Source organism: Perca fluviatilis, chromosome 8 (assembly GCF_010015445.1).
Source record: "Perca fluviatilis chromosome 8, GENO_Pfluv_1.0, whole genome shotgun sequence".
In the NCBI taxonomy this organism is placed as follows: Eukaryota; Metazoa; Chordata; class Actinopteri; order Perciformes; family Percidae; genus Perca; species Perca fluviatilis.
Genome location: NC_053119.1, coordinates 36,543,157 through 36,687,335, shown reverse-complemented (window position 1 = coordinate 36,687,335; position 144,179 = coordinate 36,543,157). Strand labels below are relative to the sequence as shown.

The window sequence follows — 144,179 nt, the reverse complement described above, 5'->3', positions numbered from 1 at the left end:
GTTGGACCAGTCCAATATGACCGTTAGTTGAAATAAACCTTGTGTTATAAGAAAACTTGTTTTATTTGTTATGAATCTATTTTGATGCGTTTTCCCACGACTGTAATTTTACATGTTTAAAAATATCAAAATGAATATCTATATCGCAATATTCATATTCGATATTGCAATGTCACATTTTGCCAATATCATGCAACCCTAGTGCACGTAAACGTAGTGTCCATAGCTCTACTGACGACTCCAGATAGTTTCCACCCCTATGGAACCAGCTGACAGGTCAGCAGCCATGCTGTTGTTTGTCACTAAACACCGAGTGCGAGTGTGTTGCTGTCACATTGAGGGTTCGTCCATGCAGGCTTGGGGTTTATTTTTGACAAAGGTGCTGTCTGTCCTGCGACTCCCACGTCTGATTTCGGATTAATGATGAAGATAAAACTGATTATTGCCCTGACAGTGTGACGTGCTTTATTTGGCCTTTTTTTTATGTCTCGTGTTCAGTTTTGGTTTGTCTTGTACTGCAGTTTGGTTGCGAGTTCCTTCACAGTAAAAAGGATGCTAATACCATGTGGCGAAGCATTTCGTTGAGCCTGTTTTTTTTTTTTTTCTTTCCAGTGAGCTCAAAGAGCGCCTGAAGCCAGAGCTGCTGGAGTTGATCCGCCAGCAGAGACTCAACAGGCTGTGTCAAGGAACAATGTTCAAGAAGATTAGCAGCCGACGCAGACAGGGTGAGAAACCACACACACACACATAGTGCGTCTCACTAGCTTTGTGGGGACCCGTCATTGACATAATGCATTCCCTAGCCCCTTACCCTAACCTTAACCATCACAACTAAATGCCTAACCTTAACCCTTACCCTCACCTTAACCCATAAACTAATTCTATCACTAATCCTAAAACCAAGTCTTAACCCTCAAACTGACCTTTAATGTTCTGGGGTCCAGCATTTTGGTCCCACAAAGCTGTCCCCACAAGTATACTGTATTCCCGATTTTTTGACCCCACGAATGTTAGTTAAATGAGAACACACACACACACACACAAAAAAAAAACAGCAGACTGTGTCTTGTTTGCCTAACCTCTCTGATTGTCTTTGTTTTTTTTATTTTTCTCAGATAAACTGTGGTACTGCCGCTTGTCGCCCAATCACAAAATGCTTCACTACGGTGATGTGGACGAAGACCTGGACAACCCACCAATCGAAACACTGCAAGAGAAGAGTGAGTTAAAGCTGGCCTGGGGCGTGGCAGATGTAAAGATTTAAAATTCGTAGGAGACCCGATTTATTTTAAATAAATTCACTTGATCTCTCTGTCTATTTCTCTTCCCCCCCCTCCTTCAGTTCCAGTAGCAGATATCAAAGGCTTGCTGACAGGAAAAGACTGTCCTCACATGAAGGAGAACAAAGGCAAACAGAACAAGGTGAGCAGCACTCCCTGTCTTTTCCCAGTATGCTCGTGCTCATTTTGCTCACACCTCACTGTGTGTGTGTGTGTGTGTGTGTGTGTGTGTGTGTGTGTGTGTGCCACTCACTGCAGGAGGCGCTGGACCTGGCATTTAGCATCACATATGATGTAGAAGAGTACAGCCTGAACTTCATCGCCCCCTCCAGAACTGATGTGAGTCTCTCCTCTTTTATTAGTGTGTGTGTGTGTGTGTGTGTGTGTGTGTGTGTGTGTGTGTGTGTGTGTGTGCATCATAACGTCCAGTAGGAACATAACGAGTATACTCCACCGGTTCCTCTCTCTGCCAGTTCTGCCTGTGGACAGATGGACTGAACGTTCTCCTGGGCCGCGAGATGAGCAGTGAATCCATGCGCAGCGAGCTGGAGATCCTGCTCTCCATGGAGATTAAGCTCCGCCTCCTGGACCTCGAGAACGTTTCCATACCCGACAGCGCGCCGGTCGTTCCCAAACCACCCAGCAACTACAACTTCTGCTACGACTTCAGCCAGACCGAGCAGTAGAGTGCGTGCACTCGCTGTAGTGCAAGTAGGCCGTGTGAATGTGTAAATATATATTGTGTGTGTGTGTGTGTGTGTGTGGGGATGTCTGAAATAAGAGGCCTGTGTGTATGGTGAAACCTGACGTGTGCATCCATGCACTTATTCCTATAACACAGATTTATAACAATATTTGTTCTTCATGGTCTTCTACATCCAAGTGAGACAGTTGAACAGGAGAAAACCTGTGGAAACTACACTAGTGTTTGTGGGGGTAATCTGCTACCAAATGGCTGTCGACTGTACTAAATGCTGCAGAGAAATATCTCCAGTTGGTCCCTCCATTCATGATTTCTCCTCACAGCACTACAAACTTTTAACACAGCTCCAAAAACCACAAAACAGATGGCAAAATTTAATTCTTATTCAATATTCAATACAGCCACTAAAGTAATGGTACTTTTGTTTTGTTTTGTAATCCTTTTATGTTTCTAAATATATCTAAAACTGTGTATCATACATGAAATATTCCTGTGTGCGCGGCTGGTTTTTACTGGTTGATGCTTTGCTCCTTGTCTCAAAATGCTGGTTGTGCTCATTTGTTAAATTCTTGTATTTTCTGTTTTTTTTTTTTTTTTAAAGGTCCTATGACATGCTGCTTTTTGGATGCTTTTATATAGGCCTTAGTGGTCCTCTAATACTGTATCTGAAGTGTCTTTCCCGAAATTCAGCCTTGGTGCAGAATTACAGCCACTAGAGAGAGTCCCACAATGAGCTTTCCTTAGGATGTGCCATTTCTATCTGTGTAGCTTTAAATGCTGTTGAGGAGGAGAGAGGGGGGGGGGGTGTGGCCTTGACCAACGGCCATGCTTCGCTTGTTTTCAAGCCATGATGTCTCTCTCTCTCTCATGGGTGGACCAAATTATCTGGGAGGGCAAAGCAAAGAAAGGGGAGGTAACCTTTCCCCTTATGACCTCATAAAGAGAAGATTCCAGAGCGGCCCATCTGAGCTTTCATTTTCTCAAAGGCAGAGCAGGATACCCAGGGCTCGGTTTACACCTATCGCCATTTCAAGCCACTGGGGGACCATAGGCAGGCTGGGGCAACTCATATTAATGTTAAAAAACCTCATAAAGTGACATTTTCATGCTATGGGACCTTTTTAAATCAGCATTAACTAGAGCACAGTGCCTTTTCCAGATATGGTACATGATAGACTTAATTTTTCAACATATGAAAGACGAATACAGTAGGTTTTCAGCCTAAATATACTGTACCTGATATAGGTAGCGGCCTCGGTACGGATCCCAGCGGCTCAATATAATTACTGTGGAGCAGAGATGCTCTAAAAGCTCTGTACGACTTTTATTTGTTTTGTTTTTCTTTATAGCGATGCAGATCTGCTGTTAAGGCATCAGGAGGTTTCTGTTTGTTTTTAACAATAGACAACTATACCTTGTCATAATCAACAGTTTGATAATGAGAAATAACTTGTTAACAAGATTTATATCCAACTATCAATCACTCCTGTATATATCTGTGCGGTACAGTAATCGCAGCTGTCTCGAATCAGATCTTGAATTCATTTTAAAACGGATCAGTTTCATAAATTGGTGCTTATGTGATGGCGGGCAACATGCTCAGTCACGGCGTGCTACACGCGGACTCACCAAGCCCTCAGTGGTGACACTGGAAGCAGCTCCAGGTCTACGGTATATCACATCTTGTTGAGTGTTTTCTGCTGTTTTTAAAAAAAAATATTTGTTATTTCCTTCTGCAGTGCATTCCTGACACACAACCCTCTGTGATAATATCATATGCGCTTTGGGTTACTTCACATGAATAAACAGTTTGATTAATACTGTCAAAGCGTATGTGTGTGTTTTGCTCACGCATAGTAGCCAAAGTGTATTTATAAAACAGCATCTTTTTATTCTTGATTTTTCACATTTACAATCAGGGTTTCCATCTGGCATAGTGCAGCATACAAAATGAATTAACAATGCACATGATAGTATACATGGGATATTGTTCCTAATTAGGTTGGCCAAGACAACAGATGAATTCAAGTTAGTTCAGTTTGTAGTGTTTTTGGTAAGCTTGTAGCATCCGGTAATAACAGCATGTCCACAGATTTTCATTGGGGGAAAAAAAAAGTGACATGATTGGTCTGCTATTTGTGGGCTATTACTCCCTTTCAATAAATTCCTTCAAATTTGAGACTCCATCTGAACGCGTGCTTATCACATCTGATAATGCTGGCAGTTTTCAAAGAACCCTTAAATTATTCAAACCATTAAGTTTGAACAGAGGCAGTTAAACTACTGACGTGCTCTAAAGGAGAAGTCATTTCCAAAAAAACGGCGAGCTCCATCTTCTGAAAGAGACCGTGCTAAATAAATCGCTTGCCGTTCATTCACCTTCGCCTCGGTATTTGGCCTTTCTCTGGGCTCTAAAAGTTGAAGTTGAGGAAACTATTTGAGGACCACTATTTTACTAAATACACATCTTTACTTCTACTTCAGCAACACACAACTGTCATTGTTAGAAAAAAATATGTCCACTGGTTTATATCAAGAAAATCAAAAACACTGATACCAAAGCTATCCATATCAAGTCTTACTTTCTTTTATTGCTTAAAAACAACAGAAATGAGCACGTTAAGGGAAAAAAACATTGTGTCCACAGCTTATCTTACAATTTTAGTCAAATTAGTTAAAACATATGAAATATAGAATTACATTATACATATTAAAAATATAATTTTAATCTTTTATGTGACAGCTTCTTTCATTTAGTTTTTGTGCCCAACCTTCAGCTGTGTTGAGTATTACGATGACTATGATGAGATACTGTTTACCTCGTAACAGACGGCAGATAGAACCGCCTTTGTTACTACGAGTAAATTCAAAATAACAAGCAAAATCTCTCGTTTTGGCGACATCTGCCGCCTCAAAAATGTGGACCAAACAACAATTCACTATAATGAGATACTGTGAGAATATTTTCTTCTTGCTGTTGGACTAAACAGTTAATGATCTTATTTTTCACATTGGTTTCAAACAAGTGGTACCTGTCTCACACTAAAGAGACCGTGATAAAAACCACTCACAGGGTGGCGTGATATCGCTCCCACTGTAAAATGAAAACTTTTCAACATTCTCTGTCAGTTCTTGTGCAAATTGCTGAAACGTGCGAAGGGCCCAACCCCGTGGAGCAGGCTGTGGTCAGCAAGTCATCCAGGACATTCAATCAGTCGTTCAGTGTAAGGGTCAGATCAAACCCACCGATGCATTTGTAGTGGACATTTTCCAAGAAGGGCAGCTGTGATTGAAGCAGGTCCACAGCTGTCACCGAGATGTTTTTGCACCTTGAGATGTCGAGTGTTTTCAGGCGGTTACAGTGCTGCGCCAGCAGTAACAAGGACCTGCGGGGTTCAGTTCAGTTCAATTTGATTTATATAGCACGTTTAAAAACAACCACAGTTGACCAAAGTGCTTAACAAGCTCCGAAAACACAAAATTGATAATATACACTAGAGCCCGACTGATAAAGGATTTTAAAGGCCGATATCGATAGAAATATTTGGTGATTTAAAAATCTGATATTCCGATATATACATATATATATATATATATATATATTTTTTTTTTATCCAGAAACGCGTAAAAAAATAAACTGATTTCCCTAACAGCAGTTATTTGTAGTTATTTATGAGTCCTCACTAAAATAATATGATAATGCAGTTTAAAAATAAACTTGTTTGTTTTACTGTCACAACAGAACAGAGGAACATAAAAATATATTAAAGTTCTGATAAATAAAATGTATAAAAATACAAACTTAAGATATGAAACTTAAAGTCCTTTGAACAAAAACACAATAACAAAAAAAGAAATCTGAGTTGCCGACAGGGAGGTTGTAGAGCGCCCTCTGGTGGACACACTATGCAACGCCAACACTCACAACACGGTTGAAGGGTGTTTTTGTCCGTTTATTTTTTAAATATTCATTTATCGGCCATTATAAATGCGGATATCGATAGTTTGGAAAATGCCTAATATCGGCCCGCCGAAAAAAGGGTCAAGGTGTCAAAGCTGAACTCGAATTGGCAGCCAACCAATAGCAGTGGGTCTTAAGCAGCGCTCCGAGCACTTCTTATATGAATAGGTAAACTATTCCAGAGGTCCCCTTTATTTTTTAATCTGGATCTGGGAGCATCGAGGAGCATCTGATTGGAAGACCTCAGTGCTTTGACAGGTGTGTGGACATGTAAAAGCTCCGATAAATAAGAAGGCGACAACCCATTTAAAATAAAATAAAAAAAGAAAGAAAAGCAATACAATACAATTTTATAATCAAACGAACAGGAAGCCAGGGTTGCGAGGCTAAAACTGGGGTTATATGGTCACGCTTTCCCGGTTAAAAGCTGAGCTGCTGCGTTCTGGACTACCTGTAACCGACAAAGAGATGACTGATCCAATCCAACATATAAAGAGTTACAGTAGTCTAACTGAGACATATAGGTATAACTCTTTCAAAATCCAAGGCTAGCAGGTAGGGCGGGAGCGTGCCTTATGTTCCCACATTTCTAAGAATTTATTTTTTCACTGAAAATTAGGCCCTATGTTCCCACCGCCCTATGTTCCCACATAGGGCAAAATTAAGCCCTATATTCCCCCAGTTTCCACATTTCTATGATTTTTTTTCCAAAATTAGGCCCTATGTTCCCATATTTCCTTTTTCATAAATTCAGATTTTATCCCCCTTTCTCCCAATATGGTAGCCAATTACACCCAACCTATTATCCAGTAGCAATGGACTACAGACAGAATGTAACCCTAACCCTAACGTAGGGCTTTTTTTTTAGATTTTTTTTTGGGGCTTTTCCCTTTATTTTGAAAGGGGATAGATATGAAAGGGGGATGAAAGATGGGGGATGACACACAGCAAAGGGCAGCAGGTCGAATTCGAACCCTGCGCCGCTGCAGGACTCAGCCAACGTGGGGTGCACGCTCTTACTGGGTGAGCTAGCGGCTGCCCCACATAGGGCCTAATGTTAAGAAAAATCTTAGAAATGTGGGAACATAGAGCCTAATTTTCAGTGAAAACAAAATTCTTAGAAATATGGGAACATAGGGCTGTGGGACCATAGGGCTGAACCCGGTAGGGCTTATCTCACAGGTCAAGAAATCAGGGATTCACCCTTAAAATCTGAGCTACAGCTACAGCAGGCATTGTATTGTACTCCACTCACCTGTCAGTGATGTTATTACAACAGGAGAGGTAGAGATGCTGCAGCCTGCGTAGGTACGGTGCAGCCTGTGCCACTCCGCGGTCACTGATCCCCGGGCAGTGGCTGAGCGCCAGGCTGGTGAGGCTGCGGCAGTGCCAGGCGACCGACGCCAAGCTGGCGTCAGTGATCTCCGGCAGCATGGAGAGAGACAGGCGGCGGAGGTCTGGGTAATGCACCACCTGAGGAGAGGAGAGACACTATTAACCCTTGTGTGGTCCTTCGGGTCCCAGTGACCCGAAGGACAACACAAGGTATGTACTTCCCTTTACTTTGTTGAGAATTGCTCTCTAAACCCTGTTTCTTGTAAAGTACGTAAGTAAAGTTTATTTCTAGAACACATTTAAACACAGTTTAAGCTGACCAAAATGCTGTACAAACAAGAACTAAGGTGCTGTATTAACCCTTGTTTAGAGAGCAATTCTCAACAAAGTAAACGGAAGTACATACCTTGTGTTGTCCTTCGGGTCACTGGGACCCGAAGGACAACACAAGGGTTATAAAAAAAAAAATAAAAAAAAAAATAAAAAAAAAAGGTATAGTACGCGATATGTTCATCCAGTACACTCTCTATTTTCAGTGTGCGGTTTAAAGTGATGGTTCGTAGTAATTCACCCTAGGGTCCTTTGCACCATGACCTCGAGCCAAACACCCCCCCAGAAGCTTTTTTCACCTGGGTCTAACATTGGGAGAGTTAGCGTAGAGTAGCGTCAGCCGCTGAATAGCTTACCGCAGGGGCTAATGGACCCACGTTTGTATCTCGTAAATGACCCCACTAATAATGCCCGAAATGATACCAAACGTCTACAAGTAGTACAAATAGGTTATGCTCTCATAAAACGATGGATTGGAAAGTTTGTAAGTACACCAGAAGTTTATGAACACTTGCCTGCTCTCTTCAGCTCTCTGTTGCTGTTGCTGCTGCTGCTACCTGCAGTTAGACGAGTGCTTAGGGCCGTCTACAAATTACTACACCGAAAAGAGATACAACAAAAATATGTATTCATTTAATGATTAAATAAGGTAATGTCTCCAAACTTACCTCAATTATTACTTGTCTCCTGCTAGTTATACTACAGCACTTACTTTAAAAAATAAGTTAAATTAAAAAATATTTTTGTTTCATCTCTTTTCGGTGTTGTAATTTGTTAACCCACGCCCTGTCTTAACGCAACAACAACAACAGAGAGCAGAAGCCAGCAGGCAAGTGTTATTTACATAAACTTCTGGTGTACTTACAACTTCAATCACGCTTTATGAGCATATATTTGTACTAAGAAGACGTTGGTATCATTTCGGCATTAATCGAATGGTAACTACGATACAAAGCGTGCGTCGTCATTAGCCCGCGCTAAGCTATTCAGCTGCTTACTCTAGCTAACTCTCCCAATGATAGCTCGAATTTCGAATCATATTCATACTCATCACTCGCGTCTTGCTCAGGGACACATTGGTTGATATAGCGCAGCGGGAATTGAACCCAAATCTCCCACACCAAAGGCACGTGTCACATCCACTGCGCCATCGCCACCCAGATTGGACAGATAGTCTAGCTAGCTTTCTGGATTTACCCTTCAGAGATCTGAGGAGCAGTATTTGTTTGGCAGTTGAGTTCATTCAGCATCGCTTACTGCACCTTTAACTCAGTTTTTTTTATTTATTTTTTCCAAATATTCTGCATTCCTGCTGCAAACTGAGACACGTGCGTCCCTCCCCCAGCCTCCCACCTGTGTGATGCTGCTGTCAGTGAGTTTGGGGCAGGCCGAGAGGTCCAGCTCCTGCAGCCGGCTGAGGGCTAAGAGCGAAGCTCCGGCCTGCTGTCTGAACTGATGCAGGTCGTTCTGGGTCACCAGCTTGGGTCGCTCCTCGAACGGCAGACGGGGAGGCTTGAAGAAGCCCATGTTGCCGAAGGTCCGGGTGAACCTGGGACCCTTGTCTCCCTGTTGAGATGAGCGCGTTGTTACAACAGCTGTGAACTCGTTTACATCTTTGCTCCTAAAAGTGCCGGTACTGGAAAGGCCCAAGCGCACTGAAAGCGGTCGACACGCACGTTTTCGAAGTACAACTGCTGTTTTAAAATGGCTGAACACGCGCCGAGCGTTACGAGGCACGTCCAACTGATTTGAAAAAGGAGGGATTGATGCGGTGGAGGATGAAGGACAAGCTGTCAATCAATCACAGTCTATACACACACTCACACAGTCCTGGTAAGAGGTCCAATCAGCCAGATTAACTGAAAACACCTGTGTGGGTGTTCAGGGCCTTTAACTAAAACCACATAACCAAAGGGAAACAAGGGAGGTCAGGAACAGCAGCACACAGCCGCAGGCAAGTCTAACGCAACCACCGATCGGGGATCTGTAATACACAAAACCTTTGCCTAAATAGCGAGCTTTTCGAATATACTGCCTGGTTCTGTGTTGTTGCCAATTCAAATCTGATGCCTGCAGTGTCCACAGGAGCATCAAACGAGGCGCATCGATTAGCGCTTTCAGTGCGATTGGGCCTAAAAACTTGTCATGTCCGTGGTTCTCACCGTCTCCTGGTCCGGCTCACATCTGGCCGTTTCCACCATCCCCAGCAGACCCCAGTCTGTGACTTCTTTGCACCAGCCGAGCCGCAGAACCACCAGCCTCTGCAGGTACGTGGCTATGGCGCGCACGGACAGGTCGGTCACATTGACGCACGATGTCAAGTCCAGCTCACGCAGAGTATCCCCAAGTAGCTGGGTGAGAGAGAAAACGGCAAGATCCTGGAGGAGAGAGAGAGAGAGAGAAGAACGTTTTTCTCCATGTATATTCCACACACACACACACACACACACACACATACTGTACAAAGACACGGACTGACCCTAATGTAGGTGCAGCTCTTGAGGTTGAGAGTCTCCAGCTGTGCTCTGGCAGCACTGGATTCCGTCAAGCCGTTCACTATCTCTGTCCCGCTGACGTGCAGACACTCGGACAGATCCAGACTCCTCAGGGACGACACGGACAGAAGGTCCGCCAGGCCTGAGCGTGACACAACATCATCACTCAGTAATAAGGTTACTAATAATGTGTCTGCTAGAGCCTCCTGCCTCTAGCAGACAGGAGGCTGGGGTTGTTCATGTGCATGGAGGGGTGTCAAATGGGAAGATATTTCACAATTAACAAACCTTTAACACACATTAAGTGGTTTTGTTTAAGCAAGTACTGGCTGGATTGCATTTATTATGAATATTCATGATCCCCAGAGAATGATTTACAGAATTACAGTGAGTTTCTGACCTTTTGTCTGGCGCCACCATCGGGTCAAATATTGCCTTTCCCTATCACCTTGATCAATGAAAAAGCATCTCAAAAACAATGGTTTGGACTTCCATGCCTCCAGAGGATGAATCCTACAATGTGTCCCAGAAGTGGAACGTCATGGATATACAGTACCTTGCGAAAGTATTCGGCCCCCTTGAACTTTTCGACATTTTGCCACATTTCAGGCCTCAAACATAAAGATATAAAACTGTAATTTTTTGTGAAGAATCAACAACAAGTGGGACACAATCATGAAGTGGAACGAAATTTATTGGATATTTCAAACCTTTTAAACAAATAAAAAACTGAAATATTGGGCGTGCAAAATTATTCAGCCCCCTTAAGTTAATACTTTGTAGCGCCACCTTTTGCTGCGATTACAGCTGTAAGTCGCTTGGGGTATGTCTCTATCAATTTTGCACATCGAGAGACTGACAATTTTGCCCATTCCTCCTTGCAAAACAGCTCGAGCTCAGTGAGGTTGGATGGAGAGCGTTTGTGAACAGCAGTTTTCAGTTCTCTCCACAGATTCTCGATTGGATTCAGGTCTGGACTTTGACTTGGCCATTCTAACACCTGGATATGTTTATTTGTGAACCATTCCATTGTAGATTTTGCTTTATGTTTTGGATCATTGTCTTGTTGGAAGACAAATCTCCGTCCCAGTCTCAGGTCTTTTGCAGACTCCATCAGGTTTTCTTCCAGAATGGTCCTGTATTTGGCTCCATCCATCTTCCCATCAATTTTAACCATCTTCCCTGTCCCTGCTGAAGAAAAGCAGGCCCAAACCATGATGCTGCCACCACCATGTTTGACAGTGGGGATGGTGTGTTCAGGGTGATGAGCTGTGTTGCTTTTACGCCAAACATAACGTTTTGCATTGTTGCCAAAAAGTTCGATTTTGGTTTCATCTGACCACAGCACCTTCTTCCACATGTTTGGTGTGTCTCCCAGGTGGCTTTTGGCAAACTTTAAACAACACTTTTTATGGATATCTTTAAGAAATGGCTTTCTTCTTGCCACTCTTCCATAAAGGCCTGATTTGTGCAGTATACGACTGATTGTTGTCCTATGGACAGAGTCTCCCACCTCAGCTGTAGATCTCTGCAGTTCATCCAGAGTGATCATGGGCCTCTTGGCTGCATCTCTGATCAGTCTTCTCCTTGTATGAGCTGAAAGTTTAGAGGGACGGCCGGGTCTTCGTAGATTTGTAGTGGTCTGATGCTCCTTCCATTTCAATATTATCGCTTGCACAGTACTCCTTGGGATGTTTAAAGCTTGGGAAATCTTTTTGTATCCAAATCCGGCTTTAAACTTCTCCACAACAGTATCTCGGACCTGCCTGGTGTGTTCCTTGTTCTTCATGATGCTCTCTGCGCTTTACACGGACCTCTGAGACTATCACAGAGCAGGTGCATTTATACGGAGACTTGATTACACACAGCTGGATTCTATTTATCATCATTAGTCATTTAGGTCAACATTGGATCATTCAGAGATCCTCACTGAACTTCTGGAGAGTTTGCTGCACTGAAAGTAAAGGGGCTGAATAATTTTGCACGCCCACTTTTCAGTTTTTTATTTGTTAAAAAAGTTTGAAATAGCCAATGAATTTCGTTCCACTTCATAATTGGGACCCACTTGTTGTTGATTCTTCACAAAAAATTACAGTTTTATATCTTTATGTTTGAGGCCTGAAATGTGGCAAAAGGTCGAAACGTTCAAGGGGGCCGAATACTTTCGCAAGGCACTGTAGACTAGCCCCAGCGGGCCTAAAGGCCTTTACACACCGGGGACGTGATTAATAAACGACACATAATGCAAAATGCTCGCCTGCGAATATCTGCCTTTGTCAAGGTTGAAAGGAGTAAGTTTGCCAGTCTCGGTTTATACTACAGAGCCTCTGTGTTGTTTTATGATCCTCATATGTATAGGTGCAACGTGATTGGTTGATGCCTGTATTCGCGGTGCAAACGCTCTGAAAAATCAATCTCGTTCCAGCTTTTTTGCCACGTAATATTTGTGTTCTGTGTGAAAGTATTCATGACAAAAACAGTTTGGAAAAATATATTGACATGCAAATTTAATTGCACAAGACCTTAAAGGGTATCTACCGTTTCTTGTTTTTATTTACCTGGACCCTATTTTCCTGTGTTTTTGTGTCTAAGTGACTGATAGGAACAACAATCTTTGGAATTGGACCAGTATCAAGCGTAAACGCTGTAACCTGCAGCCACAGAGCAGGCTGCAACGTAACCCTATGGGGCAAATGTGCACTGTGAATTTGGTCCACTAAAAGGCTCAGATTATTATTCTAAGTGTCTGACAACATTATAGAAAGGATCCCTACAGAGATAGGCCTTTTTAAAACCTCTTTAAGACCTTTGTGGTTAACCAGAACCAGCACTGAAGTCACTAGCGCTAAACCCACCAGACTCCATTTAAAAAAAACAATACTTTTATGTTTTTATTTCAACCAAAACTAGAGTTGTGCTGATTGGAAAACTGGAAAGATGACCCAAAACGGCTTTTCATAGTTTTATTTTCATTTGTTTTGACTTTGAATGTGAATGAAGTGTATATTACGATTCTAAAATTACTGTTTATTTACATGGAGTCTGGTGGCTTTAGCGAACGCGATTACGCGGATGTTTTTTATGTTGGAAAAAAAGGATCTTACTCTTTAACAGAAAGGTCGACCTCCACAGAAATCCTTTCCAAAATGTTGTCAGACACTTAGAACATTAATCTGTCTGTCAGTGGCACTTTTGTGAACGTAAATACAAGCTGGACAACTATTAACTTACATTGCAGCTTGTTTCGCCGCTGCCGACTGCAGCGATCTTGCTTAATACCGGACCAATAATCAAAGATGGTTGATCCCGTAGACACGAAAACATAGGTCCAGGCTGAAAAGGTTAAAACGTTTCACTTGAACATCATTTTTTAAATCTAAAAGGCAGACTGAAGATTTTCTATAAAATGAATAAACCCTTCTCAATTTGGACCCGATCACCTTTTCTTCAACTTGTGGTAAAATTAGCTGAGCACTTTCATTCTGGGTACAGGATACAGAATTTCATTCTTATTAAGCTTATGGCCTTTTCACTGGTGCTATAATCAGGACAAACAAAACATTTTAGCTCCACTACTGATTATGCTCTTAAGAGTAGCTGTTGATTCAACATATAAGGGCCCTATTTTAGCGATCTAAGGACACGGCGTGAAGCGCACGGCGCAGGTGCATTTAGGGCGTGTCCAAATCCACTTTTGCTAGTTTGACGGTGGAAAAAAAGGTTCCGTGCGCCGGGCGCATGGTTCAAAAGGGTTGTACTTAGTGTCTTCATTAATCCATAGGTGTGTTTTGGGCGTAACATGCAACCAATCAGAGTTGTCATCTCCCATTCCCTTTAAAAGCCAGGCGCATTTGCACCTTGGTATGATGGCGGATTTGCACAGTAATATTTTTATTTGTAATCTTTTGCGTGTTTGTGTGCTGCTGCACTTCCCTGTGTGTGTAACAAGCATAGTGTGCGCGCGCTGTGCATAAGCCTAGGCACATTTTACTAATTTGATGTTAAAACAACAATGACATGCTTTTTTTCAATGACTTTTTTTGACGTTTTTGTTGGTCAATGGCACCATCACTTCCCGCTGCCTCAAGATAGCAATACGGCAAGAATTCACCTTAACACACCTCCCTGTAAGACCAGCACGCCCATGGGCGCACAGATGAGCGCAGGTGCATTTGAAATTGACAACTGCGTCGGCTGGCTTCTAATTGCTACTATGCTTGCTATACTTGCTATACTAATGCTGTATTTACAAATTAATCTAGTCTATGATGACTTTAATATAAAGCGTGTACCTTTTTCAGTGATCCTCCAATCGCGGGACAAGGAGAGGTGTGTCAGGGACTTGAGGCCCTGCGCTATGGCCTCTACAGACCTGCTGGTCAGCTCGGTGCAGGCACTGATGCCCAGTCTCTGGAGGCTCGGCTGGTGCTTCACCAGAACCTCCATGGAGTAGTCGGTCAGCTCCTTACAGCCGTGCAGACACAGTTCCTCTAAGACCAAATCCTGAACCTGGAACAGAAAGAAGAAATTCAAAACAAGACTTAAAATCCTACAATATGGGTATTTTATGAGGACGAGCAAAGGACATGCTAAAATCATGAAAAGATTCTACATCAAAAATGAATTCTTAGCCAGTATAAAAGCAGACTATTTTCTCCCTGCACATACTGAAGTGGCGAGATATGACGTGAGCAGTTTCATTTGTAAAGAATCATTCCTGGCTGCTCAAGCAATAAAAACAGCTGTTGCAGGGACTGAAGGCATCCTGACCTGTGCGACCGTGCGTAGTGACTCAGGGGTGATCGAGGTTCTGCTGAGGTCCAGCGATACAAGGGTGGATTTCTGCTCCGTTAAAAACCTCCGCAAGTTCCTCAGTGACAGCAATGCTGAGGAATCCCTGACTGCTCCCACCGGGCACCCTCCATACGGGTCGAACTCGAAGGCGATATGGCAGCCGGCCAGCGAGAGGAGGCGGAGGCGCGGGGTGCAGCCGGTGAGCCGGTTGAAGGTGAGGTCGGAGAGGTAGCGTATGTCGGACAGGTCCAGCTCCTCCAGACCAGACAGAGCTGACCTGACCTGCAACAAAAACATGGAGTTTGACTTGAAAAATGGAGCATTACTACAGGCACAATAAAGCTGTGCAAACACAACGACAATAACATTTTAACACTGTGAAATGTTACATTTATCTGCTGTAATACTGAGGGGACTGCACGTCAGTCGCCCTCATGATTACATTTCTTATCACTGCTAATGCACTTTCTCCCCAGAGGACTAGAGATATAGAGAGATACTATGTAGGAAAAGCAGAATCTAATAGTGCTCAACAAAAGGTAGAAAGCACTGTATGTTTATTGATATTATTAGCTGGCAAACTGCGTAACACAGTGTTTTTCAACCTTTTTTGAGCCACGGCACATTTTTTACATTAAAAACATACCAAAAATGTTACAAAATGACACCTAATAAGATCAGAATCTGCATTTTTCCTTTTTAAAAATGCATCCATCGCTGTTGGAGGCTTACATCGATGATCTCGGCCCTACTGCTTACATCCTGTCACTGCCACCTTTAATTACATTGTATTAAATCAACAAGGTCATTATTGCGCTATGACTGCCACCTACTGCCACAGAATAGTATTTAATTTCTCTGCCAGTCATCACATTGCAGGCATAGATGCGCAACAATGGCAAAGTATTTGCAGTTACAAAAAAAAAATTGTTGGACCAATTAACCAATTAATTTCCCACAGCACACAGGACGATCACTAGTGTGCCGCGGCACAGTGGTTGAAAATCATTGGCGTAATAGATAAAACGGATGTAATGCCTTCATTTTATGCCTTTTTAGGCTGATTATATTTTATCAAATCTAAACAAAAAATACATACATACTAACTGCTAGTTCAAAGACATTAAATGTATAAATCACCTATCTTGCTACAGTAAGTGTCAATATTTATTTGGAAAAAATAATGCAATGAATTAGTTTAGAATTTTACATACTTAAATATGTGTTTAATAGTAGCTTGACCATAACAAATTGCATGAATTCCACTAGAGTCAAAAGCTAACATGGTAGTTTTCTTTTACAGCTAAGCTAGTTATGTTAGCTTTAGCAGGAGTCTAGCTGGGTTTTCTTTTTCCCCTCTAAGGGAACAAGTGGACCCAAACCATGCCAGCAGAATACACAACAGAGCCACCGGAGCCCCTCACTGTAGGGGCCAAACATTCAGGCGTGTACCGTTCTCTTGGCGTACGCCACACATGAACTTGCTACTTGTTATGGTGAAAGATGACTCATATGGCCATATCACTTTTATTCACATCTCTGTAGACCAGTGCCTATGGTATTAGCACCACTGAGCTCTAAAATGTGCATTCCTCTTTGTAATAAGGGGTTCATGCACTGCAACCCGACTGTTACTGTTCTTGCTGACAGTCTGATCCTTTCCTGCATTGATATTCACAGTCCCCTGAGGAAAAGCTGTGCTTGTTTTTTTACACATCGCGCTAACGTGTCATCAAATGTGCACTGTCGACCACAATTTCCGACCCTATTTACTGACCAACAATAAAACCCTCTTTTAAAAAGGTCTGTTTGGCTGTTCACATCACCTTTTAAAATGTGTGTGTGTGTGTGTGTGTGTGTGTGTGTGTGTGTGTGTGTGTGTGTGTGTGTGTGTGTGTGTGTGTGTGTGTGGGGGGGGGGATTCAAATATCAACAACCCTAGAGCAGAATCACTTGCTGCACCTTTAAGAAGTTGAAATCAAAGAATTGTTAGCTTTTTTTTCATAAAACAATTGACCGATTAATCGATTATCAAAATACGCTGGCGAATTATTTAATAGTTGACAACTAATCACTTACTCTTCGCAGCTCTACATCTCACTGTTACATAATATATAATACCTGCTGTCTGTGTTCCTCCCTGGAGAGGAAAGCCCCAGACATGAAGAGGCTGTTCAGGCCCCGCAGGTTGAGGCTGCGGAGGGAGGTGAGGCGAGGGAGGAGGGCCAGCAGAGAGGCCTCTGTTACACTGCTACCAGGCAGGGCCAAGCTCTCCAACTTAGAGCCCAAGCACAGACCCACCTGAAGAGGGAGAAAGACAATCACACATGAGGGGAGACAGACAGGAAAGACAGAAATGATCAGAATTCAAAGAGAAGATAAAAGGAACAGGTTGGAGTAAAGCAAGCAAATGTGGAAGCAATGGAGAGGTAAAGGTGGCAGGAGGACAGAGAGAGAGAGAGAGAGAGAGAGTGTGGGCAATGTGGTTTAATTTAATACCTGCTGTTTCCATGCCATAAAAATGACATATGAACTGTGTGTGATGGTTATAGCATCACCAAATTCCCTAAAATAATCCAACGCCTACATTGACATAAATGTAAACACTGGTAGGTTAAACATTGTCCTCATCTTTTTCTAGGCAACGGTTGAGATTTAACAACTTGGTTATCCAAAAAGTCCTGAACGGGAAATTCAATGCTTGCACATTATCACGCAAATACACACCCAGTATTGTGATAAAAGTCAATGAGGGTGAATTTAACAGCAACTCCTGCAGCTGCTCTGAACTTTGGACCACAGCGTGGTTAATTGTGACTGTACTACATCCTGGTCAGTTTTACAGGAAATTAAAATGATAAGAGATACCATGCAAATACTTAAGACAATGTACCTTTTTTAAAACATATTCTTGTTCCTGGCTTATACTACAATGTTAGCCATTCAGGAGGGGAGAGCTCTTTTATTGCCTGATGACAATGTGTTTCTGAGTTGAATAAAATCCAATCAACTTGGGTATGCTCAGATTTTTTTCCCCAGAGGCTTTTAGAAGCCCTCGAAGTGGGGGGGAATTCTCTGGAACAAACAAGGAGTGTGTGATCATTTGAAGTGAAAACACAACGCTCAATAAAATCAGAGTTCACGTGACAGCAGCAATATGATTTATCCAACAAAAGCGACTGTTTAAGTACAGAGGGGAGATATATTTAAACACGGACGATCAGAAATACTCCACAGTTATATGTTTCACCCATCCACTGCTGCTTCCAATGTATCTTGTTTGGCCTTGATGTACTATAAAGAGGGATTTATTTGGGGTTTATGAGGGAGCTTCAGGTGTTCTTTAGTAAAATAAGTAATAGTTCAGTTAAACAAATTCTTAAATTAAAGCTTTTGGCAATTTTACAGAAATATCTATCATGATTAAAGATGTTACTCTCCCCGCAGTCATCCAGACAATACTTATCTTCTTAGCTTTTATCTTCAGCTATGAAAAAACCCGAAATTCTCAATATGTGTCGGACGGTAACTATCTGCACGCGTGCGAACCCAAGTACGGAAGTGTTTTTTTTTTTTTTTTTTAATGGTAACAGCATACTGCACCTCCAGAAGCAGGGATCTGGACATACTGAAGCCATCGAGCTGACTGATAACCAGACCGCAGCGGGACTTTCTGCCCAGACCCCTGATCAGCTCCAGGGATGAGGCTGAAGCCGGGAAGCAGAAGGTGATCTTCCTCTGCAACAAATCAAAACACACTTACAGGGGTTAAAGTAAGAAACCATTTGTGAGCCTGAAATTCTGCCCTGGAGGAAATGGGTTACACTTGGTATTCAATAAAAGTATTATATAAATGTAAAACTGCTCCATATGCCTAAATTCAGGCATGGTGCCTGAGAACTGTAAGCCCTGGATTTAGGTCTAGTTTACTTTGCCCTCAGGCGTACAAACACTCATGCAGATCCTTCAGCAGTCACATTTCAAATCAGACAACAGCCACTAGGGCTGCACAATTAATCGCAATTTTATCGAAATCGCAATATGGACTAGTGCAATATCCAAATCGCAAGGGGGGCGCAATATTTGTTAAAGGCAGAATATGTGTCAAACCATTCGGAATCAAGCATTGTGGTGGTGCAGAGACGTCCCGGCCTACAAATCCTATCCTACAGACTACAGAAAACATCTTTGTTTGGTACAGATCCTCGCAAAATTCTCTAATCATTTGAATTTTTTAAGATTTAATATTAGTCAATGTAAATGAGAATAATGATACAAACATGATCATTCATCATATCAGTGCAATGGGACAGTGCAATAACTGCTGTGTTTACTGTTTTTTTTAGCTATTTATTGAGAACATAGAATGAATGTGATGAATGTGTATGTGCGAGATGTGCTTGGGTGAGAATGTGCTGGTGTAGATATATATATATCTCCAACAGAATTTCGTTGTACCATATACAATTATTACATTGTGAATCATATTGCAATCGCAATATCATTAAAAGTAATCTCAATTAGATATTTTTCCTCATATCGTGCAGCCCTAACAGCCACTGTGTCTACAGCTGCACAACTATTTAATATGCAGATTTATCAGGCATTATGGCCTAAAGTAAATTACCTGAGAGTCCTGACTGGCATAGTACCAGCTGCGGCAGACCAGCGAGGCTTCCTTCCTGTCTGAAGCGTGAAGAAAGCTCAGGATGTAAACTATGATCTACAGCAAGGGATAGGAATACAGCATTATATTACATTAAAGTGTATTGGTCCTGGAAGAGCTCACTTGACAGCATCTTATTAACTCAAATGACAGCATACTGTATGACTGAATGACATCCTCTGACAAGAACATCATCCACCATTGATGACTATGACTGGGTCTCTACTGACAGCTCTCATATATACTGTGTGTGACTGAAAAATATGAAGTTTGTGTAAATAAAAGAGTCTGTTCTAGCTTTTCTTTTCTTGTTTTAACCATTACATTAACTCACCTCCAGAGGCAGCTCAGGTGTTTCTATAATGTCCTCCCAATTACAGTCTTCCATCTCGGCTTCTCATTCGTCATTATAAAGAACTCCAGAACATCACGAGTGACTCAGTTATTAGCCGCTCACTAGCTAACATTATCTGCACGAGTGAAAAAGCTGTACTTTGCTACCGTTAGCGTTCAACTCGCGTCCTTCTTATACGTTAACTAATCAATTAAACGACCAATTTCAGATGAATGGAAGCCAATGGAGAGCTATGTTGTCTGCTGTCATCTCACTAAGCTACTTTACACTGTACCACAGGCTGTACATTTCCTTTGGCAGTCTGACGTCAGTCGCATCAGCTGACCGGAGAAGGGGGCGGGGGATTGTGGGACATGAGGTTTTCTTCTTCTATTCACCTTTATTCTTTGGAATTAACACCGCATGTCTTTGTTTTGACCCTGTTGTTGTACCTTTTCCAGCCCCACCACAAAGTCAGTTAGTAGTAGCCTACGCTTTGACCTAGATATATTATGGAAAATGTATTTCCCCTGCCACTGGACTTTCCACTGAGGTTGACACCGGTGTTGCGGTAAAGTCTGTACCCCCCGCGTCGGACGTAACGCTAACAGAACTAGAAATTTCGAAATGTCCCTGAAAACAGAAATTAGCTGTTTGATGCGAAATATAAAAGGGCATCATTGCAAATTAAATTCACTAACTGAAAAAACAAACACACATTGGCCCAGTTGCTAGATAGATAGATAGATAGATAGATAGATAGATAGATAGATAGATAGATAGATAGATAGATAGATAGATAGATAGATAGATAGATAGATAGATACTTTATTGATTCCCAAGGGGAAATTCAAGGTCCCAGTAGCTTAAAGACATCACCCACAACATACATCATAAACAGGATGATAAAATAACAAATACACATGAATACACATGAATAATATGATCAATAAAAGAAAAGATACTAAATAAAAAATCCACATTACATCCCTTAGTACATTCATATGGATAATTATTAAGCATGAGACGCTTGCAGTGACAGGGCAGGGACTGACCCTGTGATTCAGTAGGCTATGCATGGTGCTCTATGAGAGTGTGTGTCATGGTGGTAGTGCAAATAAGTCCAATAGTGCCAGGATGAAGTCTAGAGACCAGCATTAAATGTGTATAATATAAGAGAATAGTATTGAGTTGAATAAAGAAAACAGCAATGTGTTTAAAACCTAGGCTATTTTATACAGTCTATGGGTTAAACCAGTAACCACATTTTAATCAGAACAGCATCAAATAATTGCTTCCTCTTTAGTTTTTGCTGTTTTGATTTGTGGTAAATGAGATCACTGCCTAGACGGCCGCCCCCACTCCCCAAATTTTACTGGAATAGTTTTTTTGTATGATGATTTCATGTGAGAAATAGTTTGATTGATGTTGTGTGTCAGGCCTTTATTTTTTTTTACTCTAAATGGTCAATAAAAACTATACAAAACACCACTACACAAAATATGCTGAAACAGATCATTTATTCACAAAAGACATCAGTGATACATCAGTGACAAAATCAAGTTTAAGGACATTATTACACTCACACACATTTAAGTCCAATATGCACTTTTCTCCACTCTTACCACACACACACACACACACACACACACACACACACACACACACACACACACAGACACATATACACACACACACACACACACACACACACACACACACACACACACACACACACACACACACACACTCTCTCTCTTCTACAGAGGGGAGGGGGTCTGTGAGTCCAGTGGGTCTGATACACACTAGTGAGTCAGCAGGCTAACAAAAGGTCTGTGCGTGCGGAAGAATACATAACACACACACACACACACACACACACACACACACACACACACACACACACACACACACACACACACACACACACACACACACACACAGGAAAAACAACATTGATAATCTTTTCTACAGATTGTCTGGCAGTATGGTTAGCTGGTTTATAGGCCCGTTTTCTGAGGCTGTATCGATAATCAAACCATCTATGCAAAAAGAATAAATCTTACATTATTACTGAGTCCTAAACACATTTACAGCACAAATTAAACATTTAGCATGATTAGAATGTATGCACATGTCATGACACTGGGAGGCAGTACAGTCATTTTACATTAACAGGAAAGTGTGATTCATCTAAATTTCAAAAAAACTAATATATTTACATTATACAAAAGAAACAAAAGAAATTATGAACATAAAAACATGAACTGTAGTTGTGAAATATGTCAAGCAATGGTATTACGTGTATTGATGGCTAAATTTTTAAGTTAGTCATTATCTAACTTTGCTTAGAGATTTAGCATGTAGAATACAGTGTTGAGGTAATAAGAGGCTAGGTGATGTTTGAGCTCGCAAATGATGGTCAAAGACTGAAAATCTATATAGAACAATATGGGATGACTTTACATTGACCTGTCAACATTATTTGTAACATATTGATGATCATGTTGTTACAACCATAAATACAGCTGCTTTACTTGGTCTGTGCTGTTGTTCAAACCAACTTGTTAAAACATCAGCAGCGCAAGCTACTAACACCAACACAACACAAAGGTAAATGACAAAACATATAAGGCAAATTGTTCTTTTAAAGTGCTCATATTATGCTTATTTTCAGGTACATAATTGTATTTAGAGGTTTTATCAGAATAGGTTTGCATGGTTTAATTTTCAAAAAACACCATATTTTTGTTGTACTGCATATTTCTGCAGCTCCTCTTTTCACCCTGTGTGTTGAGCTCTCCGTTTTAGCTACAGAGTGAGACATCTCACTTCTGTTCCATCTTCGTTGGGAGTCGCACATGCGCAGTACCTAGGTCAGCACTACTAGCCAGTCAGAAGCAGAGTATGAGGGCGTGCTACGCTAGCAGCTAGCCGAGCATTATAACGTGTGTTACAAAGTGACCCACGTTTGTCAAGGAAGTACAGGCTGGACTACAATAGAGCTGTTTGGAGCTGTTTGTGAACAGTGTTTTCTGTTGGAGATGGTAAGTCACTTTGGGGTGGACTTTGGGCTTTTTCACTTTGTAAACCTATAACATGCACAAAAAAAGATATATAACACAATAAAGGAAAGGGAAAAAGCCAAAAAGCATAATATGAGCACTTTAAGTTTACAAAAAAATCTGTAAACAGTTAGCAGACAACAACAGCAAAAACAGTTTTTGTATGTTTTAGAAAGACAAGAAGTTCAGTTCTGTAGAAACCACTGATCAAAGATCACTGTTATGGCTTACCTACGCCATCCCACACAGAATGCACTCATTGCCATAGCTACATTGAATTCAGTAGTGTAAACTCAGCGTAGATAAAAATGTGCTTGAATTCTGAAAAGGTAACCAGGCAAGGAATGGCTTGCTCCTATATTACTGAGATTAATAAAGATGAACACAGTGTGTGGAGGTTGAAAGAAGACTGCAAAGCATTATGTGAACAAAATGAAGAGAGGATCTGGGGCCGTTTTACAGAAACTTCTTAACTTGCAGATCCTGTCTAAAACTGTTTGATAACCGTGGTAGGGTTAGGACCTGATTTAGGAAAGTCATTACAGATGAACAGTTTATAAATCAATGTTCTTATCCTAACTTAAGATAGGAAGTTTATTAAACAAGTATCCTTACTTCCAAAAATCTTAAATAAACTCTCTTAACTTTAGGATAACGTTGAGCTTTACATTACATTACATGTCATTTAGCTGACGCTTTTATCCAAAGACGCGGACACACGCCTCTGGAGCAACTATGGGTTAAGTGTCTTGCTCACGGACACATTGCTTGATCTATCGCAGCGGGAATTGAACCCAGAACTTCCGCACTTCCGTGACACAAGCCTTCCGTGATTGCGCACCGCCCCCCACGCAGTTGCTAGTAGCCAAGGAGGACACGGAGGATAAAAAAAAAATGATGGACTCTTCAGAAGAGGCAATCATCTTCGCTTGAGTTTCTGAGCTGTCATAACTTTCATGTTTTCACCAGGTAGTGTTCGCTAACTGGTTTTATCCACATGGCTGCTCTTTCATTGCTTTTACACAACCAACAAAATGTCAGCAGGCGAAACTTATTCACTGAGAGGCTTATGGCAGGCCCTAACAATGTGTTGCAGTTTAGGCTTCCCTGGGCCATGATCCTGCAGCCGAGCAACTGCGACCAGCTTTGGAAAAGGCCAACCCGGCGACATGGGGCTCTCCTGATTGTAGCACAACTGACAAATGTCCATTGTTGTTTTCGCTGTTTCAATGTACTGTATGTTTCAATGTAAAAAACAACAAAGTTACAAAGTTGTTAAAGCTATAGTGCGTAGTTTCTGTCACCCCCATGAGGAATTCTAAGTAATGACAACAAAACTGTCGGCACGTCCACATGATACAAGCCTTCCTTGATGGCTCACAACCCCAACCCCTCCTCGATGCAGTTGCTAGTAGCCAAGGAGGCCACAGAGGATTAAAAAAACATGATGGACTCTTTCGCTTGAGTTTCTGCGCGCAAAAATCGCCGGACGCCACAGTCTTCTGAACATAGTCATACTGAGAAATACAGAGAGAGTTGTGTGGAGCTGATAATCTTAATTAGCTTTGTAGCAACTCATTTGTCAATGGCCTTGAATGTAACGGACGTTCATTAATATCAAAAAGTTACGCACTAAAGCTTCAAGCTCAGCGAGATGAGAAAAGTAGCTTTGGTTGCTCGGAAACAGACACAAGAGTTGATAACTGATGTTGGATTGTGTATATAGGACTTCCTAGTCTCGCATTGTCAGAGGAGGGTGGTGACGGACATCCAGCCAAAATTAAAGACATCCTGTGGAATTTCTGGCGGCACCTGAACAATCCCGGAAATGGAACATCTTGGATATAGACTAAGGATATCCTAACCTGAGATCAGATAGGATGAAGTAAGATAAGAAAGGACTCCTAAAGTTAGTTAGGATATGCTTCTGTTATACCAAATTGGGAAAAATCCCATCTTGGACTCTTCTTATCTCAAGAGTTACAATAGGAAGTTTCTGAAATACGACCCCTGAAGGTTGGAGTGACACAAGTTCTGATGTAAAACAGAGCTCATCCTAACAGCTAATGTTATGTCATTGATATTTGACACAAAAGTGGGCTACAAGGCTGTAACGTGCAAAATGGATGAGTCATACAGTAGGTCAGAGTGGAATACAGTCCTACCTTGATATTTTTGCAATGAAGCTATCCCAACTCCCACTAGCAGATTAGGCTGACGTTAAGACATGACAGTTTTGTACATGTTCATTTAAAACCCCTTCTCTCTGTAATTCCACCATTCTGTTCCAGTTCTCACTTTTTTATGATCTGGATCTTCCCTTGTCCTTTAAAGAATTATCACAACTTCTTTTCCTCCCTCTTTCCACCCTCGTTCCCTTCAACCTCACTAACACCCTCCTCTCTTTGGTCCGTGGCGAGCATTCCTCCTGCGTCACTGTCTCCTGCGTCACTGTGGCCCTGTGATACAGACTGAGGCATCACAAAGTTGTTATTGTTGTTGTTGTTGTTGTTATGGCAACGGGAAGCAGAGCGAAACGTTGCAGGGCTGCCAGACGTGGGCGACGGTGTGTCCACGTCTCTGTCAGGTCCGCTCGAGGTGGGAGATGGAGGAGGCAGGGAGGAGGAGATGGAGGGCTGGAAGAGAAGAGATTAGCCTACTATATATAGTAGTTCACCCTCCTCTCTTGTCACTATCACATGTGCATATGTTTATTCTTTGGTTTGTTGTTTAGGTGTGTGTTTACCTGTAATGAGACACTGGATTTGCTGGTCTTCTCTTTGACTTTAGCCAGAGCTCCTTTAAGTCCAGAGGCTCTCTCAGTCATCTCCAGGGCCGCTCTCAGCAGTTTGGGGGTTTCCGGCCTAACGCGGGCTGCCGGGAACTTAGGGGGATCCTTAGCCTCTTCTTTGGGCTCAGGTTTCTTTCCCTTTGTAAGCATCTTCCTGTGATTGGGACAGTATATGACTTTGCTAATAATTACATATATTCAGACAAAGCAACAAGGCTTTTGTATGTAAGTCCATTTTCGATCTGGTGGCCCCACTACATCTGTACTGTTGGATATACATGCATCTGTCCAGGACCAACACATTCTCACTCCCAACTCGTAAAATAATGACGCTTGGTCAGGACCCCTTGGTGTCATTTTTCAACATGCAGGGTAAACCCCTTAGTTATGGATAGGAAAAGATCATGGGTGGGGTTAAAAGATTGTATGTTTAAGTGACACACGGGACACTGACCCCAGTCTCATCTGTAAAAAATGTCCTGTATTGTTTGACCCATCCACCACCCCAACCTGTCTCCTTTCAGTTTCAGTCTTTAAAGTCAGGGTTGGTGATGTTGAAAAGCTAGCAAGATTTGAAAGTAGCATCTCCTCGGGGCTCCGTCTAACCCCTCCCCCCTGCCATCAGGGCTCCGACCCGTACACAGACATGCACGGGCACCGCTGCATAGCTGCTTCAGAGCAGAGCGAAGAAAGGGCCGTAATTTTACTTTATTTCTCATTCACCGGCAAGCAAACACCTAATATTATCATACCGAATGTTTGAAACAAGTCCTGTTACCAATGCGGAGACAACGTGCAATGAGGTCAGACCCGTACACAGGAGGGGTAGATTACGCTCAGCGGGGCAAGGAGGTATTTCATTGGTTCTTTTCAAGCGAACTGCGAGGTAGTGATTGGTGGGTGTTTTTACATGATTACAGCAGCTAAAGATGATGAATCTTCTACGCTCTTTTTTTCAGAGCCCATAAGTTATTGTAGACCATTTTATTCTTTTTATCCTTCTAAGTATATATACTGTATACATAAATATATATATATATATATATATATATATGTATATATATATTAACAGAATCATTTCCCAATTTGGGATTATCTATCTATCTATCTATCAAACTATCTATCTATCTATCTATCTATCTATCTATCTATCTATCTATCTATTTATCTATCTATCTATCTATCTATCTATCTATCTATCTATCTATCTATCTATCTATCTATGTAAACACTGTATAAAAAAAGTGTACATTGGAAATACCAACCCTGCCTTTTATACTACTCCCTACCATTGTCGCTCTTCATACTACACCATCTTACAGCATCGCGGTTAAGCAATTGCTGTGTCCGGTGCGTCCCGTATAGACGCTAAAGGGACCTTATGCGTCTGTATCTGACGCTTAGAGCCACTGACAAAGCGTCAGTATGTGACGAGTTGCGAGTGAGAACGGCTGCTAATGTGTAAGTGCAATAGATGTTTAACCTGGCCTTTCTGCGGAGCAGTTTCTTGGACTCGGGATAGTGGACCAGGATCTCATTCAGGTCTTTCTTGTCCAGGATGAAGAGATTGGCAAATCCATGGGCGATTACATTTGCTGTGCGCCTGTTACCCCCGCCTACTGCAAGCAAACTGCCAATCAGAGAAATGATGGTTAAAAAACGGCATTTTACATCACGTTTGATATTTTAGTTTCTGGAAAGCAGCTGTTGTTGTTTGGATTTCATGCAAAAGATTTAGAACCAAACCTTGAAGTGTGAATATCACACTTTTCCTGTTCTAAGATATATTTGTCAGAGATGGCAGCTTAGATAGGTAAGAAATCCTGTTCTATTGAACAACATATATTGGCACCTGTAAAAATCACTTTACCTGATTTCTCCGAAGACTGACCCTGCTCTGAGAGTGACAAAAATTGTCTTCCCATCCGGTCCTCCAACCACCCGCACCTCCCCTGCCTTAATGATGTACATCTCCCGACCCACCTCGCCCTGCGCAAGAAAAGAGAGAGACGCAGAGGCAAACGATAGGAAGGAGAGAGCCATACAAATGGCAAAGAAATTGAAAAAGAGTTGCCACATACAGTTGTCTTCTACAAACAGAACACAGGCAAGTTTGCCTTTTACCTTTTTGCAGACATAATCACCGGGCAGGTAGACTACAGAGCGTAGGCTTTTCAGCATGTCAAAGATCATCTGTCTGTCACAACCCTGTCAAGAGGGAGGACAAAAAAAAAGAGAAAACAGTGGTCTCTTGCTGAGCTCTATATGGCGAGTGCACTTACTTTACAACACAACTGGGTGAAAAGGCTGTTTGCATTCAGATGGGATACTCACTGATCAATGTCTGACTTCCTGCACTGTAGGTTTCTCTATTAAAGGGATAGTTCGGATTTTTTGAAGTGGGGTTGTATGAGGTAGCCTACTTATCCATAGTCAGTGTATTACCTACTGTAGATGACGGTCGGCACACCCCCAGCAGGAGTACCGGCGCAGAAGCTAAGCAATATACTGCTGTGGACAGGGGCAGCAGAAAAGCGTACTTTACACACCTAAAAAAAGGCCCACCTAACAAAATTCAGTTTTCCGTTTAAATGTACGCCAAATTTAGAATATTTTCACAGTTTAACCTTGCGGTGAGACAGCCCATTCCAATGGGGAACTGAAGTCATTATCTATGCTCTCTTTAGATACACCAGACTCCTTGGATAAAAACAGTAATTTTACCACTCAGGAACACAAAAGCTGCTGGTCTACCGCTGCCTTGATCGGAAAGTTTGTTTGTGTTATTGTGTGACTTTGGTGAATCCAAACTTACCCTTTTAAAACACCAAAGTCACACAACAAACAAACTAACCGATCAAGGCAACGGTAGACCAGCAACTCCTGTGTTCTGCAAGGTATTAAAAACAGGTTTTTGTCAAAGGAGTCTGGTGGCTTTGAAGAGAGCAAAAATAGAGGCCTTAGTTCCCCAATCGGAAAGGGCCGTCTGACAGCAAGGTTAAACAGTAAAAATATTCTAAATATAGCGCATTCTTAAACTCACATTGATTTTTTTTTAGGTGGCTAAAATATGTTTAACTGCTCCCGTCCACAGCAGTACATTGCTTAGCTTCCGTGTATGTCCTCCTGTCTGCTTCTCCACACTGGGGGTGTGCTGACCACCATCTACTGTAGGTAATACACTGACTATGGATAAAGTGCCTCATACACTCCACTCCAAAAAATCTGAACTATCCCTTTAGGTATACTGTGCTATTTTCTTTCATGTGTTTTTAGGAATTCCTACCTGAAAAAGTGGGACTTTGCTGACAATGGAGTAGTTGACGTCTATAGCAATGTCCAGACGCATTTTATCTGGCAACTGAGTTAGCAGCTCTTGCTCATCTGAAATGCAGACGAGAGGTAAAATAGGACCGTGAGATCAGATGAATACATATGATACATACAATACATATGAAGGAGCACAGAATAATGCTCTCCTTACCCAGCATGCCCTGTGATTGCCAGGTGTAGTTGTACCAGGTTTTGACACGATTCTGCACGTCTTTAGGGATGCGATAGGAGGACATGTATTTGATAGTGTTGTCCACACATGTACGGTAGTAGGTCTGACCTGCTGTGGCTGCACCAACCACATCACGCATCTGAGAGACAAAACATGTTTGCCAATTTAACACGATCTTTGCACAAAGAGATTCATGACATATAAAGATTCATGAAGTGCATAATATGAACTATAGATTACAAACTGGAGCTTTAATGTTGAATATATGTGGAAGGCACAAATGTCTCCATTATATTTATATATCTACCTGTCCAATCATGATAGAGAAGGCAAAGACTCCAACAAAGTAGTTGATGAGTTGGAAGATCATTTCGGGCAGGCTGGTGGGATCTGGCAGACCTCCAATGGTGATCAGGGTTTTCACCGCAAAGTAGAAACAGCGAATGTAACTGAGTAGAGACAAAGACAGGAGGCATTAGAAAAAGGCAGAACAAGAACATGGCTTCAATTGATCATGATAGGTTTTAAAATGAATGAGATGTCAAATATACGTCAAAAGATGCTACTAGAACAGACCAGGGGAGAATTACTGTAGACAGTTTGTGTGAATATCACAAAGCAGAGTGAGCTTTTTATTTATTTATGTGAGTTGATATCTTCTTCATTGGTGCTCACTTTGCTCCTTTTGGGTCTGGAATTTCTGTTTTATCTCAACAGCTGTGCACTAGTCAATCACCTTTAAACACCTCGTCCTAATCTTCAAGACAAAAAAAAAAAAAGAAGTTGTGTGTGGTTTGCGTGTATGTGTTTATCCCACCAACCTGTTGCCCTGTCCATTGTACACCCACTTGGTGGATCCTATTCCTATCATGTCAGAGCCCCAGTAGTATAGACAGGCATTACAGTGGAGACAGTAAAGAAGATAGGTGGTGGTGCGGATCACCCTGAGAGACACAGAGTGTGAGGGAACAACACATTTAAAACCAGTTATTTGTCCATCTGTGTTTATCGTAAGGAAGCGAGACAAAATGAGAAAAAGTGATGCGAGATAGAACAGAGAGGATTCAGTACAGGACATTTGGCAGTACAGTAAGATACCAACAGGCTGCAGCTGACCTGTAGATGTAGGCTTTGGTCAAGATGGCCTCTAGACGCTCGTTGAACTCAAAGAAGGAGTTGATCTGAGGAGGCATTGATAGAAAACAGTAAATTATTTAACCCTTGTGCCTCACTTTAAAAAGTTGCTTCCTTCGAGGTCAAAAATGTCCACGCAAAAAAACTGCCATAAAATGATATATTAATATTATTTTAACCAGCATCGGTCCTGATTAAACTACCAAATATTAAATTGTTTTCACAATTTTAACCCTTTAAATGCCAATTTCTTTGAATAATACCACCGTTGATTTTCTTAGGGGGACACACACACCAACATTTGGTGCATTTTCATATTTTACATAATACAGTGGGTCTGGGCAAGGTTCATTCACAGCCCATTTCCAAAGGGGCGTCACCAATGGACGCCACTCAAATGCCTCTGGGCGCAATTGGATAGTCCTTCAACCAATCAGAGCAACGGAAAAACATCTCAACCAGCGATTTACACGATCGTCATCGTGTAAAGCCCGTCTCAACGGCTGTAATTGGTGCCTTGATTTGGAAAAATTGGAAATGGGCTTGAATGGGCTCTTGGCCAGACTGACTTGCAGAGCAAATCTCAAATTTGCCGGAAGTTCGTCAGGGTTTTCCCAGGCTTTCAATTTGGTGGAAAATAGTAAAAACTATTATGAAGCCAGGGCTCTAGACTGAAAGCCTGATGTAATAGAACGTATGGGATTATGCTGCAATGGGTGTGGGTTTTATTACAGTTTATTACAGACTTATTATTGGAGCTGAGTTTGAAATTCCAAAATTTGAAAAATAATAATTAGAAGCCAAAAAAGTCCCTAGAGAAGGGTTAAAGAGTTTGGTTTGAAAATTGTCTATCAAACATTTGAAAAAGTGATATCTGAATCATTTACATCAGATTGCCTAAAACGCATTCGTAGAGCCTTGGAAATAAACTCCTTTGTATTGGTGTCACACTTACTGATACTATATTTGATACTGTCCATGGAACGTTGTTGTGTGTCGTTTAGTACATTTTTATGGAAGGATTTTTAATGAGTTGGTTGCCAGAATGCGGATACTGTAACAGGTTTTAATGGGCTGTCAAAGGAAAATTGGTAGACTATACAGTAATGAACCTCACCTTCAGCAGCCTGGGTAAGCGAAGCAGAGGGTTGATGCCAGTTTTAAAATAGAAGAGCTCCAGGGGAACAATGCTGGCTACATCAAACTGAAAAACAGGAAGGTACCACCTCACCGACAGAAGTGCTTCAATGATTGATTCAACGGTTACATAATAAGTGAAGAAAAGCAGAACACACTAAAAAATCGACTCAGCTCTAGTTACTTACTTTGAAGCGTTTGGTTTTCATGTAATTCTTTCTCATATCTTTTTTGTCACACTGTAATAGAAAACAAAACAACCGCAGATATGAATAATGGTCCTGGTAGGTTGATTATTATGGTCTTAAACTGTCATTGCTTTTACTTCAAAGAGTGAGTTACATAATCTTAATAATATAAAGTATACTAATGTGATAAATCTCACTTCAGCTGTTGATAACTACAGTAATTATTCCTTTTTTTTTTGTTTACTGTGAAACAGTGTTTTCTGTGATTTTAGCAGCCTGTGTGCCCTGATTCCCACTATGAGATAATAATGATAATAATAATAACATATATTTATATAGAGCCTTTCACAAAACCCAAAGGACACTTTAAAGAATTAGTGGGGGAGCAAGAAAAATGATCACTAGTAATTGGATGAAGCCTAGCCCCCCTACAATAGCTCAGTGGATAAAAAAAATCAAACAGGTCTGTACAATGGAAAATATGACTGCTATTTTACAGTTTAAAGTTCCTTTGTTCGTGAGAAGATGGATCCCTGTCATTCTAGGCCTTGATTTTTAATACTAATTTAAACATACTGTGATATGCAATGGTCTATTTGCCCTGCTTCTATGTAGTCAATATATGTGTTGAATGAAGTTCAACCACAAGTTGCTTTAGGCCCTGACACACCAACCCGATAATCGGCCGTCGGACAGTCTGGCGAGGTCAGTGACTCGAGTCTGTTCGGTGTGTTCCGTGCCGTTGTCCGTCGATGGAGCCGTCAGCCTTCATTTTGGCCGACCTGACTTGCTGGCGGGCAGTCAGACTCACCGTTAACCCGGAAATAACAAGCGGGATGAGTGACGAACGCCTCTCAAAATCTGACGAAAATCTTTTAAACTGACCTTCGTCGATCTGAAATGAAGACATATTCAACAAATGTGTGGCCTATTTCTCGCTTAAAATGTTTTCAGAAACACAATTCAGTGAACTATTTTTGTAAAATACGAGATCGTATTTCGAACAAGCAGCCATTACTATCGGCTGGAGAAGCCAGACCCAACGTGACGCGGTGTCATTTCCGGTTTTCATTTTTTGTATTACGCCGTCTTGTGTGTACGTTCTGTGCGTGCGCGTCACGTACACACAAGATGGCGTCGCTTTAGTATGTTCCAAGGCACTTTTTGGACCTCGGCTGATCAGTCTGACTGCCTTTTCTGCCGACAGTCAGCCGTCGGGTTGGTGTGTCAGGGGCTTTAAACCTCTCCTTGAGAGAGTGTTTGTGTGTGTGTATGGGTTTGTGTTGGTATTGTATTGCTAAAATTGCCTGCAATGTTTAATATGGGCAATAAAGTAAAAAAAATAAATAAATAATAATTAGTGGGGAAGCGCTTAGTTACATTAATGGCTGCCAGCGTCCCACTCACCACTACGTCCCCTCCGCGAATAAACTGCAGACGCGGCTGGAAGATGGTGATGTCCAGGATGTAAATGAGGTCACACAGGTAGTCAGTGAGCAGCCAGTAGTAAATATTGTCTGGAGTCTGGTAAGGGAAGGCCCAGCGCACCGGGATGAACCATGTATTCCAGTTCCACGCCAGAGTAACCAAAAACAACCACAGCACGTACATTAGGTCTGAGGAGAGAGACAAAGATGAGAGCATGAAGGGAGTGTGGGAGAGATGGAGAAATTGAGGGAAATTAGACAATAGGAGAATTGAAAAAAAGAAAAAGAAAGAATGGTGATAGAAAATGGACTGGCACACAAAGTTCTGATGAATGTGGAAAAAAAAAAGGGAGGAGGAAAGGGGTAAATGACAGATGACGAGGAGACAGGTGCTCTATTGAGACAGGACAGTACAGTAGATTCACCTTTACCCAAACCTCACAATGCTTAAGCATTGCATTCTGGTCGCAAAAAATATAAATATTTCTTGAGTGTTTCTGCTTAATACATTTGATCTATGTTCTACATCTATGTGTTTTTTTTATTATTAGTTTGATCAGAACTGTGGGGCAGAAAAATGAAGAGCCACAAGATAAGTCCCTGGGTGTTTTGTCATTCATTTCTGAGTTAAGTAAAGGAGATTCTACTGTACAGTACGGCGCTGCGGGTTGCAGCGGGTGGCGTATTCGGCTGGGCTCTCACTGGTGAAAGGGTCGATGCTGGCAGGGAAGCGGTAGTGCATACAAGCTTGTATCCACCGAGGAGTTTTCACCTTGCTGCGGCGGCTAGACTGCTCCTCCTCTGCCCCACTCTCTGCTCCCCCTCCGCCTCCTCCTGATGGACCTGCTCGGGCCTCCTTCTCTCCTTCGTCCACCGGCTGAGCTCCAGGAGCAGGCTGAGCAGCTAAACCCTGGGGAGGAGCTGACGGGAGGGGGGGTGGGGGGGAGAGGAAGGGGCAAAAAGTCTTTGAGAGAGATTTCAGATAGGATGGAAATAATAAGGGGGTTACACTTTACTTGAAGGGATCTACATAAGAGTGACATGACACTGTCCTGAACGTCATAAACATTATAAACAAGTCATAAATGTTTATGACATAACGCTTCTTTTAGTAAGTGTCGTTCGGTTTTTGTCATGAGAAGTTAGGGTTAGGGTTCATGTGTCGTGACTGTGTCATGTGTTCATGACAGTGTTATTTCACTCTTATGTAGATACATACCTGTGCAGGGTTCATACGCATTTTAACCAATACTTTTCCATTACTTTTTCATGACTTTTCCATGACTTTTTGGCAAATTTCCATGACTATGCGTTCCTGAAAATGTCAGTCGACATTATACAATAAGAATACAAATCTGTGTTAAAGTTTACCCTCAGAGGTTTAACTATAAAATTAATGACAATTCATGTGGTTCATAGTGGGATTCATAATATCGCTCCCCGAATAGAATGTTGAGGTTAAGACGACGTGAAAATACATTTATTAATGACGTATTATTATGCTGTGTTAAAAAAAATTCCATGACCTTTTCCAAAACCTTTTCAGGCCTGAAATTTGCATTTTTCAAATTCCATAACTTTTCCAGTTTTTTTCAAAACGTATGAACTCTGAGTGTTACCGAATAAGGTTTACCATATAGGAACAAAACATACAACTCGCAACATACAACCCCCTCAGCGTCCACATTACTCCACCTCCAACCTGAAGAAGCAAAGTAAGTATTTTTATTTTTTATTAGTCTGCTGTAGATTTACTGGTCACCTTGCTATTTTATAGTTGACGTGCAACTTTACATTCTCCTACGTGCTGATTTACTAGCCCCAGAGCCGTTGAAAGACTGACTAGCCCCGTTTGACATGCTAGCTGACGTTAGCTAAAATTAGCTCGTGGTAGTAGACTACAAATACAACAATCTATCTGCTTGTTTAGGTACACATTCAGCCAGTTGGAACAGAAGAACACAACAGAATAGGCCTGTTTAGTAAGCAGGATTTGATGGCCGCATTCCTACACTTATAAAATGCAATTCAATATGGAAGTAATCCAAGTATTCAGAATACGTTACTCAGATTGAGTAACGTAACGGAATACGTTACAAATTACATTTTTGGGCATGTATTCTGTAACGGAATACGTTTTAAAAGTATGCTTCCCAACACCGGATGTAGGCTTCTGTTTGCCTGTGCGGTCATCTTCTGAAGGGTTTCTTTTTTATACGCCACAAATGAATTAATGTGCAGAAATATCTGTTATCTCCTGGCTCACAATACAAAAAACACAATTTAGAACATGTTTTCTTCCAGAGAAGTTACAGGAACAAAAAAGAACGGCTCAGGATCATCACCTATAAATGGACACTTTGTACACTACAGCTAATTACTTGACTTGGGAACAACTAATGGGGAAAAAGAGAAGTAGTACAAACATAATCTCCAGATTATGTATTCAAACCATTCAAACCATTCATTCAACCAGCAAGACAAATGTTTGGTTAACAAAGACTTTACTGGTCTTAGGCTGCTTCAATAAATAGGAGGTTGTAAAATTCTGTGTGCACACTTCCCTTTTTCAATGGTACATTGCTGATTTTGTTCTGCATCAATGCTCGATTTAAATCTGCACCTCTTCTTTACTAAATGTGTACTAGTGTACTATACAGAATATGTAGCTGGAAACAGGCTTGACAAAATATTCTTCATTTAAGATTATCCTGAGTGTATTTTTAAAAAAGACATTTATAATCCATCATTTGCTCTGACATTAAGAAAGGTTATTACTTAAGTTTGTTAGTGTTTTAAAAAGAAAAAGAGACATTTTGTTACTTAAACTGTTATCTTTAAATCCAAATTGCTGCATATTAATAGAGATGTTGCCTTTTTAGCCTGAAGTGCCTTGACAATTATTAGTTTGTTGTTCCTTGCACAATGCAGGCAACATTGCTTTGTTAGATGCTAATATTTGTATGGATGCATAAAGTAGAGAATCTGGTGTTCGCTAATTTATATCATTAGCCTTAATTACAAAAAAGAGGAATTCTGTAGCTTAGAAATACTGTAGAAGATGTTCAGCTGATTGGATGATCAGCGTGATGCCTTATTGTTGCATTTTACTTATTTGCAAATCAATGTTTGAACAGAGATTTCAGAAAAATGGCCTCTGTTATTGTTTGTTTCTGGTTTTGTATTTGCTTGGTATTACAGGCATCTATTATAACACTTTATTTGAATGAATGAATAATATCCTAAATAATGATGATAACCATAATGATAAAAATGATGATCATCACCATTATCAACATTCTCACAGAATAATACTACTCAATGTCTTTTCTTTCTGACTTTTCTAGTGTCATGTCTTTGAACCCTTTTTTAAATTTGAAGACATTCCTAATATGTTTTAATTCCTCTGGTAATGCGTTCCATAACTTCACGCCAACTTTACAAGTAATGTCTAACAGACCTACCTTTAAGGCATATGACAACCTGTTGAAATATGCATAATAGACTGTACTAATTATTTTCATGTATCTCTTTTGCAGAACCACACACCCTCCTTTTCTATTGTTAATAAACAACCAAAAGGAACATGTACGGAGTGCATTCTAACCGTTGCCCCCTGGTGGCAACAATTTGTTATGACACACTCAAGTTATACAGTCTTTCCATTTCACCAAAACACAAAGTTTTGTGCTGTATGTCCCTTGTAGCACTAAAGACCAGCTCAGTGTGTGTGTATATATGTGTGTGTGTGTGTGTGTGTGTGTGTGTGTATGTGTGTGTGGAAGAAAGAAAAGGACAAAGACTCTAACTCACAGGGGACGATGCTGTCTTCATCTGAGCTGTCAAGGTCAACGAGTTTCTCCTTCGCCTTCTCCGTTCTTTCTTTGAACATCCTGACCAGCTCCTGGAGACGCTCGTTGACCACTGTACTGGTCTGACTGGCTGAAGATGCTGGACGTTCTTTCAGTCTTGGAAAACATCAGATTAGATGATGCAGATATTCATTATTGTTAATGGCCATATATTACTACATGTCAGCACTTAACCCTCCTGTTTTCCTCGGGTCAAATTCGACGCGTTTTCAAAGTTTCTATATCTATATTTTTTTCAACCGAATTGCCCCGAATTAACATGGATGGTTCCATACATCGTTCTTCACAAGTGAAATTAAGGATCAGTCTCTACTTTCATTGAATTGTGGGTGTATTCAGTTTTATAGCATTATCCTGACTAAATGTTTGACATATCTGTGATTATCCATTACCTTCATTCCTCTGATTTTAACCATCAATCCAAATCATTCATCATTTCTGCTTTTTTCTTACACAAAAATTTGGTATAATTTCATGAGGTTTATTGACTATTAATTCTGAAAAAAAATAAGTGTAAACCTAGTGTAAATTAGTTGGTTCTAGTGGTGAAGATACTGTTGGTAATGGGAAAAACAATAGTGCCAATAACGTTGAAATAAGCAAAACGTGAAAAAAAAGCATCAAAAATGTAAAAAAAAAAACACAAGGATTAAATGAAAACTCAAAATTACAGTAAGTACTCACACTTTCTTTATCTTTTTATTAATTATTTTTGTGTGTGTGTGTGTGTGTGCGTGCACGTGTGTGTGTTTGTGTGTGTGTGTGTGTGTGTGTGTGCGTGCACGTGTGCCTGTGTGTGTGTGCTCACTTGTCATCTGAGCTGTGCAGGCTGGACTGGCTGGGCCAGGCTCTGACAGGGATGCTTCCTTCATCATCATCATCATCTTCTTCACTTTGAGAGCGAAAGGTCCTACTGTTTAAGTAGACGGCAACATCATTGGTTCAACGTTGGGACTGCCTGGTTAGATTATTGTTTCTTTTTCTCAAACTAAACTCCACTGTGATGTGGCTTTACTGTACATCATGTTAAGCAGCATTTGTAAATCAAAAGACAGAATCAAATCATTTACATATACACTGCTTTTTGAGTTTTTCCTTTCATGATCACTCTGTATTTATGATTGTGAGGAATGCAACTTAATGATCACTGAAAATAATGGTTTACTGAGGAACAATCAAAGACTGGTCAATTCAAATGGGAAAATGCCATGGATTGATGAATGGTGATGGATAAAATATTGACCGGGCAGCACGATGTGTTAATAAAGAGATAGATTGGATGCTAGATGAGTCGACACAGTATTTAACAAGGGTTGATATCTTACATGTTTGTCCAGATAGTCCTCCGATTCCTTCCACTACTGTCATGGATGGTCAGAGCAGGGTTTGAAGCGAGTGGTGTGTGTGTTCAAGAGAGAGGAGTGAGGAAAGAGAGAGAGAGAGAGAGAGAGAGAGAGAGAGAGAGAGAGAGAGAAAGAGAGAGGGTTTGTGTGTGGTGTGTGTGTATGCGCCAGGAAAAGCATTATATTAATATAAGAAACAGTGAGGACATACACCTACAGTACTATGCAGGTAGGTGACACAGTGATGAGCAAGTGGAAGATTGTGATGCATACGTTTATTGACTTTTGCTTCGATATGACATAATTCACACAGGAGTCAAAAGCGCAAGAATCTGTGAAAGCCATGCAAAAGCAAACAGAACATCACAACAACACAAAACAAGACACACAAAGCACTTTGTTTCCACAATGATTCACATGACAAACTGTGTTCTGCATAAACACTATGTGGCTCTTCCTGTCGTTTATGTGCAGAAAAGATTTCTTAACCTTGGGACCAAATTGAAAGAAATTTCAGATTTTCCTAAGCAACAGGTAACATGGTTTCTGCAGAACACGGACATACAGCAGACAGACATTAGCAGACATTAGAGGGCAGTAGATCCATGTCAAACAGCACTAAACAGAGGGGAACGTGAAGAGTTTTAATCCAAAATGATACATTTCATGATTCATTAAAACCATCAATGGCGATAAAATATAATCACTGAAACTATTTGGATTTTATGAGCAAGTATTTGTTAATCTAAAATCTTCTAAATTTTTATGTTTTTTTTTTTTTTTTTGCCAGCTAACACTATTTAATTTGATCAGATTTTTTGATAAAAACACTCCACTTGCCAACAGAGAACATAACCCAAAACATATCCTAGGGATGTTACTTTGGGTTTTTTGTATGAATAAAAGCTATGCATATGTGTTGTTTCATATGGAGAAAAAGAATAATGAAATTACAAATTGCACTACAACTCAAACAATCCATGCAGTTTTCTTACTCTTTATCTCCTTTACTGTAGATAAGAAGCATGAGGGGAGAGAAAAAAAAAGATTCCAAATATTGTAATCCACACCCTGATAAACTGGAGTGTTCCATATATACACTCAGCCTCTTAACATCTTTTACAGTAAGCCATAAATGATCCACAACTGGCGTTTACATGCGTATTACACATCATAAATCTCTTGGTAAAACATTAGATGTGATTTGTTGTTGTCCTAATAGCAGACAACATAAACTACTAACGGTAGTATTTCTCACCTTTGACGAGCCACGGACGGGGTCACAGGGACAGTGAGAGTGGTAAGTTTGGGGTCCTGGGTGGTGAGAATTTGGGGGATATTGCTCTGTTCCTCCGCTCTTCCTCCTCTTCCTCCTCCTCCTCTTGCTCCTCCTGTCCCTCCCTTCTCATGATCTGAGTCGACATCTTCTACATTGACAGCCGGACGAAGGCTGAGGCCAGAGCTCTCTGGAGATGTTGAAAGACAAAAAAATTATTTTTTGTTAATAAATAAAAAGCATCACAAATAAAGTGAATGTGTATTTGGGACAAATAGGACTGCCATACAACATTGCCAGGGGCAAAGCAGGTCACAATTACAAGCAGAGGCAGTGTGCCCTGATTGCTGGCAGGTCTAGTTTACTCATCTGGCAAGCCTGGCTAATCAAAAATCAAATCTTCATTTGTTACAGACTTTATCACAGCTACTGTATATGGAAATGGACGGCACCTATAGTATACATTCAGAACTTTTCTTCTCCTGAGTTCCTGAATCATGTTTTTCCGAGGCAAAATTATAGAATAGTTTGAGGATGTTGCATGTTTATCTCTTTTTTTTAAGCCCTCTTTCTTTGAAGCAAACTAATCAATTGTGTTGCTTTATTCCCAACCTGCCTGAGCTTATCTGAGAAGTGACCTGGGCCTGGCTGATTTAAATTATTAATTTTTTTAAATGACAGAACGAGTCAACACATAAACATACAAAACTCCACCACCACAACAGTTTTGTTCCTGACAGAGTGCTCATTATCCTGAACACACTGTCAGTGCATTTGCCATGACATCTGAACTCAGTTGATCATTTACTGCTTGCAATTTTTTGTCCATGATTGTTTTTAAATAAAGTTTTGATCAGCTGTTTCTTTCAATTTTACATCTATAGTTTATCCTGATGTCACATATTACGAGGCAACTGTTTACTCATTACGACTGAGTTCAGGTACTGCAAGGAATCTCATGTGATTGAACACAGTTAACTTTCCACTGCTGCAGATTCACCTGGGGGCCTTATTGTGGAAATGTCTGAGTCATCTTCAATGAAAAATGCCGGGTTGGAGAGACCTGACAGCTGGTGGGACAGTGAGTTGAGCTGTTTTGATAGGGGGCTGACAATTGGCGGCAGGCGTGGGTAGGATGGCACGTTGGGCAGTTCGAGGGCGCTACCATTGGGGGAGGATGGAGACGGGGAGCGGGACCGGAGCTGAGGGTGGTGAGGGGGAGGGAGAGGGGAATGTCGGACGAGCCGGTTCAGTTCAACATCTTGCTGATTCTTGTCTTGCTTTTGTTTTTGCTGTTGTTGCTGTTGTTGTTGTTGTTGTTGTTGTTGTTGTTGTTGTTTCTTAGGCATCTTGAGGCATAAGGCTGTTGAGGCGGTTCCGGACGTTGAGGAAGTACTGCTGCGTTTGGCTGGGAAACTGGTAGAGCTTCTGGGGGATGCTTGAAAAGCTCTGGGAGAGACCAGACAGACTGGGACCGTCTGAACCCTCGGAGCTTTTGGGCAGAAGCTCAGTCAGAGTCTGAGCGATATTTCGGGGGACCCGCGTGAGTCGGATCTGAGAGAACTCTTGGCGCAATTCGGGGGGCAGGGAGGGCAAGTACTTGGTAACGTCAGAGAGCTGGGTGGGTAGCGTAGGCATGGAGCGGGGGATTTTGGGAGCGGAGATGCCGTTCTCTTTGAAGAACGCGTTGATGTTGCCGAGGCACTCGGAGGTGTGAGGAATGCGCATCAGGCAGCTTTTAAATGCATCACAGCTGGTTGGAGCTATAGAGGAGACAGGTGGATAGGCAGATATACAGTCAGGCAGGATATAAGCATGTTGGGAGATGGGTTCAGTAGACAGTCAAACAGCAACGTAGTCAGTCTGAATGACAATGTCAAACTTCTTCTAGACTAGAACATAGATAATGATCATGGCCTACAGTCATGCAGGCGACATGTTCACTGACAGTAATGAAATCAAACATAGTCGGAGTTGTCTGGTTGTAGACAAGCATGTAAGACAACAGTCAGTTAAGCAGCTTGTGAGTTCAACACAACACAACTGGCCAGTCAGGCATACAGGAATGAAACTGCTAATTAGCTAGAGCAGTACTATAACAGCTCCAACCACAGTCACATATCGAACAAGAAAACGAACATACAGTAACAAAATAGAATAATGGTACATACCACCGCGGCCGTCCCCAGTAGCTTCCTCCTCCTAAGAAAAACACAAAGCATATGAATGAATGGAAGGGGAGTGGTGAGCATCAGTTCAGATCAGACTTGACATATGTGGATTGGTTAAAAAAAAAAAATTCACATGTCTGTCTATGATAGGTCCCCACAAACAAACATTAACATTTTAATGAGCCTGAGGCTAAATAATTAAAATAATGTATTTGTCCTTTAGGTCCTTTGGACTAAACATATGAGGATAGTGATAAGATAAGATAATGTGTAGGTAAAACAAAAATGTTGACGGGCAAAAGGAAAGAAGGAAGAAAGCGGAAAAGAAATTCTTTAGCAGAAAGCATGTCTGATTTCCGACAAGAATTTATCTATAATGCAAAAATATTCAGATTTTGAGTTTTTCTACATTTAAGGTTGTTTTTAAAGTAAAACATGAAAGGACAGGACAGGGAAGGAAAGGAACCAAAGAAATAAGCAGGTAGGGAGAAAAAAAATGACATTGTCATTTGTTTTACAGTCACATGGGTCATGAGGTGAAACATTCATAACTGTGCATGTTCATCCCGTGGACATTACTTTTTCACCAGCTTTGACAGTGTTGGTGCTTTGACCGCCTTCCTCTGCTTTCTGCGGCTGCTGGGTAACAGGCTCAGCTTCTGATTTGGCTTTCTGGGTCTTGGTCTCTGGCTCTGGCTCTGGCTCTGGTTCTGGTTCTGGTTCTGGTTCTGGTTCTGGCTCTGGCTCTGACTCAGAGATCTTAACTGGTTCAGGACTTGGAGGTGGAGAGGGGGAGGTCCGCTGTGGCTCTGCTTCCTCCTTTGGTTCTAGATTATTTTTTTATGACAGATTTGATGATATTGAAATATTAAAATAAAAAACAAATGTATCAAATGTACATCTACCTGATGTTGATGATGCAGTGATTATACAAATATATTATGATGTATGAGATGTAGGGGTTAACTAAATTTAAAAATATTATAGAAAGCTTGTACTTGTTCTAATAGCACGCTATCTACTTTAATTTTCTGACTCTTTCCATCCACAATCATATCTACAACTTTTTTTTCGAGGATCTAATACTATCAATTCAAAAGAAATAATTTTTTTTTTGCAACAACAGCGTGTGCAGTGGTGGGTGTTGGGATTCTGTCTTAATCTCTACCTGGTTCCTTAATGGTGTGTTCCTCAGTCTCCTCAGCAAGGCTTTCTTTTCTGCAGGACAGGATAGGTGACAAAATAGTTGGACAATTCATGTATCAGGCTGGCTGTCAGTGTGAGGTTCCCCACATTGAGCCCACTCTTCAGTATGGTCAATGTAACTTGGTCCATTAAATGACAGTTGGTTGTATTAAAAGACCACTGCAATTAGGATAAAAATGCTAGTATTTCTAGGGAAACCTACACAAATACAGAATTGACAATGCACACGTCCAGCTATTTTGGAAGTCAACATTTAACAACACAGACAGCCATTTTCCAAAGTGATAAGACTTGACTAATTAGAGTCTATTTGCGTAGGCTCATCCACTCTTGTTTGCACCCGTTGGAAATGTTTGACTGTATTTGGACAGTTTACAATGTAAAGCAATTTACATGTATTAATCACTTTCCCAATGTGTGAACGGATTTTAACATAACTTAAAAACTGAGACCTCCCCCAACTTTCCTGCAAAGGACTCGGGACAGTTTTGCCGGGAAAATCCAAAGGATGTGACGTTTATGCGCGCTCCCAAGTGCCTTGCCTCTCTTCAGCTCCCCTACCGCGCCAACAGTGTACAACCTTAGCTAAGGCTAGCTTAAAAATGGAGTCTGCTAACGTCAAGAAACGACAGGCAGACACCACAACACGTCCACATAAGCACAAAAAAAAAATGTAGTCTAATACAGCTTAAATAACACAGCTTCCATAGATAGGGCCCTTTAAATTATTATTGAATCATGTCATGGCATGTATATCTAAATAACAAATATTAAAATGTGTAGCATATCTTATTTCTGCTTAAATTAGAGCTATTGGAGTCCACCGAGCTCAGCTGATCGCAGCCGGCCACTCTAGACAATGCTTGTGATCTCACCAGTGTTTCAGAAGCGGCTCTCTGCTCCGCTAAAAATACGCACCTAGCAGGGGCGATTCTAGGATCAGACCTTTAGGGGGGCTCATCCCCTAATGAGTATGTGACACGGATACAGTTCCTCGCAAAAGTGTTGCTTAATCAGTAATTTCATTATCTGAAAATGTCTGAGCTAGCTACTGAACAACAACGTCAGCTGCCGTTTTTTGACACTATGTTTAGTTACAATGATGTAACTTTACCTGACACTTTATAAGTCACAGCAATAACGACCAATTTCAGACAATGTTCTAACATTCAGCAATTTTAGTTGCTTACGTTTCAATTTGGGTTCTAATCTGCGCTATGGAATTGCCAACTTCTTCTCTGGGGACTACCAACGTTAAACTTCACAACCTCACTCCTGCTCTCCCTCTGACAGATCAGATAGAGACTCAGCCAAAGGCGGGAGTCTGGCCCAACCACCTCCGATTGGCCAACACTATATTTCTGTTAATGGTAATTGTTTGTCCTCTGTCACTAACAGACATTTTTTTTCTAAAATCGCCCATGGCCTTCAAATTCCCTCTGCACGCAATAGGATAGCGCTACAACCAGGCAGAGCAATGAAGAAGGTAGCAAAGCTAGTTGATAGATTAAACTTTTGCCGTATCCGGTCAGCAAAACCCCTAACATCTTCCTTTTTTAGTGCCGTTCTTTGTTCTTTTCTCAAAGAACAGCTTAACTCCAAGTCTTCCAGAAGACCGCTGTTCCCATCAGCCATAAGCCCGCCCACCGACTCTATACACGATGTGATTGGCCTGACCAGAGTTTGGTTTTTCCAGCTAGCAAGCCAACGGAGAGTGCCTAGACCACCCTGGCTGCAAATTAAATTTGCTGCCGCTAGGGTGTGTCTAGATTTCTAGGCTAGCTTCTCTGTGTTTTTCTAATCACACGTAGAGCTGTCTGTCACACAGTGCTTCCGCCTCCTGTCTGAACCCAATGCTACATACATACCGCTCAATACCAGGCACACAGGTGCAATCGCTCAGAGACAGACTTTCGTGTTGGCCTTCCCCCAGTCCAGCAAAAAATTATGATACTGAAAGCTGAGCTTAAAGACCTGTGGTGGCTGCCCATAACAGAAATAACATGATCAGTATATATATTTTATATATTTTTTTTATTTTTTAGGATTGTTTTACCTCTATAAATATGCAGCACACATAGGCTAGGCTACTGTATGTTATTTCTATGGTTTCAACACATTTAGATATCATGTGATGTGTTGAATTAATGTCCCAATGTAGGCACACAGAAGTGTTAACAGTGACACATTATTTTATAGTCTGCATAGAATAATGTTTTTTTTTTATTACATTTTGTTCTCTTCTCACCTATTCTTTACTGAATAACGTTAATTGCTACAAACTGAAGACATTGAAACACAAAACACAAGTTACATCCATATGCTGACACACTTTGATACTGGAACATGTATAAAGCATTAACTTCAACGGTAGGCTACTCAATTTTAGTTAGTTGTCAGTGTTTTCGCTCTGTTGCATAAAACGACTGACTTGGTAACCACCTGTGGCAGGCCCTATATAGCTAACGCTAATTGTCTGTTTACATCAGGATAGTAACGTTAACGTCAATACAGTTAGGTTTAAATAATAGGTCAAACTTATTAATTTCATAACATATTTATATTAGTCCATTAACCTTACCTAACCACGATGATGTCAAGATACTCACTTTCTCTCACGTGCGTTAATCGTTAATAATCGCGACAGAAAATGTCCGCGAGCTTCGAGACGCGACAAAGTGACACGAACTCGGCTGTGCGGTCGTGTAAACGAGATCAGGGGATTTTTTTTTAGAAATTTAAGAAAAACAAACTGGGAAAATGTTCCATTACATCTCCGTCCATCATCTCCAGACGTGAAACAGCAGCTGCAGGTGCACACTGTTACCGGGGGAACCGTTGAGAGGGGAGGGGGGAGGGGGGAGGGCGGAGGTAACAGTAGAAAGTCGGCTCGGCTGTTGCCAAAGGAAGCTGTGGTTGCTATGGAACGGTAGGGTGATGCTGAGGCAGCGCGCTGCAAAGATCACATAACGAGAACCCACGGGATTTGGGACCTGACAGCCAAATGACCCTGCTGGATCAGCATGAGACCGTATAATGTCTATGCTAGGAAGACCCAGTTGCAACATTAAAATGCTGCTTATATGTTAAGTAAAATAATAATAATACTAAAATGCTGTATTGTTGTCATGCTGTAGCCTAATACTAGGTTTAGGGTCCTACAAAGGATTTCGAGGAAGTTAAGGATGGAGAAGCCTCCATATTTGCATTCTTACCCTGTGACTTCACTGTGATCAATTTCGCTCTTCTCTTCTTCTTCTTCTTCTTCTTCTTCTTCTTCTTCTTCTTCTTCTTCTTGTGGCATTGGCAGCCTGGTAACAGTGAACATTCTGTGTCACATCACTTCACAATGATGATCCAATTAAACAGAAAATACAAAAAATGCAAAAATACACACTTCTCTCTCTCTCTCTCTCTCTCTCTCTCTCTCTCTCTCTCTCTCTCTATCTCTGTCTCTTTCTCTAATTGAGCACAAGTTCTTACTCAGTGTCAGGCTCCTCTTCCTCCAGCAGTTCTTGACTCCCCAGTGAGAGTCTGATGGACTGTCCCTCACAGGCCTGTCTAATGGTCATCTCAGCTGTCTGTCTGGCCACCTCTTCAGCCATACGTGCCATCTCCGTACGCTCCTGCAGCAGACTAAAGAGAGAAAGGACACACTGATGGGAATGTGCTGTGGTAAATTCAATTTGGGATGTGACAAAAGTCTTCTTCCTTATTGCAGTGACTTTAGATCCCACAGCAAAAAACCCTGGCCCAACACCAAACCAGGCTTAATTTAGCCTCATCATCACTATATTTTGTCCAATGTGTAGGCCTACCGTATATTTACTGCTTGAACCAAACTACACAGACAGGAAGACTATAAAGGAATAAAGCAAGGCAATTGATTAAAAAGAGGCATGGATAAGAAGTTGCAGCTTGTGTTATCGCTGATGTTTTGAGGAAGACTTGACCCCTGGTCTTCTCGTTCTTTAAGTTAAGCACGCTGAATATCATTGATGACGCTATGTGACAGAGCTCTTACATATATAGATATTACAAAATTACATTTGTCTGTGTTTGTGGCATTTGTTAATGAAAACATCCAGACTGTTGGCTTAACTGAAAACCTGGTATATTGCCTAGTCAGGGTCCAGTATTGTGACTATTATTTAGGACTTAGCAAATACTTAACGTAACTAACTTCCAATTATTTTAATTTTGATATGATTGGGGGAAATTACATCCAGTGGAATTGACCTAAAAATGGTTAAGGACTGCAGCTCTGACCACCTCCGTTCTCTTGTTCCCCAGCCTCTTACCGTTCCTCCATGGTAGCCAAAGCTACACCTTCAGCCTCCTTCTTGATGTTTTCAATGAATGGCGTCCAGCGGCCTGTCTGGGTCTCAGCATCTTCTTGAGATTTTGTCCCACTCTCATGTGACGGCTCTGGCTTTGAGTTGGCGTCATTACACTTCTGAGACTGCTCTGAATTGGGATGTGTCTGCTGCATCGCTTTCTGCTGTTGGTTTGCTGTCGGTGCCGGTGGAGTCAGCGATGGGGACGGTGCTCCAGCTTTGGAGTGATATTTAAGGTTCTGCTGGCCCTCGTTGTCTGAGTCCACGTCTTCTAGTACCATGTCAGGTTTGAGTTTGGATGAAGCTACGACAGGGTGACAAGCGTTGATTTGTGTGTAAGACAAGTGGTTGACATTAGACAAGCTGGTGATGAGGTTTGAATATACGATTTAAAACTATAAAAGCTGGATATGATCTTATGACGGAATTAATGAATCTAAGGAAAATACTATAGAGCAGGGGTCTTCAATGTTTTTCTAGCCAAGGACCCTTTAACTGAGAGAGAGACGGATCAGTTGTATATAATTAGGTTGCATAATGAGCTAGGCCTACAATAACGTGTGGGCAGCCTAAAGCCTTTATACATACCTTTTTAGTGCATAGAATACTAAGCTATTAAAATATTTGTTGGCATGATTTTATGAATCATGTTTTAATGATAAACATACATGCGGCACAGGGAATCCTCAGGATTAACTGTATCTGTGCATACCTTAGTGACTATCCTTAGGCCAGTAAGCCTATCATAATTTTTTTTCACAAATAGGCTGATTTATATTTGCTAATAATATGTTGGATTCATGTTAAGACATTTAAAAAAAATGTTAACCTTTAAAAAAAAAACTGTTGAAGATCTCTGTAGAGGGTTGCAGGCAGGACTGCAGTGGGGGTGGGGGTGGGGGGTAATTTCATGTTGGAGGTTTCTGAGAGGTGTAAAACATCCACTACAGCTTTCCATATTTAATTCATCTATCTTCATGTGTAGAGGATGCATGGAGGTAATGAGAGTGTTATTGATAAGACCACCACTTAAATCATTTCACACTGGATCTTTATTACTCCTGCAGTATCCTTACATTACATTATGTAATTACATGAACGCGTTCTACCACCTTGTCTGCATGATAGTCAACATATTTTCAATGTGAGCAAGTAAGGTTCTTTTAAATCAAGTCAAAACCTACTGAAACATCAGCACACCAGTTCCCACAGGCCACATTTCACAGTTCAAAGCCATAGAAGTGGATCAAAATAGGCCTCTTTTACATTTGTGTTGTGCAACCTCCATTAAACCTTTCCTCTAAATATCAAGTATAAATGCAGATACAGTTTATACTTTGTCCACAAATAACACAATCATAAATGAACATAGCTGCCATTTAATTATTATTTCCAGATTTCTGTGAATTAGGAAAGGGAAGATTGGACATCTTATGCTGAAACTCTTTTAAAATAATGACCTGTACATCATCTTTGTTTTTTATCTCCTATTGCTCTTTTTTCCGGATATGAAAATGGCAACATGAATATAAAGTGTACATTGCCATATTAAAGCACAATAAAGGAACGTAAAAATGTTCTGTCTGCATTTTTTTTTGTGAATGAAACCTACAGTTGTTTCGAATAATTACTCAGTGTTTCTGTGTTGGACTGTGAAAGAATAAAAGCACAAAGACTGAAGACAAAAACCCATCTAATTAGCTATAGAATATACAATACACGTTTTAGTTATATATCAGTGCACACATTTGAAGTTGTAATACATTCATATGAAACTGTATTGAGTACAGTAAGGTGAGTTGAATATATCTCTATATTCTTGTAGTGTTTTACAGCTGCCTAGTTTCTGTACTGAGCTGCACAGCACCTGTAGCTCCCCTAACAGTACAATATGTCTCTCTGTCTGTCACTCTGTCTGTCTGTCTGTCTGTCTGTATGTGGGAATCAGAGCATCCCCTAGTCGCCTCCTCCTGCTGTTTAAGGGGCTCGCAGCGCCTTCCCCCCTGAAACAGAAGGAGAAGAGGGACTGAGTTAGGCTCCGACCGTCCGACCAAAACACCTCTTCAAAAACTATGGGCGGAAAAAACAAGAGGGTGTTTCAACAGGAAACACGTGTACTTTGCAAATATTACAAAGATCCACGGGAGTTACTCAAGGTATTTTTCACCAATAAAATAATGACTTGAATAAAACGCACACTGTGTAATTTTTGAGTTGATTCTTAGCAAAAAAACCTTTGTTCTTTCACAAATATGTACTCATTCATGTGTAATTACTTCCACCAACTAATCAAAGTATTCTCGTAAGCGTAGAATCTGACATTCAGAATCATTCAGAATACATACGAGCGACTCGCTCGATTGACGGCCGCCATGTAGCGCCTCCATCTTTAAAATCCATTAGCCAAAGAGGGACATACCTCCGCATTTCACCCTCTTACACCTATTGGGAGATTACTCGCCAGGGACGCGAAAAAGAGAATTAAAATGACAACACGACACGCAAAGCAATGAGACCAAAGTTAATATTGGAGTGGCTAGAACAGCTGCATGTAAATGATGGAAAGAGCTAATCTAAGGTTCGGCCACCGTAGGAGGAAGGGCTAGAAAGTAATATTCAGTTGGTTGTCATATACAATTTTGGGAGAAATTCTTACACAATGTAGCTTTAAAGAGATGTTTTGTAGGTTGTAGGCATTACTCTCCAGTGACTTAACACATTGTCTGGAAAACATTATGTGATGTAGACCCACTTGGCTTGAACTGTGAATTGTGGCATTTGGGAACAATGACAAGCAGAGGGTCTTCTATGATTACAGGAAAGTATAATTAAGTGAAAAAAAACTTTAACTCACCTTTCTGTAGAACTTCAGGTGCACCCTGGGGAGAAAAAAAGATTTAAAAAAGAAAGTGAGTTGATTTGTACGGAAAAGTATTAGGGTGAGGAGGAACATTTTTTTCAAGAATTTCTGACTTTATTCTCGACATCTTGACTTTATTCTTGAAATAGTATTTCAACTTTATTTTCAACATTTTGACTTTGTTTTCAACATTCCGACTTTATTCTCGCAATGCAAATAAAAAACCTTCCTTTGATTTATTTTTTCTCTTATGCCTGGCACTAATACTGAAAGATCGACTTATTCTCGAGATTTTTACTATATCCTCGAAATGCATTATTTTTTTAAATCTTCCTCCTCTCATTTTTTTAACCTTATACCTGGCACTAATACTCTTCCGTAGAATGGCTGTCAATATAGCTCGATAAAGAAATTGAGTAACAACACATCCCAGAAAGTTGGGTGGTAAGAAAAGGCTGACAAGGCTGAAAGACAAGAAGAGGAGACGGAAGAAAGAAACATTGATTTGTTGCTAAAAGTTACCTCAGCATCATCTTTGGCTTGAATGGCGGGCTGAGGCAGCTTCAGGCCCAGTCCTGACACAAACCAGCCAACCACACTGTCAAGAGACAAACTGATTAACTGTATGCACTTAACACAAGTTATACATTTTACTGTTCTGCAACATCATAACCCTAACATGTCAAGGAAAACATCTGTAAAGTATGTCGTCGTTAAAGGTGCAGTAGGTAAGACTTATAAAACTAACTTTCTGTCATATTTGCTGAAACTGACCCTATGTTCCAGTAGAACTAGTTTATCTGTGTTTTTTTGCCCCCAACAGTGCCTTCCAGGCAGTGCTGCCTGGAAGGAGCAGTTGGGGGCAAAAAACACCATTGAGCGTAGAACTACAGCCTGTAGTGCGATTTGCAAAAATCCACAGCTCCCTGTTCAGATGCACCAATCATGGCCAGGGGGGATGTCTAACTGCGTGTCAATCACTGCTCATGCACACGCATTCTTTCTCCCTTGTGGGGGGAGGGGCTTAGGAGAACGTTTTGGGCTTTAGCGGAAAGGGGGGAGGGACTGAGAAGTTGTCGATATTCAAATTTTTTGGCTAAGTCCTGGATCTTCCTAATCCTACCTACAGCACCTTTAACATCTCAGTACTGTTGTAAGATGGATAGATGGATAACATATTAAGCCAATTAAGACCCTCACATCTGAAGCTTCATATGCTCCAGCTGGCCAAGCTTTGTTTACATTTTTCTGACATTACTGGACCGAATCCACCTCTGCCCTAATATATAGAAATCATTAAAGTGTCATTTTATCTTTTATGTTGTCTTGTGGAAAAAGAATGATTAATAAGGACAGAGAGGGATCAAAACGTACGCCGAGGCCTTGCCGTCAGTATCCAGTGAGATTCCACTGAGAGATTCAGGTGGTGGAGAAATAACTAGAAAAGGGAGAGAAAGACGTGAAGTTCAGTGTACAAAAAAAAGTATTCATCCAATAAAGTCAGAATATGTCCTGAGTTCAATGAATATTTTAAAAGGATAGCTCGGATTTTTGAAGTGTACACTATATTTAGAATATTTTCACCCCTAAACTTGAACTGAACTGAAGCCATATAAAGCCAACGGACTCTTTTGACAAAAACAGTAATTTTACCTTCCCCTGTGTTTTGTGAGGTATAAGATTACTGTTTTTGTCAAAGGGAGCAGAGGTGGCTTTGAAGAGAACAAAGAGACCGGCTTCAGTTCCTCGTCAGAAAGGACTGTCTGATGGCAAGGTAAAGGGGTGAAAAAATACTTAATATAGCGTACACTTAAAATGATATTGATTTTTGTTAAGTGGGCCTTTATTTAGGTGTCTAAAATACATTTAGCTGCTGCTCCTGTCCACAGCAGTACTTTGCTTAGCTCCCTTGCCGGTACTACTGCTTTTCCAAGCTGGGGGCGTGTTGACCGCCATCTACCATCTAGTGTAGACTGACTATATAAGTACTAAGTACCTCATACAACCCCACTTCAAAACATCTGAACTATCCATTTAAGGCTTGAAGGTTTCAAGGAGGTAAGTGATGTGTTGTGACTGTGTATGTTTGTGCAGTGGGTAAACACAAGCCAGCTGGTGTGCATTGGGACAAATGTACTTTCATGTTTGTGTATGTGAGTGTACGTACGTTTGTCCAGAGACGAGCGGGAGGACTTGCTTGATGGTTCTATGGGTACGGCACCAGGGGGCAGCGGCATAACTGGCTGAGGGACCATATGCTTTATCCAGTTCACCACACTGCAGAAAAAAAGGAGAAAAGTTAGTCCCTTACATGTTTATAGTTCATTTAACCACCTGTACTGATACTGATGTGTGTGTGTGTGTGTGTGTGTGTGTGTGTGTGTGTGTGTGTGTGTGTGTGTGTTTGTGTGAGAGTGTGTGTGTGTGTGTTTGATTCAGAATATCCAGTAAAGTCCAGCTGTACTTTTGGACTATTTAGACAAAGGAATCCATCAAATGCCAAGTGCTGTCAGTGTTCGGTATGCTTGGTGGGTCAAGGTTCAGCTTCAGTCACTGTGAATGTGTAGTAAAAGGTGGTGTAAACTCACTTGGAAGAGAATGCAGGAGGCTCTTCTTCCTCCACTTCATCATCTGACACCATCTCCACCACTGGGATGTGTGGAAGGGGATCAAAATCTGGACAGACAGACAGACAGACAGACAGACAGATAGCATAGATTAGTTCAGCAGTCTAGATGGAAAATGCCTGATATTTAATCATCATTCCAAACATCACTTCTGTGCAAAAAGGCAAAACATGTAGAAAAGAATCATACCTGGCATTTTTTCCACATCAAAGATCTAGGACAAAAGATATCAAATGTTAAGTCGAGCCAAAAGAGCATTAGGGAATTATTATAATATTTTTAATGAAAAAAATAATTAAGATACATTATCTCTTCCACTTTATATCCATTATGTCAATGTGACGTGAGCCCCACAGATGTTAATGAAAGTCTGTTTGTCCACACAGTGTGTCCACACACAGAATAGGCCACATGTGCAGAATAGGCCACATGTGCATCTCCCCATGCACATCTGTGATCAGGGTCTGCTACGAATGATGCTCATTGGAGCAACAAACCTCACATCCCCACATGGTCCCCTTTTATGCCAATACCCACAGTACAGCATGTGGACTCAAATTTGGGCTAAGGAGGACTACAAGTGGGGCCCTTATCTTGAATATAAATATTTCAATACATAACATTTGGCAACGTGACATGAATTGACTGGATAATGTCTTTGCCTGCAGAAATATCCCAGAATCTTGTAAGCATTTTGTCTAGAGTGGTTTAAATGCAGTGAAGTTAATGGAGGGGTTTAAGCTGGCTAAACGCACTGCAGATTCCTTTATAAACTTAATCCTTACACACGATTAGTCTCATAAGCCTGTGGTTGGACAGCATTATCTTGCTTGAGTCAAGTGTCACACAGTTCAAAAACAAAGATTTCCTTGCTGTCGCTTGGCTGAATTACTTGACCTAATAACTAATAATGGAGTATTGGTTTCTGGAGGGAAAAGTACTGTGCTAAACTATTGGACTACCTATAGTTTATTACCTCAGCCAAAAAAAGGTTCGGTTTGTCTGTTTGTTGGTTAGATTACCTGTTTGTTTGTCATCAGGATTACGGAAAAACTACTGGCCCGATTTCAATGAAACTTGTCGTAAGGGTGTAGCACGTGCCATAGAAGAACCCATTTCATTTTGGAGTGGATCCGAATCACGGGGTAGATAGACATATTTCATGGCTCACCTAATCTTTTTCCTTGCCTCTTCTTTGTAACGGAAATAGTGCAAACAGCTGACATTGTGTTGTTTAAACACTCTGAGCAATAAAACACATCTTCTTTGTAGCGTCCATGTTGTTTCAACATTACGACTTAAAGCTCAAGCACATACTTAAGGCGGAAGAATGACTTCACAACTCAGGAAATGGAACCATCCAAGGAGCATGTGAATGCACTGTTGGCCTTGGCGGAAGTCGGGCGCTCTGTGAGTGCCATTCTAGTCATAGGCCTTTCAGACCAAACGTGATTTGCGCTGCGCTTGCCGCTTGGTTCGGTGCACATCTAAAGCTTGCTGCGCCTAAAGTTTAACCCAGTTGAACTTTGAGCACAGCAGAAGTGCGAGCTTGCCGGCGTCGTGGTGAGGCGCTAGCCATTGGAAACGATGGGTTTCAGATGGGCAGCGGTTCTATTGCCACATTCGGTCTAAAAGGCCCTTTAGAGAAAATCTGGCCTGAAGGCATAAGCAAACTGTTTAGGGCCTTGAGGCTACCGCAGGGCCCCAAAAGTGCACATCTCTCACTTAACAATATGTATTCAGCCAAGCCAAAGTACAAATAGTATTTTATATTTGGAAATGTATAAAAGGAAATCTGGGGGATCCAGTTTGGATGGGTCTGATGCAGCTGATGAAATTAATAACAGAATTATCTATAATTTACAGGTGCTTAAGTTTGTCAGTAGATGCTGGATCATTAACCCCTACAAGCACAGAGTTTGCACAATGTTATTAGTTATTTGTAATACATGTATGTTCTTCACCATATGGTGGCCTTGTACATCATATCTTTTTGGTTGTGTCATAACCTTTCTACATTCAGACATCTTACACATGAAGACAGGTGAAATTCAGCCCTTTCCAATGAGAATTTAACGCTAAATATGTCAATATGGTTAAAAAAAATAATATATACAATGCACAATTTGGTTCAGTGCCATGGGAAGTGGCAACACATTACCACCACCCTCGGGGCCCTCCCAAAGGTCTAGGCCAGGCCCTGAGTTAGAGTTGTTGTTCCTCAAGGTTTGGAGGTCTGATGTACAGTAGTTAAGATGTTTTGGTGTTGTAAAGTTCACTAAATAATGAAGTCCTTGTGTCTCACCTCAGTTACTTCATCAACGTAAACCTCTTTGTACTTCTCCTCAGGCTGAGGCAACACCTTGGTCAGACCCTGAGCGACCCAGCCTATCACTCCAGACCTGGGAGAAAACATGGAATTGAATTTACCTTTGGAGGATGTATTTAGCATTAAATATGCCCTTCTATTTAATCACACTGTACCTTTCTCCATCCTCTCCTGACTGGTGGAAGGCAAAGAAAGAAATAGAGAATGAGAAAAATGTAGAGGCCAGAGAAAGTCTACTGCAAATCTCCCTTCCTCCTATTTAGTCTTTGTACCCATTATCCACATTTATAGTAGCACACGTATGCTTTTAAATTATATCAATACATAACATAGACACAAAATAGACAAATTAAATATACTGTGCGGTACTCTGTGAAAACTTGTACTCTGTGAAAACTTGTCAACGTGTAGTCTGAGTACTCCATACCATAGTTTTGTCAAAAGGTGAACACATTCACTCTGATGTAGTTGCTATTTAGGAAGGACATGACTGGCTAGTCATGGCAGGCTAAAAGCCAAATATTCAGCACTATCAGTCTGATCCCAAACTAGCATACATAGATTTACACTGACTGGCCAATTTATTAGGTACACTTGAACAATGTAATGCAATTCAATACAACAGCTCTGTCAAAAACTCTTAACTCTACAAAGTTCACAATGTTTGGGTTTTAGATGAAATTGTCAGAAATGTGTAAATAGGCCTCCTCCCTATTTACATCAATGAGGGGAATATTAGTAACACTCAGAGGTTAAATTGGGCCGGAGCGCCCCGGAGCGCAGCTCCGCCTCCTCAGGTCCACTATACACCCTGCCGGAGCTCAGCTCCGTCTCCTTCAGCATCAAACATTTTGCCGGGGCTTCAGCCCCAAATGTATTTTGAAGTGTTGACTGACAAATATGAAACTGGACGTCGCTTTGTGCCCAATCTCGCTGTAAAAAGCTGGGCAGCTTCAGGTTTATGGATGCGCTCTGCTGGCGACATGCTGCGGCAAATGTGTCGCGTTTGTGCTCAGTGCATTTCTGCTATAAGTTTCGGGTTTCCACCTCCGATGTAGAGCGCGTACGCGCCACTTCCTTAAACGTCTCAAACGGCGCTCTAGATGTCAGACGGTCTGAGATCTACCGTATCAGCAGACCAATCACGTAATGCGCAGCAGACTACGGTGCAGGTACATTATTTTCTGAAATATAGTGACTTTATTCTTGTAGGCTAATAGCCTATTATAACTTTATTTTTCACAAAATATCACGACTCCTCCAAATCTCAGAGAGCACAGGTGGGATGAGTTATATTTTGAATGTGCACAAGTCAACTCAAGTTTTGGACATGAGCAGAAATCAGGTTCAAACATCTGAAATATTACAGTCCAGGGATTTATTAAATGAATAATGTATCACTGAGGTGAAAAATTGTCATATGCACATTTACAGAGGTTACTTCCCTAACAAAAGATGCAAAAGAGGGAAGAATAAATTAGGCCTAAGCTACATGTGTGCTGACTCAGATATAATTAGAAAAGAAAAGGAGAATAAATAGATGAATGCAATACAGAATGCCTGACAGCCTTACTGCAATATTTTCCATTATGTTTTTATTTTTGGATTGTAATGTTTCCCTTTACATAAAGATATTTCAGGCATATTTATTCAGAAAAAGGTAGAAGTAGATGCATACAAATTCACTAAAATGCAGGAAATATAGTGTTTAATGCTAAAGAATTCGGGGGAGGACCCCCAGACCCCCACATCATAAGTCAGCACACAAATCTGGAAGCAAAACCTTGGCCTTTGGTGTTGGCGGCCAGTTATGATTAGACCAAATGTTGGTGCCATCTAACAAACTGGAAGCTAAAATGAACATACACTGGCTATTAACAAGCTGGGCAAGCCAATCACTGTTAAAAAGGCTATAATAGTGGTTTCTGATTCTCTTAAATCAACATAATTTTCTTGTTTAAAAAGATGTTTACATATTTGCCAACCAATATTTTCAAACATGTTCAATTTCATACATTTTCCAAGGGTGAAATCCGTTGCCTGCCTGTTAACATTAGCCTATAAAAGGTAAGAAATAATAATAAAGTAAGTGAATTGTAAAGTATTTCTCTTTGTTTGAACTAATCAACCCTACCTTACACATTAATACTGGAAAAAGAGCCCCTTTGGTGAAAAAACACATTAAGTCATTTTACGGCGCGATTTTGAATGACGACCATTCCCCGTAAATAAGGGCTCCCCCTCCCTACAAAAGCCAATTTAACCACTGGTAACACTTATGAATATAATGTAGTCCAGTACAACACCATCACCAACTATGACCTCAATGATAAAAAACATATTTTTTAATTAACACCTCTGTTACATTTAACATCAAACCATTAACATTAAATGTATCTTAGACCTTATAGCAGAGCAGCTATATTAGATTGCTTTAGATTGTTCGAGGTGTGCCTAATAAATTGGCCGGTCATTGTATTTCTCATAGTAGAAGTAGAAGACCTGACAGTGGTGGAAGTATTCAGATCCTTTAAAGGTACTAATACCACACTGTAAATAATACTCACAATAATACTAAAAGTCCTGCATTGGAAATGTTATTTAAGTAAAATATATATATATTCAAATGTGTTTATTAGGATGTACCCCTTGAGGGGGTCCCAATAGGGGGTTCCCAAAGCATGTAACTATCATTAGGAAAATTTACTTAAAGTTTTAAAAGTACTCAATGCAGGAAAATCTTTTACGAAACTAAAAACGATCAAAACAGTTACAACTGTCAATCAACTCATCAAGTGTCTAATCAGCTCATCATTTCCGCTGGACTTATAGGCCTATATGTTGTTGGGTAGGTTCATTTATAATAAAACATCATATTTTATAAACTACATGTGTTTTGTGTGCAAAAATTTTAATCTGTAAAGTAACTAGTAACTGAAGCTGTCAGATTAATGTAGCGTAGTAAAAAAAGCACAATATTTCCCTCCGAATGTAGCGGAGTAGAAGTAGAAAGTGGCATGAAAAGAAAAGACTCAAGTACAAGTACCTCAAATTTGTACTTAAGTACAGTACTTGAGTAAATGTACTTAGTTACATCCCACCGCTGGCGCCTGACGTCCACCTGAGTAGGCCACATGTCCAGTGAAAAATCTAAACACTCACCCTGGTTTCAGAGTTGGCCCTGCTGGGTTGAGGGGAGCCAGACGGTTGAGGCAGGGCGCTGACGAACCCATTAGACAGCCAGCCTAACACTCCAGCCTGGCCCTGGCTGTAGAGGAGGTGAAGAAAGATGGTAAGATGTCAATATGTTTACACACACACACACACACACACACACACACACACACACACACACACACACACACACACACACACACACACACACACACACACACACACACACACACACACACACAGAGAGAGAGAGAGATTTACCTGTCCTCTGAATTCTCTGTGTTATTCTGTGGAGCACTCTTCCCAGAGGCAGCAGGGGTCTTAGCATCGCCATTTGTCCCGGGAGCTTCAGGGTATTGGGGGACCACTTTCACCACCCAGTTAAACATCCTGTTGAACACACACACAGACACACACACACACAGACACAAACACACACACACACACACACACACACACACACACACACACACACACACACACACACACACACACACACACACACACACACACACACACACACATAATCAGCCTCTCAAAAGCCCTTCATCAAACATTGTTGATAATGGTGATGGTTATAATGATAATTCCTAATAACTCTTTACTAATGTCTTCATTAAAGCAGCCACTTCATGTGTCAAACAGAGAGCCTTAACTGGAGCTAATGAGGTCTGATGAAGGACATTCACCTGCTTCGTCTTTTATCTCAGGCAACATTTTTCTCTCTCTCTCTCTCTCTCTCTCTCTCTCTCTTGACTATTTTTATTTTTCATATAAATCATAAAACTGTCACAGACAGACACATTTACAGACTTGGACAATGGTATGTGGTGTCTGAAATATGATATAGAAAATCCTTGAATGAACATTAGTCAGGGAAAGTTGGCATCTTATATAACTGAATAAATTAGTTTGCAATGTGCAACGTAGACTTGCCTTTTCAATCTGCAAATGAACTCAGAGGAGAGATAGAAATCAGGATCTGAGTTAAAAGGCAAAGGAGACTAAAAGGCACAAGGGCAGAGGGTAACTCAAGCAGTAGTGTACCATAAGCAGCTTTACCAACAGCCAACACAGGTGACAGAGGGTTAAATCAGTTCAAACAGGTAGAAATCAGTCACGCATGTACAGGAAGAGGACATTTTAACTGCAGCACACTCAAGATTCAAGTTAGAGATTTACAGAGCCAGCAGGAGTGCAACTTGTCTGACTTAATCTCAAATGTGCGTATTATCCGCTTTGACAGTTTATCAACCTTGAGATAATCCACTTCTGCAAGACGTCCTGCTGCTGACTGACCACAGCAGACAGATCGAGGGCAACCAGGACGGCCGTCGATAAAACGTTTCACACAGCATCCCCATCTACTTCCCAGGGACAACAAGTAAGGTCTACGTAATCGATCAACTGTATGTCCTGAGCCAAGAGGGCGTTTATTTTATCATTGATGCAAACAAAAAGCGGCCAGGTAGGCCTAAATAATTAACTTCCCCGTAATCCATGCTTCTGTCCATTTACACACCCTATTCCAATGATTTCTCTCCAATAATCCACCCCTTTATTCTTGGATCAAAACTAGATTTTGACATGTCTGTTGGAGCTCAATGTGCACTCTGGACACAGTGTAGCTCCAGCATGGAAGGAAAAAAGTGATGGCCTGGAAGCAATATTACGAATCCCACTATGGCCACGCCAAGACCCGCCCTTCAATAGCATTTATTGGCCAGGCATCCATGCTTACGCAAGGTAGCGTAACCCCATTTGTACAGGTCCTATCCCCTGACCAATCGGCTATCCTAACCTTAAATGTGCAGTAGGTAAGACTTATAAAAATAACTTTCTGTCATATTTGCTGAAACTGACCCTATGTTCCAGTAGAACTAAATGAAGTAGATGATTTAAAAAAAAAATCCGGCTCCTCTGGCAACACCTACAGCCTGTAGTGCGATTTACAAAAATCCACGCTCCCTGTTCAGATGCACCAATCAGGGTCGGGGGGGTGTCTAACTGAGTGTCAATCACTGCTCATGCACACACATTCATTCTCCCTTGTGGGGGGATGGGCTTAGGAGACCGTTTTGGGCTTTAGCAGAAAGGGGGGAGAGACTGAGAAGTTGTCGATCTTAAATTTTTTGGGCTAAATCCTCTGTCTTCGCAATCCTACCTACAGCACCTTTAACCACTCGAGGTCAAATGCCTAACCCCAACCAATGGAGCTGCTTCGTAGGGCGGGTCTTGGCGTAGCCATAGTGGGATTCGGAATTTTCGCAGCCTGGAAGATGTTTCACATCTCTTAGAGTTATCCCACTCTTTAGCTTTGGGCTTGGTTATCTATGAGGAATGTGTTGACAGAAAATCCACATTCAAAGCTTCGTCACCAAAGCTGTTGTTGTGATCCCAGTGTGTGATTCCTGACACACTGTCCCAATCAGCGGAGATCAGCAGGGCCTCTTCCCTGGCCTAATCTCATATTCATTGCATTGGATTAAATAGTGCAGCTCTGTCCCCCCAACTAATCTACAGCCTTCCTCGCTGCTTAAAGCCGGGATCAACTCCTGACATTCGGCCTCATCACACTGGATCCTTGTCAAACATCAAAAAAACATTAATCAGAAGAAGACACCCCAAGGAAACATATTAATAACTCGTCTGCTGATTGTGTTTGTGATTTAGAACGAATGTATGCATTTTAACCCTCTCTGTCCGCAAATAAGACCTGGCAGTACTGAGTAGACTTTGACAAAAGCAAATTGGAAGCTATAAGGAAACATGTAATCACATCATCATCAACATACGTATATACTCATATAAACACTTCTGCAGCAACTTCAACCACTGTCACTTTACTAAGACATGGATCATCACAGCATGCACCTCAAATCAGCATTCAGGTATTCCATTTTACTATCAAAGTAATCTATATATTTATTGTATGTACTGTATTTCCCTACCTCTGTACAGAATAACCAGTTTTCCTTACCTGCGTGTCTACAGGTGGTTCTGCATGCTGGTGGCGTAGATCCAGAGTGCGGCACAGCCAGCACAGGTCTGCTGGGATTTCCACCATGGCTGCCTGGGGCTAACGGGATTACCCAGCACCACCTGAAGGTCAAGGTACAATTCTGGACTGTGAAGCTATCGCAGATTAACAGCAGAGAAACATATCATCAGGACACCATCCCTGTAACCTACTGTATAAACGGGTATCACTCCCTCACCAAGGAAGACAGCAACAAACAGTGACTCAAATAACCACTGACTCCAGGGATGTATGCACCTTTTCTCTGCAGTTACAGACTACAATACATCAAACATTATATTTGTAATATTGTGTGATTGCATCTTGTTACACTCTGCTTCTCTACCAAAGAAGGGAACTTTTTTTGGTGACGCTGTCTCATTTGTCTTACTATAGGCTATGCACAATGCACTTGTTGGCAGCTAGGGTCCCCTAATCCCTCCTCCACCTTGTCATCTCTGTTCCCTGTTATCTTCCATCCTGATTACAGATTTATCCCCAGCAAGTGACGCAGGCTAACGATGACCAGTGATGAGCTACATAAACCTTTTCAATAACAGTCAGGAGGAGACAAGGGGAAGGTAAAGCTTATTACTGTAGAAAGGCTCAGGGTCTGACCAGGGCAGTGGTGATCTACTTACTCCCTTGTTCCTAGAACCAGTGGTGGAACGTAACTAAGTACATTTACTCAACTACTGTACTTGAGTCTTTTCTTTTTATGCCAGTTTCTACTTCTACTCCCCTACATTTCAGAGAGAAATATTGTACTTTTCACTCCATTACATTAATATGAAAGCGTTAGTTACTAATTAAAATTACTTACTGCATGTAGGCTACAATTTTGAGGAACTTCATAGTTTTCTGGTACTGTAACATTTTGCTTCTAATCCACTACAATTCAGAGGGAAATACTGTACTTTTGCAAACTCCACTACAGTTCAGAGGGAAATATTGTAGGCGACTTAAGCAACTAAACTACTTTAATTCGACAGTTTAACTCGATTGAGATTTTTACAAATAAAATAATAAGGATCTAACGTTACAGCCATGCTAGCAGTTCTGTCAGGCTGTAACCTACTGTGTAGGCACAGTGGTGCTTTAATCTAAATGCTAACGCTAACATGTTAACAATGACCCACAACGATGGATCCGTAAACCATAGATGGTATAAAGTAGGCTATTGTACATAGACAGAGACGGAAATATTAGAACTAAACACAAAGTACTTTGCACACCAGATACTGATGGGAATTACATTTGCAGGCATTTGGTCATAAATGACAGTGTTGGACAGATTAAAAATTATTTTTTTACGTGATGATGGCTCTAGATTAAAAGCAAAGAAATCTAAAAAGTTATTCATCATGCCAAAATTGAATTGCAATCCATAGGCCCAACTTTAGCTAGTTGTTGAGATATTTAAGTCTGGACCAAAGTGGTGTTCTGTCCACAGACCGACATTGCCATCCCTAAAGCCAAGTTGCCAGCATGGCTAAAACATTTATTTATTTATTTATTTGACAGGGACATTGCACAACAAATGTGTTGCACAGACCAGAGATAGCTACAAGCTAATTTTCATCTGTACTTTTTCAAACGTTAATAATTTCTATTTCTTCACAATGTTACAGTAGTGGTATGAAAAAGGTTTTTTATCTAAAATTTTAAGTGCCTGTTTGTACAAGCTTTGAAGTGGCTGTAACGCAGAATTGGTTGAAAGAGACCAATTTTTGATGCAGTAAGTAAGATGAAAAAATATCATTGCATGCATATAAAGCTTAGCAGCATCTGTGCTCATTTGAGGACGAATATATCTAAACTGTGATGAATTAAATTTAACAGTTTTTATCAATTTTGAAATATGCTTTTTAAACGATAGTGTCCTATCCAACACTACGCCTAAATACTTGACCGACTCAACTTCGTGAATCCTTATTCCTTTTACCACAATTTCCAGCGCGGAGTGAAACGTATTCCTTATAACGTATGATAACCTTGTAAAATACATTGATCAAACCTTAAAGGTGCAGTAGGTAAGCCTTATAAAACTAAATTTCTGTCATATTTGCTGAAACTGACCCTATGTTCCAGTAGAACTACATAAAGCAGGTCATTAAAAACATTCTGGCTCCTCTGGCACCACCTACAGCCTGTAGTGTGATTTGCAAAAATCCACAGCTTCCTGTTCAGATGGACCAATCAGGGCGGGGGGGGGGGGGTCTAAGTGCGTGTCAATCACTGCTCATGCACACGCATTCATTCTCCCTTGTTGGGGGAGGGGCTTAGGAGACCGTTTTGGGCTTGAGCAGAAAGGGGGGAGGGACTGAGAAGTTGTCAATGTTCCAATTTTTTGTCTAAGTCCTGGATCTTCACAATCCTACCTAGAGGTTCTTTAAACCAGTGGTTTCCCAAACTTTTGTTATTTGACTCCCTTAAAAAAATGGGCCCTTCAGATGTCTATTGTTAGCTCCACTAACAGGAGTGAACTCAGATGGTTTTCTTTACATAACTGTTTTGAGGTTAAAATATGTAGCCTAAAATGTTGATATTTTAGGCTATAGGCCTGTATTTGAACCTTAAAAAGGTTATAATAAAATGTTAAAATAACAAAAAAGCAAAGATTAGAGAAACGTTTAAAACAAAACCCTTGTGAGCATTTGGAAGAGGCCCATGTAGGTTGGGACTGAACTGCATAAATAAAATCAGCTACAACAGTTCTTGTGAATTGTTGCTTTAGTATGATCAATCTGATAATGTAAACTATATGCCAGTCACAGGGGACATTTTTCTATGAAATGGGTACTTTTACTTAACTAATTTGTAGGAATTTTAATGCAGGACATTGTTTTATTTGTGTAGGCCTAGTTCAGTAAAAGATCTGACTAATTAACAGTTTGACAGTGAACGTGAAGAAAGAAAGGTGGCAGGGTGAATTTAAGGCAGTGTGGAAAAAAGAGAGAAGGAAAAAAGGAGGAGGAGAAATCAAGATAAAGAGATGGATAGATGAAAGGAAAGGGGGATGAATGGCATGGTGCTTTAGAGTGATTAACAAGGACCCAGGTCTGCCCTCGTTAACTAACCGACTATAAACAGGACATGGCTAATTTAATGTTATGTGTAGTACTGTTACATTGAAAGAATAGCTGCTTTGACGGACAATACGGGGATCTAAACAAACAACCTGTACAAGCATCAGTTTGACAAAAAGACAGCTAATAATCAGGAAGCCACAGAAAGTTGGAAAAACCTGTCGTTGTGTTTGAGAATGGGAACCACAGAACAATTAGTGGTGCTGATGAGGAGTGGGCAAATCCCATTATCAGCTCAGCAGGGGATAAACTGGGAGAACAGGTCGATGACACAGACCCTTGGCCAATGGCTGGAATACAGCAGCACCATACTGGCCTTAATCCTAATCGGTTTTGTTTGATTTACTGTAGAATATATTGAAAAGAACGATGGAATGCAATAGTGTGAGGGGAGAGATGGAAATTAAGAAAGATAAACAGAGAGCAGCTGAAAGAGAAAGCAGATCTAGAGGTAAAGCTGTAGTGGATGATCTGTGATGGAAGCTAATCCTGATTACCTCTGACATAAAGACATGCAGGAAGTTGCTCACTCACTCTCTCAAACACACACACACACACACACACACACTCTCTCTCTCTCTCTCTCTCTCTCTCTCTCTCTATCTCTCTCTCTCTTTACATACACTGGAAAGGTAATACCACAATGTAAAAGAACTCCATAAAAGTAAAGGTCCTGTATAAAAAACAGTAAAGAAGAATGATCACCAAGTAAGTACAAATATTTTTTATGCAAATTGGGTCACTTTGAGAGTGTAACATTATTCATTAACTTATTATATGACTATTGTTGAAGTGGCTAATTTAAATTACTTTAATTATATACTGTTTGATATTGTAATTTATAAACATGCATCATATTATATAATTGTATAATGTTTTTGATGAAGTCTTTATATGCAAAGTAACAAGTAACTCCAGCTGTAAAGTAAATGAAGCAGAGTGAAAACAGGAACAGTGTTTATATAAAATATAAGAACTGTTCTAAAAAAGTGCACTGATTCTGTGTAGGAGCGCACATACTGTACATATTTTTGTATGAGCTTTTACGTGAGTTTATCATCACTGCGTGTGCATATTGTGCTGAAAGTAGTGAACATTATTACGTTTTAACATTTTAGAGGCAATGATTCCCTCTTGTGGCCAAAATCAGAATCAACTCTTTGAACTTGACGTGCACAGCAGGTCAAATGTGTAACATGATCCCAAAAACTGCAGCAAAGAAGACTTGTGATGCTTTTACCTGTAAGTTTTATTGTGAAATATTTAATGTACTCTACACAAGAGTGCCCAGGCCTTACAGAACATGCCCTGCATGCATCATCATCGTCATAATCTACTGCTGTTCTTACAAAAATTCTCAACAGTAATAAAATTTACAAAACTAAACTAAAAAAGTAAGGTAGAAAAAAAAAACACATTTATAAAAACATTCCCTCATGCTATTTATGTTTTTTTAATTCCCCCTATATCACATACAAACGGCACACGGCAAAGACAAAATATCGAAACAAAAATTATAGGCACAACAAGCAAAGCGGAGCAACAAAATAGCGCTGTGGCTACAGTGACATAACAAAAATGACAATAAGAAGGAAAGACAAACAGATAGATAGTGGCTTTTAATGACTTTCTGAGTGTTTATTTTTTTGAGCTAACTTTCCAGTAGAGTGGAGAAGAAAATGAATACATCAGGGAGTAAAGGCAGAGCAAAAAAGACAATGGAAAACAAAAGGAGAGAAAGATAGATGAGGAAGAAAGGAGGGGGGTCGCAGAGGAAGTCATCTCTAGCTCATTACAACAAGCACGGCAAAAACAACAAGACTTGAGAAGGAGGAGTGGACTTAGTGTCCCGATCTAGGTCAGGAGGGGCAACGCCAGCGCTGCCCCTCCCCCCAAATCCTCGCTCTTTCCCTCGCTCCTCCTTTTCCAGGGAGAACTGGAAAGGAAATTCTGGCAACCCTCCCTCTCCCCCCTCCTCAATCTGTGCCTCCCCCGGTTTCTTTCTTTCCCTTGTCATTTTATTCTCTCATTTCTCCTTACCTCCCCACTACTTTTTATACCTCCTTCTTTTTGCATTTTCCCCAACTCCCCTCTCACCCCCCCTCCTCATGCCTGACACTACTAAATCAGCAGCATGTGGCCTTAATGCAAACCAGACGCTGACCCATTCCTCTCAAGCCTGCAGGCTTCTCCCTTAGCTTTAAATCTATTTAGCTTTAGCATTAAAAAAAGAAGAGGAGATACACAAAGATGGATACTGCTGCTATGGGTTTCCTCTTCACAGGTCCATCTGAGATGGACAGAATTAGTAAAAATACCAAAACACTTTTCAATTCTTCTCATTAAGTCTGAATAAATCCTTTTTATTTCATCCAAGCCCTGATACCAGGCATATATCAATATGTCTCCACTGGGATTGTGTTTTTTAGTGGTGTAGTCGGAACAGTTATCGTGGCTGCGGTGGGAGGAGGGGAGGCTGGAGCCCTTGTGTCTGTGTGCAAAACTCTATGTGCCTTTGTTTGGGTAAGTGGTCTCTATGTCTTGGTGTGTGTGTGTGTGTGTGTGTGTGTGTGGACATGTATGCACACATTCTTTGGAGAGAGAGAGGGCAGACATAATGGGCTCAGTGGGAGTCATGGACGCACAGCTGTCTGACATTCCTGTGCTGGCCGGAGGACAAGATTTTTCTGCTTGTGTCTGTGTGTTTAATAAGCATGAACACACACACACACACACACACACACACACACACACACACACACACACACACACACACACACACACACACACACACATGCACACAGTGAAGCAACCTCAGCAAAACAAGGACAACAATAAACAGAATCAAAAGTGCAAAACATCTGTTCTAAACAAAGAAAAATGTCAAGATTGGATAAGGCACCGTAGTCAAGCATATGGAAGACTTGTTCATATTAATGTATGTTTTTGTATCGCTATTAGCACTCATGTTTGTTTGTGTGTATGTACAGTATGTGTGCTTCTGTATAATGTATGTGCATTATCGACTTTGTCTGCATTTATACTACAAATAAATCATCGGTCTCTCCTCTGTACAATTAGAATGAATAGAAACAGACATTCCTAGTGTGTTATGTGTGTTTTTTCAAAGAAATAAAGATACCTTTTCAGACATTTGAAAGACACAGGAAGAAAACTTCAAGGCCAGTAGAGGGAAACGTACACTGTAGCTCCACAGTTTGCATTATTTCACATGAGCAATAAAAGTTCTCACAATGAACGGGGCACAAAACGGGGACTCGTCCTCGGCTTTCTTTAGTAGCGCGTCAAAACTTCTGCGCCGAAAGTACACATTTTGACGCAAACGAAATTGATGAATACCTGCTCTATCTCTTCTAATTCTGTGCCTCACACCCAGTCCTGCAATGAACGTTTGCAGTGCACCAAGGCCCTCGGCGTCTCTTTGTTCTGCAGAGTCCTGAGGATGGCGTAGATTAGGACGAGGATGCACAGGATGAGGACCAGGGGAACAATCACCATGATCAGGGTCATAACCTTTGATTCGTTGTCGGCCACCGTCACGACCACGTCCACCTCTCTGTCCCCCTCCTCCTCTGTGCTGTCAGGCTGAGAGGTTTGGGCTTCCTCTGGGTCTGTGTCTGTGTCTTGGTCCCGGCCCCTGTCCGGCTCTTTGTGCTCATCTTTGTCTCGGTCTGAGGGGTTGACTGGTTTGTCTTTCGGTTCCTGCTCAGTGTCTGTGTCGGGCTTAGGGTCAGCGGCTCCCACACAGCCCATGAAATCCTTCAGGATGGAGCGAGGGTAGCCTTTCTCTGCTTCTGTCTTGCGATTGTCAAACCTCCAGTAATTGGTGCCTTTGTAGAAATAGGTGTAAGCTGCATGAGAGGAAAATAAAATAGATGTAAGGCAGCCAACCCATGTGCAATGGATTATTATGTAAATACTAGTGTGCCGTGGCACAGTGGCTTTACAATAACGAGCAGTTAAATTAAATTAAAACCATTTGCTAAAGAGAATACAAAAACAGCTAAAATAGAATAAGACAGGTATGAAATTCAAGAATAAAAGGTAGAGTGCAGTGTAGGAGCAATAACTTAAAAAAAACAGCATCGAAAAGGAAAGTCTTCAGCATTGATTTGAAAGAACTGAAAGTAGCAGCGGACCTGCAGTTTTCTGGGAGTTTGTTCCACGTATGTGGTGCAGCAGATCAGAAATTTATTTTGGCCCTAAACCGTTCAGTGCTTTGTAAACTTTCTTGCTTGCAGCATTCTCGAAAACCGCTCATCCAAACTACTTCACACTCGACACCGCTCTTCCTTGGGTCCTGAGCAATACAGCTGCCATGACATAGACGCGTCCCCTAGCAATGCTAGAGTATACGCGTCGTTTGCTAACAGCTAGCCATTTAGGACCAAATTATTTTCAGAAAGAAAGTGTTCATTCCTGAAGTTACATCGCTGATGCTTCAAATGTTTATTCACGTTCTAGCAATTGCTGTACAGAAATGAGTGTGATATCAATATTATCATCTAACTTTCGGCAGGAAAGTGAAAAAGTGTATTTCCTGAGATGCCAAGCTATCCCTTTAAAGTAGTGTTAGGCTAAATGTGTAAAAAAAAAACAGCAAAGACAATTAATTTCCATTTTTGTGCACACAAAAAGGAGATTGAGGAACGTATCTTTAGGGACTAGTTTACTTGCACTCTCCCCCACATTCCCACATTTAGCAATGGACTTTTGCAGGGCTCATTCTGATAAATATAATACCAGACTATACATAAAATGTGTTAATATGAAACTACAATAAAACGATAAACCAATAAGATGTGTTGCTTAGTTGCACAAAGATTTGGCAATGGGATGCAAAAAAGAACTACATACACTCTTCTTGGTGTTCATAGGTTACATTTCTGGGTGTAAATGAAGCTCTGTAGTGCCAACCAGGCTTGCAGAGACATTAGAACAGTTTGGGTGGAGATGAGATCTGACTGTTACAAAGTGCATTTAGAGCAGCTCTGGCACAAATCTAATTTCCCAAAGGACAGGCCAACCCTCAAACCAGAGCTCTCATTCCTCTCTTCACTCTCTCTCATCCCCTCATCCTTCTCTCTGCTCTGCTTGCTCCAGCCTAACCGGTCTCACATGTCATTTTTTTCCCCTCTCTGTCTCTTACACACCCAATTTCACCCCTCTAACCTTTCATTCTTTCTCCCTCCCTCCTCGTTCCTACTATCCCTGCTTTCAACACTGCATGTACAGTACAGCTTTTGGTGTAGGGATTCTCATGGTCTGTTGCAACGGAAATACATTGCCAGGATAAAGCCTGACATCTGGCGCATGGCTCCGTACTGGATGTCAGGCTTTTCCCCTCCCCTTCTGCTCTCCGTGTGTTACCGATCTCAAAATCCCTTCGCTACGTGAAACAACAACAACAACAACAACAACAACAACCTCCAAGCTACACACTGAAATTGGCATGTTTTGATAAAAATTTGGATCGTGCAACAAGGCAGGCCTGCTTGGTTCTTTTGGGGAATGATGTAAAGATTTACAAAGAATAGGTTTACGGCATTTGCTATCTTAAGAGATAGTGCTAGCATTTTTGCCCACCGGTTATGGAAAAAGCTTATTACGCAGGACAAGATAAAGACACAGACAAAGAAATTGTTGCCGGCCACCAGTTCTCCAGCGTATACAGATCACCGGAAACATTCGTCAGCAACGACAGATGGAGAGCCATCCTGCCAATGTTTCGGGATTGCTGGGGATTGCTGGGGACGAAATACACAAGCCGATACACTGGTAAAAGCAAATTACGTTTAACCATGTATCCAGCTAATTTAAATAGCTCAGGTTACTGTATTGTGTGAACAGTTAACTTCATTTAATATTGTATGTGGCATTTTCTTTTTGGGGGTGCAAATATTTCTTCCCGAGACCATTTTGCAGAGACACCCTCACTGCGTCCGGAGCTTAGCGCCGGCCAACACGATTGCAATTGGTTTAAAGAAATACAAACAACCCAGAGTGTGGTTTTTTTCACCTCTCCTAGAATGTATGTGTGGTGTAGCTAGACCTTTCTCCACAGCGCTGTGGAGATAGGTCTGGTAATGCGAGACTATGATTCTCATAAACAGAAGCTCCCAATAAAGGCTGTATTTGCATTCATTGAAAGTCATTATTTACCGCCGTCATCGCTGAGGAAGGCTCCTTTGGGTGAGGGAGGGATCCTGCCCCATCTGTTGATTGGCTTCGGGAAGTCGCGGTCTGTAGTCCGGGTCTCCTCATTGTATCGCCAGTATCTGCACACAGACAATATGGACAGTAAAAGAAAGTCATAATGGCGATGGTGCCAAAAAGTCTTCTTCTGCTCTGAACGATAAGACCTGATACATACTTAAGCTGCTTTTATCCTATAGACCTTCAACAATTAATGTTAAAGGTCTCTTCAGCCAAGCCAACTACCTGTCTCTTAGACCCCATTCCAACGAGGCTATTTAAAGAAGCACTACCCGTGGTTAACACCACAATACTAGACACGATCAATTTGTCTTTATTAACAGGTCATGTACCGCAGTCATTTAAAATAGCTGTGATAAAACCTATTCTGAAAAAGCCTACCCTCGATCCTGAAGTCTTAGCTAACTATAGACCTATATCTAACCTTCCCTTTCTCTCCAAAATCCTTGAGAAGGTAGTCGCTAATCAATTATGTGACTTTCTACATAGGAATAGCCTATTTGAAGACTTTTATTCAGGATTTAGAATACATCATAGCACAGAGACGGCACTGGTGAAAATTACTAACGACCTTCTAACTGCTGCTGACAAAGAACTTATCTCCATACTTGTTTTATTAGATCTTACTGCTGCGTTCGACAATATTGACCATACCATCCTGTTACAGAGACTGGAACACTTAGTTGGCATTAAAGAAATCGCACTATGTTGGTTTAAGTCCTATTTTTCTGAGCGATCCCAATTTGTTAACATTAACGATAAACCCTTCAAGTACGCTAAAGTGAGCCATGGCGTTCCTCAAGGCTCAGTGACCAATTCTATTCTCCTTATATATGCTTCCTCTAGGTAATATTATTAGGAAACACTCAATTAACTTTCACTGTTACGCAGATGACACCCAATTATACCTGTCAATTAAGCCAGACGAAAGTGGTCAGTTAGCTAAACTTTAAGCGTGCATTAAAGATATAAAATCCTGGATGACCTACAATTTCCTGATGTTAAACTCAAACAAAACTGAAGTTATTGTGATGGGACCAAAGCACCTCCGAACTTCATTATCTAAGGATATAGCTACTCTGGATGGTATTGCCCTGGCCTCCACCACTGCTGTCAAAATATTATATTATTTTTGATCAGGATATATCCTTCAATGTCCACTTAAAACAAAACTCAAGAACAGCCTTTTTCCATCTTCGTAACATTGCCAAAATTAGGAACATCCTATCTCAAAACGACGCTGAAAAACTAGTCCATGCATTCGTTACTTCCAGGCTGGACTACTGTAATTCCTTACTATCAGGTTGCTCAAATAAGTCCCTTAAAACTCTCCAGCTGATCCAGAACGCTGCAGCACGTGTTCTGACGAGAACTAAGAAAAGAGATCATTTTTCTCCTGTACTAGCTTCTCTGTGAAATCTAGGATCAAATTTAAAATCCTCCTCCTGACCTACAAAGCTCTAAATGGTCAAGCACTATCATACCTAGAAGAGCTCTGCGCCACTAGAACACTGCGCTCCCAAAATTCAGAGCTACTTGTGGTTCCTAGAGTCTCTAAAAGTAGACTGGGGGCAAGAGCCTTCAGCTATCATGCTCCGCTCCTGTGGAACCAGCTCCCAATTTGGGTTCAAGGGGCAGACATCGTCACCACATTTAAGAGTAAACTGAAAACCCTCCTCTTTGATAAAGCTTATAATTAAGGAGTGAGGAGTTGCAGCGTCCGCCTAACCCGGCCCACCTGCTCCTCTTCGTAGTCATCAGATTTATTTATCATATAATCAATAATATAGCGAGAGTAGAGGGAGGCAGGTCAGTACAGCCCGATCTGGCAGGGGAGAGTTCAAGCCCAATCCGGCACCTCTCTCTAAGCTAACATGCCTCTCTTAGTTATGCTATTATAATTCTAGACTGCTGGGGAAGTTCCTTCCTTCCTATGACACACTGAGCTGATCTCTCTCATCACTGTTTTCAGTTTTTTTCCTTTTGTATGCATCCTGTCCCAGAAATGCTTGTTACTAACCTAGCTCTGGGGAGTTTACTCCCCGGAGTCCTTATGTTTCTTCTTAACACAGAGCAAAGCTCTGCGATTCCCTGCAATGTCTGGTTGCGTCCTACTGCATCCACTGCATCCACCCATGCTCTGCAGTGCCACGTTACATCCCGCAACGCCCTGCTGTGATGTTCATACACACAGAGTAGTCAGGATCCGGTACGGGAGACTGCACTACTCAGTATGACACAATGTGCCCTGCTATGACATGAACTTCCACGACCACCTTCAAAGTCACTGTTCCACTATCTTTAATGTGACAATTATTTACCACTGTTCATCACACCCCCAACCGGCCCCGTCAGACACCGCCTATCAAGAGTCTGGGTCTGCCGAGGTTTCTTCCTAAAAGGGAGTTTTTCCTCGCCACTGTCGCAACAGCCACTGCTAATGCTTGCTCTTGAGGGAATTACTGTTATTGTTGGGGCTTTGGAAATTATAGAGTGTGGTCTAGACCTACTCTATCTGTAAAGTGTCTCGAGATAACTCTATTATGATTTGATACTATAAATAAAATTGAATTGAATTGCTCATCTGTCTTAACTCCCTTTATATTATTTATTAATGTGTTAAAATGGTGTAACGTATATCTGTGTGTGTCTGTGATATACGGTACCTGTCTCCACTGAAGAAGTATGTGTATCCATTGGGCTCCCACCAGATTGCTGTGTCAATCTTGTACGCAGGAACTCCTTGTCCATACCCATGTAGGGGCTGTGGATATCCCGGCAGCACGTCAGCCTCCCTGAACACCCAGTATCTATCATCTGCAGGGACAAAGGGATAGAGCTGTTATGCTTGTTACCTGGCTAAGAGAGGGGGAATATGAGAAAAAGTTAATGAGGGAGAGAAGAAAAGCAGGGAGAAAAAACAATAGCATATGGGGAGAAGGCGATGGCCAGAACATATGGCATATGTCATGGGGTTTAGTCACTCCAGAAAATAAAGAGGAAAGGACAGGCAAGGTACAAATGGTAGGCACTTATTTTCCAAGATTTCCTCATGTTGGAGCCAATTTCTTCTCTAACCCTAAGCTTTGGACACACTTTTCAGCCACTTTCCACCTCCACTGCCAGGGCACTGTTGAATTGCAACATACTGCATTGAACTATAATAGCTAAGTTTGAAGGGGCTTCTACTAATTGGTGCACACTTACTTTGAAATGTTTTGACTTGATTTTAAGTCTACTACAGTAGTTACATCCTTTTGGATTCATATAGGCAACTATGACTGGGCGATATGACTATAATTCAATTCAATTTTCATATACAGTATTTAGATATTGTCAAAACGATATGAAAATGTCTATATTTTTCAATATCGTTTCTATCTCGATGTTCAAAATCTAGAGGCCGAACTGCAATATTTACGCCATATCACACTTTACGTTCTGATCCTTGCCCATGGGACCGAAGCTGGAGCGAACCACAGATGTGCTGTTTGCTCACATGAAGTATACAAACATTTTACCATGTGGTCATTTCAAATACACTATTTATTTATTGAATTACCAGAAAATATGCTATATCGTGATATACATCGTTATGAAATGACCTATATCTTTGGAGAAGATGCAAAAAAAGTGTTCCTCAAAATCTACTTGTGCAGTTCTCAATAATGTGACAAAAAAGAAAGAATAATGACACAACAACAGAAAACAACATTTACGGGAATCGTCTATTGATATGTTAATGAGCGTATAAATCAGGGCAAATCAAATCAATGCTATTTATATAGCCCAATATCTCAAATATGCCTCAAGGTGCTTTACAATCTGTGCAGCATACAATACCCTCTTTACTTCCACCCTTGATTCGGATTTGGAAAAACTGCCCAAAAAAACTTTAAAGGGGAATAAAAAATAATCTGTGATCAAAGGCTCAGAAAATCCTCAAAATGCATGACAAATCACCATACAGCCTGATAGTAAAAATGTAAGCTCTGCAGCTGTTTACATCTGGAGCAGTGCACTGCAGAGTAGGCTGATGCAATCCTCTCTCTCTCTCTCTCTCTCGCTCTCTCTCTCTCTCTGGCCTTTTGAGGCTCAGCTGCAGTGGAGTAACACTGAGCCATGCAACAGCCTCACTCAAGACACCCAATGAACCCAGCAACACACCCAAACTCTGTGATGCGGATATATACACATGCAAAGACATATAGACTCAATCCTCTTAATAGTATCCATCTGCAGCCATTTTTTTGTTCACATAATTTCAAGTGTTATTTTAATGTATGTGTGTGTGTGTGTGTGCGTGTGTGCGTGCGTGTGTGTGTGTCTGTGGGCTTGTTTAACCATATTCGTGGGGTCCAAAAACCGGGAGTCCAGTATACTTGTGGGGTCCCGACAGCTTTGTGGGGCCAACATGCTGGACCCCACAAGTTTAAAGGGCAGTTTGAGGGTTAAGACTTGATTTTAGGATTAGGGATAGAATTAGGTTAAGGTTAAGGTGAGGGTAAGGGTTAAGGTTAGGCATTTAGTTGTGATGATTAAGGTTAGGGTAAGGAGCTAGGGAATGTATTATGTCAATGACAGGTCCCCACAAAGATAGTGCCACAAACCCGTGTATGTGTGTGTGTGTGTGTGTGTCTGTGTGTGTGTGTGTTTGTTTGTGTGCATGTCTGCCAGATATTTAGGGTTAAAGCTGTGTTGAATTATTACCATATCCTCACATTCTCACATTGTGTGTGGGGGGAGAAAATGCTGAGTTTGCACTGTTTCCTTTCAGTCTGATCGTTTCAAATCAAAGCCCAGATTTGTGTTTTACTTCCCATTTTGTGTTTATACAACACACTCCACATTGGCTTCAGCTTTGCTTGGGGAAAACGTATCTGAGAAATATTTACAGCGCTAAACCATAAAAAAAAAAACTCAGCATGGTGTCAAGAAGGTATGGACTAAACGCAGCGCGCATTATGCTCAGCATGTGGCTGCCGTGTTCACAAAGTGACAGGTTTTATTGGTAATAAACAGCTTTGGCATACCTTTAAAGAAGACAAATTTGCCATCATGGCGCTCGTAGGCTGCGTCGATGTCGCTAGGCAGGCCGATCCAGAAGACAGATATCGGCATGGGGTAGTTATCCAAGACCCGGTTCCTCCGCACACGCCAGAACCAGCGACCCTGCACAAGCAAAAATAATGCTGTTTATCTTTCAGCTTGTTTTCTCTCATCAAAATGAATGATTATCCACTTCCCCTTGCATGACTTGAATGTTGTTTTGACTCTAAGCAGGGTCGTGTTTAAAGAGCCATTGGAGTGCCATGAAAAAGAATAAATCTGTCAAAGAATAAGAAAATAAATTTGAAAATATAAAGAGGAATAAATAAAAGAATAAATAAGTAAATAAAAAAATAAAAAAAATGTGGAAATATAAAGACAAATGAAAAAACAAACAATTGTAAGCATTTCCATGTATCTTTTCATTTATTTCTGTATAGGGAAAAGCAAAAGCAATAGAGAAAAGAATGAGGGAAAATAAAGGGATACAAATAAATAAATTACATTATATAAAATTAAAATACATTTAAAAAAAAATACAGACAAATAAAATTATTTATATGCAAAAACTAAATAATTATATATTTAAAAGTATATAAAGAAATAAATGAACAAATATATATATATAAATATATATATATACACAGTATATTTATATATATATATATATATATATTTTTATATATATTTTATTATTTGTCTTTATATTTAATTCTTTTATGGCACCACATTGACTGCATACGTGTTAGCTCATTGATTTCTACATGTCCTTTAATGGAGGTCAGTGACCAGTGACATGCTCCAATCCACAACGTGTGGAAAATTGGAGCTTTTTTTATAGCTGTCCGTTCCAAAGCAAACGCTTGAGTTAAACACTGCATCTGCACAAATATGATCAATAATTCTTTACTTCTCACCTTGAAAACAAACATCTCCCCCCTCAGCATGGTCACCGTGTCAAAGTCGCCGTCACAGATATTGGGGGCCTGGTTATCCGGCAGCTTGGGAGGCCGAGGAGGGGCAGGGCGCCGAGGAGGAGGCGATGGAGGGGGGGCATCTTTTCTGACGTGCGGGGTGACAGGTTCCGGCTCGGGCTGGGAGTCGGTGGGGAGGACAGGAGACGAGGTAGGGCTGGGACTCGGCTCCGGCTGGGCTGGGGGATGCGGGCTGCCGTCGGTCGGGTTGGGCAATTTGGGCGGGGTGTCGGTGGGAGAAGTGGAGGCGGGTTCATCTTCGGGTGGAGAAGGGGAAGTGGGGTCATCGTCGGGTTTGTCGTCACGGACGGGAGGAGAAGTGGGTGGAGGATCACTAAGGAGAGGGGGACCTGAGAATGAAAATATGGAGAGCTTGGGCTTAAAACAAGTACGAGAAAACTCCCACATTTAAGATGGCTTGTGTTTTTTTCCCTCTCATATTTTCACCTAAAATGCAAAAACAACTTCCACCTGAAATGAAATAAATTCCTCCAGCTTGTCTATGTGGCATTACACATCATTCACACAAAGAAAACCTAATTTTCCATTATGTGCAGCAGCTTTAAGCTCACTTGATTGACTGTGCTGCTGCTTTTTTGGAAAAATCAACCGTGCTGGTTGCTAAGAGAAGAAAACATACAGATACAGCCAGTTATGTAAAATGTCCGGACAGCTGATGGGCTTGAAGACGTACTGAGTTACATTGAGCCAAAAATACTGCGAGGAATATTTGAGGTCTGATGTTGGCCAGTGACTCAGTTATCAGTATGTGGAAAAATTCTGCATCTGCAGCATTTTAACCTGCAAAATAGTCTCAAAGAGTGAATGGTACACAAGTCTTATTTCCAGCATTAGAGGCAGTCTTTAAATTCTGTTATTCAAATGACTTCTTATGGTAATTTTTCAATCAGTTTCTTATGTACTTTGTCAAATCTCTACCTGATTTTGTGCCTTACTTACCTTGCACACATGGTGGACTCTTCCTATGCTGAATTTTAGAGCCTCGGAAAGCTCAGTAGCTGATGAAAGAGCTATTATAGTTGGCTATTTTCATCACAGGACAAATAAGTGCTGTTACAAGCTGGAATAGTGTCCAGGGCCGCTGAAATGGTCGGCAGAACACAGGGTCAGTTGTGCTGAGCCTTTAAATAATCTGCTGAAGGGGCCTTTGGAGATCATCTTGTCCTGGGCACGAGCAAGACACAGGACAGCCCTGATAGTGTCTGATAGTATGAAGGGCACCACCTTTTCAAAATGAATGGCCCTGTACATTGGCAGACAGTTCTGTTGATGCTACGGCTTTTAGCTCTGTTTTGCTCTCCACCAACTCCTGAGAGAAATATCTGTCCCTTTAGCTGCTAAATGCTGCACTATGTTCCCCAGCTAGCTGCTAACTTTGTCTGTCTGCTGCTCGGTGCTGGGCAGGAACTGTACAGTGGGTTTTTAAAGCTTGTTAGCTGAAAACAGCTATGACCGAAAAAAAGGCTGGCACTGCAGAGTTGATCATTCCATTTGATATTTTTCATGATTCTTCATTCGTTGTTAATTTAAAAATATTTATTAGCACAGTTTTAAAGCTTTAGTGCGTAGTTTTTTGATATTAATGAACGTCCGTTACATTCAAGCCATCGCCAAATGAGGTGCTACAAAGCTAATTAAGACTATCAGCTCCACACAACTCTCTCTGGATTTCTCAGTATGACTATGTTCAGAAGACTGTGGTGTCTGGCGACTTTCCTGCGCAGAAACTGGAGTGAAGATAATTACCTCTTCTAAAGAATCCATCATGTTTTTTTAATCATCCGTGTCCTCCTTGGCTACTAGCAACTGCGTGGAGGGGGGGGGGTGTGCGCGTTCACGTAAGACTTGTATCATGTGGACAGGCCGACAGTTTTGTTGTCATTAGCCTACTTAGAATTTCTCATGGGGGAGACAGAAACTACGCCCTATAGCTTTAAAGTGAACTAATAAATTCAGAGTTTTGGTTTGACTATATCTTTATATCATTTTAAATCTTACCTTTTTGTTAGATGCTTTATGCTTAACTCAAACACACAGACTTACAGTATAGCAATATTGGTGTATTTAAATAACAAGTATTTTAACACTTAGAATTACTTCTATATTATTTCATAAGTAAGTTTGTATTTAACTACCTTTTACTGTTAAGACTCTATGTCCCTCAACAAAATAGCTAAGGGATAAGTCAACAGATGATTATCTGATGAGACAAAAAACTGACCAGAGAGGCAGAAAACTGCAAAGCTACCGCCCTCTTATATAAAAACCTCTACAAAGAAACCCAAATGTTTATTCCTACCAACAAAGTCTAGGCTGAGTTAGTCTCTATTTAAGCATTTCAGATCCTTTTTCTTATCCAATCAGAGCTTTTCTCTAGCACAGTCCTTTAGATCTGTTTGGTAAAGGAAACTACTGTATAATTTCAGTCAAAACATTTACCTTACAGTATTTACATCAGACAAGTGTTTCACATCTAACATTCTTGCCAAAACTCTAGTTTACTCTGGTGCAGACATCAAGTGTAAGCATATCAATATTACAGAATTGTGTGGGTATGGAAAGACTGGGACTTTGATGGGCAAATTAAAACCATAGAGCACATTCTCAAACTAAATCAGATTTTGTATCTGTAATGTGATACCAGAGATGTGACCAGGACAAAACAACGGACAGTCAAGAAATGCACGAAAAAATTCACAACGTAAAAAAGCAAAATAAATCATAAATCAGTTATTCAGTGTAAACAATGTCTGTAATTAATCTTTCTCTACAGTTTAAGAGTGTTTTGGCCTGTAATTACAGCTCTTATAGAAGGGCCACAGCAGAAACCCACCAACACGTATATACAGTGCACTCTAATACACACATGAGCCCTTTCTACAGCCAACGCACGCACGAATGCACGCACGAATGCACGCATGAATGCACGCACGCACGCACGCACGCACACACACACACACACACACACACACACACACACAAACACGTCATCTGTCAATTAACAATGCCATCAATTCACGCAGGGAAAGCATGAGAACATCATAATGGCATGCATGATGTGCTGTTTTGAGTGAGGTTTCACTGGTGTATGTGTGTGGTTGGGCCAAAGCTGCGCGCACAAAGCTTCTTAAAAAGGCTTCTTGTCTTCTTTTGACAAGTGTCCAGATGTGATACGAGTGATAAAACCTCAAATTACAGCTGACACTCTGCACTTCAACCTCACAGTGATTTTAGAGCCAAAGCAGTCAAAACATCAGAAACACGAGTTTCATGGTTTTGTTATTGTGTGTCCCTGCAAGGGCTGGAAAGGTTGACAAGGTTTTAGTTGTGGATACATTTTAGATTTGAATCTGAGTTATGGACTTCCGCTTCATATCCTCTTTGTGGAAAAGGCACCACTGTGTCTTTAATGGTAGTTACAGCCTTGACCTAATATACTGCCAATAAGAACAGAAATGACTTCAATATACAGCTACAAACAGGTGGGTTAGCTGTCTGTCGGCAGCATGTCCTTCAGATAATGAGACAAGTATCTTTGCAATAGCTGATGTAGAATACTACCATTAAAGGACTCACTGGGTCTTAAAGGAGAAATCCGGCGCGAAATAAACCTAGGGGTTAATAACACATGATTACCGAGTCGACCGTTCTCTGGGATATGTTTTCATGCTTAATCGAATGTGACCAGTTTTAGCCCAAACCGCTAGGTTCATTTCAAGTCATTAACCCTTGTGTTGTCCTCTCTGATCAAAAATGACAATCAACACTTTTTTGACACATTTTTCCATTCGTTTTTCAAGATTTTTCACGTTTTTGACGCTGTTTCAAACATTGTTATCACTTGTTTGACGCTTTTTCAAAGCTTTTTTTTTTTACTTCCGAGGCTTTCAATTGCTTTTGACGCTTTTTTCAATGTATTTGGCGCTTTTGTCACTTGTTGCCATTTTTTGTCAACATTTGTGTTTTTTTTTAAACATCTGAATTGTACTTGCGAAGAGCGTTGCATGGAACCATCCATGTTATTTTTGGGCAATTTTGTTGAAAGAAACCTAAATTTCTCATATAGAAAACTTTGAAAAGAGGTCCAACTTGACCCGAGGACAACAGGAGGGTTTATCCAAATTCTGCTGCTGGTGGCTTTAAATAACTGAATTGTTGAAGACATAAATAAAGTGATTTAAATAGGTGTATTAGTGCAGTGTGTGCTTCTTACCGTATATGTACTGTATTCCTTTGATGTCATCCTCGTGTAGCGTGAAGTTGTGCGTATGGATCCACTGGTAGAAAGGAGCCATTATGGCGTTGGGGTTATCTGAGTGCTCCAGGCCCAAAGCATGACCGAGCTCATGGACCGCAACCAGGAAGAGGTCTATACCTGCAGTGACACACACATAGTATGTTCATGAGTGAATACATTCGTGAAAATGATTTGCGTTAAATAACATGCCAACAAAGAAATGTTACAATAATACATAGAATATGATACGTTGTAATTTATGTTAAAAATAAATGTTAACTGCAAACTGCAAATAGAGGTGTACTGTGCTCATCAAGCTGAAAATTGCAGTCATCTTTCTTCTGCAGCAAGCCAGAGGTGGTGCTGATTGAAAACATAGACTGTATATACAGATGGGTGACGCGTCTCCACTTCCTCCCACTGTACAAAAGTGAAGCCAAAATATATCAGATACTGGCGCTGCCATCTTGTAATTTTGGAGCCTCAGTCTGCGCAGTGATTTTTTAGTTTGGCCATAGACTGTAAAAATAGTGGATGTAGCAGCAGTGACGTCACCCATTGGTTTGTGTGCTGCCGTTTCAAAGCAATTTTGTTTTGTTTTCTCAAACTGGAAGTGACAATGTTTGACGAGAGGGTGGAGCTAGGGAGGATGTCATGGAGGGGGCGGGGATTTATGACCTATACTGTAGCCAGCCACCAGGGTGCGATAGACATGTTTTGGCTTCACTTATACAGTATATGTATCTAAGGCTTCCGTGCAGTTAACAGCATCAGTGGCTGCTAATTCTCAAGACAGAGATATCTTGAAAAAGTAGTCCCTAAATTCAAACAAACATTACAAGTGATCACAAAACACCAGCTATTTATACTCGCTAGATTAAAGACAAAAATTATATCATAAATCAAACTGATATCATGTTGCATTAATTCATGTTTGCAAATCAGGACTATCATCACTACAAAGATAGTGTCTGTATCCGAAATTCCATACTAATACCGTGCTATTTAGTCTGAAACCTTTGTATGTGAAATGCATACTTTTTCCAGTGAAATATTAAAGTATGCAAACACTGGACACTACGGCGGCATAGATATCCCATAATGCAATGCGGTAGTGTTCATAACAGACAAACTATCAGCCATCAATGCAGCACTGTGACTTCAATAACACTTCAATTTACATTTCTACATATTCAAAATTAAAGATTTCTGTCATCTGCGATCGTTGGACTAGTTCCTTACTTTTTCCAGTAATGTAAGCTTTATCTAGCGATGCTGGTACAGCTGAGGTTGGTTGGAGTCTTGTAACCATGGTATACCAACCAACCTGCAGCCCAATTGACCAGGAGAGACAAGACCCCAGACAACCAGCTAATGGTTAGAGAGATTACCAGAAAGTCACAGGTTCAACTCCCACATGAAAACAAAGAATCAGCCCACTAACCGTTTGGGTTTTGGTTGTCCAGCGTCCAAGGCTCATCAGCATCGAAGTGTGTATCCCCACCTATTCCTGGTCCGGGGTAGTAGGCGTGTGCTAGCGACCCTCCCTCGCCGTCAAACAATGACATATCACCATGGAAACCAGAGGCAAACAACAACAGGATGTCAGCGAGCTCTGCCTGGCTGCTGTTGATGCTGATGTTGTTTTCAGCAGGTAACTCTTCAAAGGTGAGCGGCGTGACCCGTCTCCACGCGTCAAAGGCTTTGCGGATAGCATTGTACGTCCGCTCCTCACCCAGCGAGGAGGGGATGTGCTGGTTCATTATACTGGAGCCAGAGGGAAAAGCGCATTAGAGTTGGTATGGTAAACATTCTGCTTTGTTGTTCTTTTACATGTCAGTGCTACGAACCTGTAAGTGATGTGGTCTTTGCGCCACTGCTGTCCAGTGAGAGCGTAGCGTTTCTTTCTAGCGCCATTGTCCAGCTCCTCCGCTTTTCTGTCTGGGAGGCCACAGCGAGGCTGACGCATGGCACTACACACACACACACACACACACACACACACACCATTACAAGCTGCAAAAAGCGGCAGAATTCCTTCAGTTCTACAAAATGCAGTTTGTACATACAGGTAATGACCATCAACTTAACACGCATACTGTTTGCTGTAGCTTTTATGATTTTTCCCAAACAACTATAATTTCTAATCTTGTTTCCAGACTCCTCACAAAGCTGGAAAGCATTTTTCCCCGGCCAGAACTTAAAGGAGAATTCCGGTTGATTTCAACAAGTAGCTCTGTTGTTTTTAAGTTTGGAGCGCTGTCAGTAGCGAGAAAAATGTTGTTGCCTACACCATGTTATCCTCCTGCTACAGTTAGCACCCAGGAGACTGAAACAGGGCAAGTTTTAAACGTGCTTTTAGCCTCTTAACATGTTCGAAAGTTCATTACAAGTGCTTACCCATGTGAAAAGATTCCTTCTGAGTGAACACAGTGAATCTGACTGCAGTAGATGTGAAAGAAATGCATACAAGTTATGCTAATTCAGCTCTGTTTAGTTAAGGTGTTGACACGGCAAGACTTAGGGACCGTCTACAAACTACAACACCGAAAAGAAAAAATATTACAACTTGCAGGAGACATGTTATAATTGAGGTAAGTTTGGATTTAATCATTAAATTAATAAATATTTTTATTGCATCTCTTTTCGGTGATGTAGTTTGTAGACGGTCCCTAAATCTTGCTGTCTTAACACCGGAACTAAACAGAGCTGAATTAGCTTTGATGCATTTCTTTCACATCTACTGCAGTCAAATGAATCTCTTCACATGGGTAGGCACTTGTAATGACATTTCGAACATGTTAAGAGGCTAAAAGCACGTTTAAAACTTGCCCGGTTTCAGTCTCCTGGGTGCTAACTGTAGCAGGAGGATAACACGGTATAGGAAACACCGATTGTTTTTGTTTTTCTCGCTACTGACAGCGCTCCAAATTTACAAACAACAGAGCTACGTGATGAAATCGACCGGAATTCTCCTTTAAACCATGCAGATGCAGTACTTGACACTGCATTTTAGCCCTTTATCACGACTAATCTCGTAAAACCGAAAAAGTGAAAAGGACCAAACCAAAAGTAACAAACTCAATTCGTCATGTTTAAGGAATAGTTTGACATTTTGGGAAATACACTTATTTGCTTTTTAGAGAAGATTGAAACAACTGAGCTATTATATCTGTACTGTAAATATGGAAAATGGACTGCATTTATAAAGTGCTTTTCAGCGACAACTCAAAACGCACTACGCTACAGGCACCATTCACCCCATGCACACGCTCATACACTGATTGCCGAGGCTACCGTACAAGGTGCCACCTGTTTGTCAGCTAAACGTTCACAGGAGCAATTTGGGGTTCAGTATCTTGCCCAAGGACACTTCGACGATGTAGACTGCAGGACGAGGGCAAGGAATCGAACCACTGACCTTTCCGATTGGTAGACAACCACAGCCACCCCAAGTGTGAGGCTACAGCCAGTTAGCTAAGCTTGGCGCAAAGACTGGAAACAAGGGAAAAACAGCTAGCCTAGCCTTGTCCAAAGGCAACATAATCTCAAACGTGTCTTTTTTTTACGCTTCAGTTTTTGTTCGGATTAAACAAACAAGATATTACGCGTTAATTAGTGAGGTGTTGGTATGCAGATTTTGTTACCTTTGCACGAAGCCAGGTTAGCTGTTTCCTCCTGTTTCCAGTCTTTATGCTAAGCTTACCTGCTACTAGTGTAGCTTTACAGTCACAGACATAACAGTGCTATCAATCTTGGCATCTAACTCTCGGTAAGAAGGCGTATTTCCCAAAAGATAAGACCTTATAATTTGAGCATGAACCTTACATACAGAGTACTCTGAGAACAAAGGTCTAAAACAATGAATCAGGTCACAGTTGAATGTGAGGATATGACACAATAGCCTGACTAGCCTCATTAGTAAAGATGTGATATAAGCTAAATGCAACTATAATCCAAACCTTATGGGCATAAAAAAAGTTATTACAAGCTGGCACTGTTTCAGTAGCCCCTGGTAAAACGAACACATTAATCTGTTATTGTGTGATGGGGAAAAGCCAATGCTCTGAAACAAATTGCTTCAGGATGCCTGGTTGTGGAGTTGAGGTTTGTTGCCTAGAATTGTCTTCATGACAAACTGAAACTTGTGGCCATGTATCATTCCACCTATAGAATGCATAATAAATGAGAAACCTAATAAAAAAAAAACATGCAAATAAATGTAAAATGAATTCCTACATGCTTTAAAACATCCTGTAAGATCCCTAGATTCAGTTGGTGGTCACTGCACATAAATGTTAAGTCATGTCTTTGAGACAAACATCCTGCAGGAGAGAAAAAAAACAGAACAATATAGAGCTTACACAAAAGTAGCAGGGTCCATCTCTCCAGTCACCTCCAGGCCATAGAAGTGCTGCATGTCGCTGATGGCTTTGGACAGAATCTGAGCCGACTGCATGGTGGACATCTGACTGCTCGCCTGAGACAGGTAGCCGAACTTACGAAGCCACGCCTGTGAGGAGAAAGCCAGGAGTCGGTTTAGCTTAGTCCAGCTTGGGAAAGGTTCAAGTTCAAGTTCAAGTTTCACTTTATTTATCCTTAAAAGGAAATTTAGTGTGCAGCAAGATGTCTAAAACACATAGACAGAAAGAAAAGCACCACCAGATGCCAACAACATTGTAAACACAACACAGGACACACACCAACACATCAATGGAGACCCTCCTTCCCCCAAAACCAATGACAGAATACAGTTGGACAGTACACAGTTAAATCTGTCATAATGAACGTGGACAGGAATAAATAAATAATCACATACTGTAGAAACATTTCAAGAGATGTCAATCAAGTGAATTCAGGTTCCTAATAGCCACAGGAATAGAAGAATCCCTGGCACGTCTAGTTCTTAACATAGGTAGCCTAAAACAGCGACCTGAGGGGAGCAGATTAAACTCCCCAAAGAGTGGGTGATCAGGGCAGTTTAAAATTTGGTTAGCCTTACCTCTGACCCGTTTATCATATCTCACAAAAGTGAGTACACCCCTCACATTTTAGTAAATATTTCATTATATTTTAATGGGACAACACTGAAGAAATGACACTTTGCTACAATGTAAAGTATTAAGTGTACAGCTTGTATAACAGTGTAAATGTGTTGTCCCCTCAAAATAACTCAACATACAGCCATTAATGTTTAAACCGCTGGCAACAAAAGTGAGTACACCCCTATGTTAAATTCCCATAGAGGCAGGCAGATTTTATTTTTAAAGGCCAGTTATTTCATGGATCCAGGATACTATGCATCCTGATAAAGTTCCCTTGGTCTTTGGAATTAAAATAGCCCCCCCACATCATCACATACCATTCACCATACCTAGAGATTGGCATGGGGTACTTTCCATAAAATCACCTCTCAATGCAAATCAAACCAGCTATTAGGCTAACTGAAATAAAACCATGCCAATCTCTAGGTATGGTGAAGGGTATGTGATGATGTGGGGGGGCTATTTTAATTCCAAAGACCAAAGGGAACTTTATCAGGATGCATAGTATCCTGGATCCACAAATAACTGCCTTTAAAATAAATATCTGCCTGCCTCCTATGGAATTTAACATAGGGTATTACTCACTTGTTGCCAACATTAATTAAGCTGTATGTGATTATTTTGAGGGGACAACACATTTACACTGTTATACAAGCTGTACACTTAATACTTTACATTGTAGCAAAGTGTAATTTCTTCAGTGTTGTCCCATTAAAAGATATAATGAAATATTTACTAAAATGTGAGGGGTGTACTCACTTTTGTGAGATATGATAAACGGGTCAGAGGTAAGGCTAACCAAATTTTAAACTGCCCTGATCACCCACTCTTTGGGGAGTTTAATCTGCTCCCCTCAGGTCACTCACTTTTGTGAGATACTGTATATGTTGCAGCTGTGGTAGCTGTACCCCAACCACCAAGTTTGCTGTGTCTGTTTTTGTGTGTTGCAATGCATGGTGTATACATGGCAGCTAGAACTATCATGCTAATCTACTGTCTAATGACTGGAGAGAGCATCTGATGAGTTAAAAGAAAAAGAGAAATGTAGAGAAATAAACCAGATGGCTTCCATTAACATTAAGACATTCCTGCTCTCTCATTCCTGCGCCTTTTCCCCACTGACAGCCAAGATGAGGAGAGGAGAAGAGAGGAACAACAGGAAAACTAAAGGGACAATAATTAACAACTGTTTGTCTCTACCGTCTGTACTACACAAGGTAAACACAAAAGTCTGCATGTGTGTACTTCAAAATGATGGAAAAAGACTGACAGTCAAGTGACACATGCCGAATTCCCCCTGTTTGTTTCATGTTTGCTGACAGTGAAACTGAAGCGTGTTGAGCCACGTAGCCAGGCAAACAGGACCATGGCTCCTGGAGGGGGAAAAAACCTCTGGGAAGTTTTTAGTTCTACCCAAAAACAACACCACAGGCCCCTTTCACACAGCTGGATCATGGGACTCATGCTGTCATCATGCATGTAAAGGATGAACACAGGCCGGGTGGCAAAACATACACATGCGACACACAAACGCATCACGTGTGCACACACTCAGCCAGAGAAAATCCTTAAGAGGCAATTACTGCATAGCATGACAAGTCTCAACCAACGTCATGTTAGAGTGCGGGCTTATTCACATGAGTGCCTGAAGAACATGAGAGAAGAAAAGCAAAACCTCTTTAGGTCATAGCTGAAATCAATATTGTGACATTCGGACATCGTTATATAGATCCCAATACGACAAATATACAAAAATGACATATAAAAGAATGAAATTGGGGTTCACTACCATGAACTGTGTTCCACCATTATGTATTGAAATAGACAAGGCTCTTCACACATGTAAAATCAAAAACCGTAACAATTTATTTTGTTACTTTTTTTAAATGAGAATTAGCTGGGAATAGTAACCTCCCTATTAAGCATTTATGACCAGGATATAGACACTTCATAACACACTATAATGTAGTGGTAAGCAGATATAAGGGCATTTTTTAATGCTTATGAATGCATTAATCAACAATTATAACTACCATCCATCTGTAACTATAAACAGCTAGTGAATGATTGATAGGACAGTATCCAATCCAATTGTATGACATCCACATGAACCAATCCTACATGTAACAGTGTGGTATAAAGCATTCATTAACTCTTTATACACATGTAGAAATATTCACATGCTGGTTTAAAACAGTGAAGACATCACTACCTCAAGGTCCACTTACTAGATCTCAATCTTCCTCAGCAAATGGAATTTGTTCAGTTGTCACAAGAGTGAGGAACAAGTACTTGTATTGATATAGGTATAAAGACACATTTAATATGATTACATCTGTATTACATTATATTGTCGATCAATGTCAAAGTTGACGAATACCCAATACAATGTCCTTATATCTGCTTACAACTAGTATGTTATCATGGGTTAAAGGTGCAGTAGGTAAGACTTATAAAACAAATTTTCTGTCACATTTGCTGAAACTGACCCTATGTTCCAGAATATCTACATGAAGCAGGTCATTTAAAAAATAAATCCAGCTCCTCTGGCACCACATACAGCCTGTAGTGTGATATGCAAAAATCCACCGCTCCCTGTTCAGATGCACCAATCAGGGCCGGGGGTCTAAATGCGTGCTGTCAATCACTGCTCATGCGCACGCATTCATTCTTCCTTGTGGGGGGAGGGGCTTAGGAGACTGTTTTGGGCTTTAGCGGAAAGGGGGGGAGGGACTGAGAAGTTGTCGATGTTCAAATTTTTTGGGCCAAGTCCTGGATCTTCCCATACCTACGGCACCTTTAAAGCAAGAAACCATTTGTGAGCCTGAAATGCTGCCCTGGGAAAAATGTGCACAATGTATTGAATCAATAATTATATAAATGTTAAACTGCTCTATGCCTGAATTCAGGCATGGTGCCTGAGAACTTTAAGCCCTGTGTTGTAACCTACAGTTATAAGTGTGTTAGAAATAGTTTATTCATGGTTTATATTCTGCTTATAAGTTCTGCTAATGAATTAAAAAAATAATTTCATAATGAAATAATGACTAATAAAATTTTGTTAAATTTTACATGATATGATCTTCACGATAACAATTCAAACAAAAACCAATAAACTATTTTTCAACCATACAGATGAGTTTTACTATTTTTAATACAATCACACTGCTATCATTATAGATAGATAGATAGATAGATAGATAGATCGATTGATCGATTGATCGATCGATCGATCGATCTCTTTCCATGTGTGTACCACATGTGCTGTGTTGTTATTTAAAAGGCCAGATGACATCCCTACAGTGCAAAAGCCCACCTGATGCTTTGATGGTTTACCAAAACAAACATGAAGAGAGTTGAACTTATTAACCTGCTTATGAAGAGCTATAATTCTATAATACATACACGATTTCCTCAATTCTGTAGAAATACCATGACAATTGTAAATCCACAAACTATTTAAAAATGCCAAAATTGTAACATTGTGACGGTCTGCATGGAAAATGTGGTGTGTATCCTGACCCACGGACATGACTACTGTACCTCAGCACTGAAGCCTTCTTCCTCCGGCACGTCTGCCGCTGTGCTGCACGGGATCAGGAAGAATAAGGCCGATAATGTGATCGTGATCTGAGTCCAGGGTTGCTCGGATGCCATCTTTGTCGTGATGTGCTGTCTGTGGTTGTTGAAGTGATGAAGATGCGGTGACAAAAACAAAACAAAAAAAACAGCCAAACAACTTCCTCGGACAGGAAGGAATAAAGAACAAAGTGGTGTAGGACGTATTCTCTTATTCTCCTCCAACCTACATTTAATCACAACGCACCGCAACAAGTGAGCTATCTGCTCATTTTTGGAGTTCGCGCATCAAAAAGAAAAAGAAAAAGAATGCTACAAATGTTACGCAGAGGTGCGTTTACAAACCCTCGGAAAAACATGAAATAAGATGATAGGAATCCATTCCCGGTTGCAGGCAGTCAGATTTGTCCCGGGCCAGCAGCCTCATGGCTCATCCAAGTGTTCATACAGCAGTTCCTTTCATGCATACGGCTATAAACACTGTAGCCGGCGGGCAAATAAACTAGACCTTGCCCCTTTCCGACGTCCACAATGGCTGATCACTCAGCAGCAGGGAGCACAGTGAGAAGTCCAGCAACAAGTCTCCTTCCACTTTGTGCAGTTACAGGACACGAAAAGTGCCCCCCACTTTCTGAACTTGCTGCGAAATGTTGCACACGACAAAAAATAAACAATATAACTTCAGAACTCAAGTGCCAGCATGTCAAATTTTCACCTGCACTGCTTTTGCACCAACGTACCTCTAAACTCGGAACGGAAACGCGTTGTGTAAATATTTGTCAGACCGCTGTGTACCTATCTGATAACAGATTTGTAATGATTTCTGGTGAAGAGAGGTCCCTCCTCCCTCACACAGCAGACCCACACACACACACACACACACACACACACACACACACACACACACACACACACACACACACACACACATACACACACACACCAGAGGGCAGTGCGCCATCTGCTGTTGTGACAGGAAACTCCAGTCAAAGATTGGCTTCTGGTCCACATGAGACAAATATTGAATGTTTAATTCAACTAATAAAAAAATAAATTAAAAAAACTGGTAGTAAGCCAGCATGCACAAAGGTACTTAATTGTCTTAAACAACGTTATTAATTACACCTGTGCTTTAGAGGTGGGCGATATGAAAAAAATCAAATATCACAATATTTTTTACATAAAAAAACAGAAAAGCTACAATAAACAGTCTGGTAAGTTCAGAAAACGACATCATTTTACTGTAATGCAGCCTTTAAAACCAGGAATAGACAACACTTGTGCCATATCAGGATATTGTGATATCCAAAATTTAAGACGATATCTAGTCTCATATATCGATGTCGATATATAATATCGATATCTTGCCCAGCCCCACTGTGCTTTTCCTTCTATGACACCCATGAAGATAGAACCACCTCCAGTTTGCACCTAAGTACAGTACTTGAGTAGCCTAAATGTACTGAATATATTCAACTACTGTCTATTTGTTTATAATACTACACTTGACCTTTTACTAGATCTTATATCCCATACTACATTATACTGTACTCTTAAACTATATTATAATGTTTAACTGCATTTCATAGTATATTTCTATAAGATTACTATTAGATTTATATATATATATATATATATATATATATATATATACATATATATACACACACACACACATTACTAATCATAGCTGTAAAACAAAACGTTTTATGTTACTAATCATATACACCGTTGACATAGACTTGCTATAAATCATATCACACCACCATCACTTGTAATATTGCCTTTAATTGTTCTTGCATAGTTTCTATTTAAGCTTTGTATACCTTGGATTTTATGATGCCTCAAAACTATTATATAGTAAAAGGTGTTCAAATCTGGAAAATTTATGTAAAATGAACTGTTCTGGATTTGACCAAGTTATCTGAATAACCATGTTTTAGAAACAGGCCCCTGGGGACATACTGTACATAGTTGTTTTGGAAGCATTGCAGCGGAGTATTATTACACATATCTTGACCACTGCAAAGAGTCACATAACACAGAATCATATCAGATGGCTGATGTTCTTTTATTGAATTCAACACCAAACCAGTCAAGCGGTAAAAAAGAAAAAGAGTGAACAGTAGGCTGTGTAGGAAGGCTTAGTCTGGGCCGACCCAGGAGGCTGTGTGCGGAGAGTGGTTCACTGTGTGCTACATGTAGTAGTGTCCTGTCCTGGGACGATCAGCTGGTCCACATCCATTCACACGTGGCCCAGGAATGCCAAAGAGTCCTTCCCTATAAAATCACAAACAACTCATAAATGTTTTTGCACACTACATATCCTCTGAGAAGACAGACATTATGAGGTTTTACCACATTTCTCCTGCAGACTCCATCTCTAAATAAACCATCTGTATTGTCACATATTTAGAAAAGTAAGCAGGCTCTAAACTATAGTATAGCTTATAGCCACTTCATGTCACCTTTGCTACTTTAGCAGTCTTAGCAAGTGCTTACTCTATTTGTTGACTAAAACACAGGTGACCATCGCTCTCCGACTTGTCTTGTAGTCAGCCACGCTTCTCATCTGGTCGGGAGGTCCAACTTCTTTGTCATCAGGGAAACAGCTGATCTACTGCAGGAAAAAAACAAAGTAAGATAAATAAATTTTTAAATAAGTGAGAATACGACCTGTAGGAGAGCTTTGTCAATGTTAATTATAACCATACATCTGTCTGATAGTCATCTAAACATAAAGTACAACAGAGTAAGATTTTTTTTTAAATGACTAACTCATTAAATAACCGATGACATGTACGAGTATTTGTCCATTTCAGCCAACTATAGTAATGTTTTTAAAAAGTACAGCAGAGTGCGTAAGATTAAATAATCCCTAAAATATTAAAGATAGACTTGCAGATGTTCACCCTTCATTTGTTTTGCCCTTCTTTTTGTTACGTTAGTTTCTTATCTCCCAGTTAGAATTGTTTGTTACTTTTGTGGTAGGCCACCCTGAAGCCTTATATATCTATGTTATGTATGTATTTCTTTTCTACGTAAAATAAATACGTATGTTGATCTAACCACCTAATTGTTTGTGGCTACTTGGGAGACGGGGAAGATGGGGCCTTTTCATGTTGCGTCCTAGGCATCCCCTAGACTGGGGCGTAACACAGATTAATGTTATTTATTATCATCATCATCATCATCATCATCATCATCATCAATCATCATCCTGCTCTCAGATACTAGCCTAGAAATCTAGACGCACCCTAGTGGCAGCAAATTTATTTTGTAGCCAGGGTCAGTCTAGGCACTCTCCGTTGGCTTGCGAGCTGGAAAAAACTAATTTTGGTCAGGCCAATCACATCGTGTATAGAGTTGGTGGGCAGGCTTATGGTTGCAGCTGCTGGGAACAACTGTCTTCTGGAAGACTTGGAGTTCAGCTTTTCTTTGAGAAAAGAACGGCACAGAAATCATTCTTAAAAAAGGAAGATGTGTTCGGAGTTTTGCCGACCAGATACAGCAAAAGTTTAATCTATCAACCATCTTCGCTACCTTCTTCGTTGCTCTGCCTGTTTGTAGCGCTATCCTATTGCGTGCAGAGGGAATTTGAAAGACAACAGTTTATCCCGCCCCTCGGATTGAGCTCCGTCAATGGTGAGTTCCCAGACCCAACATCTGGATGTGGGTCTGGCTTGTCAGGCTAGTCAGATACACCTTAACAAAAAACATTAAAGTACAACATAGTGAGTAAGATAAATAAATCACCAAAAGTATTAAATAACTGATGAAAAGACAAAAAGGAGAATTTTCTTAATATGGCTATTTATTATTGCCTTACCTCGGTCTGCTCCAACTATCTATAGTATGGAAGAAAATACTCAAAGAACAACATCGTGAGAACAGTAAGATAAATAATCACTGAAAAGGTGATAATAAAAAAAACAGCAGAAGACTTTGTTAATGAGGTTCTTAGTTATTACCATGTATCAAATATAGCCATCTACAACATCAAAGAACAACAGAGAACTAAATCATTACATAAAAACAATAGCAGGAGAAAATTGTTACAATTGTCTTACCTCTGGTTCAGTAAAAAGTCAAACACTTATAAAAACGAGTGAGTAAGATAATCTTTGAATTATTAAAATAGGACTGCCTCTTAGCAGTAACTTGCTTGCAGTTATCTTCCTCAAAGAGGAGCTGAGGCCAGGCGTCAATGGAACTGGGTCTCCAGAGCGTTCTGCCTCTCTGAGGTCTACTTACAAAACCTCCTCGGCCTCTACTCACTTCCCTCTTCGCTGCTCCTTTTTGTGGAGCAGCTGAGGCCAGGAATTGAGGAAGCCGACTCTTTAGAGCTACTTCCCTCTATGAGGTTTTGCCTCAATCTTGTTGTGAGACACTGAGGGTGCAGGCAGGAAGCTGCCACGACCACAAAGATCGAATCCTCTCAGTTTTATCCTCAAGTAGTTGCTGATATTCCACAGGCTGCTATTTATGAACAGGTACCAGAAGGTGCCTGACAATCAGTCTCTGAGGAACAGCAACCAAATCCCCCAAAAAAGAATGAGGGTGGACCGAAGAAACAGTGGGAACAGGAGGAAACGCTAGTCCTCTTTGTGGAGGAGCTGAGGCTAGGAGTCGGTGGAACTGGATCTACTCACAAAACCTCCTCGGCCTTTTCTCACTTACCTGCGTCCGGCTCTCTGCGCCGCTCCTTTTTGTGGAACGGCTGAGGCCAGGAATTCAGGGAGCCGACTCTTCCGAGCTACTTCCCTCCATAAGGTTTTGCGTCCATCTCCTCATGTGAGACGCTGAGGGTGCAGGCAGGAAGCTGAAGACAGAATCCTCTCAGTTTTATCCTCAAGTAGTTGCTGATATTCCACAGGCTGCTATTTCTGAACAGGTACCAGAAGGTTCCTGACAATCAGTCTCTGAGGTACAGCAACTGAATCCCAAAAGATGGGTGAAGGTGGAGGGGAGCACCAGCAGGAAGAACAGGAGGAAGACGAGGGGAAACAGGAGGCAACACTAGTAGCCTGGGCCGCTGGATGAGAGGAGAGCGATGTCCAACATGGTCATCATCCTCCTCATCCAACATGCTGTCGTAACCGGAGTCATCCAGCATCTCGTCATCCTCTTCCTCTTCTTCATCAGAGGAGAGCGCGTAGAAAGACATCTCACCATCTTCATACTGAAAAACACTCCCATCCTCCTCATCTTCATCATCATCATACAAAAGTGGGGCGATATACTCACCTTCCTCAACCTCGACCTCTGGTGCCACATCCTCAGCGATGTAGCGAGGGAGGTTGATGGCTCTGATCAGCTGGGGGAACACTTCAGCAAGTCCAGCATCGCAGGCTGGATTTTGAAAGGAGCCACCTGATGAAAGAAGATGCATGCATATTTATATTGTTGTTGTATATATTTACATAAAAGGAATAATAAAAAAATAAAAAACACGCACATCCTTGTGCCCAATAGGATGTGTGCTGGATAAAAGACATATCTAGCAGATTGGAAACCAATAGATCCACACACGAAGTAGCTTCTGTTGGAAAGATTATAATGTTGTGCTAAGTTTCTAAACTAGTTTAGTTTCGCTACTTGCAATCCATTTCAATGAGTCACAACTGTATCCAATCATATTGCACCTTTGTTATTTTATTGGGAATGAGATGACCCTGGAGTGAACAGGTGTTTTTTGGGAGAGTCTAGTGCCAGAAGACATTTCCTTTCACGGCACTGTATGAATTGAATCCATAATTTGCTTAATTTACAAGCTTTTAGTGTTACGAGACTCTGACTGCATGCCGTGTAACAGTCGGTCTACTTCTTCACAATTGCCTAAACTCATAATATTGTTGGTGCTTTTTTAAGAATATCAGTGCATTAGTTCAGAAATGGGAAGAAAAAAAAATAAAAATTGAACTTAAAAGTAAATGCTTCGGCAAACCGATCTTGATAGATTTTAAGCAAAGCTTCAACAATTAAACTCAACTCCCCTCGTAGAGGAAGAGGCATAGATATAGAGAGGCCCATTTGGTTTGTTTCATAGGTTTACTTAATACATGTAGGCTACGTTCTGATTCCTGCATGCTTTAAAATGCTGACATATGCTCCTAATACATTCCACTGTCTCCATGGTGCTCAACAAAAAATGTTTTGGGGCATTATTCAAAAATGTGCCCAGTTGTTTGGGTAAACTTTCGAATTTGCACACACAAAAAATGACCCCCTCAAACATAATAGAATGAGAAGACCCTGGAGTGAACATGTGTTTCTGGGGGGAGTCTAATGCCAGAAGACATTTTTCACGGAACTGTATTTAATAAATCCATCATTCCCTATAGTCTGCTTGTCATTTAAAAGCTTTTAGTGTTAGGAGACTGACTGCATGCCATAGCAGTTAGACACAACTGTCTAAACTCATAATATTGTATATTGTAAATTAATTAATATTGTAAGTGATTTTTGAAGAATATCAGTACACTGGTTCACAAATGAGGAAAAAACATCCAACTTTGAACTTAAAAAGTAGATGCTTCTGCAAACAGATCATTGTAGATTTTAAGCAAAGCTTCAACAATTAAACTCGACTCTCCTCATGGAGGAAGAGGCATAGATATTGGTCTATATCTATGCATAGATGTATCTAGGAAGAGGCAGAGTTGGTTTGTTTCATACATGTACATTATGATTCCTGCACGCTCTAACGTACCTTCCTAATAAATTCCGCAGTCTCCATGGTGACCAAGAAAATAGTTTTGGGCATTATTCGAAAATGTGCCCAGTCGCCATTTTGTTTGGTAAACTTTCGATGCCAAAAAAATTGCGAACAATGACCCCTTCACACAAAAATAAATGTTGTCAAATCACTAAATGATTGTTAATACATTCTGCACCTGTCCCGGGAATTTTGTTTATGTTCCAAACATGAAATAATGATTTTACACGGAGAAACGTTGTGTAGCCTAGCCTAGCTAGCTAGCTGTTCTCACCAAATGTATTTTCCCCAGTAAGGCCCACTTTATTCTTTAGCTAGCTACCTTTAAACTCAATAAATTATATTACTTTCATACTGGAAATAGCTTTAAGGAATTTACAGAAATTAATTAATGAATTTGGAAGAAGAAAAATGTGAAAATAGAAGTTTTCTTACTTTCATAGTCGTTGTCGGACACACCGGCAGCTCCAATCTGCAGGTGTCCCTCCCAGGCAGGCGATCGCAGCCGACTGAAAGACATTATCACAGTTGTTAGCTTTTCCAGTAACAGTAATTAATTACCCAATAGTCCACAGTTATCCACCAAAACAAAGTTTGTTCTCCAAAAGTTCAGCTTTTCAGCGTTCAGATTTTTGCAATAGCGTGTCAACTCGTGTCAAACTCAGATGCAAAAGGAGAGATTGGAATGTTTGACAGCTTTATATACCCGTACCTCGGTCCATCGTCATTACGTTTCCATGACGATACTGACGCATGCACGTGCGTGTGCGTTAGAAAGGGAGAGATACATGACCATGGATGTGAATGTAACCCAAATATAAATGATCAGACTTGTTTGTCTAGATGTTACCATAGGAGTATGATTTCTAGGTGTAAATCAAGCTATACTATATCACTATACGATATATTCTTGGACAATAAGATATTTACTGATATAAGAGTCCACCACAACACAATTTCGATTCAATTCAGGAGTTGTGACTAATTTGAGACAATATTTAACAGTCACATATAGTCTATATAAACTCACAAAAATCAACTAAACATGATTTGACTATTTTATGAGCTTTTCCAGACATTTAAATGAAAAAAAACACAATAAAAAAATAGACCTGTTTGTAAAGTGCCACATTTCTCATGTTTAAGTGCAAATGTTTTTTTATACCCTTGACCTTTTAAGAGCATTACATTTTTTTAAATAAAAGGAGCATCTTAAAGATATTTATCAGTTTTCACTTCAAACCAATCATTAGATTAATTATTGCATCGTTAATTAATCCAGCTTGATTTGTCACCCTAATGATTTCCATGCATTTACCTCAATAGACAATAAATCAATACATTTTATTTGTATCGCCCGTTTTTAGACCTAAAGCGTCAAAACATTGTCCCCTGGCTGCACTTATAGGTCCAGAATAATACACGGCATGCCACTGCAGCCCACAACTTGAGCATAAAGTTGTAATTTTTATAGACCGTATATGTGCAACTTTTGTAATAAATTGATAATATATAATAGAAGAGAAATGTTTACATTTGTACTTTGCGCAAACGTTAAAATCGTGATTCTTCTAACATTTACTCATCTGTGTGGGTTAGCAGCAGCAGCATTAAATGAAGTACGTCATTGATTATTTGCAGCCAGCCATATAATACTGTTGCTTATATCAGTTACATGCAAAAGTTCCCAGACATGACCTAACTACTGTGGTCAGCAGTAATAGAATGTTTTTGTACAACTTACTAGACTATAGATCAACTGCACTGATGTAAATGTCTTCCAAAACAAGTTTGTGTACTTCATGGGCACTGATGGAAAATGTAGTTTCTCCTCCTCTCCACTTGTTTCGGGAACAAGAATAAAAGATAAGGAGCTTTTTAAATTTTTATTCAAGTTTACACAAGAGTTGTCAGTGCTCCCCCATTTTTGCGAGCCTCCTGCTGCCTGCCTTGACCACAGTGATGAGGATGATAAGGAAGAAGCCCACAGTCCAGACACCTGCTACAGGCAGCACCACCGTCATCAGTATATCTGAAACAAAAACACCAAAGACAAGGTGGTATCCACAGTGGGAAAGGACTGCTTTCAATGAGATCTACAGGAAAAAGTAAAGACAGTTTTGAAGGGGCAGAAGTAGAGCAACAGTGATAAAGAAACAGAGCTTACTGGATTGAGGTCTGTCTGGCATTTCAATCCTAATTGGTCCATACGACAGAAGGTCCAGAGTGGGGTCGGCTCTCACTGCTTCTCTCTTACTGATCGAATTACAGTTCTGTAAAGAAAACAAAAACAGCCAAGATATAGGTTGATATTTTCACAGTATTTGAGAGGTAACAAATATGAGGCCTAAGGTCATAGTCCTCTTTATTTTGGTGGGGGCTTTTCCCTTTATTTGATAGTGACAGTGAATAGACAGGAAAGGTGGGAGAGAGATGGGGGACGACACAGCAAAGGGCCGCGGGTCGGACTCGAACCCAGGCAGCCGCGAAGGACTCGGCCTACATGGGGAGCACGCTCTTACTGGATGAGCTAGAGGTCGCCCAAGGTTGTAGTCAACTTAAACCTTGTGCCTCACTTTAAAAACAGTTGCTCTGTGGCCGGGTTGGCTCGGTGGGTAGAGCAGGCGCACAGGGTTGAGTCCGACCTGTGGCGATTTCCTGCATGTCTTCCCCCTCTCTCTCTAGAGAGTTTATCTAGTTATCCTGTCAAACATTAAAAGGCGGATATGCCCCCCAAAAAATAAAGTTGCTCTGATGTCCCTGAAGGACAAAAATGTGTTTTCTACCATTAAAGTTAAATCTTTTGACCAACTTCAGTCCTGATTATAACTAACAAAAATTAATTAATTTCTGGAAATATTAACCATTCAGGTGCCAGTATGTTTACATAATACCACTATATGAAATAAAGTAAAAATGTAGTTTTCTTTACACTCAATTCTAGGTGGATGATGGCAAGCAACATCATAGATGTTGATGCATTGCATCAAACACTGCAGTGCAAAGTAATACTGCAGCAATGCCCCTAGTGAAAACCAGGAAAATAACATGCATTTGCCCCATAGAGCAAACATAAGAAAATGGCTCAATATGGTGGAAAATAGTAAAAACTACAATCTTGTATGGGATTTAATGGGGAAATGTGCATCCTTAAAACTTGCCTTGCAGGGATGAGTGCCTGTATTTTGGCTAAACAGTTTATTGACTATTAGGAGCTGAGGTCTAACTTCCAAGATTGGAAAGAAAAAAAAAAAACACAGCCATAATGATTGAAAAATTAAAAAGCCAAAAATGTCCCTAATGCACAAGGGTTAAGACTACAAAGATCGTAAGATGAATGAGCTCACAGGTGTGCAGGACTCGTGGTCGTCTGGCTCGCACAGCTGAACGGTGCAGTGCAGATAGAGCTCGTGAGGTTCTGCCAAGAAGCGAAACATGTCGAAGCTGAAGCGAACGGTGGAACTTTCTCCGTTCTGGCCAGACTGTCCTGCGCTCACGTTAAAAAAGGACACAGTCTGGTCATCCACACACCTGGATAGAGAGATGGAAGTGAAGAGTAGGCATGGGTTGACTGGAGTTTATAGTTAAAAAAAAACGACAAAAGTGAGAACTGTCGATATTGAGCGATTCTGACCCGTGCCGAAGCAGTGTGTGAACATATCCCTCTGTAGTGTTCGGCTGGGGAGACTGTGTGGCCCAACACCCACTAACCATTAGCAGGAAAAAATCTGCAGGCTCTGTGACCGTCACCTCCACATACACCTGGACGCACAAAGCCAATCACTGACACGATACAAATAGCTTCACCAAAATGTGCTTAAACTGGATGATGAGCCTACCTTGTCTCGGAGTTCAATGGTGGGGGCACTGCTGTGGGCCTTAGAGTAGGAGTCATCTGTGTACAACATCATCTGTATAGTGGCATCAAGTTCATCTACATGCATCACCGTCTCACTGTGTTTGTGTGTGTGTGTGTGTGTGTGTACAGAGAAGAGGAACGAAAACAAAAGAAAAAGCCTTTATGCTGAGAACAAAAACAATTTCAATCTGTACTAAATGTTTTCAGATTGCAGAGCACAGTGAAATCATGTTTCCGGAGACCGTCAGGGGGCTGTCCGGTTTGGGACAACCCCTCAGATTTGCATGTGTGCAAAATAATTTGGGAATCTCACCACAGAAGCATGCACTAGAACAGAAGGGCTTTCCCTCTTAGCATTTTAACATACATTAACTTAAATGGTCAATGGACAGGTACAATTCCCAGGCGCAATGCCTGGGAATAAAGTCCCGCTTCAAGTTCCCCTCCACACACGTTTTAAAGTATGTAAACAATACTACTAATATTGTAGTTTAACTTGGTTTTCCCAAATAAAAGTGAAAGCACATTTACTCGCTCCCTCATGGAGAAAGAGATTCAGCCATAGGACTACATGTTTGAGCTGCATGCTGGGTTCAGACAGGAGGCTGGCGGCTTGCAGAGGTCCGCAAGCTCATGGTCTGCAACTCTAGTTTCGGCGTCCTGTCTGAAGCCAGCATCAATCAGAACGTAGTCTGGCTTAGGGATGCCGTTAGACTGCCGTTAAATGCTGAATATTTAAATCGCAATTAATTGCATTAATGTCATAGTTAACTCGCAATTAATCGCACATTTTTATCTATTCTAAATGCCCCTTGATTTCTTTTTGTCCCATTTGTCCATTATTTTTTCTCATTTTAATGCTCTTAACATGAAAAAGTGGATCGGCTTGCTTTGTGCTTTTGTCGCCCGGCTTTGACGAGGGTGGCATTTCAGACTGGACGTGCTGCGATGATAGCTCAGTTCACAACAACAAAACACACAGATCACTTTGGTCTTGTCAATTGAACCATTTGGCAGCTTTTTAAAAGTAAACTTTCCATTCAGAATCTTATTGGCATCCATTTCGGTGTGTCGCGCTCGCCATCCACTCCAAACGTAACGTTAGCCTACTACTCTTTGGCCGGCTCGCAAGCCCAAACAAGTGTGTGCGGCGTGCCCGTTTTGTTTCCGGTCAAGCTAGATCCGATGTGGTGTTGTAGTTTTTCCTAACATTACTATTAACATTACTACTAAGTCTGCTAGGCAAAAAAGAACTTTAATCTCACAATAAAAAAAATTGACGCCATGACAATGGGTTTGCGTTAACGGTGTTAATAACGCGTTTAACTGACTGCACTAATTAAAATCTTTTAATTCAACATTGTTCCTTACCTGGAAGAGGGGATGACTGGGAAGGTCAGGCTGGCTCTTTTGACATATGGATGGATGCATGTGAAGTTTATCTTAATAAGCGGATCTCTGACGATGTTTCCATTAACCCGAGGTTCCGACAGTAGACTCAATGAATAGAAGATGTGAGTATTGTTTTTCTGTAAGAAGGGAAAAAAGGAAAAACTACTGATTCACTACTGACAGGGATAACTGCTAAAATAATGTTTCCACTCTGAACGACAGACAGATTTGTGCTTGGCATTTAACGGAGCTAATGCTCCAGTTGTACCTCCAGCGGCTTGCCTCCACAGGTTAGATATTGGTCTTTAGATATCCTGGACACATAATGCGGCACACCGTGCACGACCTCTCTCTGAGTACGACAAGATTTGTTGGGAAAGTGCAAGGACTCCAGCGAGACGTTGTGGTACTTAAAGAAATCTTCGGTCGCTCTGATTGCCATGTAGTCTCTGCCACACAGAACTTTGATGTTTGCATCTGCAAAAAAGAAAAGGTAAGGTAGTTGGGTGTGTAAGACAAGTGACTGCTTGAGATTTACAGGAGGACACGTACGGTTGCGTGTACACAGTAAAGAGTGCAGCCACGGTCCACAGCAGTACATTTCTTAGCTTCCGTGTAGTATTCCTGCCTGCTTCTCCAAACTGGGGGTGTGCCAAACCATCTACTGTAGGTGATACACCTATAGATAAACCTCATACATTCCCACTTCAAAAGATCGGAACTATCCCGTTAAAGGAAGGTAATGGAATGAAGGCGTGGAGGGTTAGCATCTTCTGCAACTCGCTCCAGTCACTAAGAGAGATCAATAGCCTACCCCTCATCAACTAGCATTTAAGTTGAGGATGTACAGCTATACTAACCGCATCAAATTTACTAATTTGATTTAGGGGTTTGTGTAATACGGAAAAAACAAAATGTTCATCTTTTGCAGGCAATTTAACTAGGCCTACATGTGTAAAAAAAAAAAAAAGATCTACCTAAATGGATTTTACACTGTTAAAGTGAAAACAGTTGTATAATGTCTCCTGTGACTCTGGAGGAAAAAGATGACGATGATGTCATTGAGATTATTTATCAGCTTAGTTACCAGGCAGGGAGGGTCCACAAATGTAGGAGCCAATGAGATAGATAGATAGATAGATAGATAGATAGAAAACATTGGCTCCTAAATTTGTGGCTACATATAGTGGCTCAACTTAAAAAAAAAAAATTAAAGGTAACAATTTGCATGGACTTTAAGTAAATCCAACTCAACCATTATTGAGTAAATTCCGTGATTCTTTTATGGTAAGGCTAACTCAATTATTTAAGTACAATCAACATGACTAACAACCTTAAAGTAAATCTACTTAAATTTCATGAAAATGTTTAGGTTATATTAAGTTGTCAAATTACTTATTTTACCTACATTCTACTCAGAAATGTCCATGCAAATTGTACCTTAACTTTGCGTTAGTAACTTAATTCACTTTAGCCAGAATAAAATACACATAGCAATTCCTTTTTTATGATCAAACCTTTTATTGTAAAAGCAAAATAAACTTAAACTATATTATAGTACCATTTCATAATTTATAAGCAAAATAAACATGCCTACTTACACAAAAAAAAAAAATAAAGTCACACCCAAATCAGTTTTAATGAAAAACTTCAGTATTTTTCAACCTGCGCCCTATTTCCCCACGCGTGTGTACCAGACTGATGGGGAGAAGAATATCTTTATATAGACCAGTATTGAGGGAGAGCGCATCAACCGGTAGCCACAAAATGAGCTAAAACGTAGTTCTAAGAGGCAAATGCGCACCATCAGTGTGTTCACAAATAGTGCTTCCACCCCCCCCCTCTAACAGGCTCAGGTGGTTACTTTAAGTCCTGACAAAAGTATGGAAAGCATTTCGCAACAGCCACTGCTAATGCTTGCTCTTGAGGGAATTACTGTAATTGTTGGGGTTTTGGAATTTATAGAGTGTGGTCTAGACCTACTCTATCTGTAAAGTGTCTCGAGATAACTCTTGTTATGATTTGATACTATAAATAAAATTGAATTTCCCTTCACTTATTTCGGCTGTGTAAAACCAAGTCTCCTAAGAACTAGGTTTCAGGTCGTTTTGTGGCTGCCAGCTGATGATGCATTTTTAGTACACACACACACACACACACACACACACACACACACACACACACACACACACACACACACACACACACACACACACACACACACACACACACACACACTCTAACTGAGCATTTTGTGACAAATACTTTTCAAGCAGAGTGGATTACAAAAACATTAAGTAAAAACTGAATATTTTAAAACGGGCCTACTTTTGTCACATTGGTCAGCATAATATCCAATGGTACATTTGCAACTTCTTTGGTCTTTAGACAGAAGACATCGCGTGCGGTCATTGCAATGCTGCACACTGCAGAGACCTGTAGAAGAAATGATTCCGCGTTAGAATTCTTCGCGAAGCTGCAGCACTTTAGACGTTTTTATACAACACATAGACACCCTCACCGTCAACACGTTGGCGCGTGAAGCCGAGGAGAAGCACGAGGACCACGCTCAGCTGGTTTGAAGAATGAACATTTACACTTTAACTGTGTAAAGTGTTAAATAGTTGATTTACCGTCTAGCTAAACTTCATCATCACATTAGCCTGTCCAAACGTAGCTTATAGGCTATGAATTATCAATAATGCTCTTTATCTACACACCCACCTTCAAGCCGATTTGAATCATTGCCGTAGGCCTACCGTTTAGCGCAGATATATATGAAGTTTGTTTTCAGTCACACGGGAACGTTCCCCTCCGTTGTCTTCATTTTCAACACCTGCTGCCCTCCAATTATGCCCACCTGTCACTTTGGGCTGTGGCGCTCGCGTGCTCGCAGTGACCTGTGTGTGCTCGCGATAAAAACCGACCATTCTCGAACAGGAGAAATTGAATTGTTCGAACCAAGAGTTATCTTTTTGCCAGACAGCCTATAGGCTACACATTGACATTTATGTCTAACCTTTCACAGAATACATTGGTGAGTTCTCTTACATAACCTGGCTGTATTTCGCCTTGTTTAATTATTAGGTTTTAAAATAAAATGCCATGGGTCTCCTCCACATGTCACTATTGTCAGCCAAAACTCAGTGCTTATCCGTAATCAGTGTAGGCCAGGGGTCTTCAACGTTCTTTAAGCCAAGGACCCCTTAACTGAAAGACACGGAGCAAGGGACCCCTACTACATATATTGTCTAAAATGAAGTTGCATATTAAACTGGGCCTACAATAATGTGTAGGGTGGCCTAAAGCCTTTATACAATAGCTTAGTATTCTATGCAAAAAAAAGGTAGGTCTACCTTTTTTATTTTGTTGCATAGAATACTAAGCTAATACAGGTAAATAGCCTAATAATTGTTGGCATTATTTTTATAAATCAGGTGTTAATGTTACACATACATGTGGCACAGTGAATCCTTAGGATTAACTTTATCTGTCGGTGGCTACCTTAGTGACTACCTTACTTATAGGCCAGTAAGCAGTGGGGATATATATTTGCTAATAATATGTTGGATTCATGTTAAGACTTTTTTTAATTTTCGCAAAAACTTAAAAAAATTAACAATAATTTGGAGGCCCCCCTGCATTGACTCTGAGGACCCCCTGTTGATGATCCCTGGTGTGGGCTATTATCCGTTACCTACAGTAGCCTAGCTGGCGGTCTACAGGTTAGTTTGTTAGTTCCTAACCCTTTCCAGACACTAAAGTCACACAATAGCACAAACTCCTAGCCTGACAAGCCAGACCCACATCAAGATGTTGACCCTGGCGGCAAATTACATTTGTTGCCGCTAGGGTGAGTCTAGGGTTAGTACGCCATCTAGGCCTACTATTCAGACCACGTATAATAGCCTAATAACATAACATAAATAATATATAATATAATATAACATAACATAAAAGTGGGGTTGAGGTAGCAGCTATCTCAACCCCACTTTTAAAAAATTCGTCCTATCCCTTTAAGTTACCCACGCAATCACCACTTCTAGTATGTGAACTAGCACTACAAATCAAACAGGAATAATACAGCTAAAATGTCCACTGCAATAAAAACTACGAATCAATACCTAACTGGATTTGGAAATCTCTAAGGTGACTTCTTTTGGATCTCACATACTAAACCAAACCATACAAACATTTAAGGGGAGCTGGAAAACGATTTTGGTAGAGAAGGAATAAATTTGTTTTTTTAGTGTCAGCAGGTCAAAACAGTGTGGGGCTCAACAGTGTCTTAAGGGAAGGCCATAAGTGGGTCAGTGTATTTCCTACAGTGCCAGCTGGTCACGCCCGCAGGCCGCAATTCATATTCTCAGAAATCATCAAGCAAGCCTGCCTCTCTCTCTCTCTCTACTATTTGAGTGCAGGCCATCTGTCTTTGATGGGACAGATCAGAGCCAGAATAAGTTGTTGATAAGAGAGGCACTGTGATTTATGATGCAGGTTTGCAGCATCCATCTGGTGGCAGACTAGAATGCCTTAAAAATGAGATAATGTAGCCTATGTTGTAGTGATGGCTTGTGAAGCCTTCACGGTGAAAAATAAAAATGGTCTACAAACATTCAGATGGGCAGGGTTGTTTGCAACAAAGGATGGAAAAATCTGTTACAACTGGCTGCATATGGTTTAAAAAAAATCTATTCTCTGTTTAGAAGCGTGCCAATAGCCCGCTCCATTGAAACCTCATGACACAAAAATTGAAATGAGCTGTAAATTATTATTTAATTGTGCTGCTACAACCTCAACTGCGCACATAATTTGGACCCAAACAGCGACAGAACAATTTAGAGGAAATATTGGTAATGTTATTTATTAAGAGAGCAAAGGAGTAAGAAAGATTTGACACGTCTGGAGAGAAATATGTCAGCATTTGCACCTGTTAATGTAGCTTGGTTTTGTCCTAATGGGAAGAATTCATCTTCACATTATTTTATTCAGTATACATTTGTGGTTCTGATAACTGAGTGAATTTGAATGTCCAAATCATTAAGTGGGGAAAAAAAAAATTAAATTAAATTGATGTTATGAATGGGTGGAAAAGCCACAATTCAGCACATCTGGTGTAATTGACACAATTGATGTTACACAGCAAAACACTTTACAGTACACTGAAATAATTTCCCAGATTTTTAAAAGCACCCTTAGCTGTGTGTGTACATCGACAAATCCATGTAAACACAACACATTTTATTAATTTTTTCTTGCAGCCCCTGCATCACATCCCTGGGCACAGCAGCATCACGTGGCGATTCTTGGTCTCGTCGGCAGGGGTGCAGTGCCACCCTGGTGTTGTGAAATAGCCGGGTTATAGGAGGTGTCTGTCATCGGCCTGATTCACAACACCAGCTGCGGCACACACACCTGAGAGGCATGTCTTCTGCTGCTGGAACGTATTAAAACACACAAAGAGACAAAAACCACCGAAAGAGGAACAACTCGTGTACGGTGAGGAGCCTGTGCAGCAGATTTTAGTTGAGGATAGCTACTCTGATGTAATGTACGTGCCGGGGGGGTTCAGATTGTCGGGCGTACTATTAAGTGTTGGAGGGGCAGTGGTGAGTCTCTGCTCCCAGCACTGGGATGAGTACAACAGCATGGATCCCCATAGTACTTGGCTCTGATTTGTCTGTGGCCATGGCTGAACTCAACATCGCTGGTAGAGTTATGTGGAGCAGCCAAGACAGAATGAGCCTCCATCTGTGTTCTCTCAGGCCAGACTGAAGGACAGAGAGTGTGGGTCACACATTAAACAGAGGGGATGATGGGTGATTGTTTTCTGAAGATTTGTGCTTGGTGGCTTGCAAACCTCAGCCAACACCAGTTTTTGCTGCTAAATGTATTGGTAGGCTGTTGCCGGATACTTTCTTGGATGTTTAAGTAGATTCCAAAGGTGTTGTTAAACTGTTAATATGTGTTTTTTTCCAGATGCTTGCTAGGGTGTCTCCCTGTGGTACAGTATGCTGGGTGATACCATTCAAGCCATGCTACATTTAAGCATTACACTTTGAGAAATTACAGTTCAAGGTAAAACTGTTGACAGTTTAAATGACATTTGAGACCAATTAATGACCATTGAACCATGACCATGACGTCCAGCAAACTTCAAATAAGAGCAGATGTGAGCATTCTTCACAACCCCTTTTCACATTATTCAACAGGAAAAACACATGCCAAAACTGGGACAACACAGCGATAAATTGACTTTCTTAGATAATACGTGAAACTTGCATCCCCAAAACTTGTTCATCTAGTAAAATATTGTGAAACCTTTATCACTGATCAAGAGGAATGTCTCTTCCCTTGGCTACCCCCAGACATTACTCCTCTTGATAGAGACAGAGAGAAATGTCCCTCCAGTCCCGCAGTCGACTTCAAGCCAACCAACCATCTGCCAGGGGGGACAGGATGTGTCTGCACTACAGCCTGTGGAAACATGGCGACATCCATGCTAAGGGCCAGTAACTTACTCATGTTAAACCAGAGGGAACTGAACTGAAACTGACAATTCTTAATTTCCTTTCATCAACTGAAGAGTTTGAGGTTTACTTTATATTGACCTCAATGTTCCAACAAGATTCCTCTTCTTAGTGTCTAAGGCTAATACGTTCACACCGCAAGTCTTAATGCTTAATTCTGATTTTTTTGCTCAGATCAGATTTTTTTTTGGGCTGTTCACATCACCTTTTAAAATGTGGCCTATATCAGATTCCAGTGTGAACCGTTTGCGGTTTCGAACTGACCCGCATGCGCAAAAGAACAATAACAATGACATCAGACGCAGCATGCTGTTACACTAAAGTTAGGGAGGTTATGGAGGAAGTAAGCGTTTTCGCTTTTTTTTCCAAAATGTTTGTGTAATGGCAGCTGTAACATTAATGAGCAGGTGCTGAGGAGGAGAAGAATTAAGAGAAAGAGATCCAAATTGGCTATTTTGGCCTTTTGCGGGGTTATGGCTGCAAATTCACTAGAGTTCTGTGTGTCTTTCTAAAACGGAGCGGTTACGGTATGATTCTTCTAGTTTTGATTGACTTGAAGTATGTCCCCATACACTAATTAGGTCTAACACCTCGCTCTCCCTCCATTGACTTGCTCCATCACTGTTCTCCATGTTGTAGGCCTAGTCAAGTTTTTAATGTTACTGTCTGTGTCTAGGGCTAACTCCCGGCGGTGCATAATTGTGACAAATGTCGCTGTAGATTGACGTAAAAGTTGCATCAAATCCGCCTTGGTTGTTCACACTGCGGCCGCATTGAAAAAAAAACCTGGTCATTTGACCCACCCCAAAAAAGAAATCAGATTTGGGCCACTTTTGCCTGCAGTCTGAACGTAGCCTTAATACCTGCAGCTGCTCCCAAACACAAAATCACAATGTCTCTCTTTCAAAACAACTGTACTCTTATTGTATCAACTGAGGTTTGTTTGATCATTGTGGTTATCATTTGTACATAAGAATAAAAAAAGTGCACAAATTAGGATGACAGTATGGAGGACTAGGTTTCCTTTCAATCTGTAAATTTGTACACCTTGTTATGAGGCGTTGTATAAGAACCCCACTCTCCGGACCTCCATGGAGGAGCAGCAAAACAAATTCTGGGTACATTTGATATTATAACTGTCCAATTTGAAATGTAATATGGATATTGAATTAAGTTTCATAGTAGATGCAGAACGGTTTTGCTGTCCTTTGGCCCTTCATGTCTCTTACATGAAAATCAAAGACTTGACTGCTCTGCACATGCAACGATTACTGTGAAAACAATTTAAAATTGAGGCAAAATTAATTTTAAAACAGGCAAAATGAAAAAAACAAAAAGATGCAATAAACATTTAGTGGTTTGAAATAAAAAAAAGACAACTAAAAAGTAAACTTATTATTTTTTTTTTATTCCAAATAATCAAAGATACAAATATGAAACAACAAAACTGAAAAAAAGAGACAAAAAAGACCAGACAATAACGGGGAACTCAGATGGGTGATATAAGGATGTATCTGTTAACATAATGATGAATGTAGTATTCCATACAAAGGGAAATGGTAGACAAGTGAGTGTGTGAGAACATGACTTTGTCTGCAAAAGGTGTGTGTGTGTGTGTGTGTGTGAGTGTGCATTTGTTGAAATAGTCTCAATTCATCAGTAATTCCATCTGCACCAGTCTTGCGTTGGTGTCCCCGGCCATGTTGTAGGGAATCATACCAGCAAAGGTGATCAGGGCTCTGGCCTGGCTGCGAAGTTGCTGTTGAAAGAAGGTGGCGGCATGTAGCGTGTTAACATAATGCCACTGTTTCTGTACATCTTATCAGACTTACTGATACTACTGATTATCATACATTTGCATATATATATAGAGTATCAAGCATATTAGTAACAAACTTCATTACATTATAAAAATGCTCAAAATATGTTTGAGGTTTTAATTTACAGTGTCACATTACGTATTTCCTACAATTACCAATAACATGCTTATATTTCAATTAAAAAATGTCTCACTACAAATTTTTGTCACAATTCTTGAATATTAAAATCGAAGCGATCCTTATTAAAAATGTTTCTGCTTATATGGTGTGATTATGCCAGTGTTCGGGGTTATATTTCGAAAGTATATATATATATATATATATATATATATATATACTTTCGAAACTACAAAGTACCAATGTTTGTTATGGGTCTTGCAAATGCAGTATCCATCTATTGTGCCCTAATTTACTATTTATCTGGTTCAGCTGTTTCAGGCTGTCCCTCTGCTCTATCAAAGTCTGTCTTCTCACCATGTCTCTGTCCTCTATGGTCCTCTGTGGTCGCCCTGGCGTGCCCGCTTGCACCCCCTTCAGGCGTTTGTGCTGAGTGAACAGGATGTTCATGGTGGCCAACAGCACTTCAGACAGGTTGTGGCGCACCTGGGGACACAGAGGACACTTTTAGAAAGAGCAAAAGAATAATGCTGTGTAGTGTATTATGAGAAAGTCTGAAAGTCCCTTTTGAGTGTGCAGATCTTGATCTCACCTCATCACTGAAGTTCCTGAAAGCAGCCACTCTCTCCTCCACGCTGTCCTGGCTGAGCGGAAGGAGCTTTAAACGCTCCATCACCTGACAAGGACACACAGAGAAGAGACGGCATTAACAGAGGAGCCTCACGTAGTCCACGCAGTAGCATCACGTCAACACAGGAATCGCGGTGTCACAAACTAGGTGCGTGACAAAATGTTGGGTTGCACTCACGTCGTAGGCTCTGTCAACGTGACCTGCGTGGTACTCATCAAAGAACGTTGTCAGGTCTAACAGCAGGTAGAAAGTGCTATCAACGGACTTGTCTCCGGATACGCCCTGAGAACGATACCTGCAGTGGAAAGAGGAAATTATTTCATTTTTATATGATGCTCTTAATTAGATTCAGTGTGTGTGTGTGTGTGTGTGTGCGATAAGATAGACTTCCCTCACTACAGCAGCTCAAATGCAACAAACAGATTAGAAGAAATACACATTAAATATAAGAGTGTGCGTGTGTGTGTCCGTACCTCTCAGCAATAGCCACTGCAGTGTTTTTTAGCCTCTCCTTGTTGGACTGGGGAGCACTGGCCTGGGCAATGACTGGACTCAACAGCCTGTTCATCAACTCCAGCACCTTATCTGGGTTCTACACAGAGACAAATAGAGAGAAACAGTGAGAGGTCTCTAAACCAATGGCAGCAAATGACAGCAGCTTTGCAGAAACACAAGTGCAGTATATGGATGCAGAGATCGCAGAGGAAAGGTCTGCTCACCTTGGCCAGCTCGTAGAGTTTGACCGCCTCCTCAAACAGGCCCTTGTTCTCAGCCTCTAGAGCCACTTTACTAATGATGGCTCTGGTGTCCCCGGCGAACTTATCTATGACTCCAGGCTAGAGGGAGGAGACGAGATCAGAGTGAGACGGAGAATGCTACAGTTCTGACGGTAGAGCAGAGGGTAACTATCCTTAAGTTGTTAGTCTGAATTCAGCAACCAAACATGAGATCAAATAAATACATCAAATAAAAGCAAAATGCAAATTAGGTAAGGTAACAAAATCCTGACATCTGATCCATCAACATCTATGGCATTGCATTCATATGACTGTTTTTTGTTTTTCTCTCTCGAAAGAGTGAAATGGGATCCTGTTAGCAGAATGGAGAATGTGGGTTAGTCCATGTCAGAAAACTATATTCATATCCACCACTACCAAAGTAGTAAGCATGCCCTTGATATGCTACCAGTGATGGGCTAACTATTAGAAAATATTTTACAACCAACATTTTCATATCTAACAAAAAACACGTACCAGTGCTACATTTAATCTGACATAGATTAGCTGCACCAGAATGGCTTCTTTAAATTCTTTAACTAATCAAAATGTTTAAGGGCTGGCCTAAATAGCCCTTGCGTTATGATAGATGTATTGAAAAGAGTAAACAGGTTTCTCTTATCAGGTAATTCTCCAATTATGCTTAAAAAGTGCAGCCTAGACACTTTTGCAATTAGAAACGAAATTAGTTTTTTTTTTTAAATCAAATTCCCACTGCAACAATTTTACAGCACAAAGACTTTTAGTACAAATATTCTTCTTTTTCAAAACACTGACTCTGACTAAACTGTGATTGCTAATTGATCTTAGTGCCACATTAACCATATTTTACCAGAAGACAGACTGGAAAAGCGGGTTGGACTTTTCAGTAAAGCCTTAAATGTTTCAGGTCTGAGCTACATGACCAGGATATTGTTCAGTTAACGTTCCTTCTATGAATTGTACTGAATAAAAGAAGTCGGAGTTGCCTTCATAAAACTCAAATTCAGCAAACTGCCATCTGTAGTGTTGTACTGGCAATCCACCAAAAAGTCTATGTATGTGCAACCACCACGGCAATATTAATTTAACATGGCATTAGCTAAGTAGTAAATATTCTGCAGTGCAACCCTTGATCGGTCAGATTCACAAGACTGACAAAACAGGTACCCCAGTGTGTCTTGTGGGTGGAATGAAACATACAGCAATGTGACTTTCAGGAGAATAAAATAACCTTTAAACATCACATCTTGAAGAGTGCTGCAGGCACAGTGATCAATGTCAAGACACTTTGGAAGTGAAGGCTACAATGAAACATTGTGGAGAGCTTTTTAATCCATGACATTGGAACAAAATGCTGCTAAATAGAGAGTTTCGAAACACGTAGAAGGCGTGTTGAAGAAAGGGAGGATTTCTGTCTGTCTAACTGACTGAAACCTCCCACGTAGAGCAGAGTCACAGAGTGACAGAAGAACGTTGTGAAGCAGAGAAAGAGGACGAGAGAGGCATGGCAAGAGAGCAGCTGAGAGGCAAAGGCATGTACAGTAATAGAAACAACAACCACCGTAGAGACGAGGGAGAGATCAAAGACACATTCTTCCTACCTTTCTACTGCCATCCTTCTCTAATCTCCCCAACAGCATGTCAAACTGTAAAAAAAAAAAATCAGATATACCATATCAAAAACATGTAAAGTATACAGTGTAATACCAGAGAAACGAGTACAATATGTACAACAGCCCTGAAATAAACCCTTCTTGAAGTGCATTTAAAAGGTCCGGTGTGTAACGTTGCCTGTTCACAAACTTGTCCTTTTTCATGAATATTTACCTCCACCATCAATTCCAAGTATTCCTTCTGGCTTGAAATTTTACATTTGCTTTCGCAATAACTGGGGTAGACGCTCCATATTCATGCACCATCTTGAAATACGTTAGCCGGTAAGGGACATATAGGACATACTGCTCCACCTTTTGCGTTTTCGCCGTCACATGATAAACTCCCAGGTGCTGCTAATGCTGCTAATGGGTATTGTAGCTTCCCGGCCCCGGCAAGTTTGAAGAAGGAAACATGGAGGACCACACATATTCAAAATCCAAATTTCAGGAACAGGAGTCTTCTTCTTCGCCCCGGATATTGAAAAGAGCAAGAGACCGGCTTTTTGAAGCGTGAAGGCTACCGTAGCTGTAATATGTTCTTTGAACTGCGTGGCGCAAGAGAGTTGATTGCGATATAGGATCTCAACGCTAGATGGGAGAAATTCACACACATTGGACCTTTAAACAAAGTCTAAAAATAAAAAGCATTACATTTTTAGCTAAATGTAACAGTTTTACTTTTAGTATTTAAATATGCAACACTTATTAGTTAAACAGCAAAATCTGAATATCTGAGATGAAGGAGAACAATTAAATGGATATGCTCTGACCCTCTTAAAGTAACAAGACTCCAAAAGGGATCTAGTGACATGCAGATTCTAAAACCTCACCCAGGCCCCCCAAAACCCCCCCCCCCCAACCCGATTGGCCCTTTTTTTTTTTTTTTTTTTTTTTTTTTTTTTTTAAAATTAATAAAAAAAATTTATATTTTTTTTTTATGCGCTGTGTGTTTTTATTTGGGGCCCCCCCCCCCCCCCTCCCAAAAAAAATTTCCCCCCCCCACACAACGCATGAACATGTTTTCTCCCTGGCTGTCTTTCTCATTGCTGCAGAACGACACAAACAGTAGGAATTAGAAACAGGCATTGTAGTGAAAATCACTTTGTCGCACATCCTTCTCTCCCTTTACAAACTGTCTGTATAGTATAGGGTCAGAGGAAGAATCGGACTGTGGTGTAGGATTACCTACCGTAAGAAGTAGAAGTACTGCAGGGCTTCCCGTGGATCAGTAGACTCAAACTTGCGAGTGTACAGCATGAGCAAACGGATAAAGTTGAGGCGGGGGCCCGGGGGGGGGGGGGGGGGGGGGGGGCGCCCGAAAAAAAAAATTTTTTTTTTTTTTTGGTTTTTTTTTTTTTTTCCCCCCCCCCCCCACAAAAAAAAAAAAAAAAAAAATGATTGAACTCACACAGCTGAGCGCTTTGCCCGGACGACTTCAGCAACAGCCCCAGCTCGTACAGGACCAACGCCACGTGCACAGCATGACTCCGAAGTCTCTCTACACGAAACAAGAAAGCCACGGCCGCCTCAAACTGAGCTGTCAGGAACAACACCTGGAAATACAGGAAGGGCTGCTGGCTCGCAGAGAAATGGGACTCTCCTGTTGGACAAAAGATGAGAGAGTTGGTTTAGATGACACTGAAAAAAACTTCCATACGGTGTTGAAGTATTTCTGCATTACCATAAAACCCAGGGTTCAACATTTTGCCCACCAGCCAAATGGCTAGTGAATGTTAAAATTTTACCAGCCAACTCAATTGATTAGCATTGTTTTTTGGGCCGTTGAGTGAAGCAAATCTACCAGCCACTTACATATCTTACCAGCATTTGGCTGGTGCATGGTGCTAATTTTGAACCCTGCTTAAACCTGGATGTAATTTAAGGCTACGCCCACACTACATTGTTTAATTTTAAAACAGCATTTTAAAATGAAAACGATCTCCGTCCTCATGAGTCTTTTAGCACTTAACGTTTTCACATCTAATCTCCGTCAATATAACATGCCTGAAAAAAGCATATTACAGACCATTCACTTGTGCCGGTAAGGCTGATAATGCTGGGAACGAGAATTGTCACAAATCGCTTGAATAATAGCTTGCCTCTAGCGGATGTAAGCAATAGTAGCATTATAACATGCAGAAATTAACTTCACAACAGCTGCTAGCATCAACAACCAGGTCAGACACGGCTATAATTCGTTATCCATGTTGAATTAACCACTGGTAGTCAGGGCTGATGTTTGTTTTCTTCTAGAAAAGGGTCACGCACAGGGGGCATGTCATGACTGATAAGACCCAATCAAGGAGCGAAAGTGATGTTTTCAAACTAAAACAGGGTCAGCAGCGTTAAAGGTTACATTTCATGATGTCTCCGTTTTAGGGGCTCGGAAATTCCGCAGTAGTGTGGAAGTGAGGCATAAACGTAGCAAAAAATATGCCATTTAAAACGAAAACGTATTAGTGTGAATATAGCCTCAGGAGAAAATAGGTCACACCTCTAATGTCAACATCTGACTACTATGTGCAAAACGTTTCTTTATTTCTTCTAAATAATTGAGAAACTTTAAAAATGACTACGGTTTTAAATTTAACTGCCAAAATCAAACTAGCAACAGCACTCTCCTTTCTGGACAAAAGACAATGCAAAGAGTTCAAATAAAAAATAAAAAAAAAGATAAAATAAAACAAGATTTTGGCTGGAAGTGGTCACACTGCCCAAAACTTAAATTCTACATTCATTTTTTAATAAATTCGTGGGAGATGTATTTTTTGGGCATTGTTGTATTCGTAGTGACAGTGGAGAGGTGACAGGAAGTAAGGGGGACTTACAACAAGGGTCATCAGCCAACTGGGGACACTGGGGTTTATTTATTTTGTTTACAGTTTATTAAACTTACTAAAGTTGTGGTATTGTGTCAGCAGTGTGGGTGTTTCAGTGTTTAATACAATGGAATTAATGACTATCTGACAGTTACTATAGAAAATATTCGATTGCCATTATTGAATATATTGTAATGTATAATAGCCATTGAATGGCACCAGTTTAACTCTGGGTCTATACATGCCATGTCAACAGTTCGACAGTTGCTATGGCAACTTGCATGTAAGAATTCGAAAACATTCTGTCAAGCGCAGGTACTTAGTCATCAAGTTTACTTTTTAATTATAATCCCTAATCCTCTTGCTGGCTGAAAGTTTGAGGAGTAGAACAGGGTGAACCATGTCAGCCATTTTATTGCCTTATCTCATACTACCAGCACTTTAGTTCAAAAAGGGAAAGCGCATGAGAGAAGAGAGGGAGAGAGCGATGAAGAAGGGAAAAGGACGAAGGAGGAGAGATAAGAGTGTGGGTGTGAGGGGGAGGGGGAAAGAGCTGCAGCAGATTGTGCAAACAAGAGATGAGAAAGAACAAATGCTCATGCAAGGAGAGAACACGTAAAAGAGGACGGAAACCAGTGGGAGGAAAGAGGGGAAACAGCTGTGCAGGTGTACGGAGAAACAGGGATAGAGGATAAAAGGAGAGGACAGAGAGTCAGTGAACAAAAGGACAGAGAAACAGAGAACAGACGAAGCTGGCGAGCACTGGCAGTATGTGAGAGAAATTAAGAAAGGCTTTGGGCTTTACGTCCCGCTGTGAAGCAAGATGGAGGAAAACAAAGAATACTGTGCCAGACAACCGAAGGAGCCGAGCAGCATGAGAGAAAACAGAATGAGGCTTCAGGCTGTACTTCCCAATGAGCAGCGAGAGAGTGGGAGAGGGGAAATGGGAGAGGGTGAAGGCTACTGAGCGAGGAAAGGAGTGCTGTCTTATCTGAATGGAGCAGGATCAGCCCGTGGAGAAGGCAACACCCAGGGGAGAAAACTAGGCTCTCTCAATCTGTGGGAGTGAAGGCCTCATGCCCTTACGCTCCCCTTATTTTGTGCATCAGGGGGCATGCGGTTGTTACAGAGGGTAGTTTGATTTTGAAATTACTTGTGTGATTAATTGTGTGAAAAATCAAAGTCAAAGCCTTATCTTTGTCGTTTACTTTTTCTCTGTTGTATATTATATTTCAATCACAGAACTGGAGAAGGCATACAATTATTTCACTGCACAATGTAGAGATATTTTGAGTATGTGACAAAAAATAAAAAATAAAACTTGAAACCTTGAGCCTTTCCGCTTACATTTTCTTGTGTACAACTCCATGTGCAAGACCATGACTGCTTTTGCGGAAGGACTATCCAAAAGTGTGCCCCTTGTCCCCTCTTGTAATATTTATCATGTTGAAACATCAAGAAGACCGAGTTCTTGAAGAGAGAACAGGGCAGCAGTGGGATGCAGCCAGGAGGAAGCATGGTTGGACGAGAGTTAAAAGCTGCAGCTGTTTCTTTTTACTTTATTGAAGGCATTTGATAAGGCCCATAGAGAGACAAAGCAGGAGAGATGTTATTTCATTTTGCAGTGACTGGCAGTTGAAGCACTTCCAAGAAGACAAGAAACTCTGATGGCTGAATCATACGTGGTACAAAAGATGAGAAACTGTGTTGCTATGTCTACATTTGGCAGTCTAAAAATCAATTCCAAACAGATTCTGGCTCATTCATCCACAAACTCATGAACTTTTGTTCCTGCCTTCTTCGACAAAGGATTCACAGTTGCTGAGGCTCATGGGTACTGTAGTGTTTAAGGCGGTTTACCATACCAAATTGGTAAAAAACATGATTCTTCAGAAAGTAAGCTGAATTATTCATAGCCGTTTGCTTTAGTGTTGTTAAATTATCCATGGGTTTCTCTGTGGAGGAAAATTGAGGCTTTCAATTTCTTTATTTATATTTTTCAAAGGTGGCTTATCCATATCTGCAAATTGAAGTTTTTGGGTGATTATGCGTGCATACACACATATTTTGTCCGCAGCCTTGACAATTACCTCATGTGCTGGCAATGGGCGGGGGAGTTTACACGTACAGCTGTACACCACCAGAAGTGTTTATTACTTGAATTCCTAATTGTACAGTAGGCTCTCTGCAGTCTGCAGTTCAGTGCCGGCTGCAGAGACGTTGCGCAGCGAGCTCGGGCGAGCGCAGAGAGAGAAAGAAAGTGGACTGGAGCAGTGAACAAGAACGTTCATTTACGGTATTTCTGATTATTTCACAGCGGTTACATTCTAAAGCACAGTGAGACAAAATCATTGTGTGTTTTTTGCTGCGGCAACTTGTGACTTGTGCACCCCTATTTCCAACCAATGACATAATTTGTCCCGCCCAGGTCGTTAGCGACCCTGGTCGTGTGCAATTTACATTTAAATTGACCCGAGTCTCGAAGCCAAGTCAGTCAACGGGTTAAACCTTTCAAACACAAAGTCCACCCTGGTTCAGCCCTTCGGTGTGAAAGGGGTATTACATTCCTTCAGTCATGGCGGGCCGCCAACTACTGCTGCCTGGGGAGTCTGTGGCTCAGGAGTAGGGTTGGGTATTGTTTGGTTTTTTTTCGATTCCGGTGCTAAATCGATACTTTTAAAACGGTGCCGGGTGCCTGAACCGGTACTTTTCAATAAAGTTAAAAAAGAAGAAAAAAAATAAGGGTAGTAAACAACAGTCAGTGACTTGTTTAAAGATTTAATAATAATGTAATAACTATAACTATAACAATAACAATAACTTATTTCACCAGTAAATTGCTGTTGAACCCCAGATGGGAAAAGGGTATTTTACAATTACTGTGAATGCACCACAAGGCTACCTGTTTTAAGTGAATGCACCGTCTGTGTTGTTTAATTCCAACAACGGCAGCTGCAAGTGAACGCACCGTCTGTGTTGTTTAATTCCGACAACGGCAGCTGCAAGTGAACGTCTGTGTTGTTTAATTCCGACCATACAAACATACTGTATATCTATGAATTGCGACAACGGCAGCTGCTGCTGCGCTGCAAAGCAGACTGTGACATCCCGCTGTTGAAGTCCTCCACAGTGAAATACAGTCACACTTTACACTGTTTAACGTTAGCTGTCAGCATTTTACCGGTGTTTAATCCAGCTGCTAGCTAAAGGTAGGCTAACGTTACATGCTGTCAGGTGTAGTGTAAAGTCAAGTACCGAAATGAGGCACCGAAACTTTCGTTCTTATTCGGTCTCGTTACTACCGTTTACGTCGGCACCGGTTCCCTATTGGCACCGAGTTTCGGTACCCAACCCTACTCAGGAGGTACCAATCCGAACCCCAAATCCCATCCCTTCGGTGTGTGAATGTTTATCTAATGAGGGGGCACCTTGTAGTTTGTAAAGCTACACTAAAGCACTTTGAGTGGTGGCTAAAACCAGAAAAGCGCTATAAAAATGCAGGTCATTTACATAACAATGATTCCTCACAGTGAGGTATACAGATTTAAAATGCAGTTCCATACCATAGTCCTCCAGCAGCTGTTTCTGCAGCTGTGGCAGGGTCAGTCTGTCCTGAAGAGAGCTGCTGCCGTCATCATCAAAACACACCTGGTTCAACTGCAGGGACAAAACGTGGTACACACGATGTAAAAATAACGGAAGGAAATACACAACTTTGGTTTAAAGGAAGACTGCTTCACTAAACAAACAGACAAGTCAAAAGGTTGCCAACAGTGAAGCCTTGAAAATAAGCTTTAAATAATGATCATTAACTGGGTCAGCTTCTCCTCTGGTCAGTGCACTAATGCTTTATATTTAAATAAACCAAAAAGAAATACGTCAAAATGAAGTATACTGTACCTTAAGCCAGAGGTAGTCTTCAGTCTTGTCTGCCACCTCTCCATGGTTATCACTGATGTCACATTTCCCGATCAGGCAGTAGACGGCTCTCTTGTAAGGGTCAGCGCTGTTCCTCAGCACTCTGCGGTAGTGGAGACGAAGCTTGTTCTCTGAAGTCGGGGAAAGGCTGAAAGGAGGAGATTCAGAGGCATTAAGTGATGATACAGTTTTACCTTTTACCTCTAAAAATATGAAGACAAGGAGGCGTTCTTACCGTCTGTCAGGGCTGTTCATATACTCCTGAAACCAGGTCTTGAAGTCTCCTAGCTGATGTTGCACTCTGTTCACAACCTGCATGGCTGCATTCAGATCTCCACAACGCAGACAGTAATAGATCACAGCCCACACCGGATGGCCCTCGATCTCACCATCCTGTTGCACACAAATATATTTAGTAAAGTGGTGACAATATTCCATGTCGATTGTCGAAGAAAGATTCTGCTCCCATATTAGTTTCTGACCTGAGCATAAATTGAGCTTGTTCTAACAAACTCATCATGTAGCAGTTTACAATCTGACCGTTACGATTGGCAGGATTACCAAAAATAAAAAAAAAAGACATTCTGTATATGTGCAATATAACTGGCAGAAGCGAAAAAAAAAAACTCTTGTGTGTGTTACCTGCATGCCAGGCAGGGGCCCTGGTAGTTTAATGTTGAGGAAGCTGCGTACTAGTTGGTACGTTCCTGGCACTCCTCCTAGTTGAGCCTGATGGAGGTTCCCAAACACAGTGACCATGGTGTAGTTTTTATAACTGGGGGACACACACACACACACACACACACACACACACACACACACACACACACACACACACACACACACACACACACACACACACACACACACACACACACACACACACACACACAAGTTCATCAACATGGTGCAGTTTGGCAAAAATTTAAACTACTGTATGTCCAGTCCACTAAAAGCTCATGCTGTGTTTCATTTACCTCGGAAGTCAGAACTGGGAATGACATCACACCCAAGTGGACCACATTCCATTAAAAAGTCAGAAAACCATTATATTTAACAGGTGTGGGGGGGCGGGGGGGACTCTAGTCTCGCTTTGCCAGACCTTCCTCCACAGCGCCGCGAGGGAGGGTCTGGCTAGTCCACACAGCATTCAGGGATGGGAGAAAAACGTGCTCCGATTTATTGGTATTTCTTTAAACCAATCACAATCGTCTTGAGTGCCGCTAAGTGCCGGACGCAGGTACAGTGCCTCTTCAAAATAGACTCGGGAAGGAACTTTTTTTTATGTGCATATAGGGAGACGAGCTTTGGAATTTAAATGGCTGTTGAGTGTGTGATGAGGATTTTATTAGAAAAAAACCGATAAATATAATTGGATTGTCGGTCCTAGATCGGAGGATGTTTCCCGAATCGAGTTTAGAATGGCAACACAAAGAAAACGGAAGGTGAGGGACATCCGGCCGAAAAAGAGGGACATCTGGCGGAACGTCCGGCAGCACCGGAACAATCCCGTAAATGAAACCTCTTCGATATAGACTAGGGGGACTCCAGCCAGGACAGTACTGTGTGTACGACTGATTTAATGAGACACAAATATAGACCGATGGAATAGACAGAAGTGCTAATAAACAGTATATTCTTACAGTTTTCACTACTGTTTGATGCTCGGAGCAGCCATGTTAAATTGTGGTGTCAGGGTTGGTGAGGTTCTCCCGACTTGAGGGGGTGTTCCATTTAAAACTTCTGACTAGAAACTCGGAAATTCTGACTTCCCAGTTCAACTGGAACACACCATTAACCTCTTCAAAAACAAGACCAACCACTGCACTTTAGAAAAACAAAAACAAGCACAGTTACCTGTTCTCTAGGAAGCTGAGCGCCTGGCGTACGAAGGCCATTTGCATTTCAACTGAAGTGCGACTTTTGAGAGTGTCTTTGGCTGGAACCAGCAACACATCGGTCATCTGCTTCACCATCAGCCACATGTCTGATACATTCTGGAGGGAAGAATGAGGGCGACAGTCACAGTTACATAAAGGCATGTATAGAGAAAACAGAATGCATATTAGCAGTCAGAGTAAAACCTGACCTATATCTTTGCAGAGGACAAAATGATTAAATCTGAAAATAACAATTTCATGGTGATAGTAGATGTTCTTACCTTGTCATCCAGGCTTTCTGCTACAGAAGCACATAAATCTCCCAGATTAGGCTGAATGTGACCATTCACTATCTTCTCATTGAAAACGTAAATCTAAAAGCGGAAGAGGTGGTGATAAAGGGAGAGAAAGAGGAAAAAAAGGGTAAGTGATAAACTCCCCAAATTGTCAAATGCTAAATTTTCAGGTTACATTTCTACATTTGCAAATGAATGTTTCAAAAATTGAAATCCACCTACAACTTCATCCACACTATGACCATCGAGTGAAATGGTTCACCACAAAAAACAAGAAAAAAAGGATCAAAATGTTTAAAAGGTCATCAAAGAGGATAAAAAAAACAAGACAAATGACGCCGCATGCAATGTGTCGACACATGGTCAGAGGAAAAGGCCACAATAAATGACTGTGTCATGTAGCAGATCAGAGACAAACAAAGAGAGAACGAGAAGGTCAGACAGGATGATGAGAGGGAGAGAGGGACGGTCGAGAGACACAGAGACAAAGTGAGAGAGAATTACCCAGAGTCCCCCTGTAACACCCAATCAATCAATATGTTTGATCTGCCACTTCCTGTCTTGCTGTGACCCCATTTTAACTGAATTATCAGACAGAGGGCACTTTAACTAGTCAATTCAAGAGGTATGTTCTCTTTAGATTTAAGTATTGTTGTACAAAAATGTCTGTTTTATGGAAAATTCATTTAACAGATTAAACTGAAGCTATCACAGCCAGAAATATAATCTCTGTTCACAAATAAAAATAAAAAAAATACTGAGGTTTGTAACAGAGCCTGACTGGTAAATCAGGGGGTAATATTAGCCTATCACATCGGTGTCGGCATACATGTCTGAAACTGCGTCACCATACAGAGTTTTTCCACCGGACAGCACTGACCAGGTTTTTATTTATTTATTTATTTTTGTTCAATTGTAAAATGCCACGCTCAGCGCATCTTCTGGTCACAATTCTTTATTATACAAAATTGAAAGATTCTTATTAAAAATGCTTATTTTATGTTTTCAAATGGGGGGAAAAAACTTAGAACTACATTTCTGACTTTTTTTTATTTTAAAGATATTTTTTGGGGCATTTTTAGACCTTATTGACAGGACAGCTGAAGAAATGAAAGGGGAGTGAGAGGGGGAATGACATGCAGCAAATGGCCGCAGGTCGGAATCGAAGCTGGGCCCGCTGCATCGAGGAGTAAACCTCTATATATGGGCGCCCGCTCTACCAACTGAGCTATCCGGGCGCCCTACATTTCTGACTTTGATGCTCCCCAGTGGTAGAATTAGAAGAAAGAAAAAAAAAAAAAAAATAGACACTGTGACACTGAGATAAATAGGATGGAAGTTATTTTGCATCTAGTATACATTTTTACTGTTTGTACTAAATGTAAAGGTGTGCCCTTACCTGGAGTTTCCATGTACAACAAAATGATTAGACTGAAAGGCGACTCACCTGTCGCCCATAGGCCACCTCCACGCTGTCCAATGCACTTCTTCCTGGAGCTGCCACTTCACTCACAAAGCTGGGCTACAATGAACAGTGAGGCAGCAGATGACTTAATAAATACACTGCACACAAGCAAGTAGCATTACTAAAAGAAAGTTAAATAAAGCTAGAAACAGCCAAAACGCCAACCATGTACCAATAAAACTGTTAATTGTGTCTAATGTGACAATCATTTAGCATCTTAAATGAATCCGTTTTTTTAAAGTGAAAATTCTGTATATCGTTTCCAGCCCAGATAGAAGGACAATCTGTCCAGTGTTTCCCTGCCTGTGGCCCAATGCAGGCTGGGATAAGCTCCCACAGGATGACACAAGGGATAAAAGTATTGTACTTTACCCAGGGTGACAATATATATAGAAAGTATGGATCTCAGATGAAACAGTTATTCTGGTTAGTTTTGATGAGTTGGTAAACAGCTATGAGTACAGTGTCAAGAAATCAGCTTGAGAGACTTGAGACTTCCTTTTAAGTAGACGTATTCAGTCCAAGAAGTTAAAATATATAACAATATGCTTTTTGTGCATGTGACTAAATTAAAGATTTTGCTTAAAAAATGTAATATTAAAATGTCAATATTTTCTACACAGTCTAGAACCTTGGTCACTAAGACCGAGAAGTATGTTTAAAATAAGTAGGCCCAAAGGCCCAAAATAGACTTTTCTGTGTCATCTATACTACCTCCACCAAGGAGGTTATGTTTTAAATTTGGTTGGTCTGTTTGTTGGTTTGTCTGTCTGTCGGCAGGATTACTAAACAACTACTGGACCGTTTTTTTTTTTTTTTATGAAACTTGGTGGAAGGGTAGTAGCACGGACCAAGAAAGAAACCGTTATGTTTTGGAGCGAATCCGGATCACGGGGCGAATACACAAGTCATGTAGTACTTTAGTTAACATTGTGAGACAGGGCATTTGTGCTGCATTGATTTGGTGTCTAAATAATCAGAAAAATTTGTTCCAGACTGGGAAAATTCACACTGCATTAACATTGTGAGATAGGGCTTTCTTTGGAAAAGCTCTGCGCTCTCCGATTGCCCTTCTAGTTATTAAAAAGAAACAGTGGTGGACGTGCATCTTCTTTTAGGACACGTTCACTGTCTAGAACAGATCTAGTACTAGAGTCCGGATCGGGCCGAATTTTTCTGTCCGAGCCTGGCCCGCGTCCGACAGAGCCGTGTCCGAACCCGGCCCGAGCCCGACAGGCTTTAAGAAATTTATGTCCGAGCCCGACCCGAGCCCGACACAGTTAAAATCTCATCTTTTTTCCTCTCATACTAATGACACATGTAGGCTACGTTTATTTGTGTGGAAAGCCCTTTTTTATTAAGCAACTGTAGGAAGACATTCGGAAATGTCAACAGATGAGCGCATCAGCGCATACGGGGCAACAAGCGCACGTTAATCAGCTGTTAAAATGTTCAATGTGTTAACCTTTCCTGATCGCTTCGTTTCCGACCGTGATCAGAAAACCAGGGGAGACTCATTACCTCCAGGGCCGACGTTAGAACATGAATAACCACTAACTCTGCTCCGGTTGCATCTACAACACGTCTGCTTCCTCTTTTTCTTTTTTTTTTCAGAACTATTTAACAAGAACAAGGGATATAAGGGTTACAGCATATTTACCACATAAGAGTTTGGCAAATATCATACAAAAAATAAAAATAAAAAAAGATTTAAAAAAAAATAAAAATAAAATATATATAAAATAAAATAAAAATAAATAAATAAGAAAGCCGCTTCCTCTTTTTCTATCTCTTTTCTGCCCACTTCCCACACACCACCCACACCCACACCTCTCTTAAAAGGAGCCGCAGCACCATTTTACAACAAATTCCTTATCGCGCTGATGTGACCGAGCCCGACCCGACCCCGACCATAATCTCTAAATATCTGTCCGAACCCGGCCCGTCGGGACCCGTCGGGACCCGTTGGCCTCGGGTCGGGTATCCATGTCTTATGTAGTACAGAGCTGGGTTCATGTGGCAACCTCAAATTAGCCGACATACTGATATAATATACTCTCATCACCAAAAAAATAACTTAATACCAAAATTAGCACAATACCAAAATTAGCTTTTCCGTAAAAACATGTTATCTAAGGTGTCCAGCAGACTGAGACAGTTTCTCTTTTGTTGGTAAAGATAGATTTTTTTTCAAGGGGAACTATGCAGTTTTGTTGGGCTTAATTTAACATAACTGAACAGCTTCGGAGTCATTGGAATGGTTAAATTACTTTTTTCGAGTTGAATGGTGGTCGTCTCGCTTCCCCCTAGCGCCTGTGAGCGGAAAACCACCCTTGCAGCACCAGGAAGTATCGCGTGATATCAGGTCTTGCGATGTAACAAAGTGCTTCACGGCACTGCATACATACACGCCCCCATTCAGGAACCGGCTAGCACAAGAACAAGGTAGCGATGGAGTTTTTCACACTGTTGTCATGGCTGAGCCGGCAAAAAAGAAGCAGAAAGCTAGGAAAGCACTATCGGAGGAACAGAGAAAGAGGAAACGACAGACTGACTGAGCGATGAGTCACGAGTAAACATCGGAGCTGCCAAATATCTATTCATAAGCTGTAGGGGGAGCTCTATAGAGAAACCTACGAGCAAAAAGCGAAAAGAAATGGCCAAAACTGCACAGCGCCCCTTTACGGCGGTCATTTCTTGAACTGTGGAGGTCCTTCCTCCTAAAGCAGCTCTGTGTTGTGCTTCCTGTACCTCCACATCTTGACTGAAGTCCAGTGCGTCCTCTCCTGCTCCGAGTAGTGTGTGCAACACTCTCTGCTTCACCTGCTCCCACTGGACCAGCATGGACTCACGGTGGTACTCCTCAGCCAACAGGAACGTCTGAAACATAGCAAAGTAGGAAACATGTATTACTGCACGCAGGTTAGGAATGATACTCTAAATGCTGTGCCTTGATAACAGTGATCTTTTTGAAACAGCATGTTTGACTCTGAAGACAGACTTGCAAGCTGCAGAACATTTGAAAATGAGAACAAGACAGTTTAGCTGGTTTTGCAATACAAACTCTCGCTATTATACTATATCATTAATAGCTAACATAATGCCTTGCCTCACATGCGAGGTGCTAAATATGATGGGATTCAATTATGCAATGAGATGGGTGGGTATATTGGCATCAGTAGATGGGTGGAGGGCAGAGTAGATTCTAGCAATTGATTTAGTGCAAGAAGAATTCTCTCCAGTAGCCAGAAAACCTAGGGTACACGCACGCAGCACATAAAAACACGCACACCACATTTAGCAGCAGACCCCTGTCAAGATTGTACTACTCCATCAGGACACAGTGCCGTCTATTTTTATTCTCCATAGAGACTCAAAGTGAGATAATGGGAACGTGAGATAATTGAATCTTTCCAATCTTCAGCTCAGGGAGAAACAAATGTAGACTAAAGCTACCATTTACTTTGTTAACTTGGTCACTGCCCGGATGCCAAAGCATTTACTTTTAACATTTCTGAGTCATATAACTGCGATCTGTCAAACCTATGATGGAATCAAGAAAGTGCAGCGCAGAAATGACAAGGATGAATTTGAGGTCATTTAAAAAAAAAAAAAGAAAAAAAGAAGTGTCCTCATTACATCCATAGTTTGTGGATCAGAGAGAACTGAAATGAAATGTCCTTCACAATCTCTTAACAATCAAATTAAAGAGATTCTCAGCAAAAATCATCCGATATATTGTGATCAGATATTTGCATCTCTCCAATAATGATATCAGTATCTGCCTTAAAAATCCCAAACCTTTAACATTTAAATGAAATCATATTTATGTCAAGCTATTGCTGGAAGACTAGACAATATTGTTGTGTAGCGGGCCAAAAGCACACATTTTGTGTGATGTAAAAGGTAAAACAATCAGATATAAATCTGCAAGAACATCTTTAACATTGGCTTTCTTTTTAATCGGTGCATTTAAATGTTCCACCCTAGCACACAAGTGTTTTTCTCCTCTCTCAGGGAGCAGAGAGAGATAATGGGAACGGCAGCTAATTAAACGCAGGGTCTATTAGCTCTGCACATAGGGGAAGCCATTTCAAAACCATTCCCTAAAGGTTTACACCAGAAGGACTTTTAGATCTCAGCAAGCAGAAATTAATAAAAATGTGGTTTATAAGTGATCCTATATTGTGATGTGCTAATGTTTATACACAATGCAGTGCTGAAAACTCATCGGATTTTGGAAAACTAAATATGAGGCAAACAAAGAACCACTAATGTATCTGACCATAGAGTCTGATTACATATTGTCTTGTTAAAAGTAAACAATTTCACCTGTAAAGAAAAAAAAAAAGAAATTCTGAGATGTGGGTTTTGTAGGCCTGTGACCTGGTTTTCCACACTATAGGATCCAGATTCTGTCTACCCATCTGCAGCTCTTTTTCGACCCGAAACACCATCAGACACTAGGCAGATACTGACCCTGCGGCGAGACTCCTCGATGGCTGACAGGAGGGCGTTGTCCCTTTCATTCTTCAAGAAGCCCTGTGGATGAGGCATGGACAGACAGAGAGAGGCCGAGACGTGTGACAAACAGAGAAAAAAAGACAGAAACAGAGAGAGAAAGCAGGATATGTTAGCTTGAACATTGGGGACAAAATGAAGCAGAGATAAAGTGTATGCGGAGAGTTCTAGGGGGACAGATTTAGCAGGAGCACCATACTTTGCTCTACGGGAGACAGAAGCTGCTTCTCTATTTTCCATCCTGTTTTTCTCTGCCCTTCTAGACATGTGCAGTCTCACACAGTGTCAGGATTAGTCAAACGAATGGTCGATGTTTTACACAGCAGTCAGCATAGACCTCCATTTTGAAGTAATCTCAAGATGGCTGCCCCTGCATACATACACCCCCCTCCTCTGGTCTTTCCTATGAAAATGGTAATTATTCACATCCTACTCAACCGATAATAAAACTACTTCTCTTATACACAAGATCTGAGCTATCAAGTGAGTAAGTGGTACTTCTGTAACAACTGGAGTGTGCAGGAGAGAACACGACAGCGCTCTTCGGAGGGAAATTCAGTGACCGCTGACTTGCATAAAGGAACAGACATTTTGAGAAAGCACCAAAATGGTGGCTGCACCGTAATGCACTCTTTAGCGTCCTCTTAAAGCAAACACGAGAGTGCGTCACCAGCAGCGTGACGCACGTAAGAAATCTCTTCTTTCTCGTACAGAAAATCATGATACAAGTGGAGCATTTTAATAGGAGGAACAATGACAGCTCATTAGCTGCGAATGAGTCAGAACCAAGGAAAAAAAACATCGTCTCATCTCTTTATTCAGAAATACTGACAAAAGAGCCAGGAATGCTTTTGGTTCTAGATATATTTAGCTACATCCGGTTTGACACCAGAAGGAGGTAGAATTTCACATGAAAAACAAGGTAAGATGGTAAGGTCAAACATTAAATATGTTTTACTGCTTTAAGAAAAAAATACTTAAAAAAAAAAAGTGGGATTAAAAACATGAGCCAGGCCAAAACTGTTCACTGATCACCATAAACTGAACTAATGTTTTGTTTCTCAATTGATCATCAAGACAAGAAAATGTCAAAAATAATGCCAAGTAGCTATCTCGAATACCAGAGGGCTAAATATCACTCTTAATAACTTATTCTGTTTTATCAATAGGGCTGCAACTAATGACTATTTTCATCATCTACTAATCTGCTGGTTCTTTCATCAATGACTTGTTTTGCTTATAAAATGTCTGAAAATAGTTTTTAAAATGGCCATCACAATTTCTGAAAGCCACATTATCTTCTTCAAAAGTGTTGTTTTGCCAGACCAACAGTCAAGAAAGATTTTCTCTTTGGAGTTTGGACTGTTTAACAATACCAAAAATAAATAAAAAATTTAAAAAAAGTATTTCATTTACAATATGAAATGGAGAAAAACAGCAAATCCACAAATTGTAGAAGCTGGAATCAGCAAATAATAGTTTATCAGTTAAGAATTATCAGAATTGTCATTTCCTTGCGATAATCTAATTGTCAAATAATATTAAAAAAAAAACCTGTGAAGTTGTAAATGTAAAGTTCTACACCACAAAGACAAGAAAGAAAAACACCAAAAATAGAATAATTGTCTTTTAAATCAGCATTTGTTTAAAGGCTGACTCGAGCTCCATTTTTTCCGGGTTTTCAAATGAAAACGCTCTCTCCACTTTGGCAAAAAGAAGTGACGCGGGTAACCACAGTAAGCTAATCAATAAGGTTATGAATAATGTGAATGCAAGTTTGGAAACGGCACAGAAGCTAAGCAATGTAACGTTACTGCTGTGGATGGCTGCCACATTAATTCAGATCCGAATGCCACACTATTACACAAACAAATTAATCGATCAAGGCAGCAGTATACGGTAAAATTACTGCTTCTGTCAAAGGAGTGTGGTGGATTTGAAGAATTGAGAGAGAATTTGAGAGGGCTGTCTGACGGCAAGGTAAAGCGGTGAATATATATTATAAATATTGTGTACACTGAAACTTTTTTTTTTTTTTTAGGTACAGTACCAGCCAAAAGTTTGGACACACTTTCCCATTCACTTGAATGAGAAAGTGTCTCCAAACTTTTGACTGGTACTGTACATTACTATGTACTTTTAACTATATATTTTAATTATTAAAATTACTTTGAAAAAGTAAGTTAGTTAGCTAATAAAAGAAAAATGACTAGGGATCAGAAAAAAATCAAGATGGCGTTCTGAAGTTTCCATTAGCTTTCGTATATAGTATTTAGTTTGGTCATTTTACTCACTTTTCAATAACAATTAAATTGTTGAGGAGACAAACTGAACACAAAGGAATTTTTTCACTGTCTACAGTATGATGCCTTGCTTTTGCTTGTATTAGGTTTTGCCTAGATTCTTTATCAGCTGCTACTTGGAGGTCAATACTCCAGCTGAGATCTGCTGTGTGCAAATTTACATTCCTGAGATGTAAAGTAAAATACTTCTACTCCCTATTATGCAAGAAATTCCTGTGATAGGTTGCATTCTTAAGAGTTTATATAACCATCTGCATTCTACCTCTGACATAATAGTCTCTGTAAGTTGCTGGAAAGTTGTTTCCCTCTGTCAGAGAATAGCATTTAAATTCACTGATGACATTTTTAGCACCATCTGTCTTTGCGTTTGAAGTACGTAGGATCCTTTTAGCTTGAAGAGCAAGCACCTGGCGAGAGACGTACCATTTCTCAAAGCCGACTGGAGATCATTCTGCTCTACAGGGATGTGGGTGCTCTTGGCTTCCCTTCCATCTCTCCTCACCTGTCTTTTGTGTCCTTATCCCCCCCCCCACACACACACCCCCACCACCTGCTCGTTGCTCTGCTTATTTCAGTCTCAATACCTTCCTCTCCTTCTTTCTTTACCTCTGTCTGTCATTGCATTACTCTCCTCCTCTATAACTGTCATCCCTCTGTTGTGACAAATGAGAGCAAAATGGAAGCACAAAACGTTCACCGTGAGAATGAATAACTTTACATTTAAGAAAGAGCAATCATTCAGGTCACAAAGTTACATCTTCATTTAAAAACCAAAGCAGTGTCTGAGCCAATTTAGAGGGCCGAAGACTCTTGGCGTGACATTATCTACCATCAGGAAGGCTAAAACTAAAAGGTCTAACTTCATCTTGGTAAAATGCTTCATGCTTCTAGTCTATTTGAATCAATTAAGGAGGAAACTACGTTTCTCTCTCAATAAACCACCCATTTACTTCTCTTGTCCATTCCTCATACCCTTGGTTTCCCTCCGCCCGCTCCCTCCCTCTCTCTCTCTTTCTCCATCTCCCTATTTTTCCCAGGAGAGCCTAAGAATAGGTCTATATTTAACCACTCTAACCAGAGGAGAGCTCAGGTCAACGCTCACTTGAGAGCTGTGCTGGAAAAAGGAATAGAATTGTTGTAACAGAGACTTACTGGATTTATGTACCGCAAGAGAAAATGAGACTGTATTAGTCATCGTTAGTGACTGATTATTATTCCAGTAAATTGGAGGTGAAAAGAGATGATCATCTTCTCCAGAAACAAGTGGGTGGGGGTGGGGTTGCATCTGAAGCAATGATGGCACATTGGGCCACACTGGTTAACTCTGCCTCAGCGTTTTTGCCTCAACTAAAGTACAACACGAGGCAAAGATTTTTCATTGGTGTCATTTTGTTGCGTGTTGCTGCTTTTCCACTGCCAACGACTTTGCCTGTACAACATTTTCTGTGCCAAATGTAAATTGACAACTTAAATAAATGCCGTGGCCAACATTTTCATTAGTCTGAGATGCTTTTCTTTTTGCCACAAAATATTACTTCTAAAAATAATTAACAAAGAACTCTTCATTCACAAGAAGGGATGGGTGACATGGCCAAAACCTTCTATCCCAAAATAAGTCATTTCATATCTCGATAACGCTATAATCACGTCACGTTTTTTTGGTAATTCAATAAATAGTCTTTTTGAAATCACCACGTGGTAAAGCCTATTTATGTACACTCCTGTGTGAATTTAATACTGGACAGATAAAAAGTAGTCCAAAATGAACATAACGTGCAAGGATCAGAATGTAAAGCATCGTCTAAATGACGTAAATATTGCCTCAATAAAGTTTGGCCTCTGGTTTTTCAACATCGCGATAGAAACAATATAGATTTACAATGGACATTTTTATATCGTTGCGACGATACATATCTTCATATCGGCCAGCACTATGCACAAGATATGTCACTGCTATCAGATATTACTGATCTTAATTTTTTTACTGTTACAAACTTTGGATATAAGTTCCCCTTTAAGGATCGCGTCCAATTTGACAAAATTCTTAGATTTAGATTTATCGCAGATAGGCACAACATCACTATTGCCAAACAGGCCTGAGACACACTGTACCTAACATTTCCCTCTGACTAAACACTGCAGACGCTTCAATTCCTCCTTGATTTCCTTTATCAAATGGTCAAAATAAATATGAAAAATAGCAAAAATGCGTCATATTAAAGAGCCCATTGAAAAAAAAATAAGACATCATAGCAAAAGACAAAGCCATGCTTATCACTCTCAATGATCAATTCAGTGCTGGGCAATAGTTGTATCTAAAGATGTATGTTTTTAGTAGCCCCACCCCTGTGAACACACACAGCCTGCTGGCCAGACAGCCCAGAAGCTTTTGCTTTTACAGGAACACAGCCACAAAAAAGATTTAACAATTAGAGATAAATTAGGAAATACTCACACACATACAAACATGACCATATTTTAGAAAATCACATAAAATCTATCCTTTAAATTTTTTTATTTTGTGTGTGTGTTTGTATATGCATCTTAACATGCACGCATGTGCTCATTCTCTGTGCCGGCACACGCAGGCCTTCATTCTATTAGCCTTCGTCTGGGTCTGAACGCAATCTTACAGTGTGTTCGGGGGAAATCAGCAAGTCTGATTTTTCACCCTTTCGATCTGGCTTATTACACACTGAGAAATATGTTGTGGAGATACATGATCTCGGGGAATCTAAAGGCGACATAGGGACAAAGTCAAAGAAGACAGGGAGAATGCTCGCTGTGCCACCCTTCGAGAAAGTAAAAGTGGGAGGCTTTCTGTCCTCATTTGCCATGACACAATGAGCCGACCAGTGCCTGAGTGTGTGTGTGTGTGTGTGAGAAACCACACCCTTCATTTCCTGTGTATTATAGAATACATATGTAAAGTACTACAGCATATATATATATATATATATATATATATATATATATATATATATATATAAACTGCAATCATTAACAACCATTTTATACAATCATCATCATGTCAATGGGTCCCATACAGCCACAGACAATGTAGGGAACCAGGGAAGAGATAGGGAAAGACAGACAGGTGACCAAAAAAAAGTGACAGACAAAGCACATGCCTGTCTGTGGGTGAGTGGGTGTGCATATCCATGTGTATAGGCAATACTCACTCATGCTGAGCTCCTGCCTGCCTGGCAGACAAACTGACAGATGAGAAGACAGGATGAGACAAGAAAGAGTAAAAAATTGTTTTTTTTGTTGCTTTGTCTGTGCCCAGGTATCTGGGCTTTGACAGCCCGGGAGACCTGCTTCGCCCCTCTGCCTCTCCATCCCTGTGTTGCTGTGCCAGGGCAGCAGCAGTGGCCGCCATGCTGGGGCGTGTTCCCCGTGCCCCCGTCGAGCCGGCATGTTGGCTCGAAGCCTTTCCCTGTTTCGAAAGCAGGCCAGTGACTCTTGTGCGTGAGCCGGAGTGCCGAGTGAAAGTGCCACATCAAGACTCACTGGAGGTGGTTTTATTGTCGGAGGGCCGTACCAACTGAGCGCTCAGACACGGGGGGGGATCCACGAGAAGGAACTATGGATTTATATAGAATATCAGTTCCTACCATCAGCTGACACCCCCCCCTCCCTCAGTCTCTCTCTCTCTCTCTCTCTCTCTCTCTCATCCCAGCATCTCTCATGGCCCTCCGCCTCCTCCCTCCCTCAGTCCCACTCATTTTCTTTCTTTTTATCCATCTATGCATCCTTCCTTTCTACCCTCCCTTTCTCCTCCCTCCCTCAGCTCAATGCAATTATAGTAATGGATTTTTCCCCCCTCGGTTGATGGCTTCCGACATCCTGTCTTGAAATGAGGCTAATCATGCTCTTAAGGGTCATGTTTAGTTAATGAAGGGTTGGGGAGGCACATTTGGGAGGAGGGGGGCATTCCTATATGCAGGCCTACTATCACAGCACACACAAAGCAAGCATGTTAATACGCACACCTCCATTTGTATTCTTGTGCACGTGGCACACACTCATTCACATACACAGTCACATGCCGTACAGCCGCATTCATATGTGCAGGCCAGCACAGACAAGATGAGAATGCATTCGCCCACGTGCAGCCAAATCTACGATAGACACACACGTTCATTCAGAAGCACAAAGAGAGACATTGTATGCCAGCAACTGATTGCTACTGACAGAGATACAGGCATGCAAACACAGCACAAGGAGCCTGTGCACGACACACACACACACACACACACACACACACACACACACACACACACACACACACACACACACACACACACACACACACACACACACACACACACACACACACACACACACACACTATGTGAGTAGTGTTCGTCTATCTGGGCAGATGCTCTGGGCTTAGCCAACTGCATCCGCTGAACGCATGCCTACACTGCTGAGGGATGTGTGTATGTTAGAGGTTGGGGAGGGCAGGAGACGAGAAAGGGAGGGAGAGAAAGGATGTAAATGGGAGTGGGAGGAAAAAACAGAAGAAAGAAGGTAAAGTAAAAGAGAAAAGGAGAGTAAGCAGAGGCACCAGCTGAAAGAGAGTGAGGTGAGGAAAAAAAGAGAGAAAGCCCTGGTAGAGAAAGATGGAACAGTGAAAAGTGAGACGAGGACACAGAAACAGAAAAAAATTGCAGCCGGTCGCCATTTTTCTTCCAGCACTGGTCTATTTATTTTTCGGTCCATCTTTTCCTTCGATTGCCATCCTCTTTTGCTGCTTTTTACACCCCCTTTTCTCCTGGTTTTAGCCTCTCTATATATTTCTATTTATCCTTCGTTATTTTATGACGAAGAACAACCCAGAATTACATGAATATCTACCCAAAGCGAACACACAGAACATACCATACAAATGCCAAACTGGCAGCGCATAGAACAAAGATTTAATTGTAAAAATGTCTACCGTGCGGTGACAGCTGGTGGTATGTGAATCTGTAGATGTTTCCGTACTCGGTAGCATTAGGGTTGGGTGTCCCAAACTGGGGGATTGGTTAAGAATCATGCTTTTTATTTACATTTTCATATTCCTGTTGGAGCCTAGTGTGCTTCTGTCTCAATTCCCTATTTACGCGTGCATCTATACATGCATGCTGTAGATAAGAACAACAAATCTGTAAGCATAATGGGACCCAATCAAATTCAAATGATGCCAAACCCTACATGGTATACTGTACAAATTATATTGACTATAGGACAATGTGTAAAAAAAACTTGGTAATCATGACCTGATGTCCATCCATTTGGACAACCCAATGTTAATTAATATAACATAATTCTGTATCATTCATGATATTTACAGAAATCCCATCACATAACTGTAGGCATCAACATTTGGCAAGCCATAGGAGTGACAACAATGCAATATACAAGTTTATAACATCAAAAGTGTTCACTGCAAGAACTGTGTTTCAGTAACGTTTACTTATCTGCATTTGAGCAGAAAAATCTAAATGGGGTGAGATTGCGACATAAATGTATCCATGTTTTAACAATACACTGAGAGGAACAGGATGAAAACCTACATTAACAAACCAATGCATGATGTAGTCTAGAAATGTGGTCTACTCTGTACATTACTAGCCACTCCCACATCCATGAAGCCCTAAATCTAGGACTGTGTCTGTATTGCTTTCTATAGTAAGTATATAGTAGGATCGTCTGTAATGTGTTCAGCCATTACTGACACATCATTTACACATCAATTCCTTCAGGATTTGTGTGTGAAGACACTGCAGAGGCATGCATCAAATCACTTGGGCATGCATCAAATTACACACTTACACACACACACTTATACACTCTCTTTGTGTCCTGTCTATCAACCTCCAGTACTCCACTGACTCCTGACTCCATGGCCTTGGCGCATTATGCATTATTTCAGTTATTATTAACTTGTCCTGCCAGATAGTTTGTTACACAGAACCATCTGAGAAACAGACATTGGAAACAGGGTTTGAAAAAAAAGGGCAGGCACTTTCAAAAAATACTTGTCAATTGAGTGCCAAACCACGCCCGTAGCTGCCAGTGGCTCCTCATAGCACGCTGATTGGTCTGAAGCACTGGTGGTTCGGACACAAACACCATTACTTGAAGCCTGACAAGATGGATTTTCGTGTGATCTTGTGATATCGCGAGAATCCAGCTGCTGTGCAAGATAAAGTGACTATAGGCAGTTCAACAATACTGGTCCAACTCAAGGTACTGCTCATAAACCTAGAAACTAGAGTCTCCAGTTTAACTGTAGTCACGTTAATCTAGACTATATTTAAACTGGAGAGACAGAGACACATATGGAGCTCAGGGAAAAGCAGCAACTTCCCTAAACCAGGACAGAGGAATAGAGGGTAAGCATACAAATCCTTGTTGAATAGTTACAAAGTGGAGCATTGTAGAGGAATATTTATTGTTAATAAAATGAACACCACAAATTAATAAATGCTTAAACCATGTCAGTAATGGGTAGTGTAGGAGATTGACTTGTTGATCAATGTTAAAAGAGTACTGCACTGATTTAGCATTGCACTTCAATAGCATTGTTGGACTGGCGGTGGACAGCTTAAACCAGCGATAATCTATATGTTTTCTTCTTCCCTGTCGAAACCTGGCACCTACATTACCCATAATACCCACAACTCGGACGCCAATAGTTCCATCACACTCAGTTTTCACATCTAAGGATAAGAATACTGTAACACTGTCTGCTGTTGACTTTGTCAATCTTGCATTGTGTTGCCATCTTGTAATATCTCAGCTCCAATTAGGCATGGGCCGGTTACCGGTTTCAAGGTATAGCGCGGCTTCAAAAGGTCACGTTTTCAAAAGGTCACGGTTTCAAAACCACAAAAAGATTTCTGTCATACCGTTCCTAAGGTCTCAAGGTCTTCAAGGACAGAAAGTGCAGTTTAGAAATCCCTCTCCCTGCTAGTGTGCAGTGTGTTTAAAAAAATAAAAATACATTGTGTTCAATGGAAAAAAAAGAAGTTGTTTTTTACCCAGACATTTCAAAAATAATAATTTATAGCTGTAATTGCAATATCGTAATAAAGTGAAACCGTGATACGTTTTGCTGAAGGTTATCATACTGTCAGAATCTCATACCGGCCCATGCCTAGCTCCAATTAACCTCTTTTCACCTCAGTGTACTTGGTGACCTAAAGTTACAGCAACTCTCCCAGCAGGATGTTGAATAGAGATCTGTAGGAGGAAAAAAAATGGGCTGCAGTGTGGTTTTATGTTGATCACAACTTGGCTCCGTTTTCTCAGAACAACAGAATTTACCACAAGCTTTCCCTGTTGCTTTGTTATTTCTTGTTGAATGGGCCTCCTGGGTCTGATTAATTTTTTTGGCTCCAGCCAAACACACCCAGTGAGTTTAGAGTCACAATTAGTCACAATTTGCAACTGAAAGTAATCTGTTTGTATATCATTCCCATGATCTTAATTAAAAGAGAAATCCTAAAGTGCCAGCAGCCAGCTTATTAGATGACTACTCACCTGTGCTGTGGCCAGCTAGTCAGATACACTGAGTAACTAGAAAAGTAGAAACCCCTATATTTTCTAATGCAATATGCTAAAAAATTGTTTTATTAACCATTCACATAATATATTACTGGTTATATGGGCCTTAAAATGAATGCCATTACAATGCTGCTATACTGACTTGCCTTTTCTTCTCACCACCTTCCCAAAAAATGGTTGTTCAAATGGAGCTGTGGTTTTGACTACACAGCAGCAGATTTATTCTACTGAATGAGATATCGCTTTGTAATGTATGGTTTTCTTATAAACCAATAAGGGGAAAAGAGCAGCAGAGAGGGAGTGTGTGTGTGTGCGTGCCCCCACATTGCCAGAAGCTAAGTGCTCTTCCAGTCAGTCAGTTAGCATACATCTGGGCTGACCAAGAAGAATGAAAGATGAGTAAATGTAAAAGAAAAAAAAAGGCAGACAGTGAGAAACAACTGGAAAACTGAAAGTGAAAAGTGGAGACAGTGAGAAATATACATACATACATACATATATGGCTGAAGAGGTGAGAAAGACTAGAAGGGATGAGAGAAATGAATGAAACGATATAGACAGAGGATTAAGCAGAGTAATAGAAAAAGAGGGATGAAGAGAGAGAAACAGATGGAGCTCAGGGAAATGCAGCTACTTTTCTGAACCAGAGGAATAGAGAGGCTAAGCAGAGGAGGACAGAGAGAGGTAAAAAGGAAAGCAGTATCAAGTGGAAGAAACGGTAAAGAGGTAAAGACGAGCTACAGATCTTTGAATCGTTACTAAGTGGAGCATTGTAAAGGATTATCCATTATTCACTGTTAATAAAATGAACACCACAAATAAATAAATGCTCAAACCCTTTCACTAACCCACTGTGAGCCGCACCAATTTGAAATTGCACTTTTATAACCTTGTCAGGCTCACAATTGACCGTATTTAAAGCATTCAAATCAATGCAGCAGAACCAAAGGTATTGTCATTTTACTTCCTGATTTGGGTGCGTTATGCTAGTAGCGGCCACTAGCCACAAGCAGAGACAAAGAGCAGGCTACAGAGGTTTTGGAAAAGTTCACATCTTTCTAACTCCACACCCCCAGATCTTTTCATTTTCAAACTTTGAGTCTTCAGCCCCAACAGACGCTGACTCAACTGACATCACTTAAGGCAAATTGTCCCACTTAGCGTTTTCCCACTCTGCTTTGAACGGTAATGGAGTAGAGCTTCTTTTAACGCTAATGTAACAAGTCCACTCCCAGCTTCACAGTTAAAGCTCTATTCCTTTCTTATGCCTGACTAAACATGACAGCGCACAAACTACACGTGTGACAAGAGTTTATTTCCGACACAGTTCAGCTGTGTTTCTCTGTATGAAAATGTGTACACTGGAAGGACACAATCACAGCGTAGCCTTCAGAACCATGTATTATGAGTTATGTATCATATGTCAGTGTTTCCCACACAGACTAATTTGTGGCGGGGCGCCACAGAATCAACACCGGCCACCACATATTGTGTTCGACACACACACACACACACACACACACACACACACACACACACACACACACACACACACACACACACACACACACACACACACACACACACACACACACACACACACACACACACACACACACACACACACACACACACACACACGAGGGCCAGCCTGATAATAGTTATACATTGCAAGTTCTTAGCAACACCATCCGGCGGCCTCTGCTCAACTCGTACGGCGGGCCGCAGTGCAGCCTCTTATTTCAATACAAACACAGGTAACACAAGAAAATACAGGTGAAATAAGCTAACTAACTTCCTTTTCTCAATTTGGCCGGCTGTGGCATAAGTTAGCTTGGCAGTCAGTTCCATTGCGCTACTTATATTACATTTGTACTATAGATCAGTGGTTCCCAACCTGGGGTCCGGGCACCCCTCAGGGGGGCGGCAAAGATCACAGGGGGGGGGCGCAAGTCTCTCTCTCTCTCTCTCTCTCTCTCTCTCTCTCTCTCTCTCTCTATATATATATATATATATAGGGTGAAACTCTACAAGTACAGTTCAGTGTGACTCCTTGAATTCTGAAGACTTACTCCTGTTACATGTCTCCACATAGTTGCTTCAAGGCAGGTGTAAATAAAAAAGAAAAAGGAAAGGAAAGGCTCATCAGTACATCTTCCATGACCACAATGACCTTTCTCAACCGTTCACAAAAACAGAGCCTGTTGGTCAAGCTGCAAGCCTGTTTATCCATGGGAACAATAAACTCACCGAGGTGCTTGTGTGTATGTACATCTTTTAACCCTTGAACCTCCCCCCCCCGCCAGCCCCTAGCAACACATTTCAGACTTACAGACATTTTTCAGACCTAAACTAACACAATTTGCAGGCAGATTTTGTCATCTGTAGATAATTAACTTTACTTCCATAAGTTGGCCCAAAAACACATTTTATTTCCTGGTTATCTGGCTAATACAATCTTTCTGCAAGTCAATGTTTGAACTTTGTGTGCTCAGCCAAAAATGGTTTCTTAGAGGAAGACCCATCACTCTCTATTGTTACGATGATATCTGAAACTAAATTGGCCTGTTTCTTTTAGCATTTCCAAAAAAAAAAATCACTCACTGGTGAGTCTTTCCCTAGTGAAACAATCTAAGTGTCATAAACTCTCTCGTGGCCTATAAGATCATTCATACCTGTATGTCAGTGTCTTTGACCGGCTCCAGGGGCTCAAAAGTGGTGGCTGCACTTAGACTTTCCAACCTCTGAGAAATGTGGAAGATGTCTAAACCTCTGGAACCAAGGAGGATTGACCTGAGAGTAAGACAGAGAGGTGGTGAGAATGAATTGAATGAATGAATGAAATGGAAGTACTAAATTGAGATCAAGACTGACAATAAACTGTATTTTTGCTCAACAACCACTAGAGGGCACACATGGTTTTGCTACAATTGCAGTACTACTCATTCCCTAAAGATTGTGCCAGCTTCAAACAAAATACACAGTGTTTGTGTTTAATTTAATAATTAATCGGTTAAATAGGACTCAATGAAACTTCACCAAACATATGTCTTAAAACAATAAGCCTGTATTGTGCAGATGTGTAGCAGGGGATCAGTGAAAAGAACTTAAGTGCTGTTTCATTTAACATTTCATCAACAATTTTAATTGTACTGAGTAATATATTATCAGTGGCCACGCTAAGATTCTAAATATTATGTTAAATGTCAAAATCTAAATGTGTGATCTTCAGACATGCAGTACGGAAGCCAGGACAACTACGGGAGGTGTCATAAATATTTCCAGGGTTAGAAGGTTATTAAATCAGCAAAGCATCATATTAAATGGCTTTGAATGTCAACCCATGATAAAAAAACTAACTATTATTACCAGAATAAAAAGGGCATATCAAAGCAGCGGGTGAGTAGTAATGTAAATGACAGACAACTGTTAATCTTAAAGAAGCAGATGGATTTGTATTAGGATATGTGTAGGTTATGTAAACACTACACAGGAACATACTAGAACAACGGAGATTTTCTGACTGTGGGTCATGACCCTTTGTGCATGGGACGTATTCCTTACGCTTTTACGTCAGCAGCATCTTGCGAAGTGCGAGTCAGGGTGCGGGATCGAAGCCTCTCCCCCGCCTGCTGGATCTCCTGAAGGTTCCTCTCAACGTGTGGCAGCTCTGACACTGCTTCTGTCTCGGCAGCTAGCTGCTCTGCCTGCTGCAGCAGCTCCCCAAAACCCTCCGCATCCATACCTCTAGAAAGAGAGGAACAGTGTATGCGTAAATACTACAAAGATAATATATTAAGATTACATATATCTGGGAGATACAGTATACAGTACTAAGTGAGGACTGTAACTAGTTGGACACTGATGCAGCTTTTCTTTATTGCTTAAATCATGTACTCCAGCATTTGTTTTTTACATATAGACTATGAGGTTAAAATGACAACTTTCAGCTTCAAGTTTAGCATTGACATCCACACTACTCTGGGTGAACACCGTTTTATGGATACAACAAACTTGAAATGACTTGGATGAATACAGAATTATACAGACATATTTTGTCTGCTTAGAAAGATACAACAGCACAAGGACCACTATCATTCAGAAAAGCGATAAGTGCAATGTTCCTGCCCTCAATTCAACAGTTGGTGGATTTCACAGACAAAAAAACCAACCAAAACAACAAAACAAGGCATAAGTAAAGATGGCTGCTGCACAGGCCTGGCAGAGCATCACCATAATAATAATAATGTATACTTTATTAATCCCACAAGGGGAAATTACAATGTTTTCACTCTGTTATTACTCACATTACACACAGGCCTGTATTACACACACATGCTCAGTACCTATACATGCACTAATGGAGAGTGAGGGGGCTGCCCATAGATAGGCACCCCAAGCAGTTGGGGGTAGTGCCCAGGAGGTGAAATGGCACCTCTCCAGCTACCTGTCCACCACAATACTTTGGTCCATATGGGGACTTGACCCAGCGACCCTCCAGTTCCCAAACCAACTCCCTACAGACTAAGCTACTGCCACCCCAGGGAATGGGGATGGGAATGGGTGTGATATTTTTTGGGTGCAGACTTCAAGGATTCATTGACTGAAGAATTCAGCACAAAGGATTTATTAATAGTAAATAACTTCAAATTCAAACTAAAAGGTGGCACCTTGACCATGGTCATGGCTGCATTTCAAATCCAAAACACTTGCGTACAGAGCAAACACAACAAAACACTGTGTAAAGAGGGAACTGCTTAAATTGAGACTACAGAAGTGTGGTAAATGTAAACGGACACATCAGAAACAAAGCTGACTCACTTAGGATGACTTTATGGAACATTGATTAACCCATGTTAGATATTCTTGCTGCTCTATATATCTGACAACCATCCCTCAAAGGGTCTCTTCTGTGTTTCATTTCACCACACATACTGTATATAGATACATATAACTCACAGTTTGTATGGAATGTGTTCTAATACTGTACTTGGTGTTTTTAATGTAAAGGTTTCTAGCGGTGGTCAAGTCATATTTAACATATGTATTCAGTATGCAGTCTATGGTTTGACCACTGCCACAAACATTCACATTAAAAGCATCAAGTATAAAGCACATGCCGTACAAACTGTGAAGCAACTATGTGTAGCCTTGGGCTTAAAGGACACAGGCAACAGGTACCAGAACATTTCTTGACAGCTGACATAAACAGAATGACATTGCAGCGCGCGCATGGAGTGCCGTGGTTGTCAGATTGGTTTAGCGTTAGCACAACGCCTCGGCTAGCAAGTTTAGAAACTCGCCTTTACGTTAGCTACTTCAAGAGACAGTCGGAGAGGTCATTTTAACTGTTGAGAAGGACAAATAGATAACAAATTATGACAACAACCCCTTTTTAGACACACTTCTTTTCCGACCTAGCTTTGTTAGTACGCACCACTAGTTAGCTTTATGTCCAAATGAATGGCGCTCCACAGTTAGCTAGCAGGCTACATGGCTAACGGCTAACATTATTTCGCATGCTCGCACTTGCGTTAATTTAAAAAATCTTGTTTTTTTTGGTTGCAGGCAAACAAACGTAATACCTGTTGTAAGTATGGTCCTGTCTGTATTCGTTGGGTGAATGAGTTTACGGTTATAAACTCGGCTCAGCAGTAGAGTACAACATGCGTGAAAGTATATTATTTGCCCCGGCACTTTTGGGGTCGATGCTGATTGGACGATACCCGGTCTTCTTCTTCGTCGCCTTCTTTAAAATGTGACACACCGCGCTGCTCTGCCATCTGGACGGGTGGACTTTGACAAACAGTCTTGGAGGGACCTGCAGAGCTGGCTACAGACCAGGGAAATTGAGATACCACCTCTGACAGTGAAGAATATAAAGTTTTGTGTTTTTGTTGAGGATAAGAAGGTAGATTTTGTTCTCAACAACTTGGTGCTGCTAGGAAAACATTTTATACATAAATGTAGATATTTTAAGACCAAACCCTCCCTGATCCATTGGAAGAATGAGTTCAATCTTTTGTGCAAGTCATTTAAACGGGTTAAGGATTTTTTTTTAAAAGCCCTTGAATTGATTTATTTATTTGAAACTCTTAATTTAATTTGAGATAGCCCCTTCTATTTATTTTTTATTTATCTTCTTTTATATCATTCTTTATATTGATTTGTAAGATATAAGCTCCTATAGGTTTTGTTTATATGCTCAACCCGAGGCAAAAGCTCTGTTTTTTTAGGTGGATTTGTGATTTTGCCTTGTTTGTTTGTATATCTGTATTCTTAAAGAATGAACAATAAAAAAAAATTAAAAATTAAAAACAGCCTTCTTCTTCTTCTTCTTCTTCTTC

The 144,179-nt window shown here is 40.9% G+C and overlaps 6 protein-coding genes and 1 long non-coding RNA gene across 13 annotated transcripts in view; 1 reads left to right on the top strand and 6 right to left on the bottom strand.

Moving 5' to 3' along the window:
• The window catches only part of elmo3 (engulfment and cell motility 3), a 28,700-nt gene extending 26,356 nt beyond the window's left edge, over positions 1 to 2,344 (top strand). For all 4 annotated transcript variants that reach the window (XM_039808367.1, XM_039808368.1, XM_039808369.1 and 1 more), the window contains 5 exons: positions 613 to 725; positions 1,116 to 1,220; positions 1,343 to 1,422; positions 1,539 to 1,619; positions 1,754 to 2,344. In XM_039808367.1, coding sequence (XP_039664301.1) covers positions 613 to 725; positions 1,116 to 1,220; positions 1,343 to 1,422; positions 1,539 to 1,619; positions 1,754 to 1,966 — 592 coding nt within the window. In that variant the 3' untranslated portion in view covers positions 1,967 to 2,344. The remainder of the gene's footprint in view (positions 1 to 612; positions 726 to 1,115; positions 1,221 to 1,342; positions 1,423 to 1,538; positions 1,620 to 1,753) is intronic.
• Positions 2,345 to 3,849: 1,505 nt separating this feature from the next.
• Positions 3,850 to 20,226, bottom strand: lrrc29 (leucine rich repeat containing 29). Of its 2 annotated transcripts, none has more exons than XM_039808365.1 (11): positions 19,899 to 20,226; positions 19,526 to 19,621; positions 18,502 to 18,636; positions 17,020 to 17,199; positions 14,875 to 15,180; positions 14,397 to 14,613; positions 10,089 to 10,246; positions 9,772 to 9,987; positions 8,963 to 9,175; positions 7,200 to 7,417; positions 3,850 to 5,369 (listed from the first exon to the last, which is right to left on the bottom strand). In XM_039808365.1, exons 1-11 carry the CDS (start codon positions 19,950 to 19,952, stop codon positions 5,195 to 5,197), a joined length of 1,968 nt encoding a protein of 655 aa, XP_039664299.1. In that variant the 5' UTR covers positions 19,953 to 20,226; the 3' UTR covers positions 3,850 to 5,194. The 2 variants fall into 2 exon arrangements, with proteins under 2 accessions (XP_039664299.1, XP_039664300.1); XM_039808366.1 differs by having other exon boundaries at positions 19,526 to 19,584.
• A 4,303-nt stretch (positions 20,227 to 24,529) lies between these two features.
• Positions 24,530 to 61,438, bottom strand: LOC120564181 (cyclic nucleotide-gated cation channel beta-1-like). Its single transcript, XM_039808965.1, has 36 exons — positions 61,321 to 61,438; positions 58,602 to 58,730; positions 58,329 to 58,434; positions 55,322 to 55,341; positions 55,143 to 55,239; positions 53,027 to 53,051; positions 52,799 to 52,886; positions 52,378 to 52,487; positions 51,585 to 51,648; positions 50,733 to 50,808; positions 50,205 to 50,229; positions 47,315 to 47,654; positions 46,497 to 46,649; positions 46,229 to 46,324; positions 42,976 to 43,025; positions 42,387 to 42,634; positions 41,808 to 41,838; positions 39,619 to 39,826; positions 39,356 to 39,370; positions 38,343 to 38,378; positions 37,826 to 37,930; positions 36,959 to 37,113; positions 33,848 to 34,066; positions 33,126 to 33,334; positions 31,719 to 31,769; positions 31,511 to 31,597; positions 30,376 to 30,440; positions 30,081 to 30,203; positions 29,567 to 29,708; positions 29,239 to 29,398; positions 29,041 to 29,138; positions 27,879 to 27,962; positions 27,625 to 27,743; positions 27,238 to 27,384; positions 25,710 to 25,908; positions 24,530 to 25,599 (listed from the first exon to the last, which is right to left on the bottom strand). The coding sequence occupies exons 2-36, from the start codon at positions 58,727 to 58,729 to the stop codon at positions 25,303 to 25,305; spliced, it is 4,176 nt and encodes a 1,391-aa protein (XP_039664899.1). The 5' UTR covers position 58,730; positions 61,321 to 61,438; the 3' UTR covers positions 24,530 to 25,302.
• Positions 61,439 to 66,091: 4,653 nt separating this feature from the next.
• mmp15a (matrix metallopeptidase 15a) lies at positions 66,092 to 90,411 on the bottom strand. Its single transcript, XM_039809261.1, has 10 exons — positions 89,555 to 90,411; positions 85,331 to 85,479; positions 82,817 to 82,939; positions 82,411 to 82,733; positions 80,943 to 81,104; positions 76,652 to 77,058; positions 75,719 to 75,857; positions 73,352 to 73,502; positions 70,632 to 70,747; positions 66,092 to 68,320 (listed from the first exon to the last, which is right to left on the bottom strand). Exons 1-10 carry the CDS (start codon positions 89,666 to 89,668, stop codon positions 67,836 to 67,838), a joined length of 2,169 nt encoding a protein of 722 aa, XP_039665195.1. The 5' UTR covers positions 89,669 to 90,411; the 3' UTR covers positions 66,092 to 67,835.
• Positions 90,412 to 91,642: 1,231 nt separating this feature from the next.
• Positions 91,643 to 93,180, bottom strand: LOC120563368. Of its 3 annotated transcripts, none has more exons than XR_005639939.1 (5): positions 93,134 to 93,180; positions 92,847 to 93,021; positions 92,663 to 92,735; positions 92,093 to 92,210; positions 91,643 to 91,870 (listed from the first exon to the last, which is right to left on the bottom strand). It is a non-coding gene; the product is annotated as an uncharacterized LOC120563368 (long non-coding RNA). The 3 variants fall into 3 exon arrangements; XR_005639938.1 differs by having other exon boundaries at positions 92,847 to 93,026; positions 93,134 to 93,176; XR_005639937.1 differs by lacking the exon at positions 93,134 to 93,180 and having other exon boundaries at positions 92,847 to 93,079.
• A 4,999-nt stretch (positions 93,181 to 98,179) lies between these two features.
• On the bottom strand, positions 98,180 to 104,442 carry zpd (zona pellucida glycoprotein d). The gene is made up of 10 exons (XM_039807571.1): positions 104,284 to 104,442; positions 104,081 to 104,132; positions 103,888 to 103,995; positions 101,828 to 102,036; positions 101,539 to 101,696; positions 100,148 to 100,262; positions 99,943 to 100,070; positions 99,656 to 99,839; positions 98,476 to 98,581; positions 98,180 to 98,340 (listed from the first exon to the last, which is right to left on the bottom strand). The coding sequence occupies exons 1-10, from the start codon at positions 104,302 to 104,304 to the stop codon at positions 98,219 to 98,221; spliced, it is 1,203 nt and encodes a 400-aa protein (XP_039663505.1). The 5' UTR covers positions 104,305 to 104,442; the 3' UTR covers positions 98,180 to 98,218.
• A 5,034-nt stretch (positions 104,443 to 109,476) lies between these two features.
• On the bottom strand, positions 109,477 to 143,568 carry nup93 (nucleoporin 93). Its single transcript, XM_039809156.1, has 22 exons — positions 143,418 to 143,568; positions 141,397 to 141,579; positions 140,508 to 140,625; positions 127,928 to 127,990; positions 126,200 to 126,328; positions 123,431 to 123,505; positions 121,969 to 122,061; positions 121,665 to 121,804; positions 120,450 to 120,582; positions 120,043 to 120,200; positions 119,790 to 119,955; positions 119,453 to 119,546; positions 114,469 to 114,670; positions 114,260 to 114,376; positions 114,074 to 114,116; positions 113,017 to 113,070; positions 111,377 to 111,493; positions 111,131 to 111,249; positions 110,835 to 110,952; positions 110,619 to 110,702; positions 110,384 to 110,512; positions 109,477 to 109,848 (listed from the first exon to the last, which is right to left on the bottom strand). The coding sequence occupies exons 2-22, from the start codon at positions 141,573 to 141,575 to the stop codon at positions 109,738 to 109,740; spliced, it is 2,442 nt and encodes an 813-aa protein (XP_039665090.1). The 5' UTR covers positions 141,576 to 141,579; positions 143,418 to 143,568; the 3' UTR covers positions 109,477 to 109,737.
• Between the last annotated feature and the right edge of the window lie 611 nt (positions 143,569 to 144,179).

Excerpts from the sequence above, each read along its gene's own strand:
- lrrc29 (XM_039808365.1), bottom strand. The coding sequence starts at position 19,952 with ATGGAAGACTGTAATTGGGAGGACATTATAGAAACACCTGAGCTGCCT. Across the intron at positions 10,247-14,396 it reads TTGGAGGATCACTGAAAAAG|GCCTGGCGGACCTTCTGTCC; the intron begins GTACACGCTTTA and ends TGTCACGCTCAG. Across the intron at positions 9,988-10,088 it reads AGAGCTGCACCTACATTAGG|GATCTTGCCGTTTTCTCTCT; the intron begins GTCAGTCCGTGT and ends TCTCTCCTCCAG.
- LOC120564181 (XM_039808965.1), bottom strand. The coding sequence starts at position 58,729 with ATGTTTAACTGGGTGGTGAAAGTGGTCCCCCAATACCCTGAAGCTCCC. Across the intron at positions 53,052-55,142 it reads ACGTTGATGAAGTAACTGAG|ATCTTTGATGTGGAAAAAAT; the intron begins GTGAGACACAAG and ends CTTTTGTCCTAG. Across the intron at positions 25,909-27,237 it reads CTGCTCCGCAGAAAGGCCAG|GAAGATGCTTACAAAGGGAA; the intron begins GTTAAACATCTA and ends TCCCAATCACAG.
- mmp15a (XM_039809261.1), bottom strand. The coding sequence starts at position 89,668 with ATGGCATCCGAGCAACCCTGGACTCAGATCACGATCACATTATCGGCC. Across the intron at positions 82,734-82,816 it reads AAAGACCACATCACTTACAG|TATAATGAACCAGCACATCC; the intron begins GTTCGTAGCACT and ends CTCTGGCTCCAG. Across the intron at positions 81,105-82,410 it reads GGACAACCAAAACCCAAACG|GTATAGACCTCTTCCTGGTT; the intron begins GTTAGTGGGCTG and ends GTGTCACTGCAG.
- zpd (XM_039807571.1), bottom strand. The coding sequence starts at position 104,304 with ATGATTCAAATCGGCTTGAAG. Across the intron at positions 101,697-101,827 it reads GTGGAGGCAAGCCGCTGGAG|AAAAACAATACTCACATCTT; the intron begins GTACAACTGGAG and ends CCCTTCTTACAG. Across the intron at positions 98,341-98,475 it reads GCCAGACAGACCTCAATCCA|ATATACTGATGACGGTGGTG; the intron begins GTAAGCTCTGTT and ends TTTTTGTTTCAG.
- nup93 (XM_039809156.1), bottom strand. The coding sequence starts at position 141,575 with ATGGATGCGGAGGGTTTTGGGGAGCTGCTGCAGCAGGCAGAGCAGCTA. Across the intron at positions 120,201-120,449 it reads GGCCCCTGCCTGGCATGCAG|GATGGTGAGATCGAGGGCCA; the intron begins GTAACACACACA and ends TGTGTGCAACAG. Across the intron at positions 111,250-111,376 it reads AACTCTACGAGCTGGCCAAG|AACCCAGATAAGGTGCTGGA; the intron begins GTGAGCAGACCT and ends GTCTCTGTGTAG.